This window comes from Fringilla coelebs, assembly GCF_963513975.1.
Source record: "Fringilla coelebs genome assembly, chromosome: 1".
Lineage (NCBI taxonomy): Eukaryota > Metazoa > Chordata > Aves > Passeriformes > Fringillidae > Fringilla > Fringilla coelebs.
In genome coordinates this window covers 52,533,506-52,654,012 of record NC_140028.1, presented here as the reverse complement: position 1 = coordinate 52,654,012, position 120,507 = coordinate 52,533,506, and the positions used below count along the sequence as shown (strand labels likewise).

The following is a 120,507-nucleotide window of genomic DNA, read 5'->3' as shown; positions in this document are numbered from 1 at the left end:
AATAGTCAACCTCAGGTTAGTAGTAGGTTGCAGCCCACACATCACATACCAAATTTAAGTTAAACTCATCAGCTTAAGGCTAGTCCTCTGAAATCAATGAAGAAGTCATAACCACTCTGCTCTTAGTATGCAAGGTTCTAGAATTTATGGAGAAGGAATGCCCACAATAACCCCAGGAAGGCAGAAGAGCATCATCCATCAGATATTTTAAATCAGAGCATCTCTGTTCTGTTTGCAGTTTTATTTTGGCTTCTTTTTTGGTTTTTTCTTTTTTTTTCCCCTGCACTAATTTATCAGGTAAATCTTGATTAGTCATTGTGAGATTACTGCCAGGTCATTAGATGCTTCCTGGCAATAAGCTGTTATGGCATTCATTATAACACTAATTAGTTCCACACAGAGCCCTGCACCCGCACCAATAGGCTGGATGGAGATGTTTGCCCACTCCCAGAGACCCAAATCCTTGGCCAAGGAAATGCCTGGAGCAGAGCAGTTGCTGTCTCCTTGGAAGAAAGCACAAAGTATTGCTAGCAGAGTGTTCACAGCCTGTCAGGAGAGAGATTATCAAAAGAGAGAGATCAAAGGAGGGGCTCATCAGAGAGATGTTTTTGACTTAATTAAGCTTTTTTTTTTTTTAGGAGAATTTAGCAGAGAAACAAAACACAGTAGGTTTTTTAGACAACCAGTAAAGAATATTGCAAGGATTCTGGCTGCTCATTGCCTTTCCACAAGAATGCATTATACACTAAAGTATAAGCACATGGGATACACTCCCTGATGTGGAAAAACTACAGTTCACACTCAGAACATTCAGTTTAAAGCAGCTTCTAATTAGTTTTACAAATTTCACACAGTAATTAGTTCAACAAATTGACAGGAGATACAAATTTTTAAGGTTTTACACCATCCCACTCCATTCTTTTACAAAGTGTGTTGTGGTTCAGGATCACCTTTCCATAGATTCTTTTGGGGGTTTTGTGATGTTTTTAAAAATTCTGTATCTTTCACATATGCTATTAGTCATCTATCCCTTTCCTTCGGTCCAGATTTTGTAACTCTTGAAGTCTGGGATTTTTTTCATTACTGTATATGTGAAACATTATGTCACCTGAATTAATTTTAGCAAGATGCACTGGAATTACATTTTCATAGAATCATAGAATCATAGAATCATAGAATCATAGAATCATAGAACGGCTTGTGTTGGAATGGTCCTGAAAGATCATTTAGTCCCAAGCCCCACTGCCATGGGCAGGGACACCTGTCCATTTTTCAGACAGTAACACATGTCATTGACTTCAAAGCCATACAAAGCCATATTACTACATGGCCACTTGCTGTCGCGACTCGGTACCACCAAAATACAAAAAAGTGCCTGAGATATTTGCCCAGAAAAGCAAGTCAGATTCTCCTCTTTCATACTACCTGGGGAAATTTCTCAAATACACACTGGTGTAGTGTGAGCTCTCAGTAAAAGAAGTTACAGCCCTGACCTCAAAAGTTTATTGTTGAATAGAACAAATATCTACTTAGCTACTTACAAACAAACTGTTTAAAAAAGTAGCACAAAGATGACCAGTGGAAGTTGTTCAGGCTGAAACAGCAGAAGAGAGGTTGTTAAGGGCAACTTTATTGTATGGTCAAAAAATCTAAAGAGCCAAACAAAAATTAACAACCAGAGAAAAAGTAACATATAGTACTTGTTTAAACAAAGAGCCTATGAACAACAAAAACAACAAAAAAGGTATCCCCAAAAATTTTGAGTATCCCCAAAATTAGGGAGATGAGAAGAGAGAAAAACAACAAATGTGTTCCAGTATTAAAAAAAGCTACTGATGCTCATTCTTCCAGGAACTGGCATAATCCTTGTGTTTGTCTGCATGCAAGACGCTGTGGTCAGGAAAACATTTTTGCAGAATTGGTCATGTTGCAGTGTTTTCAAATGGCTGATTAAAAATAAAGGAAAACAAATCTTTGCATCCCAGAAGCTTTCTTTCTTTTTTTTCCCCCTTCCTTTTGTAGCATTTTATTCAATGAAAAATTGTAAGTTTTGAAGCAATGGTGTACCTCACTTCTTTCTAACCAACTGTATTTTGGTTTGGGGAAGTACAAAGTCAAGTGGCTTTGGTTTTCAGCAGCCTTCCTCTAGAGCTTTCAAGTCATGGCATGGTGTCCTCCAGTAGTCTGGAGCAATGGCAGCTGGGGCTGCTGATGCCCTTTTATTTGCCCCTACTCACATGTGTCTGCCCCAGTGTGGCTCATGCTGGTAGAAGACTAGTCCCATGTTTAAAAGTTTTCTATGACCTCAGTCTCCTCCTCTCTAGAAGTGGTGTAATGGTATTTAGAAAGCCTGTACTGGTAGGAAACTGGATGCTTTTGAGGTTCTGGCAGTGTTTGTAAGCTTATGAAGGCATCTACACTTCCTCCTCCTGCTTTCTTTTTCTGTGAGTGACGTAGGTAGAGAAAGATCCATCCAAGGCCCTGATGTGTACCCATATCCTGAAACTGCTGTCTGTCCCAAACACTGATGAGTTACTTCCTTTCTCCCATGTTACTTCCCCTCTCAATTTCTTGGCAAGCATCTTTCTCACACAAAAATGTTATCCCCCCCCTTCACTGGCGAATTCAATCCAGACCCTCCTACTATGGGCTGCCATCCCAGCTCTTATTCCCAAGGCAGGGAACAGGAGGCAAGTTAACTCCCTGCTGCCCAGGAAGAGATGCCTCTGCATCCCTTGGATGACACAAACTAGCAGCACAGTAATGACTGCCACCACAGAAATCTTTCTGGTGCTTGCCCAAGAAACTGCCAAAATCTCTTAAAAGGAAAGCAGCTGCTGCTGAGCAAGCTGTTCCTTGAGTGGGAGGAGCAGCTTCCAGCTCCTAGATCCCATGCAAAATCCAGTGGTTATGAAATGGCTAAAATTCTGGGAGATGTTATTTTTGTTTATTTGTTTATTTGATCGAAGTAAATGCTTACTTAATCAAAGTTTGCTTGTTTAAACAAAGGCTAGAAAAGGACTACCCTGGAAAAGCATCATGAGGGTCCTGAGACACGAAAGCCAGAGAAGTACCTGGGATGACCTGGTGGAAAAAAGAGCATGATTCTGATGTGAGCTACACAGGTCTTAAGCCACTGCAATCTTTTTTTTTTAGTTTGAGAAGGGTTATTCCACTTCATTGCACTTGCAAAAAGTGAATTAGGTTCTTTATAACCTGCTGGTTCCAGCATTAATGCCTGGAGACTACGTAGCTGGCTGCTACTTCATTTTGTTGTGGTGCTGCTTCATGTTTTAACATCTTCCATTTATGGCAGTTGGATTGTCCAGTCACTCCCTTCTGAAGAGAAAAATCTGCTGGAAGAGGTTAGAAGGGAGTAAACCTCTGCAAGATGCTACTTGCAGCTTGACTGCCAAGAACTGTGAAAAGCACCATTATTGCTGTTGAGCAAAACCTGGGAATTGTTTGTGTAAAGCTTACCAGCATGCTTCTTGTTGGACCTTGTAAGAGATGCACTGTTCCTAAAGTGTTTGGGAAACATTTTGACATCTCTGGCATTAGAGATGTATGTTTGTCAGGAGAGTCAAGATTACTCTCCTTATTCACTGCTAATCCCCAAGGCAATCTCCTATCAAAGGAGTGAAAAATGATGCAAGACTTCTCATTCTTTGCAAATGATGTCCCATAGCCTCAAGCTGGTGATAGTGCAACTTTACTGTTAGATGGGGAAAGAATTTAAAAAAAAAGATTTTTGCTTACATCAGAAAAACAGAAGCTATGTTACAACTTGAGAACACTGCAAATACCATAGCAAATTAAGCACCAAGAAGGGACGAGAGCTGGCTAAAGCAAAATATTTGCTCAATTAAGGAAGATACCTAAATTAGCTTCAGATGGATTTGGTCAGGAAGCTAGGATTAGGGCTTTCTAAGTCTGTGAAAAGCTCAGTCAGAACAATAAATGAAAAGTAAACTAATTTAAAGGTACAGCCATATACAGGTAAAAAGAAGTTTCTGAGATGTCTTGGAAAGCAGAAGTCAAGACTTGGTGATCCATCAGATTATTTGTCCATATTGCTCAGTAAATTGGCCAGTGGGCTGGGTTTGACTGGGGTAGAGTTAATTTTCTTCCCAGTGGCTGGGATGGGGCTGTGTTTTGGATTTGTGCTGAACACAAATTAATTGGGTTGGTAATACAGACATAAAACAGATCCAAGGCCTTTTCCACTCTTCATACTGCCGTGCTGGGGAGGAGGCTGGGAGCACGTGGGAAACTGGGAGGAGACACGTCTGGGGCAGCTGACACCAACTGACCGAAGGAATGTTTATTTGACATCATGCTCCGTTTATAAAGTGTGGGAATAAGGAAGCAGGGGGTGACATTTGGACTGATGGAGGTTCTCTTCCCAAGTCACTGCCATGCATAACGGGGCCCTGCTCTCCTGGCTGAACACCTGCCTGCCCATGGGAACCTGTGAATTTATTCCCCTTTTTGCTTTGCTCGCGTGCGCAGCTTTTTGCTTTGCCTATTTAATGGTCTTTATGGGAACTCACAAGTTTTCTGGCTTTAACCCTTCTGATTCTCTCCTCAGTCCCACTGGTGGGGCAGAGAGTGAGTGGCTGCCTGGGGTTTGGTTGCTGGCTGGGGTTAAGGCATGACAGCCCGTCAACACCAACTGTTGAGGTTGGACATCAGGTCACAAAGGAATCAAGTCAGAGCTCTTTCTGCTAAGATTGAAATCATCTATGTGATCTTATGGAATCAGTCCAGCAAAATCAAACCAGTTGCTGCATCCTGTAAATTCCTTATACTGTATGAATTCATACAGTCAGTTCTTGATGAAAGCTCTGTATCTTATTATCAAACTCATTTTCCACATGAACCTTATGAAAACACTAATGTGAGCCCACAAGGCTGCACGAATCCTTTGTCATGTATCATCCCATACAAAACCATGCCTGAGCATGCAGGTGTTTGCAGTGTAAACACCAATCCAGACAAAAGGCTATTGTGATTTCCTGTACCAAGGCACAGTTCAAAACAGGGGGTCACTGTCTGGGGGATATTCAAGGCTGCAATTTTGTTGTGTAGCTCTTGTAACATGCTTTGTTTTGCAGGTCCTCATTTTGGGCTGCCGGTTTTGAGAACAGTTTGTAAAGACAGCATGACAATTGTCCTGAATGAGTCCCTGGAGATGAGAAGAACTGTCTCAGTTTAGTTTTGGTGGTGCTGACATTGGTTGGCTCGGTTCCTTTCACGCTTCTGGCATAGGTGACACCTATCTCTACTTCAAAATTCAAAACCTGATCTCTACTTCAAAATTCAGGCAGTCTTTGCAGCAGGTCAGTGATACTTTCTTGCCTTCCAGCTCACTGCAGGAGCAGCCCAGAGAGGTTCTCATAAATTACAACTGGATTTACTGAATAGACATGCTGTTTCCTTCTAGCAGTGTATTCCACAGTACACTATTCTTGTATAGAGTGGTGCAGTATCTGGTTTACCACCATTAGCTTTGTATGAGGTGAAGGAGCCTGTGTTTACTACCAAATGAAAGGAGACCATACACAATTCTCCTTTTAATTAAGCTTAGTCTTATAAACTATGAAAAGGGTTTTATATTAAGACCAAAGTTTTATTGTCAGGCAAGCAGGCTTCTATTGTGCATACTGCCAAGGATAGATAACAGCGCTCTTATACTTCAGAAATTTGTCCTGCCAAGGGAGCATCAGGTTTGTCTAAAACATACCCAGCGTGTGCTGCCAGCCAGAGAAGATTTGAACTTCACATTGATTTTTCTCATTAAACCCGCAGGCAGTGAATGTACATTGATGGGTGCTTCCTCTGGTTACAGAAGACTCAAACAGGGACCTTCCAAACAAGGCCCAAATGAAAATTTTCAAATGAGAATGCATCTATCCATCCTGACCTTACAGTAGTTTAGGCAGTGAGAAGGGTGTGTGTAGCCAGCTTGTGGTGTCCCTCCTACCTTTTTGTCTGCATCAGTGGAACTGGGTGTTCATTAGGAACAATCACGAGGCAACTGCAAAGGAGAAATTAAAATCCAATTGTAAGCCAGGTGGTGACAGAGGAGACTTATCTCATGTTTTAGTCCTTAGTCTTACATTCTAAAGTTGATTTCTTTGTTTAGATTTAACAGTGAGAGGGATCTTTGCACTCCCGAAAGAAAACGGGAAAACAATATGAGAAAGGAATTTCAGAAGGATAAAAATCTGATCATTTTGATGATTAGAAAGAAATTCTCATCAATCCAAAAAATCTACAGCATAAAAGATAGAGTTCCTTTTGTTTTTTCCCTTTTGTTTTGTTTCTGCTATGAATAACATTTTTGTGTGTTGAAATGAGTTGAAGTCTAAGTTTGGACTCAGTGACCTCTCCTCTTCCCACCACTAGTCTAAACAGCCCTGAAATGCAAAGGATTTTTGATGTAAATTCAAAATTCCCTTTTTGGGTCAATGTCTTTTATGAGGATAAATTAACTCTTAAAGAAACCTGCAGTTTTGCAAAGTTTTGACCACACAATTTATAATTATTGCTGGTAATGATGTCAGCCCCTTTTCATTTCAGGACGACTCTTTGCTTAATGTTTATTTAATTTCCTTGTACAGCAGCCGTAGTACTGCCTATTTATGGACCTCACAATCTGGCTCCAAAATAGATAATCTCAGTTTGTTCAAACCTAAAAACAAATAAGAAAGTGTGCTTTGTTTTGTAGGCTTTTTAATATATATTAATAAAATATTTTACAAGGGGGAAAAGAATGCATTACTTGATTAAGAGCTCTAATTTTCTAATGAGGAGTAATAATATAGTAATCTCTTCAAATAAGCAATAACTTGTCATGACCTTAACTGCACCAAGAGGTGCAGGTGATTACCCTGATATAACTAATAGCTAAGAAACTATCTTGAGGAGCAGAAACTGGAAATATGCACAATGCAGCCTGTTTTATCAGTCCAGCTATTTTACCCTCCTTCTCAATCAATTCTTGTGGTTTCTTTAAAGATGATGGGTGCATTAGGTCCAAAAATCCTGCAGTACACTAGGAGACTTTAAATGTTATTTTTAGGGCAATTAAATGCAAAAGAAAAGTTCTATACTAGGTCTGCACTCTAAGGGTCTGCAGACTTACCTTCATCGCACATAGATCATGGAATCATATCTCTCACTTTCACAATTAGAAAAGTTTTAAGAATAGTTTTGAAAATAAAAAAGTAATAGACTAGTGAGTTGTGAAAGTATAGTTTAAAGAGAACTAGCACTAGTTATCTTCAGCAAAGGAATCAGCAAAGTAAAGGCCTATCTGCAGAACAACCTTAAAGAGAAGCTACCATGGTCATAATCTTTCTTATGAAATCAGGAGGGTGTTAAAATGGATTAGAAAATAAATCTGATGTTCTGGCAGAGACAAAATATCATTTCACCAAAACCCAAAAAGAGTCAGAAGTCTCATTTTGGTGTTAGAACATATAAAAAAAAATCTAATTCAATCTTCAAGCCTTGGTTGAAGTGAGTTTGAGCTAGTAGTGCGAAGTAATTCCTGTCAGTAAAGCAGGTGGCTGGAATGGTGATGTGGTCCCCGACCCGCTGATCCAGGTGTTCATGCAGTCATTAGCAAGGGACGAGCCTAGCTTGTGAGCAATTTGGACTTTACGTGAGCCACTACTGTTGACTTAACTTCTGGGCATGTCACTTGACTGTAATTCCTCTGCTAAAAAAGCTCAGATGAACTGCATCTTGGTGGGAATATCCCTTTGGCTCCTACACGGAGGATGGGAGCACTGGGGCATCCGGGTGACCTAGGTCATGACAATTTCCAATAGCCTGAAAAGTAAGGAAATCAGACCACTGGAAATAAGAAAGGATCTGGGAAGCTGGGTCCCAAATGATTTGCACAGAGGATAAGGAAAAAACTGAACTACTGTCTGGCTTTATCCTGCAGGAAGGGAAGGTTAACAATACTGTGGGAGTTCAAAGAATTCCATCCAGATGCAGAGCTGCCTGGGCGTGTAAACCCACAACACCAGAAAGTTCAAAATGTCTTATTTGTTCCAACACAGGAGCGAGGACATGAAGATGTCTGTCCTGGTTTAGGGCAAATTTGGGAGAGAATCCCCAAAGAGGGGCCTGTCCAGAAAGCAAACCCACACGGTCCCTACCCGCAACTGGTTCGGGAAGAATTCCTCGGAGAGAAGTGGAAAGAACCTGTTTATTTAACAGGAACAGCACCCCCCAGCACACAAAATGAACAATACCGGATGACAGCACTGTTTCACTGCTCTGAAAAAGATGACAAATTCAGAAAGTCTCTCTCTTGGGGGTGGTCGCTCTGTTATCAGTCCCTCCGGCGCTGGGGCAGCTGCTGCAGCCACAGGGTGCAAACTCTCGGTGTTCCCAGGTCCCAGTCCGGAGCAACTTCGAGTAGATCCAAAAGAGGAGAGGAAAAACAGTCCAGGAAGAAATTTGGACTGCTTAGCTAAGCTAACTAATGAGAAAAAGCAAGAAGCGAGAGCAAGCAGAAGCAAGAGCAAAAGCCAAAAGCCCAGCAAAAAAGCAAAAGCAGCACTATGTACTGCCCTGTCTGTATGTCCCGCCGGCCGTGGGGGAGCGGCTGATAAGGAGCCAAAACAAAACATTCCCTCTTCAGAGCCAGTTTTGAAGGCACAGAATATAATATCTAGCATAAACAGCACACACGAATGGGGATACAAGCATCATAACGTCAGCCTAGGACAATGTCTTTGAGGAGGACACCTACGGCACACCTGTTCTTGGACTTGTCACCCAAAAAAATAAGCTCACACCAAGGGTTGCTTGATTGGTTCACCTAGTCCAAGGGAAGAAGTATGATAGGCGAGTAATCAGGCTCAATGTACACATGCTGTGTTAGTGGCATATCAGGAGTGAAATGTGCAAGAAAAAGGAATGCAGAGATTTTTGAAGATAAGATACCTAAATCCTGCCTTAAAGCAAGACATTCAGCTCCCTGCTCTTATCTTCATGAAGGATCTGTCTGCAGATCAAAGAAACAAAATCTGCTTCTTTTTTTCAAGATAAGCCAATTTTTCACTGCTTCTCCTCTAACTTGCACTGGCATGTTGTACATTGCTTGCTTTTGTGTTTGCTTATCAAAAGGTATCATGAGATAATTAATGCATATAAGCTAGAGCTTTCCAGGAGAAATAATTTTCCCTTTATTCTCAAGCTCCTAATATCCCAAAGTTTTGTTCCATTACCATTCTGAGAACTTTATAGATCAACTTTTCATGGGTAACTGAAGGACACCACAATAAGCGCAGTCTTCTATTTCATCTATTTCTCACTGAGGCAAATTACAAGCTAAAATCTTCCCTGTGTATTTAATCTAATATAAATCTTAACATTTAATTGAGGGAAAGGATGTAATACATTATTTGAAGCTTATCCATTAACCTATAGGTTAATAGCATTCATACCCTTAAAAAAATCACAGTTGATAGGAAATTCTGAGAACTAAATAACGTCTTTGGAATATTAATTCTCTGTACACAGGTCTTGTGAAACAGCAGACTGCTTTTCAAAGGAAAAGGTGGAAAGCCCCCTGAAAACACTGTATCTGCGCTGATTCCTGTACCGAATCCTTTCCAGCGCTAGGGGCAGACCTAGAGCCCTTTTAGCTCCTGTTAGCAGGAGAGTTCACCTCGTCCCTTTCTGTCCCTGTTGTATGAACTTGAGTCTTGCAAGCTTCTTCTCCTCCATAAACCTCTCCCTCTTGAAACAGTGCATCCACAACCTTCTTTTCGCTAGTTGCACTTTTATTTCAGTAAGCTGTCCCACCTCACAAATGCAGGAATTTTGCCAAGGGAGCAGTTAGGACTAGGCAGGGCCAGATTAACAAAAGTGTTTATGCCCTCCGAGTGCATCTGAGTGGACAAAGCAGGGATAAAGGCAGAATACTCTGTTCCTACTGTTTAGCAAACAGTATATGATAAAAAAAAGATGTAATTTCTGATCAGGAGTCAAAGAAGAATCAAACATAATGTATTTAAACAGATGTTTCATAAATAACAGCTTGATTTTTAATAATGGAACTCAGGACAGGATTATCCCTCCTGTCAGTATGAAGCCCTCTAAGTAGGGCTCAGTTTCTCAGTGTTAGAGCTCCTTGTTCTCAGTACGAGTGGCTTCTTAATCTCAGAAACAAAATCAGCACTGTGGTTTTCAAAATACTGCCTGGAAGGAGATGCAAACAGGAAGAGTGCAGAGAGGGTGAGGTACATGCATGCAAATGTACAGTCACAGCATACCCAGCTCAGTATGCTTATGGATGCCAAATTAACAGTAAAATTGCATTTAAATAAAAATGTTGCAGCCACTCTGTTAGGGAACAGATAGAATTTTCTTCTGTGTTCCAATTGCAGACAGTGTCCCTTTAAATCAATGTTTATTAATTTTAATACTTTTCCCATCTTTTACTTCCAACAAGTCTGACCGTAGTCTCATTGCCAATGGAATATCTGAGGGTGAGTGCTGCAGCTTTTTTAGTTTTTACTTTAATATTTTCAAAGGGGGGAGGTGTTCACTGGAATAAATGACAGTTGGAAATATACTGAGGTTCTCATGGGCTAAATCCATCTTCATTCAGAAAGATTTCCTGTATGCTGTACTTGACAAACATATTACACTAAATCAGTACTTTGATCCCACCCAAATTCCAATACCACTGTGCATACTTTGTCTGTCTTACTTTATGAATCACTCAATAAAACACACCCAGCTTAAGATATTATTGGCAATGCTACAGTGTATGTACATTAAATCTCATTTTAAACAGAAACCTTGGAACCTGGAATGTTTCCAGTGCTTGAATCCAAGAAGAATTTGAAATGCATAATGTAAAGCTTCTTAATATACCTGACACCTTTCAACTGTTCCCACAGTTAAAAAAATATTACAGCTTACATTTGTACCTCAACCAGGCACCCAGGAGGTCAAGCCTTATATGATGGTAAAAGAAAAGGAAATAATCATTTTTATATCAAGTGAGCAAAGCTGATTTGGAAATTATTGTAAGAATCAGGCTAGTCAGGAGCTGCTTTAGGGCTGTAATTGTTCTTTCACATCTTAGCTAATTTAATTAAACAGAGAAACTATTTTTGGACTAGACAGCTCTTTAAACTTTTGGTACCTTCTATTACAAACCATCTGGCCCTGTACGTAGTCAGATTTCTTAACTCATACTTTATCACTGTCTTTTCAGAAATTATACATGGGGTTTTGTGTGTATTTGTATCCCCTATAGTTCTGTGTACATTTATTTCAGATAAAAAACTTAATTCTTTGGATCCCCTCCCAGTTCAATAGCTGAAAATTTCCGTGTAGGAACCAGCACATGTCGAGAATCATTCAGTTCTTCTCTTTATTTTGGGTAGCTTTTTGAAGGTTGTATCGTCTGTTATATAATTCTTTCCTCACAGTCTGTAATCCTTTTCTAACACTGTAAATAAGATAAGCATTGTGTCTTTTTAGATATTGTCAGCCTTTACTTTGAGAGGAACAACAGTTTCAGTTTTAATTAATTGTTCAGTGAAAGACCTCTGCTATATTTTGCATATATTTGACTGGTCTCCAAGTGTCATGCCACAGTCTGTCCATACCTCTGTCTGGGCTCAGCACTACCTGAAGTGTAATTACACAGCTGCTGATTGAGGTGGACCCGAAGCAGAATGAGCTCACATCTGCCCTCAGAAGACTGAACAAACACATCTGAAGGCTGCCTCCTCCAGAGGTCTAAAATACACGTGTGTAACTGACCCTGAAATTCAGTGTTCTTCCTGCAAGAGCCAGGGTTATCTAAACAAAGGGTTCTTAGGAAGTAACCTCTTGACTTCTCCACCCCTCACATTTTTAAGGATTGACAGGTCCTAGCACTTGCACAGACCAGGATAACAAGCCGTGTCCCATTACAATCATTCTCCTGACATGCTTCCCACTGGCACCTACCACCCTTCAGATCAGCAAAAAAAGAGCTTGCCTGCCTGTATAGGCATGTACCCAGTCTTCCCTGACTAAATGGATTACACACTAGTTGGCTGAATAGGGTGCCAAGAAGACTTCCAGCCAGCTCGTATTCATGTGGGTTATGAAAGAGTGCTACTCCTGAGTCCAACCTAAGTCCAGTTAAAATAAGACAAAGGTCTGCAGACAAGGTGCACTTCTGCCAGGATTTAGGTTTTATTTCTGTTTTGTTTTGAAAAAATGCAATGTGAGTATAAGAAAATAAGCAAGAAAGTTCAAAAACTGTCAACAAGAACAGAATTAAATGTGCTGTACACAGCAGCTTGCTGAGAGGAGTTTGGAATGGAGGACAGTGGGGAGAGCTGGTGCTGAAGTGAGAAGAGAAAGGATCTTAGGAAGAGACCAGTTGGAGGGATTTGAAACTCATGGAAAAGGAGGCTTGGAAGTAGTGATGATTCAATCCCATTTGTCCCTTTGAGATATGTTCTGGGATTTTGGTAACTCATCTCTGGTTCAGAAGAATGCAAGCCATCAGCTCGCATGTGTACATGTGCCAATATCTAAGCAGATCTAAAGAGATGCAAATTTAAAGTCAGTAGACCAGGAAGCAAAGGAGTGAATAAATGCAAATAGATTAATCTGAATATCAGGTTAGGTATTTCCAGGTAGGCACTAGTTGGGTGGGGAGGGGAGACTGTGTGGGCTGAGGAAAGGCTGGAGAGCCTGGCTGGCCCAAGGGCTAATCAAACAGGGAGGGTCTGGCCTGGCATACATCTGAGAGCTGGCACAGTAGGAACCATGCATTAGATTGCTACTGTCATATATGTAATGGCATCAGATAGCAAAACATAGCACAGAAGATTTTTTTTTTTGTGTGTATTTTATTTTATGCACTAATTATCATCTCAGGCCTGAAGCAGTATCAAGCACATCACTTTGCTTCTTTTGTTCTGTTTCTTTACCCGTAAGATGACAATAATTTATTTCCTTTCAAAATTATTTGGAGACTAGGATGAAAGGTTGGGGGATAAGTGTATCTACTACAATGGTATCCCAGCTGCACATAGTTGCTGGAATTTCTTGAAATGGCCAAAATTCACCCTTTTTTCCTCTTATCAAAGCAAACAAAACCTAAATAGCGAAACAAACACGAACAAACAAATGCTTCACCCCACCTCCCTCCCCACCAAAATCAGCAAATCCTCCCCCCAGGCAATTCAGTGAAGAGAAGATTCAGTAGCCTTGTTCCCTTCTGATATGACAGTGACATAGACACCTCTGAGAACCAGGAAATCCAGAGCTAAGGTAGAGCAGTACAACCTGAACTCTGCATTGTTTGATCAGTGATTCAGTCTTCCTGTAACACACATATGCATGACACCTTGGCTCCTGAAGCAGAACAACTCAGAGCTGCAGGACTTTAAGTGCTCTTAAAGGATAGCTTTCTTTTAAGCGCTCTTGAAGGAAAACCTGTGTCCAGGTGAGGGCTACTACATGAGGAATCCTGCACATATGCTGCAGTCAAACTCTGAGACCCATGTCCTCAAAACAGCCCCTGATGCAGTAAATTCTTTGTGCTCTTTCACCATCAACTTCAGCACCTGAATGGTCAGATACAGGCAGAGACTTTCACTTCACTGCTATTGAGATGACAGAGCACTCTTTCTTTGGTCTTTGGCCAAAGGAGATGTGGATATCACCACTGGTCATGGTCTGAATTGAAAAATGCAGCATCAGGACTTGTCTCCTGAATTGCACACCTCTCTTCTTTTTGCCCACACAGCTGCCATCTCCATGTCACCAATGCAAGAGATTTACTTGAAAATTAATGCCAAGAGCCACTGGAAGCTCCAGGTGCAGCCTTAATTCTGCACTGGGATGTACCTCAGCTGGGTATTTCCTAGTTTTAAGAGGTTTGAGCGTCACTTGAACTTGCCACAGAATTTGCTGCTGACCTGGAATGACATGAGGAACCCACAAGGCAAACTTTATATTAACCAGGCTCTTTCTCAGCAAATTTAGGTGTTAATTTATTCATGGTTGGCATATTGGGTGTTTAAAATCCTTCTGCAAGGCCTTCTCTGAGAGCAGTGGTAGTTGAACTTTAATGCTAAGGTTTGCCAGTAGTCACCAGCTCAAACTCTTGCCCAGGAAACAGCAAAAATTAAATAAAACTGAGTGATACACAGTTAAAAACTTTTGCAACCACAAGGAATACAGATATATAAAAAAACCCAACCCAAAATAAACAAAACACCACCCTTCTCCAGTATTTTTATTGGAGAGGGAAAAAAGGAGTAGGGAAGGGAAGAAGAGAAGGGAAAGGGAAAGGGAAAGGGAAAGGGAAAGGGAAAGGGAAAGGGAAAGGGAAAGGGAAAGGGAAAGGGAAAGGGAAAGGGAAAGGGAAAGGGAAAGGGAAAGGAGAAGAAAGGAAACATTTTATGATGAACACCTCTTTTTAGCAGAAATGCTTTACTATATTGTCAAATGCAAATTGACTGTAAATCTCAGACTTCAGCCACTGGGTTTTCACGTGTATCCATACATATTAAAGGTATGTGTGTGCTTCTGTATGAATATGTATCTTAATCTGTATATTTATTTATGGGCCAAATTTGGTTAAACACTCTGCAAAGAAAAACTGATGGTCCAGAAAGCAAAGAGTGAATGGTTGAACCATCAAGGCCAACAGCTGCAGGCAGACGGAATCCTGGGGGTGGGTGGCCCAGAAGACAATGAGTAAGGATTACTCAAGAGGATAAGCAATTGCCTTGGTGCACCAGCAGTCTAACCCTGATCTATTTCTTGATAGGCTTCACAGGAAAAGAGAGTTTCGTGGAGGAATCCAAAGGAGGAGATGGCTGCAGATATTTATGGGAAGCTCTTCCCACACATGAAGGTAGCCTGGGAGAAATGCAAAGCAACTTAATATATGGACATTGAAAGCTGACACTATCTGATCAGACCTGCTTCTTCAAGCAAATGAGCAAAAATAGATAATAATACCTTAGATAATAAACAAAATAACATGGGTGAGTTCCATATGCAGCAGTGTTTTTGAGCCTGAGGTCCTTAGACCTGGAACAGTTTTAAATGAAAAGATGTCACAATCAAACTATGGAATAACTTGTTGCAAGTATGTCTAGGTGGATGTGGGGTATCTTGTGTTTAACATGCAAGTTTGAAAGGATTTATATAGTATTTTACGTAAATACTACACTTTTACTTTATGGAAATGTCTTGCTGATTGCTATGGACTTTTTTGAGATACATCCTGGAGATAACAATGAAGGTGTCTTTTATCATGTGCAAAGGATCTTGTCAAGGAGTCTTCCATTTGTATCCTTCCATCCCTAGCTTGAAGCAGTGGTGTAGTGTTTGTAGTGTGTTTTTTCCTTGAGATAGAGTGTGAGAATGTGAGTTTATCCTTCTTCAGTTCTTTACTTCCCAGTGCCCGTAAGGGTACTTAAGCTGACTATGAGAACTCCAGCGCAAAATCTGCTAGAATGTTTTGGTAGGTGTTATATTACTTGCTCCTTGACATGTCTCTGGCTAATAAAACAAGGCTGTCATGAAAATTTTCTTCCATAATGAGGTGTGCTGGTTTGGAACGGCCACCCATCTGCCAGAGTCAGCATCTGTCCTACACTTAGAAGGTTTCCTGTCTGCCTCATCCGTGACCGGTAGCGGGGAATCTTACCATCAACTTGAACTTTGGATCAGGCCCTGAAGGAGTACCTCTGGATTTACTGAGGCCAACAAGTTTAGAAGTACCTGGTTACTTATTCTTTAAATGGGATTTTTCATTGAGTGTTGGCATTAAGCCTTTTTTTTTTGTTTCTTTTAATTAAATTATTTTCCCCCTACCATGAGCGTTGTCACCGCATGAGCCAAAGGTTTCACATGAGTTCCTACTCACAAAGGAAGAGACCTATCCTGATGGGTCCTAGTGATGATGCTGGACCCAACTGTGCCTGAGGAGCAAAGTCTGATGTTCTAGAGGTAACACCAAGCACAAACCCCCCCTGCCATTCCTGAACAGTTACAATTTGTAGCACACTGATCCTTGATACCTGTGCTATTTAAATACCACATGGTCCTGCCTACAGAGAAAGAACCAACAACCACTGAAGATCACAAGCACATAGCAAGACCCAAAATAAATTTATATGATCTTATGTTCAGTATGACTGCTTGCAACTGTCATTGCTTTATTCAATAAATTATACACCCTCTCTTTAAACAAATACACACATAATTTTTTTTAAATTCCTAAATACGCTAGAGGCAATTATATATGGAGCAATAATTAATTGATAATTAACACTATTAATACATTTTAAGAGCAGTTATTCTAGTCATTGTAAACCCAGTTCTCATAGATGTATCTCATTAAGTTCTCCTTAGGATGATAACCCTAATAATGCTTAAGGCAGCTTTGATGCTCTCAGAACACGGTAATCTATGGCATGTGAGCATTACTGTCTTTCCTAAATGGTTGGAAAAAGGAGTCAGACCCCTTGATTCATTCAGTAAAATGAAGTGCATTAAATTTTAGTTGTGAGATTCTTAGATTCACTTCTGCTGAATTCAGTGGGAGCAAAACTGATTGTGGTGAACGATGCAGAGGAGATGTGAGAAAACTTCCCAGAAATAACTTGCAGTAATAAAGATAATAAAATGAGGTTTTGAAGTACACCTAACTTTTCTGTTTTAAGACTATTGCTATCACATCCAGGACTGCCAGAGATTTGTGATGTCAAATATTTCCCCTGAATCTCTTCTTAAATTACACTGGCAGAGAATAGCATGGTTCATATAACTTAGTCATGGTGAATTTACTTGATTTACTCAGATTTTGAGGTTATATATCTGAACAAATGAAAATGTAAGATAATCAGTATCCAGTAGGCCCTAGTGGCTCATCCAAAGACTGAACAGGTGTCAAATAGGACAGAGCTTGTTCGACTACAAGGACTGTAAGGAAAGGGATGTATGGATTTTAAAAGAAGATTACACATTGTCATTCACGATGGCAAAGAGAATGAATGGCTACGAAGATTTAATCCTTGTACAATTCACCAAATAAAACCAAAAATTGTGAAAAAGCAGCTTACAAGACATACTATCAAACACAGTTAAAAACAGTGCTAATGAAATTGCATCTTTTTTTGCAAGCAAAAAATAATTTATTTTGCTTTTCTGTGTATTAACAACTTCATTGATTATTATGGAGGTTTAAAACAAGACTCTGGAAGACTCAGGTAATATGCCCAGGTAGCACTAGTACCAGTAATGGTCCTTTCCTCTATCAAGTGCCCTGGTTATCAACTGAATAGAGCCTTTGTTCCGTCCAACACTTTCAATATTCCAATTTACAGTGGAAAAAAATCTATTAAAACAGTTGAAATGAGAACCATCAGCAGTGACCGAAAGGTACAGCCAAAAAAAGCAGAAAACCATGTGAACCTTTGTGTCTATGTACACCTAAAGTGCCTGTTTTTAAAGCAGAAGTCAGAAGGCACAGCCGTGCAGTGGGGCAATATCCTGTGTGTTTAAGCCAGGGATCCCAGCTGCAGAAACTTGGCAATTCACATGAGGAGGATGCTCGTGGGCTACACAGTGGTGGTGGCACGGCTGCCTGTCACAGAACCATTAGGGTTGGAAGGGACCTCTGGAGATCATCTGGTCCAAGTCCCCTGCCAAGGCAAGGTCTCCTAGAGCAGGTGAGGCAGGAACACATCCAGGTGGGGTTTGAATGTCTCCAGAGAGGGACACTCCACGACCTCCCGGGACAGCTTGTTCAACTGCTCTGCCACCCTCACAGTGTGAAGTTCTTCCTCATATAGAGGTGAAAATTCTTGTGTTTTAGTTTATAGCCATTGTTCCTCATCCTGTCACTGGGAACCACCAAAAAGAGTCTGGAACCATCTTACCATCTTTCCTTTGAGATATTTATAAGCATTAATGAGAACCCCTCTCAATCTTCTCTTCTTTAGACTAAACATTGCCCAGCTCCCACAGCCTCTCCTATGAGAGGCTCCAGATTGGTAATAACCTTTGTGGCCCTCCACTGAACCCTCTCTAGTAGCTCCTTGTCTTTCTTGTACTGGGGAGCCCAGAACTGGACACAGCACTGCAGAGGTGGCCTCACCAGTGCCCAGCCGAGGAGGAGGATCACCTCTCCGCTGGCCGCTCTCTGCTAGGTCACGGAACCTTCCTCCCCAGGTAACCCCACAACGCCGGCGCCAAGAACTTCTACGGCCCCGCTACCGCGCCTGGAAGCGACCCCACGGTGACCACGGCGAGGAGCACCTTCGGGGCCTTCCTCCAAGTGACCCCACAAACTTCCCGGCAGGGGAAGCTCCCTGGCCTCGCCTCAGCCCGTCGGCGGGCGGCAGGAGGAGCCCGAGCCCAAGCCCCGAACTGGCGGAGGAGCGCGTAGGACAGGTGAGCGAGCCGGGGCGTGTGGCCGAGCCCGGGCGCTCTCCAGCCCCAGGGCCAGCCCGGGCGGCTCCGGCCGTGAGTCAGATCGCGGCGATGGGAGGCGCGGCCGCCTAAGCTAGCGAGCAGCGAGCGAGCGAGAGCGGCTCCGCCGGGCGGAGGCGGGGGCAGCGTGTCCGGCCCAGACCCCTCCTCCCGCCTTCCTCCGCCCGCTCCCTCCTCCCTCCCTCCCTGCGCGGCTCTCCCGGGGACGCGGAGAGGCGCCGCCGGGCCCGGGGCCTGGACCGTACGGGTGCCTGTCCTCTCCCACCGCCGCTCCCACCGCCCGGCCGCGGGCTGGATGTAGCCGGGCGCCCCGCGGGGGCTGCAGCAGCAAGATGGCGGGTAGGCATCGCCCCCCTCCCCCTTCCCGCACACGCCGCCTCCCCGGCGAGGCGCCAGCCCTCCCTCCTCTATCCCCCCTCCTTCTCCTCTCCCCCGCCCCGGCTTCGGGAGCGCTGCCCGCCGCTGTCCGGGCTCGGAACGCAGGGGCTGCGGGGCGGGTCGCGTCGGGGGGGCGCAGCCCGCGGGCGGGGCAGGGTCACGCGTGGCACCGAGGGTCGGCGGGCGCATTGGCACATGGTGCCTGTGTGTGTGTGTCTCCCCCACCGCAGATCTGTCGCTGCTCCAGGAGGACCTGCAGGAGGAGATCGACGGATGTGAGTGGGGACGAGGGGGGGATTGGCGGGGCGGCTTTCGGGCGAGGAAGTGGCTTCCGCGGGGGAGCGCCCAGGGTGCATTGTGGGAGGCGGCGGGGAGGAGGAGGAGGAGGAGGAAGCCATGGCCATGCTCCGCGCTTCCCGGTGTCCATGACCCGGTCCCGGTCGCGCGTGGGGCTGCGCCGGGCGGTCCCGCGGGGTGCGTTGGGCGGCGGGCGGGGCGGGGGCGCCGTTAGCGGCCGCCCCGGAGGGAGCGAGGGAGGGGGGGAAGGAGGGATGGAAGCAGGGGAGGCTCTGCTTGCGGGGCGGCGTCCCCTCATGGCCCGGGCACGGCAGGGCGCCGGCGGGGAGGAGCAGGAGGAGGCTCAGGCTGCTGCATCTGCAGCAGCATGTGGGTTGCTCGTTCCTTTTATATCTCTGTATTTTGTATATCTTTTTTTTGTGTCCCCTGTCCTTCCCCCCGTCCACCCCTCCCCCTCAGGCTCTCTCTTCCTTGTGAAGGGTCTGGAGCACATGTCCTGTGAGGAGCAGCTGTGGGAGCTGGGGATGTTTAGCCTGGAGAAACGAGGCTCAAGGAGGGACCTTACTGCTCTTTACAGCTGCCTGAGCGGAGGTTGTGGCCGGGTGGGGGTCGGTCTCTTCTCCCAGGCAACCAGCCATAGGAGAGAGGCCATGGCCTCAGGCTGCGCCAGGGGAGGTTCAGGCTGGACACCAGGAGGGATTTGTTCTCAGAAAGGGTGCTTGTATATTGGAACTGACTGGCCAGGAGGTGGTGGAGTCACTGTCCCTGGAGGTGCTTAAGGAAAGCGGACGTGGCGCTCAGTGGCATGGTCCAGTTGACAGGGTGGCTTTTGGTCACAGGCTGGAGAGACGATCTCAGAAGTGTTTTCACACCTGATTCTGTAAGTCCTGACCCCGCTGGAAAGATCTGTGGAGAAGAGTTAATGCCAGGGTGCAAAGTCGCAGAATTGTGGCTGGGGTGGTGCAAAAATTCCTAACTCAGGGCTGAGAAGCCTTAGCATGGCAGACTAGGATGTTACTCAGACGAGAAGATGTCTGTTGATCAAGTCGATACTGAGGGAGTTTCTTGGAAGCAGAGGAGGATGAATTTTGGGTGGAAAGTGAAAATGGAGGTAGATGCAGGTGCCTGCTGTGGGTGTGCAGACCCCCTGGTTGCTGCCTGAAGCTGTTGTGTGTGCTGTGCAGTCTGCAGGGCATCCTCTCACCAGGGCTGGAGCACAGGTGAAAAAAACCCTTGTGTTTTGTGGCTTACATTTTTAGAGGAGAGCTATTTAAACTTTTCAGGATTTAACTGATATATCTTCTTTTTCACGTTTGTCAGCTGACATTTAGAAGGCTCCTATTGTGCTTTGCCTTGCACAAAGAGGGAGCCTTTCCCTCGGGCTTTTTTTTTTTATTCAGTGTGATAAGTCGCTGTTTGAAAACTCTCTGTGATTACAGAGGACTTCTTCAGAAGGGACACACTTAACAAAAAAATAAAGTGCATTTGTTAGTTTCCACTTAGATTATGGTTTTAGTTGACTGTGAGACAGGAGTTGAAATTATCTGTAGTCATTGGAGGGATGACAGAAGCTGTGGGTTCCTGGTGCTGTTCTTACTGTTATGGTCTTCAAAAATGAAAAAAACTAAGTGCTTGGAGATATGACTCAGTCCAGATGAGAGCATCCTGAAGGCAGAAACCATAGAAATATAAAGATTTGAAACCTCATTAAAAATTACTGAGGTTTTGATGGAAGTAGATAAAAGCAAATGTCTCAATACTTATGCATGGTATTTTTGGAGGAAAAAAACAGGACTCTCTATGAATCAATATGTGCTGTTTGGATGTAGTTCAGTCACACAGTAGCTTTTATGGTTCTAAATTGTACATGATTTTCTTCTTGGGTGGTGTCTGCGTGCCAAAGAAAAATAATACAGATCAAGGAGACTGTACATATCTAGTCAAAAGTACTGTTTCTTGTGCAGTATTATTTGAAATAGCTGTGTTTTGTACCCATATACATGTCTTACACAATTATGGAAGTGTTTCCTATTGATTGGTTGCACGTATGAAAGAGACAATTAAAAAAATAAGACACAAAGTTGCAACTCCTGCCTGAACCCCACCCTTCCCTATCCCTCTGTTGTAAATATTTCAAATGTTTGCAGCTCTTTCAAGTATCAGAGTGAGACACTGGTTTAGAGGTGTATTACTGAAGTAGCAGAATGCAATAGTGATAAAACTGGAAGTGCTGGCAGCTTTTATGTCTGTGTGATTCTGCCAGCTGCATTCTTGCAAAAAGTGTGCTAAGCTATACTTAAAGACAAATAGGAGAGAAATACTTGCAAGGCATACCTGTAGTCCTGGTGATTTAGGAGGAGGAATCAGATAGATGTAAATTAGTAGGATTGATTGACTGGCTGTTTTGAAAAATGAAGTATGTTTTCAGTAAATTTTTGGGCTTTTAACTGATCTGATATCAAGTAATATTAAGACATCTGTGAGGGTGTGCTGGAGAAATCAGGAGTGATTAAGACTGGCTGCATGTGTCAAGGTCTGGTTTGGACATCTGAAGCTGAGTCTCTGATTGTGCATATGGCTCAGGACATTTCACTAGATTAGGTATTCATCTGTAGCTCATCAGTGAGCCTAGGTTTGAGTCTGAATCTTGAAAATTATTTGCTGATTTACTGTTTTGGTTTTTTCCCGTTTGGTAATGAGACTTTCCAGTGTGATTCAGTGTTTCCTCCTAAAGAAGGAATCATTAAGGCGACTTAAGAGCTGCCTTTTGTTGGTGATGTTCTAAAGCAATAGGAGAAAGTCCTGGAGCTGAGCAAACAGCCATGCACAGTTCCTGCTGAAAGTAACGAACCGAGCATCTGTGCATCTTTTAGATAGGCAGAGTGAAGAACAGCTGTTTTATGATCTTTGTCTTTTAAGGTTTCTGGAGTCAAGTGTTTTACAGGAAAGTTGGAGTTTAATCAACAACTTGTACAACTGTACAATTTGTTCTTCTCCCCATTCATTATGCCAGCTTGGTGGAAGCTAATTAACCTGAAATACAGAAGAGTAAAATATTATCTCCTTGGAGTACTGTTTTAATAGCTGCTTGTGAAACAAAGTTTATCTTTTCTCTGAAGAAAACTTGATAAATATTTAGGTTAATGAAACATTCCTAGATTTCAACAGGGAGCAGTAAATCTGATGTTGGAGTAGTGGAGACCTTCAGAATATATGCTGTGGAAGGCATCTATTAAAAAAAAAACAACCTTCCTTTTGTTGATTTGTTTAAGAGGTCAGAGATTAAACAAGAGCTTTATAAGAAAGGCTTTCAGTGGTTGATAAACCAGCTGGATTGACTTTTAAATAATTAATTTCAGCTTTGGTTTGCATTTCTATTTTGAAAGCTTCATATTATTTTTCTGCTCTTGGTTGCTTGGTAACCACTGGAAAGCTCTGATTTTTTTTTTTTCTTGAGGTGAATGCATACTTTACACCTGGTACATTAAACAGATGATTGCTTTAAGTAGTTACATAGCTTGGAAATGAAATGGCATTTCAGTATTCTGATTTTAGCTGATATTTCATTTCTGTTGATATAGCTTCTGATGTCAAAGGCTGTGATAATAATTGAAGAAATTCTGGTTCTTCAGGAATTCTTTAGGCAGTGACTTTTCCTTGATTGTTTGTTTGAAGTAAAAGGAAAAATCACCCAAAACCAAGACAGTGAGTGTAACCTAGCTGAACATACTGAATGCTAGAAAAGAAAAATTATTTCCTAGATGTGAGTTCTTTCGTGAAAGACAACTTATTTGACTCTAACCCCTCCAAATAAGGAACATACAATTGTATTTCATTTATGTAAAGATAAAGCTAAGAAGAATCCTTGTGTGATCTTAACCATTAAGGAAAAAAAAAATAAAGGCACCTCCCTCTAAAGACAATAGAGTGAAAATTAAAAAATTCAAAGTGTAAGCCTCTAGAAGAATCTCCATCCCAGTACTTGGATTGTTGATTTCCTTACTCTTTTGTCTGAAATCTTGCGCAGTATACAAAAAGTCGGGGAAAATTTGGCTTTTATTCAAATATTTTGTTTGGTGCCTACAAAATCGAAAGTAGTATAACTGTTTAAGATAAGTACAGAAAAGAAAAGAAAATAGGCAGCGAAAATGGTTGAAAAGCAGACGTGGGCTTGTGGAAAATGAAGTGTTCTTTATGACTCTTGCCAGATAGTTTGTGCTCCCCCCTCCCCTGGCTGTTTCTGGAGGCTGAGCTGATCAGTCCAGATAGATTAAATGAAACGTACCATGATGCTGACGTCTTTCAGTCTGACCACTGATGTGTGCAGGATGTGTGCTCTAAAAAATAGAGCCATCTGCAATTAGAATTCAGATTTGGGAAGGGGATAGCTTTATTCAACTCATTATTTTAATTGTGATTTAAATCAGGAGAGAAAAGATATTTTGATCTGATAACTGGTTTTAATATTGTTTTACATTTGTTTTTGGAAAAAGTCTTTGTTAGTGGTAGCTGATAGCTGCATTTGCATGCAATGTCAGGATTTCTGGTAGTTGCAAGTATATGTGCATAATTTGGTGGTTATGTAGCTTACTCAGATTCTGAAACTTTAGCTTTTGCCATGCTGACAATGGTAAATTTCCTTTTTCTGTACACTTAGTTTCCAGATGTTTTAACTAAAAATGCAGAAAATTGAGTTTTAATATCTACACATTGTTTAGACAGTTCTAGTTTAGAACTGTTAAATGGGTTTTACATATATATATATATATATATATATATATATATATATATATATATATATATACACACCTATGTGTAAACTTGTTTTCTATAGCCCTTATTGCTTTATTTCTTTAGCAAAAAGGTAGTTTTTGCAATTGGCAAATCTAATGTTACTGTTTGGATTTCACTAGTGGACGAAACAGTTCTAAAAACTAAAAACAGAGTAGTGATGATCCAACATAGCACTATTTTTATTATTGTGTTCTTTTCCATTGATTAAAAAGGGAGGACAGGTCTTCCTTGCCTCTCCTCCCAGCAGGCTTCTCAGTGAGTGAAACACTTTTTTAGCTGAGCTGAAGAAAATTCTCTTTGTGCATCTGCAGATGTCAAAAGCTGTTTTATCATTGATGCTATGTTCTTTTTCCAGGTGATGAGCAAATCATCTGGCATTAGCAGTGAGCTTGTGTTGGTCGAATTCTTTTAATTAAATTATTCTCTTAGACTTTGGGTAGGGCACAAATCTCTTTCCAAATGGAAGCTAATTTAAATTTTTTTAAACCTTTTTTAATGATAAGTTAAAAAAATGTTTGGGTTTTTTTTGTTGTTTTGTTTTTGTAAAACCAGTCTGTATTTCCCTGCAGTGTCAAATCACAGTCACAGCTTGATGCTGTGTAGTAGTTTTTATTCTCTGGTAGTGAATTATGCTGGCATAACATGCATTCAGTATATTAAAATTCACCTTCCCTTTCCCACAGCTGTACATAGCAATATCAGAAGCTTTTGCACTGTGGTTTCTTTGTTCCTTCACCACAGAATAAGAATTAGCAGATTTTGTTATGCTGATAGTTGTTTTGTATAGGCTGCACATTGTGTTGCTCTTAGACTTATTTCTAGCTTTGAGTACAGCTAAATTTCCAACATGAGGTTCAGCTAGATGCCCTGTTGCAGTACTGACCTTTTGGTCCCATCAGAGTCTGAGCTCTGGTGAGAGTGCTGCGATAGTTTGAATTACTGGGTTGGCATTTAAGCATTGCAGAAAAGTAATAACAGAAATTACTGGCAGACTTTCTGTAGTGATTGGAATCAGTTCTCTGGTGTGACTGAGATTCTGCTCCTTTGGGAATCCAATAACCGTTCCTTAATGCTAATGAAGCACACTTGTTAAGTCTCTTGTTTTCCCTGGAGATTAGGGTTTAATTCTCCCAACACTTCAGTTCATTTCTTTGTCTTTTAATGTGGTGATTGACCCTCATAGAAACTGGGAGACTCAGGTGGATGGCTGTGTCCCCATGGAATTCTGGTATTAGTGGTCTCAGGTGGATAATGGTTAGTCTCTCTTTCTCCAGCAACCTCTTAGGATGCTAGAGAAAAGAAGATGATGTAAGGAAAGGATTGTGCTTGATTTGATGTAGGCTAATGAACCTTTCTCGTGCAGCTGCACATTTTTTCTCCATTACACCTAGTAGAGGATTGAAGAAGTAATTTTCTAGGCTTTCAGTTTTCTGAGGCCACTAGCATCACTTCTGATGTGGGAATGTGCTTTTCACTAGCCAACTTCTATTATCCCATCTCTGGCAGGGATCCTCAGTTAAGGTTGCCAGCATTTTTTTTTCCTTTTTTTTTTTCCCTTCTCTTATGATTTATCTTCCAGGGCTTTGGATATTCTCCTCCTTCTCCCTTTCTCTCCCACTTGCAGCTAAAAAACAGAGGGAGTGAAAGAGTCATGAAGGAGCTGGAAATGTTTAAAATCCTAGGCTTAAGATAGTGAAACCTTGGTGCTTGCAGTTATTTCTGACTACTGACCTATTGTGGAGCTGGCAGACTGCAGTGTGTTGAAGCTGAAATACTTTTCTTTCCTGTGTGTGCCTTTTGCTGCTAAGGCTTTCCCTCTGTGTGGGCAGGAGGTTTTCATTGCAAGAGTTATAACATGAGCAGAACTGGCTGAAAGGATAGCTTCTGCTTTGAGAGCTAGAGAAACAGTTCCCTCTTTAGAGGAGCAAGGCAGGGACAGCTGCCCCTAAAGGTTCCCAGAACATCAGTGCTCCTCTGTGCACTTTAGAAAGGTATGGTGTAAGAGAAACTAATGTGGCTGTTGCTTGGTTTGAGAGGTGCTGCAGTTCTTTCTGGCAGTAGGGTGTTAACCTACTGGATAGGTTAAAAAAAGTGTCGAAGTATGTTTGTGAAGGGTGTTTGTTTGCACCAGTGAAACAACAGCACTGACAGTTGAGACTACTGGTTTGGTGGGTCTTTCTTACTGTTTTTAAGGTAAAGAAAATAGAGAGGCAAATAGTACCATAAATATGTGTTATTCTCTGTACAGTTTCTGGAAAAGCTAAATAGATTAATGTATAAAATGGACGTGGTGTATGAGTGGTATTGCAGACTGTTGAAACATTTTTCTCTGATAAACAAATCCGCTTAGGGAATTTTTTTGTGTTGTTGCCATAGTGCCTGAACAGTTCCCAAATATTTGAATGGAGGAGAGACTACCTTTTCCTTCCTCTAGCCCACAGGAGGAACAGCTTGATTAATCTGTAGGGATGCATGCTTGTGCAAATAATGTAAACATTAAATTACATTGAAATGGACATCCTTGAACACCCCAACCATGTTCATACTTTTTTTAAGAGTGAATCCACTGCATTCTGTCCTGCTCAACCTTCTCTCATAGACCTTCTCTCATAGTTTTAGACTTTATACTGAGCACAGGCAGGAAGAGTGTGGAGAGTTGCAACAGGAATTTCTCTGTATGCCCAGGAAACACAGATGTTTATCTCATCTAGGGTTTTGAAAGCTGTCAAGCAGTGTCTCAAGAACATTGTCTGGGATTTAAGCAGAGACAGGAAAAGTGCAGTTAGAAAGTTGAAAGGGATTTATGGGACAAAGCCATGTTTTAGACCTTATGGATGCCCCATTTGTAGAGCTTGCCTTCTCTGCAGTGTTTAGCCCAAGTAAGTGTATTTCAGTTACTGTGATGATGCTGTAAAAGTCCCTTCACAGTGGAGCAACACTTGGTAACTGATGTATCGTAACTCATGGTGTCACATCAAGCATTGCGAAGCTTGCACAAGTCTCTGGAGTGTTTGAGCTTCAGCTGCTTGCTTCATGTCTCTCTTCCTTCTAGTTAGTCCAATGTTAAGGCACATATAGATTGAACTAGGTGGTTTAGTGTGGTACCCAGTTGTGGTAGAATTTGAGCATGGCCCCAAGCGGAGTGCTCGTATCCTTTTGTGGTAGGACCAGAGAGAGCATGTTGGTTGAAGGTGGAAGTAGGATTTTTCTCCCAGTGCTACAAAATTCTCGGTCAGTCATGAGGTCACTTAAAAATCCCATGTACAGCAGTGCTCTGCAGAGTGAAAAGGGATACCTTTCTTTGACAGTAATGACCTTGTAGAGGAGAAAAAAGTACAGGAGCTTCCTACTTGCAGTAGCTGGCTTTTGCTTCACTCCAACCTCATTCCACAATTCTTATGTGCATGCAGTTGTTTGGAAGGGGTAGAAGACAGGGACTTACATAGCAGGGAACTTGAGTGCCTTGGTGATGGGCGTGACATGCTCCCTACAGGAAATAGGCAGACAGAATATAAACTGTTGATTGTTTTAACTGGTAGCTTAGATGTCCTTCTCTTTGTTTCAGTTTCCTCTGGAGCAGCGTTTGTTGCAGGTCAAATCAGTAGAAGGTGCATTGAGGTGTTGTGCAAATAAATGACTAGTGAGCAATGTGAGATAGAACTATTCCTTTTTTTTTGGAGCAAATCAGGATTTTCAATGCTGCTTGTGTATGCCTGAAAGAAGCAAACTTGTGTGTAGCTCCACCTCATCTCCTTGCTTAAAGAATTTTGTACTGCCCCTTGTTTGCTCTGATGTTTGATGAGAAATGCAGCTCCTGTGGCAGCTTGATAGCTATCTTTTTGTGAAGACCTTTGCTAAATAAAAATTTTCTCATGGCCTGTTACATTTAGACAACTGGATCATTGAAATTTGCTGTGCTGTGCTTGCATCAATTTTGTGTGCAAGCAGCTGCTGATTTTTTGATTCCTGTGTCTTTCATCTGCTAAGTGCTCCCTGTCCCTAGACCCCCAAACCAGTACTGAAGTTTTATTTTAAAGAGTTTGCTGTGTCTGTGCTTCTAGCTGTTAGCAAGCTCTGCTATCAAAGTGCTGCATAGGGGCTAATGTGGTAATTGCGTCAGAGCTGCTTTGCATTTCCACCGTTCTTATCTTCTTCCTTGCTCTTTCCTCTCTACTCCTTCTGCCCAGCCCCCACATCCAGTCCCTCCAAACTTGGAGTTCAGTCAACAAAGTCTGTGCATACAGGCGTGGTAACTTTACATTCATAAGAGGCTCAAGTCCAATAGTGCTCCATGGTTTTACAGGCTAATTCAGGGGAGTAACACAGAAGGAGAAGGGTGGTTCTTGTTTCTGCTAATATGGTAGGTGGGCTGGAATCTAACATTATCCCTTGCAGTGATGACTTTTGCTGAGTAGAATCATACATCTTGTGGCTTCTCAGTTGCATTTTCAGTCTCAGACTGCAGCAGGAGAAAAACAGAGAAAGTAGTTTTTAAGTGTCTCATGGAAAAAACAGCTCCTACTTTCTGATGGTGGGTTCTGTGATGACCAGTGAGTGATGCCTGGATGGGGCAGGCAGTATGGTAGAATTCAGCTTGACAAGCACATTTTGTAAAATTTGTGTGATTGCCATTGCAATAGCTGTTGTTTAATGTTACTGAGGCAGTGCAGTAAATATGTGGTAGCAAATTAATCTGAAATAATGTCACTGAGGCTTTGGTCTGTGTTGTCACCACAGAACCAGAGCTGGAACATCATGCAGTAGGAAAGGGTTAAGAGTAGTGAGTTCAGCTGTGAGCAAATGCAGATGCTTAAGCATTAGTGCTGTGCTGAGGTAAATTTCTCTTTGCAGCACATCAGATGCAAAGTGATGTTTCTTACAGAAAGTTACATAGAAATGAATGTGTTTACAATATTGAAGGCCTGAAAATACTACTTGTGTTCTGCAGAAGTCTGAACCTAAGGTGTATTTTTTCTCTTGTAGCATGGAGGGCAGTAATTTAGAAAAAAACCTGCTGCTGTTATTTTGTGGTCATGATACCAAATGTCTGGGCTCATAAGATTACAATTCTTGCTTTACAGTTTAGCAGAAAAATTACTTGCTTGAACAACAGAACTCAGTTCTTTTTGCATATAAGTGCTGTATTATCCTGAATATTCATATGATAACAATTGATGTAGAGTGTAATAAGTAGCTTATACTAAAATCGAATAAAAATTTGTCCATTTTAGTAGATATATCTGCCACGTAGTTTTTGCAAAAGGTCTTGAAAACTCTTTGGGGATGCAAAAGATTAAATGACTGACCTCTTAATATTAGCACATTAGCTGGAAATTTTGAATCCTTAAAGCTGTTTGTTGTTCAGCTTTCAGAATTGAAAGTTGCTTATTTTTTTAAAATAGACTTCTTGTCACTGAGTTTCTATGCCAAAACAAAGAAGAACATGTTTCTGCCATGGGGCTTATAGGAAATACAGAAGAACAAGAATAATACATATAGGCCTTGTTACTGAACAGTCTATGGCAGAGAATTGTTATTGCATTATTAAATAAGAAAAAATAGTAGTTATGTTTTTCAAATGTGATTTTGTGCACCTCTCTATAAAAGATTCAGCATGGGAGACCTTTGTGAAAGATACTGTGGGGGTGAGATATATAGTAGAAAAACCAACTCCCTTGAAAATTGGCCTAGAGGCTGTGGTTTTATAGGGGACTGAGTTTTAAATGGACCTCTGTTTTGTTGTTGTATGCTCAGCCAGGCTTGGCAGTGGTTGACTAAGCACCCCTAAATGTAGTCTGCCTCAGCAAGATTGCTGTATAGTTCACATTAGTTAATGACTGTGTCATGTTATTGTTGTATCCTTGCCATAAAACAGAGGAGAGCTTAAGGGAAACGGGAGAGCTTAAAGCAGGGAATGTTAATATATATTTTCACACAGTACAGTGTGGACCAGGTGCAAGGTAGATAGACAAGCTTGAGCAACTTCTACAAAAAAACACTCAAATGTTTTGATAGGAAAATGAAGGTACACAGAGGTGAAGTTACTTGGCTTCTGTGATACAACAGAAGTTAATGGCAGTCAGACATGGAAGCAAAAGGCAGTACCTGTCTTGTTATGTGATGCTTCCTTGTGTTTGGCAATCACTGTTTAGAGTTTTGAAGAGAAACTTGCAAACTTTGTCTGGATAAATTATGAGTGTATTCATTTTGCTCTGCTTTGGAAATTGAATGTATGGAAATGGAAGCCCTGTGGTTGCTTTTGACATCATTGTGCAATTGCTGTTTCTCCTCTTGACACCACTAGTGACTTTGAACTCCTGGGATAGCATGTGCTTATGGAAACTCCTGTTTTCTCTAGCTCTACTTTTGCATGCTTACGTGTGAGCACGTAAGACCAGACTAGAAGGTAGTAAAGGCTCTGCACTAGCAATAGTTTTCAGTGGTGTCCTGTAGCTTATATGCCTTCTGTGGATTTGATCCAGACTTGTACCTGTTTGAAAAAGCAGAGAAAAATAAGAAAATTGACCCACAGTTTTTCTGCAGTAGATAAGTAGTACATGGCCCCGTTACCTGCTCCTCATTCTGAAGCCGGAAGAAATTTGTGTGTTCTGCATTTGAATTAGGCAGAATGCGTACTGGTTTTGACTGGCATAGAGTTTAAATTTCTCTATAATACCTTATCTAGGACAGTGTTTTGGACTTGTGCTGAAACTAGTGTTGATAAATCACTGATGTATTAGTTGCTGTTTTAAGCCCTGTTGAAGACAGGGCTTAAACACTGTCAGAGCCTTTTCTATTCCTCATGATGCCCTCCCAGTGAATAGATTGGAAATGTGCAAAGAACTGTGAAGAACTTCAACTCTGTCCCAGCCAAAACCAGTACGCTTGTGTTGTTTAAGGGTATGGCTTGCATTTGTAAAATTAACAAAAGGTCCTGTGGTACTTAGTCAAGTGCTCAAAGTTGGGTGGAAAGCAGAGTAGGGATGAAGAGGCAATATTCAATTAACAGCCTTTCTGGTCACTGTTTTGGTGTAACAGGAATAGCACAGTGACTTGCTTAATTGAATAATGCAAAGTATGTCCTTTATGCATTTTCGATGAGGAGTGGTCAGTTGTTGGTGATTCATGTTTGTGATGAGTTGACCACAGGCATCCACGTGAGGGACTTTGTTGGAATGGGAGTTCTTTGTTAGAATGGACTGTCTCTTTTGACTCGCACAGATTTTGTGAAAGTGAAAATAAGTATGTAATGTAGCTGTAACAGCACTTTACTAGAACTGTAATACTTCATGTGCTGATTGATTTCTTCTTACCACCCTTTTCTTCCCTGTATTATAGTTGTGTTAATCAAGATGCTGTCATTTGAATGATCTCTCCTGTGAATATGAGCTGAGATGCCAGAATTATTTAAATAATAAATGTTGTTTGGTAGTGGAGGTACATCAAGCACAATGTAGTGCTAAGCCTAATTTTACAACTCATAAACTCAGCAGAGCAAAATCCACACAACTCAGTTTGAACTAGGAGGAGACATCAAACAGATAAATTGTAAGCAGGTGCTCATATTTTTTATCATTGGTATTTACATCTGATATAGAGTGGGGTTGACTTAACTGGTTTCGTAAGGCAAAAATTGTAGAAAAATAAATGTAGAGGGTACAAGGAGAAACATAGAACAAGGCTGAGGTTGGGAACAGGGAAATGGGAGTGAGTAAAATTGGTGGTGCGTGTAATGGTCAGCATTTTATTTTTTTGTATTCATGAGTTTGATAGCTAAGTAACTATTGTCAGCAGTATAGTTATTTTTATGTTGGTATTTTGACATAGTTTCTTTAATTCATGTTTTTAAATTTACAGTATGGTCAACAGACACTGAAATGGAAAAATAGGACCCTGTCATAGAAGTAATTTCACTGTCTGGTTTGGAGAGAAAGAGGCTGAGGGGTGGCTTCATCACTTTCTGTAGATTCCTGAGAATGGGAAGTGGAGAAGGAAGTGATTTAAGTTTTGGTCAGCCCTGAGGTGGTTGGGCAGTTGGACTGGATGATAGTTGAAGATCTCTTCCACTGAAATAGTCTAGATGTGAGATGGCAGAACTAAAAACAGAAAAATCCCTGCTTTCAGTTGGATTGGTAGGTTGAATTACAGGCCTGTGAGCCTGTGAAAGGATGTAGCCTGTTCCTTGTTAACTTAACCTGGCATAAAGTCCTAGCTTGCACTAGGAGTTCATTTCTACTCGCCTCCCACTTCCTGTGAAAATAAAACAGATTCTTGCAAAAAGCCCAAACTAAACAACAAAAATTAAACCCAAACAAACCCACAAACCCAAACCAAATACAAGTTCAAACAGTTATGTAAACCTGGAGTTGCTAAACGTTTTTCCTTTGTGTTGCAATAGCTTTTTGCAGCTGATCTTTCTTTTCAGCCTTCCCTTCCTCCGCCTGCAGTTTGTTATTCTATCCTCTACCTTACAAATATCTAACACCACTAATTCCCCTTCTCAGATTGCTCTTTCATTTCCTTTGGCTCCTAGTACACTTTCTTCCTTTCTGCCATCACTTAGATTGTTCTTACACTCTTGCTCTTTCCCCATCACTTTTTCATTTGATTTCTGGCAAGAATTTAATGTCCTATCAGCAACTGCAAAATTTGGTCTTTAGTGCAAGGATGGGATCAGTTGATGTCCATGGATTCCCAGTGTAGAAAATGGGACAATTACTTTGTTTGTAAAAGGGTGCCATTACCTTAGTTTATGTCTAAAAATATAACTCTCCCAGGGCTCAGTGTTTGTCTTTTGACATTTGAAGTACAGTAAGGAAGATGTTCAGGCAGTGATAGCTGTTTATGTATTCGGAATGTTGAAAATAATGACACGCTATTTGGTAAGCAATTTATATAGCACAGCATAGTTGTGTGAAAGGTAGAGGACAATAATAATTTTTTATTTCTTTTGTAGAGTTCATTTAAAAAAAGTTGTTGTTGGACTTGTAGGTCTGCCTTCTGATCTTCTCTATTTGCAAGTTATGAAAAGGCATTTCGGAGAGATTTGGATAGACTGAAGAGTAGGGGTAGTGTACTGTTGTTTTGTGTTTTCAGGACTAATGGAGGTGACCTTTCCAAAAGGTTATCCCATTTGCAGCCAGAAGCAGAACAGTCTTTTTGGTCTGTTAGATCATGTATAAACTGTGGACTACCTGCAGCTATCATTTGAGTTTGTGTCTTCAAAAAGCTGACTTTACAATTGGATAAAAGTAATTTGCTTGAGAAAAATATAAGGTATAAAAATAGGAAATTTAGTGATGAATCTTACTTGGGAACTTAGAGAAAATGACTCAAAATCCATTTATACATCATCAGTCACATCTGTATAGAAAAGACTTCATGGGGGCTGGGGAAGCTGGTGGGAATAATGTGATGCAGTTACTAAATATGTTGTCAATGGGACCTTGCCTAGATTTCTGTATTTCAGACCAACAACAGACATCATTTTAGTGTCAAACTACTGTGATTATAAGGAATATTTCTGATGTCTCTGATAGTTGGTGTGGATGACTACAGCTCAGAGTCTGATGTGATTATTATACCTTCAGCCCTGGACTTTGTCTCACAAGATGAGATGTTGACGCCTTTGGGAAGATTGGACAAGTACGCTGCAAGTGAGAACATATTTAACAGGTATGCTTTTAAAATGTCTGTCTGGCTAATGGTATGCAAACTATTCATCTGATTCAAATCTGACTGAAGTAAATTTGCATGGAATACAAATAGTTTCAAAAAACCCAAGACCTTTATGAAACTTCAGTTTCCACCCCTCCTACTGTTTGCTCATGTGCCTCCTACTTAGAGACCAAAATATTAATGATAACAGAAAAACATTAGTTCACCTTTTAAGCAACTGTAGTAAAGGACTTCTTGAACTTCTTCCTTAATTGTTGGCACAGGACTGTAAGGTGACAGTAAACTCCATCCATAACTCTGTGTGAAAGTAAGTTTAAGAAAATACTTCATGAACGGTCAGGAGAGCATGATGAACAGCCAAGAGATTGCCAGGAGGAAGCCAACAACTTTATTTCAGAATCAATCTCCTCTGTAGTTTACAGCTTGAATATTGCTGCTTCTGGTTATTGAAAGTGAACTTGCCCAGTTAATACTGTGTTCTGCATTTTCCCCTTTTTATTTCTGTAATGCCACTGAGATGGTTGTTTCATTTGAAAGCACAGGTATTGTAGCATACTTCACACAGACATCCCACCCCATCCCCTTGCACTCAGATGCTCTGCACTCGAATGGAGAAATTCAAACCCGGAGTTCATTTTAATTGGAACTGTAAACAGTAACATGATCACAGAAATGTATAAAATATGTTAACATTGAGATTTTCTGGTATTTTATTTGAACATGGTTTAATTTTGGGCTTCAAGTAAGCTTTTAATGAAGTGTATTTGCTTTAATGTTGAATTCTTAATACAGTAATATGCAGAAGCAAAGTCTGTGATCAGCCACCCAATAGGATAGCTCTGTTTTGTTGTTTAGGGCCTGGGTTTGGAAAGGATTTAGCCCTGTTCTTAACTTTAGTCACGTGAACTGTACTTAAAATTCCACACTACGTGTGTGAGCATACCATTGAATCGAAGCTGAAAATTGCAGAATTGTTTCTCTTGTTATAACCTGCATAAACCTGTATGCACATATAACTTCTGAAATATGCGTCATTTTCAAATTTTGTTATTTGCTGTATTTTGCAGTTTAAGATGAAATGGGCACTTATGCTACCAGGAGAGAGTTTTTGCATGTTTTGACTTTTCATGGGGAGGGAGGGAAGAGGAGCTTTCAAGGCTCCAGGTGACAATTATATAATCAAAGCCAGTAGGGAGAAGAACAAACTCAGAAGCTCAAGGTGTATATCTTCAGAAGTTCAAGTTGTGGATCTTCAGAAACTCAAGTTGTGTATCTTGAATTTTAACCAACAATACTGTTCCTAATATCTTATTTGCCTGCCTAAGAAAAAAACGTGTCTGATTTCTCAGTATGGATTGCATTGGATATGGGCATGCATAAGCTGGGAATCCTTTTAATTGCTCTGTCCAGCTTTATGCATCGTGTGCTTTCCTGCAGGGAAAGGTGGTCGGTGTAACTAGTTTTTCCTGACATTTTTTCCCCTGTGTTTGCTTGTTTGGATTATTTTTGCTGGTACAAACATATTTTTTAATCCTAGCTCTCTTTGTAGGCCTATTGTGTTATGTAGCATACAGGAAATAGCAAATGATGATTATTAGTGGTATAACTGAGTAGCACTTAGATCACAATAAATGATAGTGACTACTGCAGTCAGATTATGATGATTCAGCATTAGTCAGTCTCAGAATAATAGGAGGGATTTCTGCTAAGCAGAGGAACTGGAGCATTTAATGCGAAAAAGGTTAATTAAATTACATTTGTTTATTCCTATGTCTTAGTATGGTATCAGCACAGCCAATTACTAATGAGTAGTTTAAACATTTTAAAATACTATGATTGAGTTAATAATGTTTCAGTTGTTTCTGTGACCTGGAACCTGCATTTCTGTGGAAGCTTCATATTACACATTCCAAATTCTTGAAACATAATCATTGAATCTGGGTAAATTAGGGTAAGATGGTTTTCTCCCCTTTAATTGGATGAATTTGCTTTTAGCAGGTTTTAATCTTTACATTTTATTTTAGATATTATTTCTCTTTGCATTTGGTTTTATTATCCTTTTCTATCTGGTTAATCATCTACCTGTGCAGCATATTTGCAGTCTGTGATTGTATTGAATGATTAAAGTGAAGGGTCTTTCAACAACTGCTGCTAAAATCTAGTCTCCTTTAAGTGGATTTCTTGAGTGCTCATGATTTCTCAGCCACTTCTTCTGAGATGGAAATGAATCAGTGTCTGTCCTAAAAAAATTCAGGAGATGAAGCTTGGAAATAGGAATGTCTTCTTTTTTAAAATATGGAAGATTTCTGACAGGATTAACTGAAAAAGAGAGAAGTGGGGAATCCTTTAACAGCTTTCCAAGTGGTGGAAAGTGTTGCTTTGTGACAACTTTTGGTGTGTTATGGTTTACATTTTTACTGGTTTAGGTGTTGCTCATGAGCACCACAGATGTTGCCTATGAGAATGGAGGGGAACCTGACAAATATTACAAATTGTTGGTCTGCAAAATAAGACAAGTGGGAGTCTGGCTGTGGTGTGATTATTGAAGAGGCAGCCTTCAGTTCAGATTTGAGAAGCATCTCTAGGATATGCCTTAATAATCCACCATCACATTGCAGCAAGAGTAGATGCTGAGCAGAAAGCCAAAGCCATCACCCTGAAACACAGAGACTTCTTGTGTCTAGCTGCCCTGGGGTGTGTGTACATACATACAAGGATGATGATTCCTTTTTGCTACTTGCTTTAAAAAACAGTTGCTAGTTGCTGGTGCAGTTTGAAGCACAGCTTTTGTTTCTTTTTGGTTTTTTGTGTTAAAATCACTTGTGGGTTTTGATTAAGAAGGCTCAGAAGTGTAGAGCACTCACCAATAAATCTATTTGAATAGTGAGGCAGTTCCTGAACACAGATCCTTCATTTCATAAGCCTATGAGGAATTATTGCTGCTTTTTCTCTTCAGGCCAAAGCACATCTTAGCAGTAGTGCTGTTTACTGTGGTTCCTTACTTGCTGACACTCAGAGGGTTAGTTGACTTGTCTCTCACTTTCCAAGACTGCATTAAATATGTAGGAGACACGTGTCCACACAGGCTGGTTTATGAAATTGCTTCATCTGTTCCTCTTCTCTTTTCAGAGGTGTCCAGCCCTTTAAAAAGACCAAGTCAACTCTGCTTCTAGGTTAGTGTGTCGTGCAGTCTGTTTCCCTCCGTTAGGGTTTTTATGGCTGAATTTTAACTGCATATCAAGATCTCTGCTAGGAGATGTACTTCTGTCAAGTTGAAAAGAGTGAGGGAGAAGGAATTCATTAAAGGCAAATGGTTTCTTCAGTTTGTTTTTTTAGAAGATTTTATACATCTGTATGTCAAAACAGTTTAATTTAAAATAGTTCTGCAACTGGCCAATGTGCAATATTTAAATTACTGATTTTCAGTAGGAGAAAATGTGTGCTTAGCTTTGGGAATTCATGGAAACCTCCTGCCTTTCTCTGATTGCATGGAATTGTGAAGTTCTTGAGCTTCCCTTGTGCACTAGGAATGTAACCATCTGTTCTCTTGTAAGTTGTTGACCACTGCTCACATTCACTGCTTGTAGTGAACATAATAAAGTTTAGGTATGTCTCTGTTCTTGTCTACAGCACTGGTGTTTGGTAACAGTGCTTCTACCTAGGGTACATCCTAGGAATGTTTCTGTCCTTCAGTTCTGGAAATACCTGGCACTTGACACTTGCTCCTTCATTGTTTTGTCGAGTTGCTCCAGGGCATTACCAGATCTACTAGTGTCTTGGACACCGTTCCTTGGCCCACTCCCATTCCATTATCCAGAGATAATTTTGCTAGCTCTCTGAACTGACATGTAACCCACATTATTCAGTAGGGTAAGAAAAGAGTTATGCCATTGCAGGGTGTTTTTGAGGAGAGGTTGATTGCCACACATTCCCAGCTGCATTCAGGGCTATCTAGGTACCTGATGGATATGACTTTGTAGCATAGGCTATGACAGAACCTTGGAGAACAAAATCCCAAATCTGACTATATCTCATCACTCATAAATTAATCCACAGAAAATTTTCTTGTGCATTCAAAGTAGTAACTGAGTTGATTATGACTTATTTCATATTTTCTTAATGTTTCTGCTTTGCTTAATGTATGTCTCAGGTACACAGGGGTTGGGTAGTCCATGTTATTTTCACAGTATGTACCCACCACTCACAGTATATACCCATATCATTTGAGTGAAGTTTGACTTTTAAATGTCAACCACCACTGGTTTAAATGTCAACTATAACACCATTGGTATGAAAATCTTTGGCTTGAGTGTTCATGCTTTTGTGAAATAAATTCAGAGTTCTATTTTAAAACATTTTAATGATACTAGTGTTACTTTGCTTTTTTTAACTTGTATGGAACAAGTTAAAGACTTCATAGATGAGGATGGATGGAAGGCTGATTCTGGCTTCCTAACATTCAGCTCCTGTTTGCCCACTTAGCAGATGATTACTATTTCTGGTCTTGGTGGCTGGTTTCTCTTATCCTTGTAAATGAAAGGGATACTTTTAATGTTATATTTAAAGCTTACAATTCTTTAAGATTATGCCAGGTATCAGAAGTAAGAATTCCCAAAGCAGGGCTAACTAAACTTATTACAGTTTATAAATTAAATTTTAAGTGAATATATATAAACTTCTATTTGGTGTAAGAAGCTTCTGTGATACACAACTTTTTGATTTAGCTGTATTTCTGGACACAAATAATGCTGATTTTTAATCTTTCTTGTAAACTAGGCAAATGGTGGCTCGAAGTTTGCTGGACACTTTGAAGGAAGTCAGTGATGATGAGAGAGATTGTATTGCTGTGTTGGAGAGAATCAGCAGATTAGCTGATGATTCAGGTAGGTAGCACTAAACATTTTACTGGGTTGATGTGGGAAAATCAGAGGTGCTAAACCTGTGTTTAGCACAGGTGCAGTATGTTCTTTCTCCAATATTCAAACTAGGCTTCTGCAAATTCAATAAAATAGTGTAAAATTTAATCTTTCTTAATCATCCCCCAAAGATTACTTTTTTCCTTACTATTTTCATGAACAGATTTACACTCCTTCAAAATGTAGGACTGCAGCTTTCCAACAGTACATTTTTTTGTAACTTTTATTTTTTATTTTTGCTACTCAGAAGATCTACATGATTATTTTAGATTTGTAGATCAAGATTAGTTTCTTGCCTTGAAAATAAACTTGGAAACCATCTGTGCAACGCTCTTATTAGTTTTGATAGAATTTTAATGCTGAAATTGTTCCTTTGCACCTTTTTGGGCAACCAGGTGTGCAGGTAAGAGAAGCAGGAAGAATTGGTAAAGGTGCAAATATAGAATCAGAGAATGATTTGGTTTGGAAGGGACCTACCATGGACAGGGACATCTTCCACAAAACCAGGTTGTTCAAAGCCCCATCCAGCCTGATCTTGAACACTTCCAGGGATCCACAGCTTCTGGGTAACCTGTTCCTGTGTCTCACTATTCTCATAGTGAAGACTTTCTGCTACCTGCCTTCATTCAGTTTGAAGCCATTACTGCCTGTCAAGTCACTACATGGCTTCGTAAAAAGTCCCTCTCCAGCTCTCTTTCAGGCCTCCTTAGGTACTGGAAGGCTGCAGTAAGGTCTCCCAAGAGCCTTCTCTTCTCCAGGCTGAACAGCCCCAGCCCCATCCGCCTTCTCTCATAGGACAGATTCTCTATCTTTCTGATCAGTTTCATTACCCTCCACTGGATGCAGCACTCCACTCTGCTCCTCTGCTCTGGTCTCACCAGAGCAGAGGAGCAGAATCCCCTCCCTTGCCCTGCTGGCCGAAGCTGCTTTTGATACAGTTCAGGATGTCTTTGGTATTCTGGGATTCAAGTTGCTGGGTCATGTTGAGCTTCTCATCAACCAACACCTCCTGAGAGCTGCTCTCAATCCATTCTCTACTAACCCTGCATTGGTACCAAGGTTTGTCCCAACCCCAGGTGCAGGACCTTGTTCTTGGCCTTGTTGAAATTCATGAGGTTCACATGGGCCCACTTCTCAGGTACATGAAGGTCCCTGCGGCTGCTGGGACCCTTCCCTCCAGCATGTCAATCCCACCACGGAGCTTGGTGTAGTGGGCAGACTTGCTGAGGGTGCTCTCCATCCCACTGTCCATGTCGCCCACGAGGATGTTGAACCGTGCTGGTCCCAGTATTGATCCCTAAGGAGCTCCAGATGTCACTGGTCTTCCCATGAATGTCGAGCTGTTGACCACAACTGTTTGAGTGTAACCATCTAGCTAACTGTTTATCCACTGAGTGGCCATCTCTCAAATCTATGTCTCTCTGATTTAAAAACAAGAACTTATAGCGATAGTGTCAAATGTTTTGCATGAGTCCAGGTACGTGAGGTCAGTTGCTCTTCCTTTATTCACCAACACTTTAACCCCATTGTAAAAAGCCAACAGATTTGCCAGGAATGGTTTGGCCTTAGTGAAGTTGTCTTAGCTCTTACACATTACCTCCTTATTTTCCATGTGCCTTCTCACAGTTTCCAGGAGCAGCTGCACCATGGTCTTGCTAAGGCACTAAGGTGAGATGCCCCTGTGTCTTTTTTTTTTCTCTTTTTGAAAATGAGGGGTTTGTTTTCCCTTTTCAGGTTGGTGGGAACTTGTGGCAGTGGACTGCCACAATTCTCAAATACAATGGATAGTGGCTTAGCTACCTCTTCTGCCAGTTCCCTCAGGACCTGCAGATGCACTGCATCAGGTCCTGTGGACTTGTGCACCTTCACGTTCCTTATATGATCTTGAACCTAATCTTCTTCTGTGGGCAGTTCTTCATTCTCCCAATCCCCACCTTCGCCTTCTGGGACTCAAATGGAGAACTTGTCATTGAAGACTGAGGGAAGAACATCATTGAGTACCTCAGCCTTCTTGTCTTTTGGAGTAACCAGGTCTCCCTCTTTCTTCTAGAGAGGCTCATATTTTCCCTAGTCATCCTTTTATCACTGGTGTACCTATAGAACCTTTTCTTGTTGCCCTTGACATCCCTGACCAGTTTTAATTTTTTGAGGCTTTAGCTTTCTTAGCTCAATCCCTGGCAGCTCAGACAATTTTTCTGTATTCCTCCTAGTCTACCAGTCCTAGCTTGTACCCTCTGTAGGCTTCCCCTTTTTTGCTTGAGTTTGTCCAGGAGCTCCTTGTACATCCATGCAGGCCTCCCAGTGTTTTTGCCTGACTACTTCTTTGTTGGGATGTATTGCTCATGAACTTGGAGGAGGTGATCCTTGAATATTAGCTGACTTTCTTGGGCACCTGTTCCCTCAAGCTTTATCCTATGGTACCTCCACCAAGCAGATCCCTGAAGATGCCAGAAGTCTGCTCTTAAAAGTCCAGAGTAGTGAGCTTGCTTGTGCACCCTCTTTGCGATGAGTTGGAAGGCTCTGTAGATCCAGTGTGTCTCTTGCTAATCAATATATTGGGACTGTTGAGTGTTTGGAATAAAAGGCAGAAGCAAGAGAAAAGTGAAAAATAAATGTGAAAGAAAAGCAGTGCTTAAAAAGTCATGGGGAGGTGGATGAAGGGAAAAATTATGTGGACAGAACTGTGACAGAATTCTGGTTTAAAAATTATCTAGAAAGAATTAAGGGCTTGATTTCAACATAGCTAGCTAGATACAGTTGACATACCAGAAGGAACAGCAGATCATCAGAAAAGATCTGGTCATTCTTTTGTTGTTGTTGGTGTGCTATGAAGAGAAATTTGTATTAAATCTTGAATGAGAATAAAATGTTTCATCTATGTAATGTCAGTTAGTTTTTCTCACTTCTTCTGGAACTGCAGAAGATAATGCTTTCCCAGGGTAAAAATATATTCTGCTGGTTTCTGTTATTCTGTCACTACTGTCTTAATTTAAAATGCATGGTTTTATTTTTCTGAGGGAGTGTCCTTGTTTAGCCAGGAAAAGTAGCCTGTTGTAAGCATTACATAATTGTACTGACTACCTCTCTAAGGATTCTTTAAAAAGGTAAAAAAGTCACTATTCACTTACAATAAATGTGTCTTTAATTGAGAACATTCTACTGTTTATAGAGTGCTTTCCTAGCAAAGCTCTGCTTCTGAAATCTGCATATACAGTTGCCTGTTTGTGTGGCCCCGTGAATAGTTCAGAGCATCAGACACTTTCTGTAACTCCACTTCAGTTTAGAAAATAGGACAGATGTGTCCAAGGGAAAAATGGCCTCTTGCAGCAACTTGTAGCCTTAGGCTTTTCATTGGTGACCAGCTAAGTGTGTCAAATTGAAGTTTATTTAGGCAGAAGTGTAGTGGAAGCCAAGAGTTGAGCTCAAATCAATTTGTTGCCTTTAACGAGGGTGGGGTACATTTTTAGTCAGGGCTGATATTTTCTCAGCGTCAGTAAAAGCAGCAGTTCAGGCTTTTCCTGCATTGTAGAAGTTGTCTCAGATCTGCCAAACTAGTAGCACTGGATTCTGCAGCTGCCCCACAAATTAAATTTCTGCAAACTTAACTGTGAGTCTTGTGCCTCGAGCAGTTGCAGTATTGGACTTGGCTGGTTTCGGTAAGACAGGTTATTAGAATAGCCTTGTGTTTTAAACCATGTGAAAATTCATTAGGGAACTTGATCTGCTTTGTATCTTTTTAGTATACGAGCTTGACTATTATTCATACTGCTGCAGAGTGGGTTTTGTTTTTTTTTTTTTTTGTTTCAGCTTTTTGATTTTGTTGAAGGGTTATTGGTTTTTGTGTGTGTTTAAGGTTCTTACTATTAGACTTGTTAATTTTTGTCTTGCTGCTTTCCATTTACAGTATTAATTTTTCCAATTTGTCCATAAAACATAAAAGCCCCTGAATTTGGAATAAGAAAACATTGTAAAAGTAAAGTGCCTGCGTGTTTTAACTTGCTGGGTTAGAGCAAGATATTTGTATGGGTAGAGCCATCCTGGAGTCAAACCTTCATGTTTATATGTTTAAATAAATAAAAATAAAAACAAACTTGGAAGTCAAACTAAACTATGACTAAGTACAAGTCTTTTGGCTTCTAACTGTTGATACTTGTTAGTCTTATGCCAGTTCTTTTAACATTTGGAGCTCTTTGTCTTCTATAGTCAAATCAAGTAACAGAAAATGAGGTACTTTTTTTTTCAGTAGCTGGTATAATGAGGTTGGAATTGAAGAATATACCCAGGGTACACAATATCTGTTCTCTTTCTGGGCTACTGATGCTGATTTCTAAAGTAGAGGTACAGCAGTGAACTAAAAATACCAGGTATCTTAAAGTTGCCCAGGGAGTCCTTTGTCCTGTTGATACCTTGCAATTTCAGAAGTCTTGTAGTGGGGTTGATGTTTTTCAGACATCTTTGCTTGAAAAAGAATCCGTCTCGGGGTTTTTTAAAAATTCTTTGGGTTTGTGGTTTGTTGCTTTGGGTTTTGGTTTTTTTTTTTGCTTTTTTCAGGTTTGTTTTGGTTGTTTTTAATACCTTCTAATAAGCTGGAGCTATGCTGAGACAGCCATTTCTGTGTTTAAAAGCAGGAGAATTTCCAATCATTTTCATTCTTCATCTACTGTGATAAAACTTTGATAACCTAAATGTCATCCTGGTTGCACTAAATACTGTTTTAATGTGGAATAAAAATAATCTTTACTAGAAAAATATCTGGGTCCAAATATGATAGTAGGATGGAAGAAAATTTTGAGAGTATGGTTTGTGATGATTGATGCATATATTGAGATGCTGACGGGCTAGCCAAGACACATTTTTTGAGGCATCATGGCAAAAGCAAATATCAGCTCTAAAACTGATTTTATAAAAGCTTTTTGTCAAAAAAAAAAAAAAAAAAACCTGAAAGAAATAGCTTTTGATGGAAGCTCATTTGGACCCTTTGAGTAGAGTTGTAGTGAATTGTATTTTGTGAAAGAGAGTTTTGATTACCATTGTGTCTGCACATAAAAATGATATAAAGTGTGCCTTCTTCTGACAGGGCAGTTTGGACTCTTGGTAATGAATTAGTTCCAGTTTACATTTGTAGCCTTAAAATCAATCAAAACATCAAAATATTGTGTTTCTACTGGGGAAAAAAACCACTTCAGGTGTACTGGACATGAGCTGCTCCCAGTGCTGGTAGAACACAGGATTTGCTCTGCCCTGGTATCATGTGCTGCTGTTGTATGTATATGGCAGCACAGAACAGCTGTTCCATAGAGGAAACCCATTGGTGGCATCTGGGGAATAATCCCCTGCCCCCAAGGCCCTTACTTGCTAAAGTTATTCTCTGAATCTGAGTTGTTTGTAGGACTACAGTGTTTGTCTTCATTGCTGTAGTTGGGTGTTGCTGTTAAATCTGGGATTCTGTTGTGGAATTTGGGTATTTTTCAGTCCTAAACTGGACTTCCCTGATGTCTTTCGTACCAAGTTTCCTAGAGTAGTGACAGTTAAGAAAGATTTGAATCTGCTGTTGAATCTGCTGTTCAGTCAGTTTGTAATTTCTCTGTTTCTGTACAGATGTTAGGTATGATTTCTCACGTAGAGTTTTTTATGGTGTCTTTGAATCTATACAAGCCAAGAAGTAGTTTGGCATATAAGCTCAGTACTTGGCAAGTGTTAAGTTACCCTCGTAAACCCTTGTTAGATTAAAAATGCTTATCTTTGTTTTAAGATAGCTGGGTCTTCTTCATTCTCAAATGTACACTGGCCACAGGCTTGTGAGTGCTTGAACAAGGGCCTCATGTCTGAGTTATTGACTAAAGTAAATAAATATAATTCAAACTTTTTTTTTTTTTTTTGGTACCAGCTTGTGAGTGGCTTAGATGGTACAAGATTTCATCATTGTGTGCTGAAGTGCAATTAACTGGCTTTGAAAGTTAGCCCCAGCCGGAATGACTGCATTATTGGCATTTTGCTTAGTGTGCAAGAGGCTCCAGAAGCTTTAAATTTTATTTTCTGAAGTTTCTTTAAAAGTGAAAGTCTGTATCTTTGTTCCTAAAATGCCTGTGTAATGTATCTTACTATGAAGTAGATACACATAGATATCTTTTTAAAGAAATGATAGGGGGAGAATAAAATGGCATCCTGAAGGGCTGGTGCTTTTTTGTCTGAATATAGCCAGCTAGGATGTTTTTCTTCTGAACAAAAAGTAATCTCTTTACTGCAAAGAATCAGTTGTAAATGCAGTTTCCAAAACAACCTGATTTTGAAAACAATTATTAGGCTAATTGGTCATTAAATTTTGAAGCTCTATAATCAGGCTTAATGTGGATGGCCTCACAACCCTAATTACTTAATAGTGTGCTTAAATGGCTTTATTAATGTAGGTTCAATTACTGCTATTGGTATTTTGAGACATGCCAACATTACCTGTCAAACAGCACATACTGCAGCATTTCATTTCACAAAAATCTTCATGTGTAAGCAATATTAATGAGAATGCTAATATTTGCCTTTCCCAGCTGCCAATATCTGCATTTTCTTCCCTTCCGCATCTTCCTATTCCAGGATTTTCCATACCTCATCTCCCACCTCATGCTACACTAAGAATTTTTTCCTGTGCGTGATGTAAACTTCTTTTGCCTCTCCATGTGTCTGATGAGTGACTAACAGTGACTCTACCCTCCCTCATTAGTCCCTATTTCACTCCTTGCTCTGCCAGTCAGTAATGAAATCCATTTCTGGTTCGTAGGAGGAAAGAGCCTGACTACTGAAGCAGCACGTGATGTCACATGTATCAGCCTTTTTGCTGGACTCCTAAGCTAAAAGGGATGGGCTCTGGCTGCAGTGTATTCCCACTTGTCTAGCTTTTATTTTATCTTTGAAAGAGGTAGGAAAGTCAGAGGGAAGGATGAAATGGGAAATGGTAGAAATCAAAAGGGAAAATGTGTATGTTTGTAGAAGGAAAAAAAGAGGGAAATAAAAAGTTAGCTTTGAGGAAAGAAGAGGATAGATAAAGCTGTGTCAGGGGAGGTTTAGGTTGGATATTAAGAAAAGGTTCTTCACCCAGAGGGTGTTTGGGCGCTGGAACAGGCTCTCCAAGGAAGTGGTCACAGCACAAGCCTTACATAGTTCAAGAAGCCTTTGGACAATGTTCTCAGGCACATGGTGTGACTCTTGAGGTAGTCCTCTGCAGGGCCAGGAGTTGGACTTTGATGATCCTTCTGGGTCCCTTCCAACTCAGGATATTCTGTGATTCTGTGAATTATTCTTTTATTGAAGTGTTCATGCAAAGCCATCATGCAGTTACACCTTTCTCTGTTGCTCACAACCCTTAGTAAGAACAAAGGGCAATATTATTCATATTCAGGTGTACTTAAAACATCCATAAAAATTAACAGTTAAAGCAGTTCTAACATCATCATGGTTGTTCTTCATATACAATTTTACAACACAGAAGCCTTACAATTCCTCACAAATCTAGTGGAAATTCACTGCTGCTTGTATTTCAGAATGGTCATAGTGGGATAATGAAAGCACTGCAGACTTTTTTAAAATACTGTATGTTGCTGCAGAATAAAACAATGTGAAATAAATCTAGTTGTGGGGTGGCTCTGGAGTAATGAGTTGATTTATAAATAGCTGATCTGAAGCAATTAGTTGGTATTACACTGTGCAGTTCTAAAATAATCCCTTTTTAATTTTCAGTATGCAGCTGATGGTGGTGCTTTACTTCCTCATAGCTGAAGTAGAATAGAGAGTGAACTGAAGCCTCAGCAGGGTTGAAATAAACATTAGACATTTTTAAATCCAAGCTGAGTGTATGTGCTAGGAGTAGCCAAGTGAGCATGCTGGCACTTTACATGAGAGATGGCATCAAATTTTAGGGGAAATGTTTTTTTTTCATGGATGAAGAAGAAATAGTTAATTACTTCTAATAATGATTTTAGAGTCAGTTTAGGATGTTGATTTGAATGGTCATTTGTGAAATAGCTAAAACAGAGGTTTATGCAGAAAAAAAGTCTGCCCAGGTTCTGTAGGTGCTGATTTGAACATATTGATGGTTTTGTGTGATCAAGAAATGAAGAGAAGTAGAACTGTATCATTTTATTCTGGAAACTTCTTTTCCAAACTGTTTAATGAACAGAAGAAATGGAAGCTATTTTCACTGTCTTCTGTCATTCTCTTAATTTTGCTTGATTCCTAAAACTCAATGCAGCGTAATTCTGTATCTAGATAATACACTAGATATGATAGAATGAAATAAAATGCTAATGAATAAGGAAATGTAGTATTTTATATTAATATTTATTTTCAAAGGTTTTGTTTTAACAAATTGCAGGGTTTCTTTTTAGTAGATTGCTACTTTAAGGAATAGATAGACTTTGTACTTTCAAGAGGTAGTTAGAAAAGACCATTTAAAAATACTTCCTCTTCTGAACAGAAAAATACTTGTTCCAGGCAAATGTTGTGTAGAACCTAGCTGTACCAGAGATTTTTCCAGACTGCCTAAAATAGAAACTTGACGTGAAGCAAAATTCTCTTCTTGGTTTGTTTATACTGTGTGAAAGCCTGGTCCTTGACTGTATTGTACAGTGCAAAAAACACGGAGTGCAGATGTATTCCCCAGCTGGATGAGCTTATGCTTTACAAAGCAACCTGTAACTGCTGTGCACTGTTCACTGTGTTGATAACTGCTGGGTTTGGCAGAGGTAGAATTAATTTTCTTCATAGTAACTAATATTGGGACATGTTTTGAATTTGTGCTGGAAACAAATTCAGTGTTTAAGCAGTGTTTAAGCTGCCTTAAATTTATAAGGACAGAATATAACAACCAGGGTAATGCTCAGGTCTTCGCTGCAAATGTGAGGAATTCATACACCACTTCACAGGGGCAAGCAGCTGTTCAGCCATCCCCAGGAGAGCAGGTCTCCATCACACCTGACAGTGACTTGGGACCATAAACACCAGCATTCCGAACTTCCCCCCCATTCCTCCTTCTTCCCTCAGCTCTATATGAACAGCATGACACCATGGTCTGGGGTGTCCCTGTGGTCAGTTGGGATCAGCTGTCCTGGCTGCATCCCCTCTTTGTGCGTCTCCTGCGGATTGCTGGTGAGGTGGGGTGAAAGGCAGAAGAGGCCCTGGCTCTGTGTAAGTGTTGCTCAGCAGTAACTCAAACATCCCTTATCAACACTGTTTCCTGCAAAAATCAAAAACATAGCCCTGTACCAGCTACCATGAAGAAAATTAACACTGTCCTGGCCAAAACTAACACAATGACCAAGCTGTAAATTAGATTTTAAACAACAGGGAAGTTTAAACTGAAATGGCAGACACTGTTATGTATTGAAGCCTCCTGGAATCCCTGCTTGGAGCTGCCACCTGTTCAAGCTAAAAACAAAGCTGAGGAATAGACGAAGGAAATCAGAAAGCTCTCTGACTTCAGTGGATTTTTTTGGCATTGTTGCTTGGGTCTTAAGGAAACATAATGCAAAAAAAAGCTCTACTGTAACTGCATCAGACTGCAAGATTAGGCTCTATTCAGTACACACTGGAACATATGCCTCAGCCTTTGGAAGAATTGAGCTCTTATCTAAATTGGTAAGCTTAAGGTTCAGGTTCTTGCATAGCAGCAGTAATTCCCCAGAACAGCACAAATGCCTTTTGATGGCGAATTACAGTGTTATGTTACACAGCCAGTTCCCTACACAGCCCTCCTTGTTTGTTGCTTTGAATTGACCTTACAAAGATCCCAGAGCCGTGTACTTGAAAGTTAGGGAATGTAAGAACTAAGGTGACTTTACAGTTCTAATTCACTCCTGGGCATGAATGTTTCAAATCTTTAATTGCATCGTCTCATCTGCCTGTGTTCTTTACAAAGCCAGAGCTGACTTGGTAGCTCAGGAAGAAAGGGGCTCACTTTACATCTGCAGGTCGTTAATATTGTTAGGCAGCTGACATAAGTGCTGCATAATAGATGAATCCTGTTCTGAAGGAAAAGGATCTCATGGTTTTGGTATATCCTGGACTCTTACTGGAGTGCTTTATAAAGAAATGTATAAATCCTGTTTCACAGCAAACCTCATGAATTTAAGGAAAGGGAGTGTTGCCATTGCTTTATCAGTGGGTGGGCAAACTACAGAGATGTCAAAGAGTTATGGAAACAGTCTCCCCATTTTTGAGTGCCAGGTGTCCAAAGTATGTACACAGCTTAATACAGAGTTCTTGTTGGCTTTGATTGCAGAGCTATTTCTTCAGCATCAAGACAGAGTTCAGACTGCAATCAAATGAGTAGTGTGCAGTTACTCTGTGAAGAGCCTAGCTTGAACAGTTTGCACAGCTTCACACTAGGAAGAGGAATAAATTTGCTTTCCCAATATTTTGCTTCTTTCCCTCAGTTCTAGCACCTTCTTTTACCATTGCTAGCTTCCATCATCAGACAGTTCTGCTACTTGAGGGAATTGTGTGATTGCACAGGGAGATCAATATTAAGTGCCAGTTCTTGTTGTTTAATTATGCTGCTGTGGTGAGGCAAAAGCTGCATCAGCTAGATCAGTTCTTTGATAGAGTTTATTGTCTGGCTGCATGAACAGTAGCACTGGCATAAATGGAAGCTGCGAATTTTGTGTCTGGGAGGGTGGGAACTGCCCGAAGCAAATTTAGAAGCCATTTAAGAAGCACTACTGCCATGCATGCAGCCTCAGTCAGATTGATTTTGCTTACTCTCCATCCCCTTTAACCTCTGCCCTCTCTCCCTCCCTTCCTCCAGTCATCTTCTGTCTGCTACAAGAAACAAGGCATGAGTCCTAAGATGGGAGAACAAGACCCTAGGGATAAGTGTTGTTGCATAAGTCTCTTGTGCCGCTTGATCATGTCCTGGGCATGTCTTGAAATAACAGCTTTCTAGGAAAGGTGGGCATGAGTTCCTCCAACCCTGGCTTTGGGCACTGGTTCCCATTTCTTATCCATCAAGTTCCTGTCCTCCTTGCCCAGCCTGATGGTTCCTCATCTTGCTGTGTTTGCCATCTACACCCTTTTCAAACAAGTTGCTCTTGGGGCTGTGTACAGCCTGTTTGCACAGATAATGTCTTTCTTTATCTCAGAATGTACTCGGCAAGGAAGGACTCTTCCATTTGTAGTTGCTCTGCTTTCAGTGGATACTGAGCGGTTGCAAACGGAGGGTGCAAGGCTTCTTTAACTCAGCCACCTTTGAGCAGGTTGTCACACAGGTGAAAAAATACACATTGATGTGTCAAAGTTGGCATGTGAAAGGACTCCTTTCTCAGGCACACTTCAAATCCCTCTTCCAGAACTGAGGAAGCCAGGCCTTGTCAGATAAAAGGACCAGAACTGAATTAAATATAGGAAGAAAATAGATGTTTTTGCTGACTTGACTGTTGAAAGCACCCAATCTGCTTTGGTTGACACCCCCCCCCACCATTTCATCCTAATGAACAATTGCACCTTCTCTTCCTTGTGTTCTAAGGACTGCTCTGGCAAATTTTTATAAGGAAGCAAAAGATGAGTTACTACAATAGGAATATTTTCTTTCTTTGCATTAGTATGATATGGAGACTCCAACTTTCAGAATTAAAAATCTCATTAACTATTAGTTTGTCCTAGTTACAGGTGCATATTTTGGTCAGTTGTTACATTTAGTGCTACAAATGGAGTGTTTGATCACGAGACTAGAGTTCAGCATTTTGTTAAAGTGTGAATTTTTTTTAGATCTGCTAAAACTTGCCCATAGTTTGTATAGTGTTTTTCAGGATCTGACTTCTTCAATACGAACCTCAGGATGCTGGTATTGCTTATGGAGTTCAACCTGCACATGTTTCAGAACATCTGAAGTTTAAACAGAAATGTTTTTCTCCTGTGTGCTCCTGATAATGTTTGGGTACAGAGCAGATTGGAAGACGTTTTTTACTTCATTGTTATGAACAGCAAACCTATACGATACTGATTGGTCTGAAACTTCATTTGGTATTTTGCAACTTGTTCAGCAACTCGTGAACTTTCCAGAATATCCCTGAAAGTGTTCAAGGCCAGGTTGGATAGGGCTTTGAGCAACCTGTCTAGTGAAACCCCAACCCCTGGGGTTTCAACTATATGATCAACCAACTATATGATCTATAAGGTCCCCTCCAACTCTGATTCTGGTACGTTTTTCTATAGGAAAAGTAATTTCAGTCTGTAGTAAAAGAACTGGAGCCCATAGGCATTTAATTACTTTGTGTGCAGTGATCTTTTTTGTTCTCATTCTTCTCAGTGAAGAAAAGACTGCACACAGCAGGGGACTTGCTTTGTCTTTGTTATGTTTTATTCAGACCTGACTTTACATTTGTAGCCAGTGTTCAAGAAAGCCAAGTGCTGCACACATTTGCCATGTTAAATACAAATGCGTGTTGCATGCTTCTGTTTAACAAAAGGTTACATTTTTGATGAATCATATTAATTACAAGTATTCCAAGGAAGATGGTTCAGGTTATACCATTAAGTTTTACCTGAACAACTTTTAGGTAAAAATTCCATAAGGTGTATGTATCTATCCTGTGACATGTACATCTTATTATTTAAAATATTCTAAATCAAATTAGTATAGTTTGAGAGTAACTGATGTTATGTCTTTTTGTAAGTAATCAGAAGACCAGTGGTAACTACATATATCAGCAAATCCTGAAAGGACAGAAGTACTTAGTTCAGATTTTTTTTTTCTATCCCCATGGAAAAGTTGGGCACATAATAAGGTCCTGCTTCTTAAATTGAATCTGTTTTTCTAATAGTTGGAATTGAATCTACATCTGTATTGTTTCTCCTGCTTCTTCTCTCATCCCCCAGATATATGTGCATGTTTTGTGGGGATTAGGATTCATCCAGGCAGTGTGCCATTTCTTGAATTAAAAAATTTAATTAAATATTTTTTAAGTAATCACCAACTTTGGTGACAAACACATCTCAAAGGTTTAACAGAAGCAGCTGGAAAGATGCAGAATCTTTTCCATCTGACAATTAATTACATCAGTAGCCTTAAAAAGCAAAGAATGAAGAGCAACATCCAGTAGCCTTAAAAAGCAAAGAATGAAGAGCAACATCTGTGGTTATGGCTGGTTGTCCTGCTCAGTGGGATCTCAGTGGGCTGTCTGAGAGGCCATGGCCCAGACTCCCCCTCAGTTCCTTTCTTTTCACCGTCGTGCCAATTCTGGGCTGACTCTCAGCATAGGAGGTTTCTGTGAAGTAGGCGATGCTCGTAGGGAGTTTGGACAATTCTGAGACTCATAATGGTTGATGACTGGCAGTCTTATATCTCTTCTTTTTTTATTACTAAGAATGTGAGATGTGACTTTTTAGTAGCTCGGCGGCACAGAGTGTAGTTTTATCTGGTTTTGTAAAAAGATGTCAAAATGGAACTTGACAAACACACTGACATGAACACTTGAGAACATACTTTGTATGTAGAGTACTGTAAGAAGCTTTCTCTTGCAGGATCTGGGAGCATGCTTGTAAACATATATTGTGCCATTTTTTGTTATGTTTTGACCCTTACAGAGCCAACAGTGCGGGCAGAACTGATGGAGCAGGTGCCTCATATTGCTATGTTCTGTCAAGAAAACAGACCTTCAATCCCTTATGCTTTTTCCAAATACCTGCTACCGATTGTGGTGCGATACCTCGCCGACCAGAATAACCAAGTAAGTTTCCTGTAGGAATAGTTTACTAGCTGGTGAAATACTGTTGTGATGCCAAATTATTTAAATTTAGCATGGTACAAGTGTGTTGTATTTTGGGATATAAGGATTTGGAATGGACATGAAATACACAGTACTATAAATTTATTTAATGAAAATATTAAAGAAAATGTAATGACAGTTTGCTGTCCTGATTTGGGGCCTTTTATCTGATATTGTATTCATATGGACAAAATTAGTTTGTCATTTAGACAAACTTACGTAATTTAAATTGTGGCAGAAAGGAACGGTAGTAATGAAAAACTGAGTCCTTTGTATGTTAAAAAACACCATGTTGTACCTTCATTATCAGTTATTTATATATCAATCCAATAAACATTTTGGATGGAACTCATTTGGTTTGTCTCTCTGCATGTATAAGTTAGCTTGTCCAAAGCTTTCTTGAGGCTTCTCCAGTCATTTCAGACTAGACTAATGCTAGTTGAGACATTATTTTCAATATTTTAGGTCTCTTGAGTTTGTCACTTTTTTCCTTGCCCTTTTCAAAATTTACATAGTTAAAAATAACTAACCAAACCTATTTTTTTTAGTAGTTGTTTTGATAATTCATCTACAGTACAACAACTCTACTTTTGTTTGATGTTCTCCTGCTCGAAGATTCAGTGGTTGGTTTCATTGTGTTAACCTCTATTAAATAGTTCATTGGGCTGAAGATCTCTGAAACAAAGAGCTCAAAGGTGTTTCCAAAATTGCTGCATTGCAGTGTATGTAGTCTCTTGCTGTATATAATGTTTTCTCTGGTGAAATTACTCCTTTTGGAGGTAGGGGTTAGCAAGCTATGACATCAATAATGGGTATCTTATTTTAGCACAATTTTTTTTCAAATGGGACTAAGCAGAATTGTGTCTCAGAATTTAAAGGCATTGGAAATAAGCACAGTTTCTCCTTGCCAGCCTATTTCTTCTTAATCTCAGAAAAAGAGGATTTGTTTAGTAAAGTTCATCTTTCTTAGAAGTATGTTACTCTCTATTAATTGTGTTGCTTTTTCTTCGCACATTTGCTTAAGATTTGCCATGACTGCTCTTTTTGACATTAAAACAAATTGTGTGGGAACCCAAGAAACACCTGCACATTGTCAACTGAAGCAGGTATCCTCCTCTGTACTTCCCAAAACACAGGACAGCAAACACAAAGTGCTTGCAAAAGCACTTGTGGAGCACTTGTCCTCCCACTGTGTGCAGTTAGTACTGCTGTGTGTTGGTATATAGGTACAGCTTCCAAATTACAGAATACGTGTATTTCAAAAAATAAAAGTGTCTTGGAATTGCTTGGTTCAATTTTTGTCTTTTTATGGCAGGTCAGAAAAACAAGCCAGGCAGCATTGTTAGTGCTGCTGGAGCAAGAACTCATTGAGAGATACGATGTGGAGACCAAAGTGTGCCCTGTGCTGATAGATCTGACAGCTCCAGACAGCAACGATGATGTGAAGACAGAAGCTGTGGCTGTAAGTAACAGCAGTGCCAAATCACACAGCCAAAAGTTTGCCTAAATGCTTGGTAGTGCACTGGTGGTGGTGGTTCCAAGTTGCACAGCCATTGCTAAAAAGAAAATGTTATATTCCCTCTCTGTTACAAATCTGTAACTTCTACTGTGCTGTGTCAGTGTTGTACACTCTGGTCAAGTTAAGATTTAAATTTAAAAACTTACATATGCTATTAAGAAAAACCCCAGCCGGACAAGACAGTGCAGGGGATTAATTTTATTGACTCCTAAAGCATCTGCTGTGTTGGCTCTTTAGTTTTTTGAATGTTTGTCTGTTTATTTTATGGAAGTTTAAATTGCCTGTGTGGAAAATTTCCATCAGTTCAAAAGTTTTAATGCCTCAGTTTTGTTGCTTCTTGCTGTATGTCTGTTCTCTTTATTGATTTTGTTGTGTTTTATTGGACAAAGGAATAAGCATCTGAGTTGATTAACTCATGGTTGGTTGGTTGGTGGCCTTTTTTTTTTGCATTAGACACAACCTTCGTAATTAAAATGTGTTGAATTGAAATAGTAAGCAGATTAGTTAATTTCTAATGGAGAAATGGCAGATGTAGGGCTTTTTGTTTCCTTTTTTAATTGCAATTTATATTGCTGCTTTCTGCTGGGTGAATTTTTATCTGTTCTTTTTGCTTGAGAGAGACCTCATTTAATATTTTACTTTCCTACAGTGGCTGGACTGATAAACAATAAAAAGTCTCCAGCACTGTTGCATTTGGCACCAAATTTCTAGTGCTTCTTGGTGAAGCTTGCAGCTACATAAGGGAATAAAGTATAAGCAGATTAGTTTTATCTGTCTTCATGGTTTTGAAGGTATTGAAACTTGAGAGAGATTTCTGTACCTCATCAACCCCCTAGAGGTTGGAAAAGCCATCATTTGGAAAAGCCATCATTTGTTATTATAGAGGAATGAATGTAAATAGTTCTACTAACATGATGGGGAATGGTAAATGTAAAACTCTTTTTGCTTTTGAAGCTTTTTTTTTTTAAGTTTCAGTACAAATTAGAATGAAAGCAGTTAGAGGGAAGAGGGTTTTTTTTTTTTGGTGCAATACATTTCTTGTGAATTTTATGTTTGGGAGTTGCATAAATGTAGTGTAGCCTTGTAATTAATTTTAAACCATACAGGACTCAGAAGTCCCTTAAGCATATTAATGGTCAATAATTTTCTGTTAATTGTACATGTATACATTTCATATTGAAATAGTAAAAGAATCATGTACTTTTTTCTTTTTAAACTCTGTTGGGTAACATAGAATAATTTCTAAGAGTCCAGTTGCCTTTGTTAGCTGCAAATCTGATTCAGTTTATTGGAAGATCAGTGTCATCTTCTACACTTGTGTTGTGTCATGACAAGGAAATGGGAAACACAGTTCTTTGCAAAAGTGGCCAAACCTTTTCAATTCAAATGGCATTTTGTTTTCAATATTTTTCACAGTTTTCAATAAAATTATGTTTATCAGAATAGAGAATAGATGTAAAAGGCCTCTACTTAGGTGACACAGAATGATGTGTTGTGCAAGCATCTCTGATTAGTGTCTGTCTTGTCACTAGATTATGTGCAAAATGGCCTCCATGGTTGGAAAGGACATCACAGAAAGACTTGTGCTTCCCAGGTTCTGCGAGATGTGCTGTGACTGCAGGATGTTTCATGTTCGCAAGGTATGAATGATGAGCATCTGGTCTCGATTATCTGTGAAAAAATGTGTCATGTGCTTGGAACTTGAATGTGACTAAGAAACTTTCCTGGTAGATCTCATTTGTGACATCTATAAGTGAAAGCTGTAGGGGTTTTTGTATCTCACATTTCCACAAATTTTAGTATTTGACGCTGAGATTTTTTTTCCAGAATCACTACTCTTATTACCAGAAAAAAAAGAAAGAATCTGCTTGTCCTTATGCTATAGGTAGCTGCAATGTGATTGGGCATTTGTCCTTATGGTTGTGGTGGTAGCCAGGAAAACGTGAATCAGCTGTGGCTGATACATCATTAGCCACCTGAGCTCATATCTCTGTGCACAGATGGAATTAAAGATGCTCATCTTCATTAAAGATGAATTAAACCAGTATTCCATCATGATGTTTGGGTGTGGAGGCTGCGCTTTGGTCTCATCCTGCCATTGAATAGCTTATTTCCCTTGATCGCTGCATATGTTCTTTAATTTGACAGCACCTCAAATACATTTTATCCTCTTTTATTTTCATTTAAGTTCTGAGGTTCTTCTGTGATTAAGAAAAAGACTAATTTTGAAGAAAACAAAATTATTTATTTTTAAAAAGGCATGGAAAATGATGGAATGGGAAAATAGCTCATTATGAGTTTGCACCAAAACATGTTTTTCTGATTTTAAAAGTTGTTTTTTTTTTCCCTTGGATTTTGCTGTATTAAAGCTGTTGTCTTAATTTCTTGCATTCTGTCTGCAAGGTGTGTGCAGCCAATTTTGGAGATATCTGCAGTGTGGTTGGACAGCAAGCCACCGAAGAAATGCTGGTAAGCCACTTCTTAAAGGGTTTTTCTTCTTAATACAATTCAGGAGTGGAGCCAGACAAGCTACAGAAGAAGGGCAGTTCATGAGAGATTGCAGATACAAGGGGGCATGGCAGGGGGAATAAAGTGCTGGGAGTGCTGAGGCTTATGGATTGATTTAATCACTTCAAGTCACTTTTCCTGCCTCAAACAGCTTCCTGGAAAGGAGGGAAAGAGAAAGTAAAGTAAAGGAAATAAGTGAATGTCAGGAATAACAAATGAAATAAAGGGAAGAGGTACAAATTCAAAATGGAAAAGCAGGGAACTGGATGGAGTGGTGAGAATAGGATCCTTAAGTCTGCACACATTCCCATGGTGGGTCCACGAAGCTGGTGGACGTTGGTAGATTTGGAGATGTGACAAGGCTAGGGAGCAAAAATCAGCTTGGCAGGCTCTGGGATCCCTCTTCAAGCTTTCTCCTTTTGGGAATGTGGACTGTGAGCTTGTTGAGGGCCATCAGAGGTTGATGAATCAATGCCCTGAATTAGCAAGGGATTTAAATGGACAGAGTGTAAATGCAGGCATGACTTCAGCCAGAGGCTGTGCAACTTTTTGCAGTTGTGGTATTGGGACAGGTAGGCCTGTTGTGGCTCTCAGGCCATTTCTTATAGTCTTAAAACATTTGCTGCATTTCTCTCTAGCTATTGAGTGATTCAAGTCATTTGGTAGTGAAGTTTAATTGTGTGGATTTGCATCCCGTATGCTTCCTGATTTGGGGTGTAAATTGATTTCTCTCACACAACTGCCTTTTTAGTGATTAGCGTAATGAATTTGGATTAAAACTTTGTAGAGGGTGCACTTAGACTACTATGCAATAAAAGTGATGATTGTTTCATTTGAAAGCAGTAATGTGTGGCAGGACAGCTGGGGTTCTCTTTCTAGAACAGAAAATGTCATTTTCTGCTCCTCTTGGATTATTGTTAGGAAAAAGGAGGGGTGTAAAAAGCTGAATGATAAAACTTCATTTTCTAATCTAAAAGCTTTTTTAAATTAGAGACAAAGTCCAGGATACTTGGCTGCAGAGAGTAGGAACAGCTGAACATTAATAAATGTGAACAAGGCTGTAGTAACAGCCATTGGATTACTTGTATTTTGTCCCGGTGCCTGTTGCAAAGCCAAGGCAGCTGTGCCTCACCTGCACTCTGTACACCTTTACTATTACTGTGTCCAAAAAGCCCAAGGACCTGAGCACCTTCAAAATGCTTCAGTTATGTTAGTAAAACCACTGCTCTGTTCAAACGTGTTTTCTTTGAGCAAATGCAGTCTTTCTATCATTCTCCTGTTCCTCTTTGCAGTTCATGTCCTGCATTGTAGGATAGAGGGTGGCAGAGGTTGATAAATCTAACAATGAGAAGTGTAGGTAGAAAAGAAAATTTTTTCTTTCTGAAGATGCTCTTTAGTATTTCAGTAAGAATCTTACAAAAATCTGAAGTGGTCTCTGATAGGTAAAATGTTAATCATAGAATCAAAAAGTGTTAAGGTTTGGAAGGGACCTTAAAGATCATCTAGTTCCAACCTGCCCTGTCATGGGCAGGGATGCCTTCCACTTGATCAGGTTATTCAAGACCTTACCCACCTGGCCTTGAACACTTCCAGGCTTGGGGCATCCACGATCTGCCTGGGCAGTGTGTTCCAGTGCCTTACCACCCTTGCAGTAAAGAATTGCTTCCTAATAATGCACCAGTATTATTTTTCTTGTCCCTACTTTAAAAGAATGGTGTAGACATGAGGTCTTGTCTTACAGTAGGTTTGTTGGTCTTGGGGGTATTTTTGAAGCTGGGCTTTTTGGGGATTTTCTGAGGGTATAAATCAGGTTTAAAAGTTAGTACTTCCTTGCAATTCTTCAGACATGTGAATTTGCCTTATCTGTATCCATAAGTAATAGGAAAGCAGCAGATTAGAAGCGTGGTACTACTGAATATGTGTTCTTTGTCTTGCAAATGTTAAACTGTGTAGCTGAGTGTGAAGGTGGACAACCAGGTGAAGAAAATGAATGTGAAAAGAGAACTTGTTTTGAAACAAGTGCTGCTTACTAAGACTTGCAAACTCACTGTATTCCTAACAGCTGCCAAGGTTTTTCCAGCTCTGCTCTGATAATGTGTGGGGAGTTAGGAAAGCCTGTGCTGAGTGCTTCATGGCAGTTTCTTGTGCAACATCACAGGAAGTCCGGAGGACAAAATTGTCAACCCTTTTTATTAATTTGATTAGTGATCCTTCACGATGGGTAAGAATTGCTTTTTAATTTTTTGATAGCTGTTGTATTTGAAGGATTTTACTGCAGTACTCTATGTAGAACTTCTCATGGGTGTGGGTTGTCTAACCTATTGCATGCACCTCAAGCAAAATCGTTCTTAAACTGGTTAGTTCATTGATGGGTGTAGAGAGTCCTTCACATTTTTACAGCAGCATGTAAGAAAAACTCTGTCAGTGGAGTAGCTTTTTTCAGCTACAGAATTTCCTGTGATTAACATTGCTGAGAATCATTAACAAGACTGGAAAATTAATTATGATATACTTGTTCTTCTTCAGGTTCCCTACCACCGTGTTGTTTTTTGAGGGAGGGCGTGGTGGAGGTTGTGGTTGGTTTGGAGGTTGATTGGTTTTGGGTTTTGGACGTTGATGGTGGGGAGTTTCTTATTAATTAAATTTTTATTGTTTCTTAGGTGATGGGTTTTTGTTTGCCGGTTTTTTTAGGGGGTTTGGTGGGATTTTTTTGTTGTTGGGGGGGTAGGTTGGTTTTTTGCTTGTTTGGGGTTTTTTATTATTTGCCATCTTGAAGATTTACTCTTACACCTTAAGTTTTTTACTAAGCAGACAACTTCCAAGAGCAAAGGATCATCTGCACAGAAGCATGAGCTCATGGATCTTGGAAAGTCATGGAAGTTGTAGCCCAGCAGATTTAATCAAATAACAAAACTTGAGATAGAGAATTGTTGAGAAGAGGAGAAAAAATAGTAGGAGAAAGGAGGAGCAAATTCACGGCATAGCCAAATAGGAAAGGGAAATAAATATCATGCTTATCAGTCAAATTTCTGCAAGTGAAATGTCTGTTTACTGTACATGATTTTTTTTCCTTTCAAGTTATTAAAATTCTGAACTGAGCTCTCAAATTTACCTGCTTTTATTATCTAAACAGATTCTTTCTCCTTTGGTTGTGTGGAATAAGCCTGTCAGTTTGGTAACCTGTGATTTAACTGGTTTCACCGTGCTTTTTCATTTTTCTTAACATTTTTTTTTAAACTTGGCACTCTGTATACATCTGGCTGATTCTTTCTAGACAAGAGCCTCTGCTCTTGATTTTCTTAGTAGGTTATGACCCTTTCAGTTCCTAGTAGCAGGCATTTTATGTTTTATAGGACAGCAAGATTTATATATATAATTTTGTTTTTTCACCTTGGGCCCTTTCCCCTAGGTTCGCCAAGCAGCTTTTCAGTCTCTGGGGCCTTTCATATCAACTTTTGCTAATCCATCCAGCAGTGGCCAGTACTTTAAAGAAGAAGATGGTAAAAACCCAGAAGATTGTGATTCTGCACAGGAAAACAGGTAAATTTGCTAAATCTACAAATTACTTTTGCCTCCTTGTTCTTCTTTTCCATGAACTGTTAGAAAAACTAACTTTCCTGGACAAATTGAATATTTGGTAAATTAAAAGATCTGGATCTTCTCATCTTCATAATCTGGAATTAGGATATATGTTCTGTGGTGAGATGACTGACTAGATAGACAAGTGAGAGCAGTGTGTACTGTGTGCCATTTTTTTTTGCATGGTCTCTGTAAGATACTTGTGGAGAAGCTGCTGAAGTTTGGCTCGATGAGGGGTAGTGAGGTGGGCTGAGGACTGCCTGGCTGGGCCCACGGGCAGTGGTCAGCAGAGTGTAGTTGGAGGTCCCTGACCGTGTACCGAGAGGGGTCAGCTTTGGGTCCAGTCGTGTTTAACACCTTCTTTAGTGATCTGAATGGTGGAGCAGGGTGTCACCTCAGCAGGTCTGCTGATGGCAGACTGGCAGGGGTGGCTGTTGCACCCACAGGGTCGTGCTGCCATCCAGAGGGAGACCTGGAGAGGCACACTGGAGAGGGTGCAGTGAAGGGCCACAAAATGACAGATTGTGGCATCTCTCCTGTCAGGAGAGTCTGAGACAGCTGGGACTTCACCCTGGAGAAGAGAGGGCTCACTGAGGGGGATCTTACCAATGTTTATAAACACCTGAGGGGAGAGTGAAAAGAGAATGAAGCTGGACCCTTTTCAGTGATGCTCAGTGACACGACCAGGGTCAATGGCCACAACCCCAAACACAGGAGGTCCCCTCTGAACATCAAAACCTACTTTCTTTTACTGTGAGGATGACTAAGCGCTGGCAAAGGTTGTCCATGAAGGCTGTGGAGTATCCATTCTCTGAAGTACTCAAAACCTGTCTGGACACAAGTCCTGGGCAAGTGGTTCTGGATGTCCCTACTTGAACAAGGAGGTTGGCCCAGGTGGCTTCTAGAGGTCCCTTCCAACTTTGACCCCCCTGTAATTCTATGACTTCTGTTTTGTTATGGTGTAAATAAATTCACTTTGACAAATAACAAGCTGATAGCATGTGTGTGAATTTTCAAGAGCATAACAAGTCTGTTTTGGTTTTTTAATGTCCATTTTCTTTGGCATTCAGCAGTGAGCAAGGCAGAACCACAGAAGATGGCACAACAGATGAAGAGCACAACAGGACAGAGGATCTGTCTTCACATTGTGATGATAGTGATGATTTTGCAACAAAACTTGAAAATGTCATAGAAGATCAAAATACAGTGTCAAATAACTCCAAGAGGGAAAGTGATTTCCAGACTGAATCATCCTTCCATTGCACTTTGCCTTCAGAATCTTGTGGGGAAATGGTGGATGAGGACGAGCAAAGCTCTCATTGCTGTACAACAGCTGTGCAGGAGGCTGGGCTGAATTCACAGGAAACCTCTCTTCCAGAGCAGGAATTATACAATTCTTTCCATTTCTGGAGGACTCCACTTCCTGAAATAGATATTGACTTTGAGCTTCAGCAGACTTCTGATATAAAACTCGATAGAGAAATTCAGGAACTCACTATGCCAGTGTCTCCAAGCATTCCTATGGCAACAAGGAAAGAATTAGAAGAAATGATAGAAAATTTGGAACCCCATATAGACGATCCAGATGTTAAAGGTACGGTAAAGATACTGAAGCATTTTTAGTGTTTGGAGATATGTATATGTTGCTTCAGCAGTTTGTGCTTCAACCTCTTAGTTGTTTTAAAAGTCAGAAGTACTGTTTTCTCCTGGTCCTCAAAGAGATTGAGGAAAATTGATAGTCAACTAAAATGGAATTTGCATTTGTGTAAAGATGTTTAAAAGGAGTGTAATTCCTTTTATAAACTCAATGCATGCACAGTTAGCAGTATAAAGTTCTGTCTGTTTTGACATTATAATCAAATAGAGGGTTCAAAGGCATAAGCTGTTGATAAGCAAGTTTACTTCTAATTAGCATACATGCAAAATAAGGCAGATTAAGAGGTTTTTTTTTTTAATTATCAGTGTCAATTATGCTTTTCTTTTTACTCATTATCTGTTTGATTTTGGATGAAATAGTCTCCATTTTTTTTCTGCAAGGGCTTTTTTATTGCAGTCACATGTTTACAGCTTTAATGCGACAAGTTGGTCAGATCAGGCTGATAATTGATCCAAGCTGAGTTCTTGAAGTGAACACACATTCTCCATTTTGAAAGCTCTTGAAGAATGGAGAAGGGTTTCATAAGTGTGACAGGGTGGTGGAGCAGCACTTCAGAGACACCTCCTCAGCTAAAAGGACTTGGCTCTTCTACATATACTTACTGGAAATAGGTTTTTCTTTGGTATTCATATGCTGAATAAATTCTAAGGCTTGAGTGTCACAGTCAGAAAGTCTGGAGGGACCACTAAGAAGGAAGACGTTATTTTGGGGCTGAAGAATTTCTAGGGGGGAAGCATGCCTCTATACTTGAAAAAGTAGGAGGAAAAGAAGGGGCAAGTTTGGGAAAAATATTTTAGACTAAACTGATACTGCTTTCAACTTTGTTTTATTGTTAGTAAGTTGATACGGTAATAACTTTTCTTAAATCCATTTTGTACTTTTATTTAATCACTTGTGAAGTCAGCAGATAAAACTTTGCTTTAGGAGTGCTTTGGGCACTAAGGAAAGAGGTAAGAAAAAAATTTCACCCTTGCTAATGACTTCAGTCTTCATATAACCCATCTCTGAAGCCAGCTGCAGAAGCTTGCACTGCTGTTCAGGTTTACTTTGTAAAGCTGTTCTGTCTGTAGTCAGAGAACATACCTTAATGCATAAATTACAGTGGTTTATGTAAGCATGTAGTTGTACATCCAGAATCGTCCTGTGTTATGTTTATCATGTTGTGTTCATGTCTTGTTTCAGAGCAGGTTTTTGGAATTCTTTTTGTTTGTTTGTTTGTCTGTTTGTTTGTAGGTCTCTTGACTGGGTGTCAGGAGATTTTCTGTGGAGTTGTTGACCAACATTTGCGCATTTAAGTAGAAGAGACCTGTTACTAGGTTGTCAACACCATGGGTTCCCCCACTTTGACTTGGTCAGGGCTGTGTAATGAAGCCCCATAAAACATTCCTCCTAAATCTACTTGTTTTCCTTTTGCCTGTGCTCTTGTTATTCAGTCTAAATGCTCAAGAAGCTGGAATTTAACAACATGCCTGTTTCAATTTAGCAACACTGCAATTTTAATTTTGCACAAAGTGCAAGTAGTATTAAATTTTGCATGCTTGTCTCAAACACTGTGGCACGCATATAAGTGGTAGATATTCAGATTTTAGTGTGAGTAGCTGACTTAATACCTGTGTTTTGGATCTTATGCTTCTTAAATTGTGACAGAAGGTTAGGCTTGTTCTGGGGATAGTCCAGAAGATCACAGCCCTGTCTCTTTGCTCATGGCAATATAATCTAAAACTGTTGTTGCAAGCTGATGGTATATATGTTCACTCAAAAGCTTATCTTAATCTGTTCTCATGGAAATTTTATGAAACTACGTAATTTCACAGATAATTTTGTCTCCAGTGTACATGGCTTACAAATGTATGCCGAACAGCCCTGGTCCCAAATGGTCTTACCCTGCCTGCACTTCCCCTCTCTGCAAAGCTGGCCATTATGTTTTTGAGTCTCATACTGTGAGTAGGCTTTGCTTTGACAGCAATGACTGAGCAAGCTAGGAGGGTTTTTTTCCTCTCTTTATTTCTTTTTAAATCCCTGTGATCTTTTTCTTGCACTTATTTTCTTCATTGGCTTGCTGTCATCTAAGTCCTGGACTCCTGCTTCCATGCTGTGCTCCTGTTTTTATTGCTGCATTCCCAGCCAAGGGATGGGAGTGGAAGATGCTGTGTTCTCTCTGGTGGGTAAGTGGAGGCCTGCCATACTGGAGAGCTTCCATGGGTACACATCTTCTGGCTTCTATAGCAAATTGGCCAAGGATCCTGAAGGCATGACAAGATGAATTGATGAAGTGTGGTTTGGGAATGAGACTGCAGTGTATGATGTTTTGCATGTGTCAGTAAGATAAAGTTGTTCAGATGACCTTGTCTCTAGCTGTACCTTGCCTCTCTATGCTTGACTGTGCAAATTCAGCAGCCTTCTTTTGAAGTGGGTTTTTGGTTGTTTCTTTTTTCTTTTTTTTTTTTACGCTTTAGAAATTTATGAGAAGAAGAAAATTAATTCCTGTTGTGTAGAATTGTAATGGTACAGGGTTTTTGGAGTTTCTTAAGATCACATTGAATTTTTATTATTTGACTCTGCAGGATATCTAGTGATGGTAATAAGGTGCTGTTCTTCACTGGTCAATCAGAGGAGATTTGATGATTTTGCTAGTTGGTTTCAGAGCCCATCCCTGACATCTGAGCCAGATGTGGAGATTTGGTGCTAAAGTTCAGCCAGCAATTATTCTTTCTGAGTTAGAAAAATATGGTTTTGTTGGGGCCTTCTTAGTGTTTTGGGTTTTTTTTTTTGTTATTGTTCCTTCCTCCCATCACCCTCTGCTTTGCACTGGATGCTCATCCCTAGCAGCTACAATACCTTTGTACCCCTATCCCCTTCCCTCCACATGTATTCCCCTTCCTATCTCCTGTTTTATTTTCATTGCTCTTCCTTTCTGGGTTTGGCATTCCTCTGCTTCACATGTCTCACCTCTGCTTCACATGTCTCACTTCACCCTTCTGTGTTGTGTGAGTTGCTTCTCCCCTCACCTGCTTGCATCATTATAGCAGAAGTATTGAGAAAGAATAACTCAGTTTTTATCTGAGGCGTGCCTGAGTGTACCATGCCAATGGGAAGAGTCAAAGGAAAGACATCACCAGGTCGTGCAGCCCAGAGTATGGCATGTTCAGTGCATATCCCCATCTCCAGAGGCCTTGGATGCCAAACACTAAAGGGATTGCTGTTTACATACACACTCGTCATGGTTGTGTGGTTTTGGTTTGGTGTTTTGTGTTGGGGATTTTTTTTTTTGGGTAGGGGGGTGGGTAGTATTGGTTTGTTTTGTTTGGGGTTTTCTCAGTGCACCTCAGTAGAGCAGTTTCTGTTTCAAGCCTTAGATCTTTGCTTCAAGGCACGGAGACTGATGAGATCTACAGCAAAAACAGGTCAGGTTTTTAACAGTAATAAGTAACCATCATAGAATATTTTTTTCCCTAATCTCATTCCCAAAAAGGATGAACTGCTTCACCTGAATCTCACTCTTTACCTTGGGGCTTTCCTTCCAGGGCTAGCTTATTGCCAAAGTGATAAATCTGAGCAATAGGTGGTTGAGCACTCAGCAACTGAGATAAAGAGATCCTGTCTTCTCACAGGCAAAGTGCTGGCTAGCAGAGCTACACAGGCTGTGCAAAGTTAAGCACTGCTATTATAATCCCTCTTGAAAGGACCTTTCCAATCCACTGGCCGGACATCTGGAAGGTCTCAGACTGGGAGATGGGAACCTGCACGTTCCTGTGAAGTATGCCAGCTTTTTAAAAATCATCACAGGGTCTTTTTTCATGTCATGTTTTTCCAGTTCCCTGAGGCTGCTGCTGTCTTCACTTCCTTCAGAGATTGCTTTTCTTTCCTCAGATGTTTTTATTTATTTATTTTTCTTTCCACAGACACTTTTTTTAACTGGCTTTATCTTATGATCTGTATAGAAAGGGCTAAATCATGTAATGTCAGCTGCCCTTAATATTATTTGGGGGAATAGAGGAAGCCTGACTTGCAGGCTACTGAGGCTAACTGTGGCCTAAGCCACTTAGTTACAAGCTGCTTTGCCAAAAGGAGACCTAATATGAACAAACCAGCCCAAATGTGGGGTCGAATGATCCGCTTCCCTTATAAGAACTTTAAGTTAGGTTACTAGCACTGCCTGCAGTAAAAGTCTAAAACATGTTGTTAATGGAACAGGTGAGGAGTAAGTGGAGAAGAAACTGTTCTTATGTTTCAGTTACTTCATCTCTGTACCCATTGCAGCCCATAGTTTTTGCCTCTGAGTAAGAAGTGAGGGTAAGGAAGGCAGATCCTTTAGAAAAAAGAAAGAAAAGAAAAAGAAAAAAGAAAAAATGAAACATCAATGTCTTCTAGTGAAACATCAGGAGAAACAGAAAACAACAATAAGGTTTATTGAAAGAACAGAAACTCCTGAAAACCAGGAAATTCAGTAAGACCAGATAAAACGTGGCTTAGAATTTACAGATTGTAATAGTTATTTTAGGATGCAGTAGCCAAGACTAAATACTTTTTTGTTTAAAAATACATCTCATCTGAAGCAAAAGTTGAAGAAGGAGTTAATTAATGGTCTAAGATCCAGTGAACATTGTCTTTATCTGAGCAATGCAGTTACCTGAGTTCTGTGCTTTATGCAAAACTGACCTTTACACTCCAGTTTTTATTGATGGTAGCTGTGAAAACAGGTTAGTCAGAGATCTTCTTGAAGCATTTCTGTCATGCACAAAAAGGGAGCCTTTACTTGAATTTGAAATGATTTTCTGGAAACCATTGCCTGTCTCATGTCAGTAGGAAATCTCTTAGTGAGAGATGAGGAGCAGCAGTGATGCTTGGCTCTTCTTTTAGCTAGGACCTTAAGATGTTTATGGACTTCAGGACATTGACCTTTCAGTGAATGACAGCCCTGAAGTTACAGATAAGCACTGAAAGAAGAAAGAAGGCACTTGGCAGTCAATGAAATCCTTGGGAGTTTGGCTTCTCCTGTCCTTCATCCCCACATCTTGAGATTGTAGAACTGACAAGAAGCTGAGGAAATGCACATTTTTGTCATATTTCTTCTAGGGCAGGCAGAGGAAATCAGGACAGGTGTTGTCTCCATCCTGTTAAAGCCCCTAAGCAAGGGCAGTCCAGGTGTGCAGGCTGATAGTGAGACATGGGTGGGGAATATGTCTTGGAAATTCCCAATTACTGCTGTAGATACTTTTGTTACTATAAGTAATCTCTGTGTCTCTGTGTGGATTTTTCAGAAAATATACATCCTGTTGAAGTACTATGTGTTTACCTAGTCAGGGTAAGCTTTCTTCACTTTAAAGTGAAGGTGAGAGGAAGGCACATTTTACATTAAGTTGTGCTCCATGAAAAGTGTCTTCAAGAAAAATGTCTCAATGTGCAGCAGAATATAATTGGTTTTCAATTTTTTTGTTTGATTTCTCTAAATTAAAAACAAGCCAGGAATTTCTTGCTCTAGCATAGCCACCTATTTTACCTGGTTTTGGGGGTGATTTATATAACATTTAAATTTTCTGGTAGTTTATTAACCTCGATCTTTTTTATTCTCATGGGTCTTTAAGTATGTAAGTTTATTACCAGTGAAGTAATACTTGAAGAATAAGGTTGTAGCAGTCTCTTATTAATCTTAGAAATTGTAAAATTCCTTATTTTTATTTATTTATGTTTAATTATAATATATATTATATATATTTAAACTATATTTTCCACATGTTTTATAGTGGAAGTATTAGTATTATGCTGGCTATACTTTAAGTTTTTAACAGTTTGTTTTTCATGTTTCTTGTTGAGGAATACAGTAATACAGCAAGAATATCTTTGGGTTATTTTTTCAGAAATTGGACAGAGTTAGAGTGTTAGCATTGTGTATTGTAGAGAATTGTCTTTATTCCTGCTCATCAGACTCTACCAACAAACCAGTGAACCCACAGTGTGTTTTCCAATTTTTGCTAGATTTTGCTAAGGCTTCTAATCTAAGATTTTGCTGAGTTAACAATTCTTGTTTCTTGTAGCAGTTGTATATCATATCTGTTTCTTCTATCTACAAATGAGTCCACCTTTCTTTGTTTAGTACTTGTTAACAACCATTTTCAAAATGCTGGAGGGAGAAATTAAGAATTCTGTAGTTTAGTATGGCAATGTGGGATTAAAAAGAAGCATATGGGTTGTTGTGTAATTTCACAGTGAACATTTAAGAAGCCTTGGAAAGGACAAAATCTATGTGGAACAGATCTTCCGGATGGCTGGATAAATTTAATAAGTGAGGAGATTATTCCTCCCTGCCTTCTTGGAAAGAAGTGGAGGAGGAGAGTGGCAGAGTAGATCAATCTGCACTGAATTCTGTGTCACTTGCAGCTGAGATTGCCTCTGATACCTGATCTCAGGTCAGGTTGTATCCAAGGAGCATTGCTCAACAAAGCTTTTTCTAACTGGCAGTAAACAGAGGGATGGAAAGCAGAGCAGCCTCAGGACTGCTGGATCTTTCCCAAAAGAGTGGATAGCAGAGTATGAAGTGCTAATGCCTTCTTTAGATGAAAAAGAGAACATCACACAGTGCAACTTTCTTATTTGTTTGGAGGATCCAAGAAGGCTGAAGTATCGGGTCTGGCATCTTTCTATATCGATCTTGCTTTAGAGTTGCTATTATAATGTCAGAATTTAATGAACATATATAGAGGGAGAAAAACCTCTCAGCACTGAAATCCTTTGTGTATTACAAAACCTCTTCTCAATCTTTATTTGAATTACATTGCCCCTCTTTCTCTTAGTCCCACCTCCCACAAATGGACCAGTCTGTAAGTTAATATTCATGGGCTATTCTGCCCCCAAAAAACTATTTGCACCATTAATATTTACTAAATTGTTAAAGCGCCAGTCCTGCCATGACAGCAGTCTCTTTATTCATCTTGAGTTATGGGGTTTGTTTGTTTATTTCAGCTTTAGGGACAAATTTCACTGGACTGTGGTTTGGTTGGGTACCCTAGAAAAAGAGTGGAGTCTTAATCTAGCACTTAATTTGTCCCTAGTTTGGGATTTACCAATATGATCTTAAGTTGGTATACCTCTCCTGTAGTTCCTCCACCATCTTTCAGTTAATTAGTCTCTGTCTAAAAGTTGAATTTGTGGACTTGCTAAAAGTTTTATTGCAGTTTAGTCTCTCATGTATTTCTCTTTCATGTACTGCAGCACAAGTGGAGGTGTTGTCTGCTGCACTCAGAGCATCCAATTTGCATCCTCAAGAAGAAACAATGGCCAGTGTTGGCAAGGGAACAGATTCACAGACTGAACTAGCCATCAATGACCAACAAAGTTTTAAACCTATATTGGATGATATTGTGCCTTTAATTGGTGACACTGTTGAGGTAAGAGGAGAGTTTAGTACTTTATTTTTTCCCATTAGGATTTCCAGGGCTCCAGTAACAGAGCTGTAATTTGCATTCATGTGATGATTGCAGCCAAATGCTTTCCACTTTTGGCTGGTGTGACATTCCCTTTTGTTGGATGGTATTGAAGCGCTAGCTACTAAAATAAAATTACTTGTGTTGGGTGCCTTTGTTTTTGCCAGTTCTGTGCTTATCCATGTAAATTCTTTAAACTGTTTCTGTTAAAATCTCTGTTGCAAAATTTCTGTTAAAATATCTGTGGCTGTTGCATTTGGAGAGGTTTCCACATTTTATTAATATGAAAGTGCCTTGCTTAAAATAGATCCCTACTGTTAATGAGTGAATTTTCTTCTCCAGTGCTCTTCCCTGAACCTGGAGAATGAGATACTTCGTTCTCATTCTCTTTGCTCTCTGTGAATTGATTTATGATGGTTTACTGGTCTGTATCAGAGAAGTTGAGGACCTGCAACTGAGATGTTGTGAGGATTGCTGAAAGATTCTAGCAGTCAGTAACATCTTGAAGTCTTTTGCATTTCCTTCTTCAGCCCCTCTCCCCATTCCCTGCCCGACTGTAGTTCTGGCATTTGATACTCTTTTCTGTTCTTTGCTACATTCACTGCATATAATGCCACAAGCTCAGGTGGTATTAAATGCTGTTGTGTTGCAGAAAGCAGTGGTTCCAAAATAGGCTCCATAAACCAGAGCAAGAGATTTGTTGCGTCATACTACTGAAATTGTGTTTTCCAGATGAAATTTTGACAAGCATCTGAAATGTCTAGGAGTTAATATCAGTCTAGTGCAAATGTTTTCATCCTTCTTCAATTAGAGCAGTGTTTTTTGATGACATTTTATTAACTTTTTCTCTAAGATGTTGGACTACCATGTAGACCAAAAACATACGAGGAGTTTAGGAATGTTACATTTACTTGGATACTGCTGATGATACACAATCGTAATTTAACTTTACAAATGTGGTTTCTTTCAAAAACACCAGCCTGCCTCCAATTCCTTTATGTCAGGTTCATTTTTTTTTAAATAGGATCACTTCTTTCTAATGCTTACCTGAAATTACAGTGTACATTTATCCTTGTTCTTAAGAATTTTGGGGGGTGGTGTTTGTGCAGAGGGACCTCTCCTGTGTTTTATGTTTTTGTATACAGAGTATAGTGCTGACAGAAAATTTAAGAACCTGTCACATTGCTGGTATATGTTGACTTTGCATGTTTCAATTATATGCTTTAAAAGGATGCTCTTAATCTGTCAGTCTCTTGTTTGTTACTGGCACTGAATCAAGTCCTCATTTTACAAGTGAGCAAATATTATAGAGGTGACCTAGAATTCTGGGACTCAAGCTGTGATCTGTTGAGCAAATAGACTGTTGCCCCTAGCAGTGAAGAGACCTCTGATTTTCACAGGTGGTTGTTGGGGTTTTTTAGTTTAGTTGGGGTTTTGTTGTGGTGGTGATTTTTTTCTTCTAGTCTTTTCTTGAGTTTTTTTAAGTCTCAGCATAGCAGTGTGTCAGTAGGGTGCTGGACACTTGAGAGAAGTGAAGCTGTCCAGCATTTTATATTTGAATGCAGCCTGCTCAGTTCTGCAATACACCAGAAAGCAAAACCACAGTCTGCTTGTCCTTTGGCAGCTGTACTGGTTCATGAAGGAGTTAATGCTGCATGTTAAAGAGAGATTCTCTATTCAAATGAAAACAAATGATGTAATAGAGTGGACCAGTAAGATTTTTGGGACATGATGAAGTTTGTTTTTTGAGGGCAGCTGTTTATTTTTTCTCTGGAGGCACTGTTTTTATTTTCTTTAGGTTTTATGTACTTTATAAGGTTTGATAAGGGGATGTGTCTTGGAATCTGTTTTTATTTGGAGGTAGAGGGAGAAAGGAAACTGGGCTAAAACCTTCTCACTCCTGTCTGGCACAAGTACCTCTTTCTAATAAGAATAGGATGGATGCCAGGAGGAGATGGACCCCTGACACTGGCCTCTTCTTTGTAGGGGCCAGCTGCTCCACCAGGAAGCACCAGCACCGCCTGTCCTGGTGTGCAACCCTTGACACAGAGCAGAGATTTTGAAGCATGACCCTAGAGCTCTTGTTATGCAGCCAAGGGAAGCTTAGCCTTAGAGATCTGTAAGGCCATGGCAAAGATTTTGTATTTGGTACACAATAAGCTTTCAGGCTAAACCCTGCTGAATTTTCATGTCCTGGCTCTCTGCAGTGCTTAGTTTGATGTGTGCATGGAAAAAGATGGAACTTCATTTTCAGGGGTGGAGATACTGCATAACCTAAATACTGACTGATGGCTGTCATTCTTCTCTACTGAAGCTTTTCCTCCCTGGAATGCATATTTGACTTTGAAAGTGGCTGAGTGAAAACGTTCCCATCTCTGACACCCTCCATTATATTCAGTTGTTTGACTGGTTCAATCCATAAAGTATGATTTTTTTAAGCTTTTGGAACTGAGCAGGGAATGTGAGATGGAGTCCTTTCACTTTTATTGTAACAGAATGGATGACTAACCTCTGGCCCCATGCAAACTGGCACCTCATGGAAAGCACTGTGGCTAGGATGTACTGGCTGCCTCATAATTCCACAATTTGAAAGACATCAAAGCTGGTGACATGTCCCAGTGCTGAAAATAATCTCTTTTTCAGGGGGAAAAACCCCCAAACAAACAAAAGGCTAAAAAAGACTGAAGGAGGAATTGACTGTCAAACTAAAAATCATGCTGAGATAGTTTTCAGAGCCTCCGGAAGTTTTACAGTTGGAGCTGTGTGCTGCTGGACACATTTAGTTTTGGAGTTGCTTGCAAATCTGTTCTTTCCTTGGGTCTTTAACACCTTCTTGCTGCTGGTGCTTCCTAAGCCTGACAGGTGACATGGACTGCTGTGCCAGAGATATGCAATTGCCTCACAGCTCTGCCTGTTCTTTATCACCTGTAATTATACCTCAGCAGCTAAAATTGCAGCCCAGTGCTTAGATGAAAGCAGCTTGTGGAGAAGGAAAAAGCAACTGTCTGAAGTCAAACCGAGGAAGACAGATTGTATCCTGGAGGCTTTTTTTGGAAGAAGTTTGTAGTTTGCTGGAAAATTCTCGTCAAAATGATCTGAGCAGCTGGTGGAAGTAGGCATGTTCTTGTTGTTTGTGTTGACCCTAGGAGCTCACCCTGCAGCATTTGTGAATAGATAGATACCTCTAGCAAAAATGCCTTTGTCCTGTTCCAGCACACAGCAACCTGATCTACTTTTCAGATTTCCATTGCATTCTGCTTGAAATTCGTGGTTTGTTACACTAAGCCATTGTATTTGGGGAACTGCCCTTGTAAGGAAAGTGTTGGTGCTGCAGCCCCCCAGCAGCACAGTTCATTGCAGCCCATCACACCTCTGCCACTCCTCAAGGCCCAGATGTGTAGCCAAGGTGCTAAAATGATTGCTGAAAATTATTTTAATAGGACTGCTGAGAGAAGCTACGGGTCTTGTCAGCAGCTGTGGCCAAGTAGGACTCACTTTTATAAGGTGAAGCTCATCCAGAGAAGGTTATAGAATAATCACCTCCAGGAAGGGTGCAACAGCATGAGTCTCATCAGATTCTACTTTTCAGTGTGAGGGTGGCTTTGTTTTGACCGTTTTCTAGCACAACTCCAAAGCAAGAAATCCATCAAAATCAGCTTCAGGTGTTTTCTTACTTTCTATTCAGGGGAGAAGCAATGGAACCCGTATGTTAGTTATATTTTCCTTAATGCAGTCTCAAAAGTACTCCTCCCCTGTGATTTTAATTCCATAAGGACCAAAATGGAGCCTAGTAAGAGGAGCTTCTGTTTGAAATTGAAAGCAGATTTATCTTGCAGACCTTTTGATTTTGGGCTGCAGGAAAATTGTATTTGATATTAAAACATATATTCCTTTAATCTAAGAAATAGACTCTGAGGTGAGGACAGCACTTCTTGATGTTGGTATTTCTTTTCTGTTTAATCATAGAGCGTGTTTTATGTGACCTTTTATTTTCTTTTTTTCACAGAGTATGGATTCTACACTTCACTATATTAATAATGATTCAGATTTGAGTACCAACAGTAGTTTCAGCCCTGAGGAAGAAAGAAAATCCAAAGTACAGGTAAATGACAGCAACTTCTGGTTTTCTTATATGTAGCAGATAAGTGAATTTTTAAAAAATAAATATGGGTATTTCCTTTATCCCCTTTTTCATTCAGCCATTTCTGACAGGATCTAATTTCTATTAAATACCTCTTAATTAAGTAGTTTTAAAATAGTCCTTGTTTCCAGAGTTAGTGGCTTCATTTAGCATTTGCTTCTGTTACATTTATACGTGAGAGATGACAATATTATTTTGACATGAGATAACTTGTCACAGATCTTCAGGCTCTGTTTCATTTGGTTTAGTTTTCGATGGGAACCATGCTGTAATGGAACTCAGGTTATTGAGGAAACAGGATGGGTTTTTTATTACATGTTTTGAGAGGAACCACCCCCACCCCTTGATAGCTTTTTTCAGAACAGTTTTGAAAGCGTTTCATTAAGCTGGAACTGCCTCTGGTATTTTTTCCAAAAGGAATCAAATATTTGTTCCATAGTCTGGTATTACATTGCCACTGTGCATCAGTGTGACTCCTTGAGTGGGAACCTCAGTCCCTCGCTTGTTCTTGTCAGTGGAGCTATTCAGCAGCTGTGTTAGGCAAATGGTCTTGTGCACCCCTTAATAGAGTCAGTCCCTGACACAGCTGAAGCAAAGGCAGTAGTAAGGAGGTTTTCACAGAATTTTGGTTCAGATGCTTTGATTCCTCAGTGGACAGAAGGATAGTTCTTCACCAGAGATCTCTGTCTCTGGAGGAGCCTCTTTCTCCCTGCTGATTGTTCAGGGAGTTTGAAAGCAGTATTGAACACACTGTAGTCTGCTCCCTCCCTTTCCCTGCCTCCCCAAGGCATTTTAATTTAGTTTTCTTCTCTCCACCTTTTCAAGATTTTGAGAGAATTAGGAAAGGTTTTTTTGAGCAAGTCACATCATTTGCTGTTTTGCCTGTCTTTATGGATGACACAAAATGGCCAGTTTGCACAACGTGAGCCTGAATGTTTGCAAAGGGTAGAATGCAGCATTTCCATTTCCTAGACTCCCTAAGGAGACTTGTCCACTTGCTCCTCTTGAGCTGGTCTGTATATTTTCAAATAGCCCCCAGTCACGCTATTGTTTCTTTGGAACCTTTTGGTGGAATTTAGCAGATACAAAACTGTTGTGCTCTGATTAAGATACTGTAATTAAATAATATTCTATAGTGGTGGGGAAAAAAGTGGGAAAAAAGAGTGCCCTGGAATGATAGTGAGCCTTATGAGGGGTAAGTGAAAATAGTGTGGATGCTGTGCCTTTCTCTTGCTGCAGGATGTTGTACCTCAAGCCTTGCTGGATCAGTATTTATCCATGACTGATCCGTCCCGCGCACAAACAGTGGACACCGAGATTGCCAAGCACTGCGCCTACAGCCTGCCCGGCGTGGCACTGACCCTGGGCAGGCAGAACTGGCACTGCTTGAAAGATACCTACGAGACTCTGGCATCTGACATGCAGGTGAGCTCAAGCAGTGAACAGTCTGAAATTCTGAGAACGTGACAAAGACTAATTGGAACCTCTGTAGTGGTTTCTCCTGTTCGCTGGATGTTGGGCTGCTGTGCTTTTTTTTACACAGAGCTTTCCATCGCTGGTGTGATCCTATCAGGAATGATGGTGCAGGGGGAAGCAGGGGGTGTGCGGTGCTCAGGTAGTAAAGAAATGGGCAGGTTAGAGTGGGAGTTGGATCTCCAGTAGGAAAATGAGGACAGGTTTCTGATTTCCTGTGCATGCTTGAGATCTTATGGCAGTGTCTGGGAGCCTCCTAGGTTTGAGAATTTGGGCTGTGCTGCTGTGTGAGCAGACATGCCCCTGCAGGCATGTCTGGAGCTCAGTGAGTCAGCCTCACACCAGGCCTTGGTGCCACATCCAGTTAGTCATACAGGAATAACATCGCTATCACCATGCAGCAGCACTGCTGCTTTAAAAACAAATCCTGGAAATAGCAGCATTTTCCTTGTTGTCAGGTGGTAAGGAGGTGGCTTTCTGCATTTTGTGGTTTAGAGTTGTTTCCCAGACCTCCTTTGTTTCCTTTTTTGGAGATGCTCTTTTTATTTTTTTAAATATTCTCAGACTGCTTCACCTCTCTTGAACTTGCTGCTTGCTCTGTCAGAGCAGCAGTTCTCAGTTGATACATAGTGAGTAATTTTATACATGGCTATTGCTCATGTTTTCCAGGCTCCTTTGCAGCCATTAAAAACAAGCAGCTAATAAATTTAAAACACAAGTAAAAACAAATTGCTCTGTGTTCAGAAGTGTCCAGAATTTATCACCAGTCTAATCTGAATTAAGATTGGATCACCAAACCAAGGCAAAAGAACAGTGCCCATGCTAATTGGAAAGTGCTGGCTAAAGAATAGATGCGATTTTATTTTTAAAAGACTTTCTTGAAATAACTACTCAAATTAAACAATGTGCCCTCAATTTAGGGTATCTGAAAGCTCCACTGGTCCTTGGGCTGCTGGGCACCAGGTATGGAAGAAATTTTACCCATTATGGAAGCTAAAATATCCCAGCTGAAGTATTGTGGTATATATTTCTTACTCATTTAATTTCAAAAGCAGAATGAGACAATAGAAGCATGAAACTAATTTATGCTGAAGAATTTAAACCAAAAAGTAATTGTGCAAGAGCACTGATGTCAGGAATACTATTTTGCTTCCTGGCACCTGGAAAATTAAAATATTTTGATGACTTATATTTTAATAGTTCTTTGATATTGAGGTGGAAGAAATGATACCTTGTCATTTGTCTTCTCTTCCATTTTCCTTTTTTTTTGTTTTAAATTTCCCGTGTAGTTTTCAGTTGTTACATGAGACACTGTAAAGATATTTGTAAGTAGTGGAATTTGCTGGGAGTCCAGCTTGGATACCGACCCTCAGGTTTGCCTGGAGCACTTTGGATCAATAACATTGATTTGTTTATGTTGCAGTGGAAGGTTCGGCGGACACTGGCATTTTCTATACACGAACTTGCTGTCATCCTTGGAGACCAGCTTACAGCTGGAGATTTAGTTCCTGTCTTCAATGGCTTTTTGAAGGACCTAGATGAAGTGAGGATAGGTGTGCTTAAGCACTTGCATGACTTTCTGAAGGTATGTCTGTGTTCCTACCCATTTAACTCTGGAGGAATCTTTGCAGATACCTGTTGAATACTGGAATATATGTTGCAAGAGATCTCTGTTGCTGCCACTTTATTTTCTCTGAAGAGCTTTGTTCATGTTTATTCAGTGTATGATTTTTGGTTTTCAGCTCTAATCTGCCTACACAACTTACTTGTCAAATTTATGTAGAGGTTTCTTTGTAACTGCCTCATTTCTGGAGCTGAGAGACACAAATCCTAAAACTACTATTTACGCTTCTTTTCTTAGAGTAAAAGCAGAGACTCATCACATTTTCCTTTCAGTAGTGCCCCATGTGATTTTACAGTCTTAAGCATTACAGGGTTTATCGCAGGAAAGCAACACTGTTGCTAAAGATTTAAGGTTTTTTAAATAAAAAGAATGTTTCATTAGATGTATTTAAAACTCTTGTTCTGTCTGCTGATTGTAGCCTGTAACTCTTTATGTAAGTTTGTATTTACTGTTTCAGCTTCTTCATGTTGACAAAAGACGAGAGTATCTTTATCAGCTTCAGGAATTCCTGGTGACTGATAACAGCAGGAACTGGCGTTTCCGTGCTGAGCTGGCTGAGTACGTGGTTTTCAGAATGATTGTTTTTATTGTTGTGGATATTTAAAAATGTGAAAATCATATAATAGATGTCTTGCAGTGTTATTCCTAATTTCATTTTTAATTAGTAGATGGTCCTTCTCCTCCTCCACACATCCCCCTTGCTTAAAAATTCCCAGTAGGTGTGTTGTCATTATTGTGAATAAATGGCAGTTTGATATTTGCAAGTGACCCACAGTCCAGATGATGGCAACTGAGAAACAGATTTTGCTTCCCAGTACCTTCATTATGGCCACATTGCATATTTGATAAGTGTTGTCATATAAATGATGGTACTCAGTTAAACTGCTTTTTTTTCTTACTGTGATACACTCTCTTTGGTTCTCTTCCATCTTGTAGGCAGCTGATTTTGCTCCTAGACCTGTACAGTGCCAGGGACATCTATGACTACCTGCGGCCTATTGCTTTCAGCCTCTGTGCAGACAAAGTGTCCTCTGTCCGCTGGATTTCCTACAAGCTGGTAAAGCAATCTAAATAAATTTAGGCTGTCAGACTTTTGAGTGTTGGTGGTCAGGAGGTAATTTTTTTATTTACTTTTTTTTTCTTCTCATTTCTTCAAGGTTAGTGAAATGGTAAAAAAGCTGTACATGGCTTCAACACCAACCTTCGTGGTAGACCTCATGAATGAACTTGTTGAAAAGTTCTGTAGATGCCACAAATGGTCTGGTCGGCAGACTTTTGTCTTTATTTGCCAGGTGAAATGTCTTTTCATTTGTACTCTGGGGGCATATTGAATATAGAGCACAAGTGTAGCAAAGTAATCTCTGAGTTGGGAAGCTGCTTTATTGCTCAGCATGAAGTGATATTTGGATAATAAATCTTTACAAATCAATCAGTAGGTGCTGCCTGTACCTCTTCGACCAGCTAGAGCAACTTGGTCAAAAACCAAAGCATTCTCAGCAAAACAATCAGGAGTTGAAACTAGCTGGGATCCAGAGGAAATGGTCAAATTTGGAGGTTGTAGCAGAGGTGCAGACTGGGAGCCACTGTGGCTGCTGCCCAGGTGGACAGTTCTATGAAGTGTTTTGAGAAATGTGAGCTTTGAGCTTATTTAGAGAAACGTTTTGGTTTAAGAGGTGTTTATTGGTATTAACCATTTTTGTTTGAATATAGTATCTAGTTTAAACAAAGACTAAATTAACTGTGAGAAGGATTGTAAAGGTTTTCTGCTTTTCTCTCCTGTTTTCAAGTGGTGCAGTGATTTAAAAAAAATAAAAGGGAAAAAAGGGAGTTCCAGGTTTCTGATTATGTGTTGAGATTTCATCCTCCCTGTGCTGAAATGTAATGAAATTGCCTCTGTGTTCCTGCCAGACTATCAGTGAAGATGACTGCCTGCCCATGGACCAGTTTGCTGTGCATCTGTTGCCACACTTACTACACTTGGCATCTGACAAGGTTCCAAATGTTCGAGTGCTGCTCGCAAAAACATTGAAGCAAACCCTTTTAGAGAAAGGTTAGTGGCAGGAGGAGTTGCAATGGCCTGACTGCATAGGGTTTTTTTGTCCCTCAGTTTTCCTAAATTCAGCTGGGAAAGAAGAAGCAACATCAGCTGTGGGCTGCTGTTACTTTTAACTGTCTCTTTTGGTGTGAGATGTTACCTGGGCTGACATGCAGCTATGACCCCGTTGTGGTATCCAACCTGTTGTTGTGTAGTGCTGAGGAAATGAGTTCTTGCTCATATGCCAGCCTGTTCCTTTGGTGTCATTTTCCATGGATGAGCTACTTGGTAGAGGTGTCATCAGAAAGTACAAGTGAGCAACTAGCATCTGTGAAGTTGTTGAGCAGTGCCCTTTATTTCATTAAAAAAAAAGAAAGTTTATGTTCTGTGTAATAAGAATAAGAAAGAAAAATATACACAAATATAAACCACCATTTGTTATCTCACTGGGGGAGAAGAGATGGCTGTTGTTTGGGCTTTATATTTTATGGCTGCAGTGGGAAGAAAGCTTCTCTGGATTCTTTTCAGGGAAATAAGACATGCAACTCTCAAATTGCAGTGTGCTTAGGAAAGCATCCCCGGTGCATTGCAGGTGCCAGAAGAGTCAGCAGTGCTCAGAGTCCAAAGCATGTAAAGGAAGGCAGCATTAGAAGCATTAGGCTATTCTGTAAGACAGCAGAGTGTCCACATTTGGAATGCTTCATCCATTTCTGGTCACTTCCACTCTCAGCACCGTACACTGGCTTGAGGACTGCTGAGCTGTTGGCATCTGCCTTGTGCATGCTGACTAAGGAAGCATTTGGAGACAGCTGAGATGGATCAGCAGATGGGCAGATTTACCTGCTGTTAACTGTGCCAAGGATGTCACTGTTCTCATGTGGCATTGGTGTTTTTTGTGTCCCCCACATGGATAGTGCACCTCCATTCTGCATTGCCAGTACATAAACTTATGGCAGGTAGTCTCTGCCTCAGAAGTGTTCTGTGTGTGATTAGGGAGAGTGGATAGGTTGTGAAAGGCAGGTTTAAAGAATCAGTTCAGGAGTTTTTAAACCTCAGATCTCAAGTAATCTTCCTGTGAGCCGTTTGTAGTTACACTGCTTTTTTGCACCTTGTGTCAAATGTTGGATCTTTTTCCACTCTTATTTCATATTATCTTAGGTCTGTCATTTGATAATTACTTGGCAGGGCTGGCAGGGAAATGGAGTGGCATGGCCATGGTTGATCTTTCCTCTGTCACAAATACAAGCACTCTCATCTGGCGTTGCTTCTAGGCTTTTCCTTCCTCTCTGGCCATGGAGTTTGTCACCCTTTTATGCTGAAGGGCTGTAGAAATCCTATACTTGAGCAACATCATTAGAACAACTGTACTCTTAAGCATTAAATGATTTTTTTAAGGCGAATTCGTAGACTTGTGTGTCTGCTCAGATATTCCAGTTGGACTGTAAGAGTGCACTGTCCTCTGAAATTTTGTATCTCACGGGGTACGCTGAGGCTGGCATTGAAGTATCTGCTGTCCTTTCCTCCCGTAAGTTTTGTGCATTTTCTCTTACAGAGTATTTCCTGAATTCTGCCAACTCTCACCAAGAAGCTGTGGAACAAACGATTATGGCTCTTCAAATGGATGGTGACAGTGATGTCAAGTATTTTGCGAGCATCCACCCTGCCAGCACCAAAATTGCGGATGATGCCATGAGCACTGCTTCGTCGACTTACTAAGTTCCAAATGTTGCTATAATTAAAAAAAAAAAAAAAATTAAACCAACTATCCTCAAATGCTTCTAAAATGGTTGATTTAGAGCAACCTCTTTGGAAGGAGGGATTTCTTGCCAGATTTAACAGGTGGATGTTATCTAAACCTGATAACCAGGGATTTTAAGTCAAGGCAAAGTAAACATACCTGTGTCAGCTTGACTTTAGAAAAACACTGCTCAGAGGATTATTTTTGCCACCGAAGCCTTAAATCTTCTGTCTTCCTGAACAAATGAAACTTGAATTGGCAGATCATTTTCATTGTAGAAAGGATGTGATGATTTCCAGAGACCTGCATTGTTTCTCCTGAGGAGTTAACTTAGCAAGTATTTTCTGTAGCAGCTGATGGGCGGGATGGCCAGAGAGGTGAGTTTGTACAGGGACTGAGACCTCCAGTATTAGAGCTGAAGTTTTTATCAGTCAAGGACTTGATTTGTGTGCAGCTGGGAGCACCCTTAAGTGGGAATAGCTTTGATGTTTGTAAATGGGAAAAGTAGAAATTTGGATTTCTCTTAAGGGCTCAGTGCTAACACTAAACTAGAATCTGATTTTAATCCTTAAATGCAGCATATTGCTGTATCCATTAGCAGAAAACTTTGCTGAGTACCTGTGTCCTAATTATTTTCATGCTGGTCATGACCTAAAGGAAATTTATTAGCACATGTACTTTAAGTCAGGTATTTTTAACTTGATCATGATCAGCTCTGAAGGTGCAACTTTTTTCTTCATATACTGTACATATCTGTGAGCCTCCTTGGAGTGCTGCAGTCTAATCATGTTGTTTAAAAGCTGTTGTGATACAAGTTGTTCTCTACTTGTCCAAATAAAATTTATTAATAAGATGGAAAGAAATCTTGTGACCTTTTTAAGACATTAAAAAAATAAGTTTGAAATTTAAGTGGACTTTTTCTTTCAGTTTTCTACACTTTGGTGGCTATTTCGGGGGGCAAGGGGTTTGCTTAATGATCATGAAGAATTCTGCATTTTGAGATGGAATATGCTACAGCACAGATGTACTTTGACCATATTGTTGAGGTTTTGCTGGATTCTTCCAAGTGTCCCTTTTGCTTGGGAACCTGCTGCCTCCAGCCTGAAATGTCATCTTGGCTGGAAGTAAGTCTGAACATCCACCTCAGTCAGATTTACAGAAAACTGTGAGTTCAAACTGCCCTTAACCTGCCTGCAGTCCACTGACTGCTTTCCTTTCCTCTCATTTAAAATTACTGATCCAGTATCTCCTTCTATGTCTTCCAGGGAGAACTTCCTTAAATTACCTTTTTTCCAGCCTGCAGAACTCAAAGTGTGTGAAGCTTTTTTTCCCTGAGGAAGTAGAAATGGCTGTGGCAGCTTATCTTTGATGTATTTTAGCAGAACATTTTCACTTATCAGTCAGGTACCTGATGCCCTGGTAGTTGAGCCTTAGGGAGATATCTTTTTTTCACCTCCTGTTTTTTTGGAAAATAGATTATTCTGCAGTTTCTTCTCTTGTAAACAGAAAGTTGCTATTTGCCCCCCAGAGGCTGTTTTTGTACTCCTTAGCACAGCCATGAAGGTGGTTAAGATGCAGAGCCATCTCTGTCTGCCTTGAAATGTGGTGGGTTTGGGGTTTTTTGGCATAGGTTTGATTTTCTAAATTGTAGGATTTTTTTCTTTTATGCTTGAGGATTTTTGTGGGATTTCTTTATTTATGACTTTTTGTAGATGTGTGTTTTTCATCTGCTTTTTTGGTGTGGATTTTTAAGATATAATTTTTTTTTTCTATGCATGTCCCTTTTCAAAATTGGCAAAATCCCGGGAGGACTAGGCAGGGTGACAGTGCTGTGGATGGCAGCAGGCTGTGTGGAAGCAGGGAGCAGTGCAGCTCTCCCTGCTGCCCTAAGGGGAGAGCACCTGAAAGTGACTCATCTTCTCCCAGACCAGATGGTTCCCATTTCAGCAATATGCACTGAAGTGCAGTCGATTTCTGCATTTTGTTCAGAGAACATAAATCCCATAATCTGGGGGGGGTTTTGCCTGTGTGTAATGACGATTAAATTGTCGTCGAATTGTGTGTGCAGTTCCTGAGGTGAACAGGACCTGTTGAGACCAGAGGATGGTGCAGGCCATCCTCTTGACTGTGAATAGAGCACAGTATTCGCTGGAGGAGTATTGGGGTTTAAATCCCAGTGTTTGGAGTCTGAAATTAACATGGCCCAACCTAATTCCATCACTGTACTTGTGTACTCTTCCACTAGTCCAGTAAAAGGAAGGCTTATATCTGATCCCTTTAGGTATGTTCTAATTACTTCAAGCTAAAACACTTCTATGTTAAAAATAAGACAACTTCTGGATGCTTTATTTATGCAGTAGTGATGCAGGCCTAGGAATCTGAGAGAGTGTTTGAAGCTTTTCTTAGGGAAGAATTGAGTATTTTCAGTTTCAGAGTGCCTGAATCCCCTGTTAATGTAACAGCTGAAGGTCAGTGAAGAGAAAAAATGGCTTTGTCCTTTCTCCTCCACCCAGCCTGTCATGGATCCGTCCCTTTCTTTTCTGCTCTGTTTGATGATTCCCAAGAAGCAGAGGGGAAGGAAAGACTTGCTTTATTGTCAGCATTTCCCTAGAGCATATGATCTACAGCCTGAGGGATGTGGACTCTATTGCTGAACTCTGATAAAGGATTTTCTCATGCCAGCAGTGTTAGCAGTGCCAATAATTCAATCTTCATTGTGTCCCTGAGGATATGGGGTTTGGGGAAATGTGCATCCTTGTTCTGAGCACTGCTAAAGGGCGCTGGTTCTTCTGTGGAGCAGTGTCTGGGGATGCTGCCAGACATCCTGCTGAATTACCTCCTGGGTGTCTTTCCTGAGGAAAGATTTGAGCTCTGTACCTCAGTTCATTTCTCTTTTGGTCAGGATTTCCTGAGCAGAAAGGGAAGTGGCTTTTGAGTTGTGATCTGTTGGTTCATGGGTTTCAAAAGCTGTATCATCACTCAACCTTCACCTGCTTGGTAGAATACCAGATTGGTTCTTCACAGGCAATTTTCATTGATTGCTATTTAATCTTTCAGCTCACTCATCTTTCATCTTCTTCATGAGAATTCTTCACAGGAAGCTCCTTTTATTCCCGTGTCCTGCTTGCAGCGCTGCCTTGCTCCCACTTGCTGTTTTCCATAGCAGCTTCTCTCCCTTCAGTTGTTTCTCCCTCCAGGGACCCATCAGGGTTTGGCGTGGCCATTTCCTTGCCACGCTTGCCTGCAGATTTCATGCCAATAAAACTGGCAAATGTCTGCAACTCTGTAGAGGCAGGGTTTGTTTATAACCAAGACATGAGCAAGGCTTGGAAACTGTTTTTTTTCTGCTCTGAATGTCCCAGATGGCTGCTGCACGTGTTCCTGGCCCCGTGGGTTCATTAGGACAACAGAACAGCAGGGTACTCGCTGCAGCCTTGTTAGTGCTCGGCCCTTGTCCCTGTACTGCCAGAGGTCAGGCTGCAGAGGTGGCTGATTGGTAGTGGAGGGGCAGGAGGACTCTGTCCCACGGCTCAGGCACTCTCTGATTGAGCTCCCTCCTGCTGGCAAAGGCTCCTGTTAGTCCTTGTCTTTTGCTGGGGAAGCTGGTGTGCAGCTCACGTTTTCTGACCTGCTTTCAGCCCTTTGTTGTGAAGGATGTGGAGTCTGAGGCAGGCAGGTGGGCAAAAGCTGGTTCTGTATTCCACTTACTCTGTCCTCCCTGATACTGATAGGAAGGGTTTGTCTCCCTCTCTGTGCCAGTATGAAAAGGATATTTTAAATGATTAATCATTTCTTTATGTGCAGAGTTAGGACTTACTGAAAGACTGCCTTAAAATATGAAAGGATGACAGAAAACCTCATTTTGCATGATTTTCTCCCCCTGCCCAAGTGCCTTCAGATTCTGCCTGTTAGTTTTAATGGGATTATTTTAGGGTTCAGTTGCTGTTGAGGTTGGGCTACATCTAGCTGATTAGAATACGCTGTTGCTTAGCAGAGATAAATAACCAAATATTTAAACATCTTACAGCTCTCTGATCATTGTCTGCTTGAAATTCTGTGACCCATTTCTGCAGACGTGTAGTAATGTCTCTGTGTGGGAAATGCTTTAAAGGGATTACCTGCAGGTGCTTTGGGATTGTGACTGTGACAAGTGAAGGTACTGAGCACACTTCTCTGCATGTTTTTTAGCAAGGCTGAGAGGAGGAGAGATGCACTGATTGAACATCAAAAGGATGTTCATTTATTTTTCAGTCAGTCTGGGTTTGTGGTGTAAGAAAAACCCAAATAAAATCAATTTGAGTAAGGTACCGACAAAGGCACAAATGGGGCCAGGCCATTTCTCTTGTACTGGTCATTGATCTCATGGTTTCTTCTTCTGGTCTCTTGGCTGATGGTTTTGGGGTTTTCTTTTTAGTTTTTTCCAGTCACCTCCTGGATCTTTGTGCCTGACACTGTTTCCTATATAGGCAGTGCTGGCAGCAGAAATGTCCTGCCCCCATCTTCCTCAAGGCCCTGCACTGGGATAACCCCAGGCAGTGACTCTCAGTAGTGGGAGTGTGCAGCAGCAGGAGCTCATTGGGACTCCCAGGCACATCTCCTGCGTGTTCGTTGCTGCAGAAACGTGGGATGCAGTATTCCCATCTCACAATCAAAATGCTGGGATTGCAGACTTCCATGGTGATCTGTGGAGTTGTAGATGAACAAGGGCTATGGCTGTGCTCAAGGCTCCCTTCCCACTCCAAGGACCAGCTGTGGTTCCTCTCCTGGACTAGGGACTTCAGAGAGAAGAGGGATTTGGGAAGGGGAGGGTCCATGCGGAGTAGCCCAGTTTGCAGGGCTGGTCTGAGAACTCTTGCAGTTCAGATGGGGAATTTTTCCAGGCTGTGGGAGTGGGGTTGTCTGGTTTAAAATCATATGTTTGTGCAGTGTAATCCTTTGGCAGACCTTCTAGCTCATGCTGTTAAGGCAGCAACACCAGAAACTCCAGAGGAAACGTGGCAGCAAGTCCTTTGTGTCAGCAGTGATGGTGCCAACGCAGTGCCCCTGGAGGGGCCTGTCCTGACAGGTTCTGTGTGCCTCCACCTCTGTGAGAGGGTGGGGCAGCAGCCGAGGGCTTTGTCTGAGGGACAGGAAGGACAGACAGCCATGCTCTGGCACAGGGCACGGTGCTGTGGCTTCTGCTGTTGGAGTGTGTTTTTAAGAACACAGTGGAGAACTTGTGCTGTTGGATATAAGCCATGTTTGGTCTGGATGAGGCATTTTTCCTTGTGCAGATGAAGCACTGGGAGTAAGAGCTGCTTGCTGAGAAATGGAAACCTTGACAGACGAAGCTCGGTCAGACCTTTTTAGCAGAGGTTCAAGTTGAGTTTTTAATTGTTACCTTTTTTTTTTTTTTTTTAATTGAAAGAAATTAGCTTTACATGGTCAGGTATCAAATTCTTGGCTTCAGTACACAGATTTTTAAAATTACTACTTATTAATCTGAGGGGACAGAGAAATAAAAGTCCCCTCAGTGCTAGTGTAGGAGCAGTGAATAAAGGTGGAAACCTGTACAGGAGTCCTTTATGCCCATGGTAAAGGACAGTAAATTTCTGGAGGCCCACCCAACATTTTATTTGTTGTCTTTCAGTAAATAAAATAAAATAACCCCAATTCTTTTTAGCTGTTCAGACAATACCAGTTCACTTCAGGCTGCTGTTTTTCAGGTAAAAAGGGAGAGGGAAAAATCCTGCTTGGTGTGCCTGATGTCTGAGGCTGTTCCAAGTACAGCTGCAGTATTTCAAGGGGTATAAAAGCTGTTGTGACTTCAGTAACCTGTGGGCAAAGCCCCCCTTTGTGTCCTGCCTCACTGGCACAGGAATCCCAATGATTTGTCATAGAGGCTTCCTGATCCCTTGGGCTTCTGAGTGGATGTGACCGATCTGCTGGAAGGGGCTGTCAAAACAAGCCAGACGTGTCGTTGTCACCTGTCCCATCACCTGGGCCACCTCTAGTGGAAGTGCTCAGATTTTAAGAAGGAAGCCAATGGGCCAATCACTCTCACAAATGTTAAGTCCAGACTGTGGAATTAACGTTGTGAGCCTGTTCCTCCCTCTTTTCAGTAAATGTAAATCAGTCTGGTATTTTGTCCAAATAGTTTGACAGAGATTCTGCTGCTGCACTTGGCACACACAGGCTCTAAGGTGTTGCAAAGAGGCTTATTTTAAGTCAGCTCAAATGATACTTTCATTTCTATAAACTGATCCTTTAGGACATGTATGTGCTTCATGCAGGTGGCCAGGCTGCTCAGGTATTTTTCTATGGCCCTTGGGATTGAGAAATATATAATGTGATCTGAACAGCACATCCAGATTATTGTGCTGTAGTTACTTTCCACTTTATTTGAAATTAGCTTTGGCTTTCTTTGGCTAATGATTCTCAACTGCCACATGTAGGCTTTCAAAAGGCTGCTGCTCTGTGGCTTTTTCACTGCAGGCATTGGGGTGAGGAAGCTGCTTCCATGCTTGGGGTAGTCAGGCCCCTCCATGGAGGAGGAGCAGGTGCCCAGCCCCAGCCTCACCTGTGCCGAGGCACAGAACAATTCAAAGAAACATCACTCAGGTGCTTTGACACCAAGTTTCTGCTTACAGGAGCTGTGCTGCTGCAGGGGCAGCAGCTCCACCTCTGTTTCAGATCTTACTTTGAGTAATTTTTCATAGAAACGTCTCAGCTGCAGCACCCATTTAAGAGGAGTAACTGTGATCTCCATTTTGAAGTAGGTGAAGGAGAAACTACTTTCAAATGGCTGTTGAATTTATTTGCTTGATAAATACAATCCTAACAAAATAAAAGTTAACCAATATTAAGAGATTTGTCTGAAGAACATTAGAAAAATCCATGACAATTCAATTCAATAGGAATTAGTGTGAATTAAACAAACAAACAAAAAGTTTAAATATTGCCAGCAAATATAAAATGTATGTAACGAAGGCAAGGGAGAATGCTTTAGTTTACATTTGTAATCTGATCACATTTTCTGTGTTTATAAACTTTTTTCCAAATTTTAAAAAAATACTATGCTGTTTTTTCTATAACATATCAAAGCATTATTTGTACAAAAATCAAATCATGGCCAATGATTCACAACAGTGCAATAGATAAAGAATACAACCACATCCAACAGGTGCTGAAAATAAATATCCAGATTAAAAAATAAGATAGCCTATATGCACTCTGTGGAGTTTCTGTCTATATATGGATTGAGGGCTGCATCCAATGAGCGTATCCAAAACATTAAGGGGCCCTTAAATGCCAGTATGGGTGGAGGATGTTGAAGGGTAGAAGCATTAAAAACAGCCAAACCCAAACCAAGTCCCAGGTAGGGGTGGTTGGTTTGTTAAACACCGACAAAAGGAGGCTATTGCTGAACCGCCGGTGCCTCCCCTTGGCATGGCTCTTCGGGCTCATTTGGAATCCCAGGTGCCTGGCATTTGTGCAGGGGCAATGCTGTATTGCTTGGTCAGGCAGATACGTCCTAAAGACCACTCCCATCCCTGCCTACAAGCAGTGGCTTTTTCCAAGAGATGGAAACATTTAAAATGGATGAAGACAAAGCACTTGGCTACACGGCAGCAGTGTGAACAGGGCCTGTCTCAAACAGATGTGATGAGGGTGGTTAATGATGAGTCAGTGAGTTACCTACACCGCTAAAGGACATGGACATTTCCATCATTCAGGGACATAAATAACATCTCTCAAGTTTTTACACTTATTCAGTACATCTCAGAACAGAAATGAAGCTTAAGGGCATGTTAGGTAAACATGATACCCCACAGTCTCCCACCGTTTCAGCCAACCCAGAATAAATTTAAAGCTCCCTTGAATATAATCTGCATCAGAAAGGTATCAAAGGCACAAGCAAGAAGTGACTAGGTTAATAAGCAGAGATAATGGTGAATGAGGATGAACAGATCCACAAGGCAAATCATTAGTAAGTGTGGGTGGGTTTTTTTTTGTTTACTGAAAAGGAGATCTTCCAATTCTGCACCAGTGAATGTAAATCATGATTTTGGTTTGAAATAAAATTGTTACTGAATTATTTTGAATCACCTGAAGGAAACCAGTCTTGAAATAATCTGATACTAACTGGAAAACTCTTCTGGCCTCTCCAAACTCACCTGAGTCTGATGAGTAGAAGCCACAAGTATTAGAGACGAAAGTCTCCAGGGCTTAAAAGAAAAGTTTCTTTACAGAATGTACACAGCCACCAATAATTTGTGCAGTTTGACTCAAATTACAGTAATTTGCACAGTTCGGTTGATTTCGTGCAGAGCCAAGGAGCCGGATCAAATTGGAGTTTCTTTCCTGTCTTTACTTGGGGATGGCTTGACTTGCTGCTCCTTGCTTGCTTTTGGCTGCTCTTTGGCTGCTTTTGTCTCCAGGACAGTGTCTCTCTGCTGCTGAGAAATGCCCCCACGCTTTTCCGGCTCCTCTTCCTCCTGGCCCTGCTGCTCGGATTTTGCGCGCTGCAGCAGGCGGAGCTGCACCCGCAGCTCGATGATGGCCTCGCGCTCCTCGTGAATCGCTTGGTTCAGGTGATTGTTCTTGATCTTTTAAGGAAGGGAAACAAATGTCAGGGAATGACACTGTGTTCCTCTGACACAGCAGTGCTGTAGCTCAGGGGTGTTTAGCACCGCTGGCCCAGGCAGCAACAGGGACTCGCACACAGCAGTGATTTAAAAGCTGTGTGTTGGTCACAAGCCTGGCAAAACTGATGCACACAACCAGTTTGCACCTGTGCAATCACATCACCACCACAGGAGAGAACCAGTGAATGCTAAGCACCAAATCCTACCTCCAGTTCCTCGTTCTGTCTCTGCAGATCCTCCAGGATGACCTGCAGCTCCTCCTCATCTTCACTCTCACTTTCACTCTCGGAAGAGTATTCCTCAGTTTCACTGCGGCCGTGCTGCTGGCGACTGAAATAGCAAGGGCAAATTCCACTTTAAACACTTCCTTGAGTCTGCCAGAACTGTGGCAACACAAGAGACTTAACTTTCATCCCCTCAATCATCTGCCAAGGGTTTAAAGAGCAAAATCAGACTTCCCTTTCAAAGCTGAATTTAATAAAGCAGTGATTTCACAGGGGGATTTTTTTAGTGCACAGGATCGAGTTTCCTTTAGATCATAATTCCATTGTTAAAACAACAGAAAATATCCTGCAAGATTCAAATTTGTCAAGACTTCAATAAAAACAAGGGACTTTCAACTGTGATGTTCACTGGGTGAGCTTTAGTGTGGTTTGGAGTATTCCTTCAGCAGAGCATTTATGTACTTTTAATCACAGCATGCTGTCCTGGCTGGGCTCCGCTGTGAGCTGTCCCCCTTACCTTTGTATTTCAGCTATTTCTGCTCGGAGCCGATCTATTTCTTCCTTCTCAGAAGCGATCTGTCTCCGCAGAAACTGCTCCATGGCCAGCAGCTCTTCTTGTTCTGTTAAAATCTCGTTCTCCTGCAATGATCAGTTAGTTCACTTAAAGCCTTGACTTTATTTCCTACAGGAACATACAATAAGTATGAGATGATGCTGTTCTCTGAAATACTTTCATTGGCAGTGGTTAGCATGTCTGTTTTGAACTTTGATCTATCAAGACCTCAAAGCCAATAAAAAGTTCAAACCCAGCAATGTCTGTTCTAAATCCTCAAGATAATCACCATACCGAATAGTTGTGGAGATGACACACCAAATCCTGGCATGTTTGGCTGCCTTTCCTTAAATCACAGGGAAAGCTCTGGCCAACCAGTAAAATAACTAGAAAAACTGAATTACGTCTTTCATCTTCTTCCCTCTGGACCTTCCTCCTTATATTCATTTTCAAAGCTACTGGGGGAAGCAACAGAAGACAAAAAAGCCAAAATGGTTGCCTTTTTTCCTTTGATCAGCAGGAAAGCAGTTAACAATACTGAACCTGGCTACATTGGGAAGTGGTGCTTTCTGTGTACATGAACAAAGGCCACTTTTCTTTCACAGTGTCTCCTTTCTGCTGTCAACAAGAGTCTCCTCAGCTCTGGGCTCACTCCTGCAGTCAGCATTCCTTCCCTGGCCATTAAAACAAAGCCTTGTGGTTTTAATGGACACAGAGACCCCTCTGAGCCTGCAATATTGCCTCTGCGTCAGAAGGGACAAAGGAGTGTTTAATAGATCTGAAATATAAAATACCACTACCAGGTAAACAGGTAAGTGCCTGCCAGCTACCTGTGCAAGCAGAATATTTATAACTTCTTCATTCTCATTCATTTCTTCTTTGGAGACATCCTCCTTTGAAAGGCTAGCAATTTCTTGTGCAATCTTTGTTTCACACTCCTGACAGAGAAAGAAAACAACATTTAAAAGGCTTCCCTGGTCACTTTATTTACTCTAAAAAAGATTTTTTTGAATGCATTATTTTCCAAATTTAGAACCATCATCACAGTTGTCTTCCAAATTTTGAGCATGGTCTGTCCCATCTGCGGGACATAAAATAGTTTAAAAAAAACACTTCTCAGATTTCTTAACTTCAAGTCTTCCAGTAATTCCTCTTGGTACTCTAGGACTTGATTTTTAAGCATGTAATGAGCATGTGCCCTAGCAAACACTAAGGTTTTCATCACACATATATTTTTTGTGAACAGCTGTGAAGATCTCCCTGTCCCTAGGGAGAGCCAGCTAAGCAGAAAACACAATTGCTCCTCAGGCATGTAGAGTTAAAATGAGAAAATCTGCAGCAAAGAAGATTGAGAGGTATTTTGATCTAACTGGGTGCCTCTGCACTGTTACAGATAAGGATCCAGGATTTAGCTGTCTGGCCAATAAAAAGAAAAGTTACCCACCTGTCTCTTAGCTTCTCTTAATTTCCTTTTAAGAGCTGTTAAGATTCTCTGCACCTCCCAGAGTCTCTCTTCTTTGGATAAGTCTTTTATCCCTGCCTGCAAGTCTCTGTGTAAACAGTTCAGAAGGAACTCCTAGAAAGATTGCCAAAGAAATCGTCTTTCAATATATTGTAGCAGGGCAGATTGAGAAGGAAGATCTTTCTTGCTTTGTGGCAATGGGCTGGGAGTTCTGGTTTCAAACCTTGACATGTCCATGAACAAGTGTTAACAAACACCCAACACGGATCCAGAGCCAACTGAAGAGCAGTACTAAGGAAACCACCCTCCCTAATGGGCTCTCCTGACCCTCCTCCCACAACCAAAGTATTGACCTACATAGCAAAGCACTCCATGGATGACACAGCTATGAGCATCACAAGACCACAACAACTTTCCACACATGAAAAAGGAAAGGAAATCACCAAGCTTTTCCCAAGCTTATCCCAATAGGATAATTGTGATGGACTTAAAGCACATGTTACAAACTTAGGAGAATTTTCTATCAAATGTATTAAAGCCAGGGCAAAGATAAACAGAAAAACACTCAAGTAATTGCCAACCTGTCGCCTGATTTCTTCTTTGATGCTCTCTTGTGTTTCTGGAAGTGCTGGCATTGTTGCCATATTTGACCAGCGAAGAGGTTTTGTCACCTGCTTGAGGGTCACATTTCCAAAGAACTCTTGAACATGTGTAAAAAACACATACAGGACACGGTTGCTGATCTGAAAAAGAGAGGAGAATATTGGTTAAGATGATTTATTCACATCACCTTTATCTGCAAAGCACTGTCCTCCAGAAAGAGCAGCCTTTAGTAAACCTTTCTGTGAGCCACAGTCATGTCAGCCTGTTTTGAGATTAAAATCTGGATTGAAAAGTATCTTTACTTTCAACAGTGTGGTGCTGGCCTCAATGGATCACTTCACTGTTTCTCTAACTTATGCATCTGAGGCATTTTCATACTAAACTCAGCATCTTCACATCTCTTAACCTACCAGAATTATTTCTATCACTGATAGACACAGAAATGCATTAAATCTCTTTGTACTCACATAAAGATAGTTCGTAAGAGGGAACATCAACCCTACTGTGTTATACCTGATGGCTGGCCACACCTTCTCTCCCTTCCCCCAACCTTTAAGTATTCTCTACAGCTTCTCTCCCAGATGACTTAATATAGTAGAAAAAGGTAGTATGAAAATATCACTATATTCCTTGTTTTAACCTGAGACAGAAGCAAGTATATTTACTTTGATACTTTATATTTCATTGACATTTAAAAAATTATCCTGAAACAAATATTAGAGTTGTGTCATTACCTGCACTTCAATTGCTAAGATCTAGTTGCCAAAAAAACATGATTGGGCCTGCGTTGTTTTACCCTAATTGTTACTTCTTTTCCTAGCTAGAGATGTGTCTGGCATAGCAAAAAAGCCAGGAATAACAGCTGGCCTTCTGCTACTGGGCCTCCACCTGGACTCTTAATTATAAAGACAGGCTTTTCCAACTTGTGGGGTTTGCTCTAGAAGATCCACACCCAGTAATGCCATGTTTTCATCATGCACAGGACTAATTCTGAGCTGTATTTAATTAAACATTTCCAAGATGTCTACTAAGGAATCAAGCAATCCAGAAACCACAAAATCTTACTGGAAAACCAAGTCAGTTGTTATTCCCCAGCCATTTGGCTGCAGACAACAAAGCCATTTTACCTAAATAACTACTGCACCAGGAAGATCTACATGCAGGACAGGGTTCATTAGCTCGATATTAAAATTAAGCAACAATATCTTAACGAAACTATCACTGAATCAAAACCCTATAGAAATTGTGTATCTGTATGAATTATTGAACAAAATCAACATTAAATGACTTCTCCTCATGACAGAATTGAAAGACAGCAGTCTTTGTAATACTCTGATAATAACCCAAATATCAGACCCACAGTATGCAAGCCCACATGCAGAAAGTCTTTTGTTCCCCCTTTCCCAGCATTTTGGGTTCCTCAGGCATAAAGAGGAGCTGTAAATTAGCTAAACTGTATCAGACAATACCCAATTCCCACCTCCAAACAAAATTCCTACAAAGAAATCTTTCTTGGGCTGCAGTTCTGCTCTAACCCTTGCTGCGTGGAGCACGTACCTGGACAGTAGGGCTGAGCACTATAGAAATATTCTGGATGTTCATTTTTGTTTCCAGTTCCTTTGCAATAACATGGTCCATATGCACAATCAGCCAAGAAATCAGGAGGTGGTTACACTCTGGCAGCTCTTTGAGCAGCTTCTGGCACTCCTGAACTTTCTCAGCTTCTGTGCTCTTTCCACAAGCATCTTCAAAGCGGGGCATGAGCTCTTTGGTAAGCAGATTTTCGGGCAGTTCCCGTAGGTACTGTTTGAGCAAGCTGGCGACTGTATTGGGCTCATATTCCTCCAGGTTTGGAGATTCCTCACGATCATAGGCTGCCTTCAGCTCGTCAACTTTTGATTTTATTCCTTAAAATAATTAGGTCAAGAATGAAGAGAAAATTCGACTGTAAATGTGTAACAGTTATATGTAAACTTTTATTTTTGGAGATGCCTTAATTTCACCTCTCCTTACAATTTCAGATATTTGAGAAACACCTTTTAAAAGTTATTCACATGTAACAAAGTGAAAATCGTGACTCAAAATTACATGGCAACTGGTTCTAAGAGCACTGACTACTCCTATGAAGCAAAACCAAAGCACTGACAGAGCTCTGAATCAGAACTGGTGCCAGCATTCCCTTTCATCAAGGAACATAAAATAGGGTGAGGAAAGGCTGGGGAACTTGAGATCAATTGTGTATTTGCATCAAGCTTCTTTCTGGCTGCTCAATTACCCATCCCTAACCCAGGCAGCAAATACGTTTTTACTTCAGATGCTGTGCAACAAGCTCTACCTATAACAGCTTTCCTTTGTCAAAACAAACCCCACACTTTTTAGTTTCCAGATTTCCAGCTGGCCCTCCTCAGCAGAGGAATCTCACACAGGATCCTTGATTTGAGGCACCACATGATTAAAAGTGTGTTCACAATTATTCAACCCAGCCAAGATTTTCTACAAGGTGCTTGTATAAACCCAGTGACATTCCAATCTTCCTAAGTTTGGGGAAATTTCATTCTTGCAGCTCAAACACCCGCTTGGGTTACACCAACTTGGTGCACAGCCCTGGCTTGGCTCATACTCAATGAGCACAACTGGGCACACTCAGCCGCTGGAAAATGCCAGGAAAACATGCTCAGTTTCATAGCCAAAATGAGCCATCACAACAGCTGCAGGCCACTAAAGCACGGCAATGCTCTCTCTGAGCTCTCAATTTAAACAATCCTACACGCACAAGAGGGAGCTGTTGCACTGGAGAACATGTACAAAGGACACAGCAGAAATTAAGGAAAACACACCTGTGAAAACTTCCAACACATCGTGTGTAAAAAAAACAAGCAACCAAAATGTATCACTAGGCAGGACTAAGCAACTGCTTAAGGTGCTGCAGTATTTCTGCCTGCCTACCAAACGCCATGTAGATGGACAGCATGAAGACAGCTAATGAAGCCTTCATTTGTGAAATGAATCATTTCATTACTGGTTTACAGTGATGGGTAACTTGATTCAAAATGCTTTTCCTGATATTCCTTTCCTTGCTTGTTCTTGTCCCCTCCAATGCACCCACAGAAGTACTTACAGGAGCTGCATTTCTGGTGCAGCTCACAAATAAAGGGACTGTTTTGTCTAACGTGACTAAAACTGAGGTTTCACTTATGTAAGCTGGTGTTACACAACTACCACAGTTAATTAGCTGCTGTTGCTAACTTTACTGAAACTTACATTTTCTGCTTATTAGCAAATTTGCTGAAAGATAAGAAGTTTTCAAGAAAAAAATATTCAATGGGAGTAACTGGAAAAAGCAACTTAGTGGGAGGCATAAGCAATGAAATGGTTATAGCTCATCTTTGCTTTTGCTATCAGCTACCATTTTATTTCTAAAGCAGAAGAAAGAATACAAGTTGGCCATCCTAACACATTTTATTCATTGCTACCATCCCATGACAAAAGGCCAAAATAGGTGTGTTTTTATTGCCATTAAGTAGTACCACCACATTACTAATTTTTTCTGGTACTTCAGACCTACAAGTTTGCTTAACTTTAGCTACCTGATTACCTTCTGGATAATTAACAGAGCTATAAACAGTGTACTTAGATGTTGGAAGTGATAAAATAATAAGAAATTTTCAAGTAAAGACCTTAGGAACCTGCATGTCAGTGTGCCCAGAGTACCTGAAACTCTGTAGATGCCTTCACATTTCATGCCATACTTCTCTACGTAATCTATACATTCACGGAAAACTGCTGGCAGGCGGATGCCATCATACATCATGGTCCTGTCTACTGCGTCAGACAAAGGAATGCCAAACACGGGTCTGTGACTTGGAACATCCACTTGAGGTATCTCTGTCTCTTGAACTGGCTTTTTCTTTTTCTTCTTCTCTTTCCACTGTTTTACAACATCTGCTGCAGTTAAGTCTTTTGACTTTTTCTCTTTGTGTTTGTCTTCCTTATGTTTTTCTTCCTTGTGTTTTTCATCTTTGGGTTTCTCTTTTATTTTAAAATCCTTCTCCTTCTTTTTGGAAAAGCTGGGTTTCTTGAAGACATGTATTCCCTTGGACCGCTTCAACTTGGAAGGACTTTCAGCTTCATCACCGGAACTGTCCTCTTGAAACGCAGCGTAGCCTTCCGCTGTTGGGCAAAGCAGGAGAAGGGAAGGGGACAGCTGTGAGTCTGTTTACTTTCCAGACAGCAACAACAAGAAGTTGCATGTAAGGAGGAGAGGGAAGAAGCAACATGAATTAAAAAACAGTGCCCGTCTGACTCCTCAGAAGGTTTTCTTTAGTTACACACTTGAGTGGATAAGGATTAAATCAAGTTGTATAATTACATCAAAGATAAACCACAGAGCTCCTGAATGATGAATACTTTATATACTTACTCATAATGGCTATGTCCATCTTATGGGCTAGATTCCCATCTAATAGTCAAGGAAATGCAAAATAAAAACAACTGTCTGGCAACTTCTCTATGTTCCTGCAATCAACAGTATAAGAGTTGCTGTTAAGGATCATCTACTGCGTACACAGAAGTCTAACAAATTTCAATTAACAACAAACTAAACTCCAGCCACTTAAAGTCCCAATCCTTTTCCAGAATATTATGAATTTAAAGACAAGTATGAAGTTAATAAAGTTTCAGCCTCAAATAAAATACAAAAAAACCCACCCCAAACATAAACCACAAAAGCACTAGCACTTACTTTTCACTAGATGAATAACACAATTCCAGTAACACTAGAACAATACCTGCCCATGAAAGTGCAGATTTGCCTTAAAAAGCACATGGGAGAGATTCAAACAAGTCCCTGGGCTGAGCACACCACTCCAGCAGCAAACATCCAAGTGCTGTCTAAAACATGCACCAGGTGCTTTTAAGTCACTACGCCTCTGCAGCTGGCCCTGCCTCACCTTCAGGCAAGAACACAAAAGTCTTTAAAGGTGGATTACAAAAAAACCCCAACAAACACACCAACCAAAAAAAACAACCCACAAACCCAGCAACATGCAATCCAACACAACTTTCAAGTCTACTAATTCAAATTTTACATACACAGTACCCAATATAAGAAAAGTAAGCCTGAAACCTGGTCAACAAAGGTGACCATCTGCACCAGCCAGGTCCCCCAAGGCAGTGGGCAGCAAGCCCCCATTAAGAGCCCTTTGAGGCTCTTCCACTGCCTACAGGCAGAGCCTTTGCTCGAGTGAGGCAGCACTGACAGCCAAGTGCTCTTGCTGCCTGAATAGTTTTGGACAGAGGAAAATTAACCTCTTGATAATATGTGAGCATATCACGCACAAGACTATAGGCTATCATTTTTTCCAAGTGGAATATCAGCAGAAGAACCAGGGGGCATTTAGTCTTTCCTCCTCCCAGTTCTGAACTATGCCAGACTGCAGAGTTTCTCAGCATTTTTTCAGCATATAAAAGAACTGTCTCTATTTTGAAGCCTCCTGGACTGCTCTGTAGAAGATAGCTTGTAATAGTCAAACAAATGTAAGAAATGTATTAAAGCACGGAACTACCATAAGGTAATTGCAATTGTTGAATCAGCTCAGTCTTTGCAGCTGATACTCTTCCCTAGGACTGCCACACACACGCTTTCCTAGAAAACTGAAAAAGACTGTAGAACTGTTCCTGTCTAGGTGGATTTCAACATAAAAATGCAAACGTTAACTGAAGGCCAACTAGCAGCCAGGTCTTCTCCTCCCTGCTTACTAGCTATGTCACTTACTGGTTTTTGTAAACTAAAGCCAGAAATGGGCAAGGATTCAAACCTCTCTCTGGTACAGAAGCAACTGCAGATCCACCAGCTGCAGGACAAAACAGAAGCACACATCTTCACTGTGTTTTATGAGAATGAGATGGGGCTGGCACCAAGGTTCAAGATGAACTTCAGAGATGTAATTTCCAAACAAAGAGCCAGATGTTCCCCAGACAGAGCCCAGAACATCTGCCCTCAGTCTTTCCTCATGGGTAGCTCTGACAGCTCCCAGTGACACAGCGTGGCGTTCCCACATACACACCAGGAAGTGTCAGCACTGGAACACAGGCTGGGAGGTTGGTGCCACCAACAGAGCACTGCTCACACGTCCCAGCATTCCACTCTCCAACACAAGCCCCAGTGCCTTCCTAGATCTGTGGTAATGTAACACCAGCAAGAGAACATTACTGAAACTGGTATTTCTTGAATTCACAAGAAGGCATGAGGGAGCAAGTTAAATACAAACCCAGCCTTTTAAAATTTGTCTCAGTAACGTTAAGTCAAAGTTTAGAAACATAAACTAATACAGATTCACACAGAATATCCCAAGAGAGGATTTGCATGTCTCTCAAGAATAGCCTGATTTTCTTTACTATGCATTTGGTTATAAAATTGCTGTACCCCTTTCAACAGTGATACAATATATTGAATATAAACAACTTAAGTTTTACGGCAGAAAAATTACCAAAAGTGCTTGAAAAATCAGGTAATTTTTAAATATGGAAAGAGTATTACCTAGGGTATAGTAAACTGGTAGTTCTGTCCACTGTTTCCTCAAGACTTTCAGTACTAATAGTCCCCATTTTCCCATCACTCTACTCTATGCCACTGACATTTTCCTCCATCTATATGAGAACAGTACTAATGTAATAAATACTCCAATTTCACCAGCATGACACAGCATAATCTGCCAGTTCCTTTTGTTAGACTTTCCTTCCATAAGCATGCCTTCATTGCAGTTATTTTAAATTTAAGGCTTCAAGATACATTTCATGTAATGTAATGCTTGAAGTTCCCTTATCTTACTGAGAATTATAAAAAACCCTACTACTACTACTACTACTACTACTACTACTACTACTACTACTACTACTACTAATAATAATAATAATAATAATAATAATAATAATAATAATAATAAATAAAAAATTCCAGTGTTACTCTGGAAAAATCTAGTTTACAGGCTTATAATCTTTGTCATGCAGCAAGTCCAGTGTCTCTATCAGTCTGCATACTTGGGAATACTTCTGTGTTCTCACAACAAAGCACTAAAGTCATGCTGTAGTATTTATTGTTAACTCCAAGGGTGGCATTATTCAGAACTACCACTTATCAAACCTACTGCAAGAGACATTTTGTCCATCAGGTCTCTGATGGGTTTTTTAAAGTAATTTACAACTCTACAGCTGATTTGGCTCCCCAGGGAAATCTGCAGCATCTGTAATTAATTAATTGAAAGGAAACATGGATGGCTTTTACATATGAAAGAATTAGTAGGTCAAATATGACTGAAGTGCAGTGCAAGAATTAGTGACCTACTGTCAGTTTGTCAGAGGGATTGTCATCAGATTGTACAGCATTTCTAAGTAAAACTAAGACACACAAATGCATAACGAGCTTGAATAGACGGCTTCTACTTCCTCTCCTTGCCCACAAGATGCATTTTCATTATCAACAGAAACTTCCACCTTACAAACACTACCAACACTCACTATCCAACTTTCAATTAGATCAGTTTGTCTTTAATATTCACTTGACTCACTGATGTCAGCACAGCACTCCCAAACAAATTCTGCATGCAGATTACTCCGCAGCACCGTGCCAGCAGAGCAAATGAAGCTGAAGTAAGAAATTTGTCTTACTTTATTTTGATTTGAAATAATCACTGGGATTGAAAGGCAGACTTTTAAACTATCTGCAAATGGTGCTTTGCTAGATAAACACACAGTGGTATACAGAAATACACAGTGATTTGTCAGCGTAACAGGATGTAGCAACACACCCTATTTATCCCAAAGATAAACCCTGTTATGAAGAGCCTCTAATTTTTATCAGGTGTAGAAAATTCTAATAACCTTTTAGTCTGTAGATCTGAAAACTGTATTCAGAGCTTCTCCACACATTGGACAGTAAAATTAATGCTTTGTTTGCAATAGCAGTGGTTTGGTTTCAGTCCTCATCAACATTGCAAAGGAACACAGAGGACCCCCTGTCCCACACATCAAGGATCTGTCTTTCAAAAATGTTTCCTGCAATTTTCAGAAGAGTTCATATGAATGATCTTACTAACCTTTCACATGATACTTTAGTACAATTCAAACAATTCTCCATTTTCTTGAGAATTGTACAAAGAAAATCAAGATTCTTGTAAACAAAAAAAATCCTAGCTGTATATTGAACCCATTCAGCCCATCAGCATCAATCTCAGAAGTAAAATGAATAAGCAGAGTAAGATCTACTACATACAGACACTTTATCTACAGAAATTCTAATGGGAAGAAGAGCTTCAGAAGTATTTTGCCATAACATTTTTCTTCTGCAAGGAACTGCATATTTTATGGCTTTATCAACATGTGATTAGTGACAGGTGGTTAAACATGTTCAAAAATCAATTACAGTGGTTGCTGTTTCAGATAATCCATTACTGCTTAACACAGATCCATTTTTGCTCTCCTGCTGTCACAGGACAAGTTCTGTTTGAGTCAGGGAACAGATCTGATTTAAAACTATGCCAGTAAAAAGAAAATTCCTTTTAATCCCTAGTAAATCTTCTAATCTAACTCACTCTACAGCCAACCAACACCCAGTCTATCATAAAAGAGGGGACAATAAAAATTAGTGGCTGAAACATTTTTCCAGTAGCCAATATTCCACATAAAAAACAATATTCCATTGAATTTTCTATTACCTCCAAAACATTTTTAGCACTTTTCCCCCAGAATAATTGCTGTGTATTGTTAGGTTACTGACACTAACATGAAAAAATCAAATCATTAAATAACTATATCTATATACAAAGATATGGAAAAGGATATTTTGTTAGCACACAAAAATGCTTTTTGATACATGTGATAATAATGAAGCTAAGAGTACATTACTCTTGCAGAAATTATTGACCTAAAAAAACCAAACTGAGTAACTTTGGGGTATTTAACCTTCCCTTCCCTGCTGTTCTTCAAGCACTTCTGAAGTTTTCATTTAGAGTATTATCAAAATAGCTCAAGATTTTGTGGGATTAAACTTAGATAGAGTTTCAGGTGTTACAAGGACTTTGTCATTAATTCACTAATATTGCAAGTTCAATAAACACTCACTCTGTCATAATGTAAACTTGTCTTTTTTTCACTGACATGTTCAGTTATATTTGTTTATACCCCAAACTGCATCATCATGGCAGGCTGTGCACTACTCAAAACCAAAGCAGGTAGCCAGAAAAAATGAAAAGAAACAATCTGAAGACATAAAACAAAATTGAAAAGGTGAAATAAAATGAAGAATCAAAAGGATGGGATGAATAATAAAGACCAAATCTGGAAGGAAAACTCTTAAAATCTACCATGACAAGCAACTGTACAGAACACTTGTAATTTAGACAAAGTGTCTGTTGAGGATATATTTACAATATTGATTATTTTTGGAGTGTATGACATGTACTGAAAGCTTGGTATGTAACTTACTCTTCTATGTGACTGGCAATTATATGACAGACATGTATTAGGGCCAAGAAATGCTGAAAGCCCTTTATGTGCTGCAAGAGATTATTTTGTCCTCCCATATTTTGCATTTTTGTGTTTTTTGAGGACTTTTTTATACCTTTAAAGGTTCCTTTAAGTAACAGAAATTGCTTTACATCAGCTATAAAATGTGTTGCAATCTCTTATGGAAAAAAACAGTTGTAGTGCCAATGTGCACAGACCTGTGTGCACAGATTGCTGAAGTAGCACTTTTCCTTCTAAACAGCCTTCAGCTACACTATCACCATGAGACGTCCTGAATTCCATACAAAGAAATCCACACAATGAAAAATGTTGGCATCTACCAGCTCCAGATTTAGAGGTGTGCAACACAGAGCTCTAACAGAAAGCTGGACAGTAAAAAAGCAACTACTGGTAGCCTGAATTTAGACCTATCCAAACAATACCAAATTTTCACTGCCAATCCAGTAATCTGTATTAGGTCAATATGGTTTACACTACAGAAAATCACTAAGGAATCACTCTTCTAAAAACCTGTAGGAATTTCAACTGTTGGTTTTAACTTGAGAATGCATCTTTGAGTTACAGTATTCTTTAGGCACAGTTTTTAGTTAAAAAAGCCATAGTCTTTCTTAACTGTGGTAGAAACAATTCCTGCATTCCAGGAAACTGGTTTGATTAAAAGCAGTGCAGGGACAGCAGATTCTTAAGGAGTGATTATTTAAATATGTGCATGCATATTACAAATAGTCACCATATTAATTCTAACAGAATACTGTTTCACTGTTATAGATCTTCCAAATTCCACATGTAAGAAGTAGCAGGATACTCTGGCATCAGAGATTCAGACATTTTGAAAATTTGCTAAAACAATATCACTTACAAAGTACTAGCACTTGGGCTATGATATTTAGATTTCAGAGACTTGGACAGGAAGGGTCATTCTGGTATTGAGAGTGCTCAGTACCAGCTTAGTATTTCCAAGTGCTTTGTTCTTTCAGAATATGTAGAAAAACTTTCTTGAATAAAAACTATTTCATGTTTCAAAAATTTTCTGCACAAATCTAAAGGTGGGAAGTAATAGTTCTGTTGTTTTGGAGAACTGGTAAGCATCTAATAAATTTTCACTCTGGATACTGATACACTGACAAAGGATTCTATAGTCAAAGCTTTACCTTCTTCTAACCTTTGCTCAGTGAGTTCTGGAAAATTCAGATCTCAGTGTTGGTTTCCACATTTTTGACCTCTGCAATAATACTTTGGCACTGCTGGAGGAAACTGCATGATCAGACTAAACTGAGAAGCTAGAGAAAAAAACAACAGAGATTTTATGACTGCTCGAATAATGGTGCAGTGTGCACATGAAAACTTGGGATGGTACACTGAATAAGGCAAACACTGAAGAAGGGAGACACATGGGAAAAGGGCTACACTTGTTGAAACTGCTTCTTCCAAATGCACAAGGGTACAATTCAGCTTAGACATACAGTTTTATTCTAGCTGGCACCTCAGCTATGATTTAAAATGGATGTATTTGGAAACACATTTGAAAACCTCCAATTAGAACGTGAAGAACCACCCCATGCCAGAATTTGCCAACAAATCATATAAGGTTTTGGATAAATACGTTTACTAGTAACTCTGGGCACATGCTTGGCATCTGTGTCACACAACAAAAGAAAATTAAGGTGTGGAGTTTTTTGCAAGAGAAACAGGTCCTGCTGCACAAAGTCTGCTTGGAGCAGATTAAATTAACTTCCTCCACATTGAAACAAATTTAAAAGAACCCACTGGGAATACTTAGCAATTTTGAGAGAGAAAAAAGGAAAGAGACCTTGAAAGCATTGAATTAAAAAGAGAAGTTGTCTACTCACTTCTTTTTTCTTTTTTCTTAAATTTTCCTTTCTTCTTCCCATGCTCCTTTTCATCATCAGATACTATATCTGGAGGCTCATGCAAGCTGTCGTGAGGTGGTGAAGGCTCACCGGTGCGGTACAATCCGGGGAATTTTGTAGGACTGATTTCTTCAGAGCTGGGAGTACGAGCAAGTCCCCCACTGTGTTCTACCCGACGGTGTTCACTGGGGCTGCTTGTGGGAGGCAGGAAGCACTCGGTCATTCTGATACCCAGATATCAAAGTGAAATCTTCTGCTACCTGTCCATCACACCTGCATCAGAAGAAAACAAACAGAAAACCCACACAATTTTAAGCAATGGGCTTCAGAACACTTGGTTTAGAGCTTTACCCTGAAATCATAAACAGCAATACCTTCTACAATGAGAGTTCCAACTTCAGTCAAAACACAGTAACACATCAGACCTTCAGCTCAGTGTTTGGAGAATTTGTTCATTAACTCCTGAGTCATATTAACATGAGACCTGCCATTTTAGCCATTTCTACTCTATGATATATAAAATATTCAGATACTTAATATATATGTTTTAACTGTTGAAATCATTCTTACAAAATTCATAGGCAGCTTGCATACTGATTGGTAGTATTTACTACTAATTAGTTTGCTAACTTCAATTTTTTTTTTTACATCAAATAGATTTGCCTGGAAGCTCAGACTGTTTGCAAGCACTGCCCTTAAGGCAAAGATCATTTTCTTCTTTCCCAAGCAAATTTTACAGATGCAAATAAGAACTCGCCTAGCCTGTTGCAATAAGGGGGGAAATAAAATAAATACAGCTAAAGCAAATCCATCTTTTAATTATGTGCTACAAATTAAAGAAGGTAAAAAAATAATGATTATGCTTTTCTGGTATACAACAATTTCCCCTCTAAAGAGGCTGTATCAGGTCATCTGCACCCAGATGCTGGTACATTGTTTGCTTGGGAGTTATGGCCAAATAAAAGCTTATACAAAAATTGCTAAAGGAAGCCAATGCATAAATTCACAGCAGTGGAATTTATAAGCAAAATCTCTTCCTAGTACAGATAAATTTCAGAAATTCCACAGAATGGATATGCTGCACGGGACACCACACCTCTGGAGTCCACTTGGCTGGATTTGGCCTCTTGTGTCTAAATGGTCACAAAGGACACATTCCAAAACACTCTCCAGCAGTATCACTCAACTCCAGGGCTTTTTTTTACAGATTGGTAACATACAGAAATAATATGACATGGTGTGGTATTCTGCCCATGTTAATTCTTCCCAGTTAATAATTATAGATGAGTCTAGCTAAGTGGGTTCTGGGGAGGGTGATTTGTTCAATTTTTTGGGGTTGGAATTGTATTTTTTGTTAATTCTCATTTTCCAGCTCTCTGTATGCAGATCAGAGTGAAATTTTAGAGTATGTATGCAACAGTATCTCCCTACAGGAGATCAGTCACAGTGCTTATGGAAATTACCGGTTACTCAGATCAGAATTTGAATAGGGCACAGTAAGACACAGAATTATGATGAGAAAATATTAATGAAATCTTTATTTAACAGTGTTCATTCCTTATTCTAGCGAAAGCAGAGGCACTGGCAAAAAATTAAGACAATGGGGTGTATTTGCAAATGCAACAAATTAAGACTGTACATATGTTTCTTATTTTTTTATCTTACAGCTTCAGGAAAGCATTACTTTCCTATATGTAACATTGCCTAGGCCTTTAAATAAGGAAGAAATTTTATGATGCTCAAATTATATCAAGACCAATCAGCAGAAGAGAGCTTTTAAGCTTACTGAAAAAAACCTCTTCCACTTTACTAACGGATGTTAATGTTCTACTGCCATATAAATCATTACATCTCCTTTGGCTTTTACCATTTTCTTCTGACAGCAATAAAAGACTGAAAAAATTATGGACCTTCTAGGCATTTTGAGAAGGAACATTTCTAACAGGCTTGCTCTTCGGCCAATTTCTCCCTCTTAGACTTTTTCTTCCCAGTCTGTTACTGCTTCAGTCCTGCCTCCCCTCGGCAACAGGTCCCTTCCCTCAAACTGCTTCTCTTCACCTGTGCAGTTCTCATGTGTCAGGAGATTCAATAACTCACTGCTGCCACATGAGGAAGGTCACACTACTCCCCCCATTAACTCTCCTCTGCCTCCAATTGCAGCAGTTTGCTCTTTTTGAGATGATTCAAGTTGCTAGCTGCTTCAACAGGCTTCTGCTGCTGAGCTGGCTTGTGGAAAAGCTCAACAAGCACTAAAAATGAAAAACAGAGAAGTGGCAGAATCACCATGACAGGAGTGCAACCTCTGTCTTTGCACACCTCTCTTTTATCATACCACACACAGAGCTTCATCTCCTCAGATTTCAGTTATTTCTTAGTATTTATAACTTAAAACTTTGATTTCTTTACCACCAAGTGTCAGTACTCCCATAGCTCTTGTCTTGATTTACCACTGTTTCACCTTCCATATATCATAGACAATCTGATCTTCATCTGCTTTGGTCTCTGTGACTCAAGCTCAGTTTCCAACTTTCCCCTCATCTTGTTTTTCTTTTGGGCAGTTCCTACTTTCCTGCTGCACACCACTTCCTTGCAGATAAAGTTCTCTCCCTTCTTCCTCTGTTTCTTCTATCTGATTAGTTACCAGTCCCCACTTTTTCCTGAATGTTCTCTGCTGCTGTATTCTGTTAGCTCATGATTATCTACCTCATCGTTTTATCTGGTCCCCATTTCTCCCACTGGCTCTCAGTCTCTCCCCAGTACCACAAGAAGTCCCTTCTTACCTCCCTGCCAACAGCAGGCTCCTTGTCTCCCACCACTTCTCGTTCACTTGACATTTGACTCTTCTTCCCCAGGAACCAGAAATGCTGTTACACGACAGGATCAGAGAGCTTCTCGCAGTTCTGGCACCTTCTCAGACCTAGCTACTTTTTTCAGCACTCCCAAAATGCAGTTTCTTGAACCACTTTCCTGCTCAATACTGAGTCAAGCCTTCAGAATAACTGAATGTCAAATAGAAGCCTTCACTGAACATGGGCAGAATCGTGACCTTTTCTGCATCCCCCAAGGAAAGATTAAATTATAGGAGATTTTAAACACGGAAAGAAGGTACATCATTAACACAAAATCTCCTAGCTATCATGCCATCATCCCCTTGCTAGACCACAGACTAAGCACAGGAAAGTGGGTCAGGGAAAGGAAGGAAGATGCCTGCGCCGGCAAAATAATGTGGCTTTTCAAGGCTCATTTTTGAAAATAACCAAACTCTTTCCTAAAAAAATTCAGTCTGAGCTGCATATTTAGTAAGTAAAGATGAGGTTTGGAAAAAACATAAAAAAGGGAAGACAGAGACATGACAGCCAGCTTTAATAGAACTCATTTTCAACAGTGTATCATCTAAGTCAGTATGAACACATTAAAAAGAAGCACAGTCTGAAAGACCAAATTCACAGCTCTTTCATTCAGTACAGAAGGCTCCATTATTTCTGTTTTGCACTGAGTCTGTACTGAGACTTTGTGCTTTGTAACCAATTGCAACAGCAGAAGCAAATTAGAGCAGGTGATTGCATGCACAGATGTTATTTTGTAAAGCTTCTGGGTGGAATGAAGGATGTGGATTCTTTCTGCAACAAGTATTATGCAAGACCACATCTGAAGCACAGTGGGTGTCCCCTGGTCATTCCATTTTGCCACAAACAGACACCCTCTAAATACCTGGGTGTTACATTGAAAATAGTCCCAAGAAGACACTAATCAAAGGATGGGGGCCGAGTGAGGGCATTCACTCAGCTACCAGTACCTGCTCTACCATAATTATCCAAAAGCAACACAGAGAGCACAGCAGTACCTCACTCATCACCACAGATCTTCAGTCCAAAATATCTGCATATGCGTGAAGGACCTGATTCTTGCAGAAATGAGGCACACCATTTTTGGACAAAAATATCCTAGTAACAAACACAGCTCCATTTTGGAAAGCAATGAACCACAAGAATAATAAAAACTATCACTTGTGGGCTAAGTATGTCAAAACACTTCAGAAACCATGAGTGGTACTCATATAACTGTTGAGACTTTGGAATAAGATTAGAAGATCCAATTAGAATTTATTTACCAAGACTATACAAAGTCTGTATCACATCTAAGTTCTGTACCTATTGCATTTTTTACAACATACTGAAAAGCTTAATACAAGTAATTGTTTTCATTTGAACACGTCTTAGATGGCCTCTGATGTAATCTTGACATTTGACTGCATGGCAGCATTTCAGTCTTTCATTTAATAAGCAGTGGCCAGGTATAAAATCAGTGCCTTTTCCTTTCTTTAATAAGGCAACACAACCATGAAAGGAGAAGGAATAGGGAAGTACTTCATGTAGACAGGCAAAGCAAGTTTAAAATTTCACAAGTCACAAGTAATCACACAAACACAGCATTAAGTAACTCCCCTGTGAGTCATACACTCTTCATAATTGGCAAAAATTAAAGCCTCAAGAAGGGACTTCACAGAATTTTTTTGATAAAAAGAATAAAATACAAATTGTTTAACAGAATTCAGCTCCTCAACCTCAGATTAGTTTACAGGATATGCGACGCTGTGAGAATGTTGGAAAATTTACTTTCAAAGGAGGGTGTATAATCATACACTTGAAGTCACACAGGAGCAAGCCATACATTTTTCAAATAATGCCAGCATCAGATCACCTCTAAAAGTAACAAAACTAGCTTTTGCATGGTCTCTCATTTACCTGTAGATGGATAAAGTCTGCCAGTTACACACCATCCGAGGCATTTCAAGTTCGGCTCTGAGAGTCCATTCCAGCTCAGGAGTGATATACAAACAGACAAAACTACTTAGCTCTCAACAATCAGTGAGCTACAGACCACATCCACATCTGAGTGGGCTCTTGGAGGAGCCAGCTCATTTAGAATACACAGCTGTATCCAGAATACTCCCTATTACTGAGGGTATTCCAGTTCTACACTAATCTAATCAGTAGGGAGCCAGCCTTAAAATAAATAATTAAATAATACCCTAGATATTTTAGAAATATCAAAAATAAGGTTTCAAATCCCATTATGATAAAGTCTTGCAATCACATGAAGATAAAATCTCCAGATATGTGGAAGTACGTGCTTTCCAGTTTGGTTCACTTCAGGGAAAACAGTATTACAGCCCTTAGCCTACAAAATTCTGTAGAGCTCCATCAGGATGCAATTCACGGCTGTTTCCAAGACATACATTTTTGGAAAAAACAAAAACAGGATCCCTGGAAGGGGTTGGATGGTTGAATGCTTTGCTCCAGGAGAGAGCACATTGGAAAGAGATGGACCAGAACTGCCTAGAAAAAGCCCTGTCCCAGGGTGCTGTCTCCTGCACTGGCTATACTGTCACACTCCTATTTTACTGTAACATCCCACTTCCTTGGAGAGGCAGGCTGCGACAATTTATATCCCACTACCTCTCCAAAGCAAGTGGTCTACAAGGAAAGTCTGGGTACAGATCTTTGTTACAGAGTAACAACCAAAGCCCTATACAGAGGATACACAAACTATGCCCCACAAGTGGCTCCCCCCCGCCCCTCCCCTCCCCTCCCCTCCCCACCATGGGCTCATTCCATCCCTCAGGGATATCAGAGCAAGTCCTCCTGTGTCTTTCCTCAGCTGAACCAATGGCCATGGAAGCAGTTTCAAAGCAGTGCTCTGCATTATGATCACAACCAAATATTTAATAGGCATTCTTGCAAATAACTGTCCAGGTAACAAGCTGTTTAATTGCTTTGCATGGCAGCTTTCTCAAGTAACAAGCAGAAGGCCTGAACTCCACACCACGAGACAGACAGGCACTGCACCCAGACCAGACTTCTGCGGAGTATCTTGACAATCAGCCACCTGCACTGCAATGGCTATTGCCCACTCTGAGAATAATTTCTCATTCTCCAAACTCCTTGGCAATGTGCTACTCCACTCTTCAGGATTCTCCGTTATTAACTCCAACAAATCCTGCTCTTGGTTCCCATGGTCTTGTCAGCACAAAGTAATCCAATACCTCCAATAACAGTACTCAAGCCTGGTACATTAGTTTCCCACTCCATGGTTTAGTCACACTCTTCCCCAGACTCTCTGCATTTGTTTCCTTGTCCTCTTTCCTGCAGTGCAGCTCCTCCACAATCAGGACTGCACCTCATCTATCTCACAATCTTTTCCTCACCAAACAGGTGTTCACAACCTAGACCTCTGCAACCCCAGTTTCACCATTCCTGTTCTCCACACCCAGTGTCTCATCTAACCTCACCTCTTGGCTGCTCACTGTTTCCCAGGTTTCCCTCACCACCTTCTATTTCTCCCACACTCAGTTCTCATTAAAACTTCTGCAAATTATGGGCCACACATAAGCAAGGCAATTTGGGAGGTCTTCTCCAGCCAAATATAGGTTCCCCCTCCAAATTACAAAGAGCACTAAAAAGGTTTGCCTGATTACCAAAATATTCATTATTACAGAAAAGAGATATTTTCTTGCTAGCTGAATTCTCAGAAACAGTTTGAAGAATTAGGTTAGTGGTTTGTTTTTTGTTTTTATTTTTAATTTGAAGTACCAGCCTCTGATACAAAACTTTTCAGCCCAAATTAAAATATGGTAGCTTTTGACAGGAGCTGAATTACTGAGAGTTTAATTGAATATGACAACTGTCCTGCTAACATACTGAACCCTCCTATACTTCTGAAAATCTCCATACTGTGCAACATATGTAATACCCACTATTGTTTAGACTGGTTTTAGAATTATTCCTGGTGTGACAACCCTGCCTCTTCTCTCTTTTCCACCTCTCCAAATTCCCACTTGTACCACCAAGAGAACAGAAAGTTTTACTACTGAACAAAGGAAGGCAGGAATATACAACAAAAGGTGTGCAGTTTACTTTCTTAACAACCACTATAAACATAGTATCACTATAGGTTTTGTCTGCCCTCAGAACTGTATCCAAGTCTTTTTACAATTCACATTTTCTGACAAGCCCTTCAAAGAATAGTCTAGTCCCCAAAGGTCTGCAGCAAGTTGTACAGAGATTATGATTTTGCAAATTAATACTAATTGTTATACTTTAATCAGTGCCTGGGCTGGATCTATTTAATAACAAATTCCCCTGATCAGAGATTTAAACTACAGCATTGCTCAGTCACACTCCAGTACCTGAATGCAGCCAGCTTGAGAACAGCTGTCAATTTAGTAGAGTCAGGGGAAAAAACCAAACATCCTAAACCCATGACTGCTTGAGCTGAATGTACTATAAATGACATTAAAAAAGCAAGTGCTATTCAGAGTTAAAAATGCAAAATGAAGCAGAAGAAAAACCAATGGAGTTGGCATAAAATATTTTACAGGAGTTTTAAGCACTTCTGCCGTTCTTTCAACAGCCTCTGCAGACTACCCATGACAGATCAAACAACAGAGAACAGAATCTAGTTTTCCAGAGAGGCCAGAGCTCTACATACTCAGTTCCAACACCCACCAAAAAACAACTAAGCCTATAAAAACTCTATTTTTGTGTTTTGTGGGGATTTTTTTTAAAGTGTCTTAGCTAACACATGCTAAAATACTAGAAATGGCAAGGGTAAACAGCGATTACCAAAGACTCTTTGCTTTGGATTTAACAGTTGCAACAAATCTGGGAATGCCCACACACCGGAAATGCACACTATAATGCACTGGCCCTTCTGTAACAGCAATAATTCATCTGGCAAATTCAACAGCAGCAGTGGAGAGGCAGTAAGGCACTGTGAGGCTCCTGCCAGCAGTGGAGTTCAGGCTCTGTGGGACTCTTGGGAACACACTCAGCTGACATGTGCAGGCAGGTGCCACTGCTGCTGCAGCACCATCATCTTTCGTACTGTGCCAAATACAGTGAAACCAGGACTGGTGTGTGCCCCTCTACCAACATAACTTCACTGGTGTTGTCTGCTGGTTTGCCCTTCGAGAGCCACCTGCTGCCACCCTCAAACACAGAGTGACATAGAGAGCCTTGCCACACTCCAGCAACTCCATAAACCTGCCTAACATGCAGAGGGAACAGCAGAGCACGGGTGCTGCATGGAGAACTGCGTGCTGAGTCCAGACAGCATGGCTTTTTAATCCAGTATTCAATATCATCTTTCAGACTGGGTATAGAAAAAAAATCAATTAGAAGCACCATGCTTCTTCACTGAATTGGGTGAATTGTGATCGCTATTTTATTCATAGAATTTTCAAACAGCATTAACTTTGCAGAAGTCACTTCATAATCCTTTAACTGGAAGGGCAGTACAAACAATCCTTACCAAAGGCAAAGCATATTCAATTCTATGGCCTTATCATACCCAGAAAGAAGCAATTTCTGAAAGAATATTAATGACACACAAACCTTTAGGGCATGAACTGTGAAAATTAACTTTCTTATACTTTACATTGCATTTTTGCCACCATCTCTTGAGCACAGATGAAAAGATCTATCAATTACAGAATGTCACTTGATCTGACAATTCTGTAGCAGAAGAGGAAGCAAAGAACAGCTTTGCTTGGATCTCTTCATAGTGTGATACACAACACAGATGATAAATTTCCACGTATGATTCTTCTCATGTTTAAAACCCTGCATGTTCCAGTGCAACAATGGCGAAACATGTTCAGCTTCTAGTCAATATTAAATGGAACTATGGTGGTTGAGATAAAACCCATTCTACCATAACAGCAGAAAGGAAAAGTAAAAGAAGACTTTGATCCAGAAACGCTGTTTATTTTTAGTGATTATTTAATAACTGTGTCTATCAGCTGATTATTCTTAGTGATTATTTGATATCTATGTCTATCACCTTTGCTTTTTGCTTAAGAGTCCTGTTTATTATCAAGCTAACATCAATGGCTGAAAATCAGCCTTCACTGCTTTATTAAGTCCAATTTGAGTAGAATCAAGCACAGACTGGGCTGCACGCAAACGTTTTCCCAACTTAACAATAAATGGATTGACACATAACATTTCTGTGCTCCCAGAACAGCAGTTTTTAGCACAGCCTTATTGTAGATACCAGTTCTACCCACCAAAAGGTTTTTTCTGATGTAGCTTGTTTTATTTTGAGATCTGTTTTGAGACATGCCACCAAAATAATTGTTTTGCTGATCCATGTTATGTCTGCAGCAGGAACCTGCGGGGAATAGATGTCAATGTCTTTCAAACTCATGTGATATGTTAAAAAAAAAAATTAGCATGGTATGTTACGTTTCCGTACAAAGTAGGACTATACCATCTCTTCTTCCCAGACATATTCCCATTAATGCCAGTGACAACTCTTCATCAACACCACATGAAGGATTTAGCCTTTCAGCAAATTTCTGAATTTTTAGTTATTTTTTTCAGTACCATACATAGAGATAGGATTAACAACTTCTGTTTTCCATGTCTGCCCCAGATTCACTCAATACCCAAGGGGAAAGTCAATTTAAATATTTACAAGCTCAGCAGATTATTAATTATGATTAACATCACCACCTCCAGGGCTGAGATGTTGCAAAATGTCATGCATGTGAACACAGAAAGCATTCAGAAATACATGCAAGGCAAGGTGTGGCACCACCCACCATGGGGCAGCTGTTGGTCTCTCCAGAGAAAGCAGGAATCTGTAATCCATTAAAATGCCAATTACTGGGACAGCAGCAGGACCCACAAGTTCACACTATCTGCCTTGTCTTCAATGTCAATTTACCTAGTCAGCCTTAGAAGAAAGCTTACATGAAACCCCTGCCTTCTAGAAAATGTATAAACATCCTTAGAATTGAATATTAAATTCACATATACTTTCTAAAACAGGCTTCATTTAGCTCAGTCTGTAGCATCTACTGCAGCAATTTTCAGCGATTCTACGTCTTGAGAATATCAAAATACAAAAAAAAACCCCCTACCTTAAGAAATGCACTGATTGACATTTTCAACCTACTTGCCAAATATAATAAAATTAACTGAATAATAACATACAACATTAAAAATACTTTATGCTTCAGAGATGGAGGAAATGTTTGGTATTTGATAGCACAGGACCAAAAATGTTCTGATTGCCATTCCCAAATCTGTTGTGTTGCCTTGTCTAAACATAAGTGATGCTGCTCTAATTAAAATTAGAGCAGTTTAATGGAAGCCTGAATACACATAAGACCAAAGATGGCCTTTGTCCTATCCCTCCCTCAAAAGAAGATAAACTGCCTCCATCAGTGTAAGGCAATTTTAAGAGTGGTGAAATCCTTGCACATAAGTACTAAACCCCACCAAATGTAATAAACCCACATGTCAAAATATCCACCAACAACTGACTGTTCTAATGATACACACTAACTGCAAACTTCTTTAACATGTTTGTGTATCTTTTAGATGTGTTTGAAGTTTGACTGAAATAACATTAAAACCTTACTTCCTAAAGGATTTATCAAAAATGAGCAACCAAGAGAAGCCCATAGAAAACTGCAAAGAAATTTGATCATAGACCAAATAAAATATCATAAAATTGCAGCACACAAAATGAATGACGTAGGTAAAACTGACGTGCCTTCTCCACTGCTTTTTGGGGTTGTATACAGGTTCTGGCATATTCAAAGGTACATTTTGAAAGCCATTGCCAGAAAATTAGTTCTTACTTATCTTTGTGAAGGAACATACATTCAAATATACATCCTAGTATATCAGTCAAACTAATATACTGTAGCAGCAAAGAAATCCACAGGTTCATCACTTCCTCTTTGAGTTGGAAAGCTTAAATTTGTTTTCTCCAACAATGCTTCAAAACCTGACTGCTTAAAATGCATCTGCTCCCCAGTGGTGCAAACTGCATGAATTTTGGAGGACTGCAACCCCAAACTTCAGAATGAAAACTTCAGAAGCATAACCTGTGAAATATCTCGGCATCTAGAATTAACAAGTGGCCAGCATGTAGAAAACTTAGAAAATTCGTCAAGATTAAAACACCTAGAGAACAAGAAAAGCTAAAACCATTGGACTGAAATAATCCAAGGAGTTTTGGGATAAATCTGTTCAATCACTTGGTATTTTTCCCCCTGAGGTTTTAGTCCATCCAATCAATTAAAAATATCCCATAAAATATAAAAAGCTCTTTAGGCTATCTTAAAAGAACATTATCCCCTTTGAAGCTACCACAATTGAAACTCAGAAATGAAATTACACTCTTCTTTGAATCTAGTTTAAAAAAAAAGGTATTTTGGGTTTGGGTTTGTACAGATTAGCATTATACTTTTATATACAGCATTTGGTTCACAACGTTAAAATCTACTGGAGTAGTACAAATACAGTAAAACATCTGTCAGCTTAATTACCTTTTATCAGTAATTATACACTACATTAATACACTCAGTATTAAGTATGCAAAAGCAGTATATTGGATACAGGAAAACAATACCAGAGAATTATGAACTTCCATAGTATTCATGGTAGAAAACCAGTACTACTACCATGAAATGAGAGAGTTTAATTGCTGGCATGTTTAGCACTAGAATTTACATTCAGCACTCAATTTAATTCATGCTAATAAAACTCACTGAAAAGTTACTTTCATGGCAACATCCAGAAAAATTCTGCACCTGACTGCTGATCCTTGTATTTACAAAACACAACAGGGCAGGCTAGAAATGTCAAAGTAGCAACAAGCTTCACCACCAGGGTAAGATAAATGTTAAACTTCACAAAAGCCATTAGAGGACAAACATCAAATTATAGCTTCAAGCTCATAGGTGTAAGTCCTATTTTACAAGTTAGATATGATTTTAAAGAGAAGTTATACCCTTGAAATTTTCTTACTTATTTTTTAATGAGAAAGAAAAGCTGCAATTTTTGCCACTGTGATATCCTTTTTTTCCACTAGTGTTAAGTTAAGAATTATCATAATATATTGAGTTTTCAATAGTCATTCTTCGAGCTCTGGTAGTAAGAGTCCTATGATCAGTTCCCAGAGCTCCATTCCGCCAGATGTCTTGTCCTTTAGTGACAAGAAAAGCCCAGAGATCCTAATGAACTGTGAAACAGGAAGAAAACTTCATGAGCTGCCTTCACCTAGATAACAGAAACCTGTGAAATTTTCATACTAGAGAGGACAAAAATGTACAAAAATACATTTTATCTATACATAACTATTGGAATTGACTCAAGAATTAGTCACTGCAAGGAATGTACAAAACAACGAACATGAAACTAAATTTATTTTCCTTAAAATAAATTTCAGTTTGGTCCAAACCCGCATTCTGATTTGGAATGTCAAACCTTACCACCCAGCCCTCGCTCCTCTTTCTTCCTCTCCAGCAACCATCTGGCCGTTCCCACCTCATGCAAACAGCCATCACTCATCCCTTGCTTTCCTTGCGTGCCTCCAGAGACCAGAATAGCCAGTCTAAAAAAGCTCTGTTCCTTGTGGGTGAGAAAGAGAATAAAGATGGCAGAGTGGATATGAGGAATCTGCTCCTACTGTTTGGGAAGCTTACCCTTCCACGGCACTGAAGGGTGGACCTATCCCTATGAAAAAGTATAGCCCCCAGCAGCCAAAATGGGGCATCTGTGCACCTGCACACAGGGTCTGCCCCAGCGCTGCGCTCCTGTTGGGCTGCAGCTGGCACGAATCATTAACCATCCCCTGCTTCCTCCAGGGAACACAGAGCCTGGGCGGAAGCAAGGCAGGGATCACCTACAAGGTCACATCATAAATTAATGTGTACCACCAAGGATCATAATCCTTTTAAAGAAATTTTCTCTTTGCATTGATTGCATAAGGTCTGTATTTCTGTCTACCTTCCTAGCATTTACAACAAATGGATAGACAGCAAGCTATTAACAATTAGGGGCACACCAGCATAGATGAAGTGACGTACATCACATTCTTCAATTATTAGTATTATATCAGAATAGTATTCTGCACTATTTCCTATTTCTGTAGAAAACAATACTAAATTTGCTTATTTAAAATACAACACTTTCCCCATAAATATTTTTTAAAACTTGGCTAAATATCACATTACTATTAACACACATTAACAATCTGCTGTACGTACTGATTTATATTATTACAGTTTTAGCATGTTTGGCAAGCACTTTTTTTTTATTATTATAAAATTATGTGTTTAGCAAATAATTAGTTGCTATTTCTTAGTCAGGATCCTACACCAAGCTGCTTCTAGAAGAAACTAGGACATCTTCATTATCTGTACTTTTGTTTACTGAGCATCACAGAAACTAGACAAGGAAAAAATACCAAATCATGTTCTCTATTTAAACACACCTTAATTAGTTATCAAAGGAAATACTGCTTGTAGGTAGTGAACTGATTGCTCTAAATGCTGTGATCTCATGGCTTTGAATTTGCAGATCTTAGTCTCTGATGTATATATGGAATTCATCATTAGATAAGAAAAAGAGATGCTTTCTGTGCTTTTTTAATGCACAGATAACTATAAGAGACACTAAGGACCCAGTTACACATTCCAAATATTTTTGGTCAGACATACTTTGTTCAGGTATTAAATGTTGTTTTTACGTTCTTATTATCCACTGAAGTCACTGTACCTCCTATTTATCTTTTTCACACATTCTTCCCTACGAGTTCAAAATTGTCACAGCACTTTTCTGATGAAACCTAAATAAATTTTTTCCTAGTACAGAATAAACTAGAAACTCCTTGAACGTATTTGAGGCAACATGCTGCATGAGCCAACTTACTGGATCACCACTCCTTACTTGGATAATACCATATAAATCCTCCGCTTCCCAGCAGATGCCCCAAGTAAGCTGTCATTCCCCAGTTTTTACTGCAGCCTAAAGAAAAACTAGAAGCAGGGAGCACTGGATCCCTGCTGCTATTCAGCTTTCAGACTTGCTGTTGCTGCCACTATCAAAGTCTGTTTCACTCCACTATAACTCCACACCTTCAACAGAGTTTGTATTCCCTGATGTCAAGCCCAAAAGGTGAGGGATGGTTGGGATGAGAAAGGTAAGGATGACAGTATACCTTAGACCTTCCTTATTCTAAATTCAGCCTGCATCCTTACTCTTTTGGTTTTGGCCATGGCAAACAGAAGATGTAAACCCTATCTGGACAGCAGTCACTCCTCAACACCACCACCTCTGGGGATGCAGATTAAGTAAAACTTCCTACTCCATAATGTACTTCCAGCCCAGTTGTAGGCCCATTTGATAAACTTTTTTTTTAAACTGAGCAACAATTTGAAAACTACTATCCATGAGGCTCTGGGGAGCAGCTGAAGAAGTTGATGAAGTGAGGCTCTGGGGAGCAGCCGAAGAAGTTGATGAAGGATAGCAAACCATGCACATAGCAAACCATGACTAGTTGTAAGGGTATCGAATCATTCACTGATTCAACATAATCAGATACATTAGTTCAGAGACAAGCTTGGTAGATTATGCTACACTACACTACTATAAACCGAAGGTAAATATACTATATTTTGGCATTTTGAGGCTAGCTACACAACACCAAGCTTTACAGAAGGAAAGTAAATTAGCATTTGGTGATATTTATTGCTGAACAGCAGCATGTTCCATATTAGTCTAAGAACTACCCATGAGAAAGAGCAGTGCTTACTCAGGAAATATGCAAACCTTTTCTCTAAGAAAATACAGCTAAAACTTACTGGGAAGAGTGCCTGAAGGGTGCAGTGGAGATGAGAACCTTAAAGAGTTAGATGCAGGGTTTGTGCATGTCAGCTTTGCTTTAAGGACATCTGCAGAACTGAGCTGTGCAGCTCAAGAGCAGGAATGCAGTTATTGCAATTCCAGGACAATATATTCCAGTGTAGACATGCACATATAGAAATGGAAATAATCTGCCCTACAGAAAAAGAACTTTCTTCCCCACATAACCACAATCACACCAGTGATTTCACTGTGAAATCCTTACTTTGGGGAAGGGCCCCACCAATACAAACTATAAAATATGCCCTCCTACCCCTGAATACATCTGAACTAAGACAGAACAATGCAGAAGTTGCACGTGGAGTATTAAGATTTGAAGGCAGCTATTCCTATGTTCCATTTCAGATGTGGGAAGACAAAAGAAAATTTATTTTCTCCAACCTAGAAATGAGATTTGTAGGACAGGGAACGTAAAGTTCCCTACTTCAACATAATAGCCATTCTATTCTTGTAGTTAGCTAGAACATTACATCAAAAGGGTTAAAAAAATCCACACACTTAGAAGTACTAAATGCTCAAAACTACAACAGTTTGGAAGGGCTTTTTAAAAATTCCTATTTATTTCTTGTTTATTTCTCTGTAGAAAAGAGCCCCCCAAGAGCTTGTCACACTGACTGTATGGATTATACCCAGACTGAGCTGAAATGAACTGAAGCACAGCATCACCACAAGCTATATGCAACGCCTCAAGTAACATCAAAACCCAAATCTAAGGGATCCCTCTGCCATTCCCCTGTAAGCTCATTAATAAATTTACATCCATTACAATCCTGCGTCAAATCCAACAAAGCCTTAACACCACCTCTGAAAAGGTGGGTTACGGCAGTGCTGAGCACTCATGGCAAGCACTTCAAGCTGTTTCCAGATCAGAAACCTGTTTAAGGGCTCAGTTAGGGCTGTTTTCCTGTGCTGAAACAAGGGACTTGCACAAATCACCCTGGTTTATGCAACTGGCAAAAAGGCCTTAGCCTGGGGTTTTTTTAATGATTATTTTCTATCAACAATTATCATTAACCTCAGGGACACTGGGGTGGAGTAAATTCAAACCACACCATTCTCATGAACAAATAGTTTAAGTGTGGATTGCTGGCATTATCTTTGTCACTTGTTTGAACATCTGTTAGCACTTAAAAATAAGATGTATTTGCTCATACATCACCCACTAACATATCCTTGGAAGTGTTCAAGGCCATCTGGGATGGGGCTCTGAGCAACCTGGTCTAGTGAAAGGTGTCCCTGCTCACGGCAGAAAGGCTGGAAGTGGATGGTCTCTGAGGCCCCTTCCAAACCATTCTGCGATTCTATGATGAACAGTAACACACACTTTCTAAACAACATTACCAGGTAGGAAACACGACATTCTTAGAACCTGCTAATCACACTAGATGCAGAAAAATTACAATAACAGTAAATTTTCTGGTGAAGGTTAAAGAATTAAAATCCCTGACCTCTCCCTCCCCACAAAACAAACAAACAAACAAAAAAAACCCCACCAAAAACAACCTTGCAAAGAGCCAACCCACAGCCCAGACTGAGCTGCCGCGAAACCCGCACGATCCAAAGGGAGCAAACGCCTACGGAAACAGGGCGCACAAGGTACCCGTAAGGGCAGGAGGGACAACACGGCCCGTAAGCCGGACACCCGCCCGGGCGGGGAACGGAGGGGAGGGAGGAAAGGAAGGGAAGGAAAAAAGCAAGGAAAGAAAGGAGAGAGGGAAGGAGAGAGGGAAGGAAGGAGGCAGGGAAGGTAGCAGGGAGGGAGGGAGGCCGAGTAGAGACCTGAGGGAAAATGGGCGGAGCCTCCCGAGGCCCCGCCCCTCCCTCCCGCTCGAGCAGCCCGCGCCGGCCCCTCCCCCACCCGGCAGCCGCGCGCGCCGCGGGGCGGTGGCGGCTCGCGCCGCCAGTTGTGCGCCCCCCCCCACCTTCCTCCGCCCCCGCCCGCCTGCCCGCCCAGACCCGGAACGGCCCCGCGGCCCTCACCGCGTGTCGGGCCGGACCGGCCGCCCGCCCCCCGCGCCCCCGCACTGACCGTTGGGGGGTCCCGCTCGCCCGCGCAGCGGCTCCGCCTCGGCCTCACGCGCGGCGGGCACGCCCCGCCTCGCGCCCCATCCCGCCGCCGCCGCCGCCCGGCGCTCGCAGGGACGGGCGGGGAGCGGCGCGAGCTCACGCCACCGCGCACGCGCCGCTGCCTCGCTCCGCGCGGGGCCGTGAGGGCGGGGAGGTGGGGCGGGCGGGCGGGCCCTGTCCCCCCTCCCGCCGCGCAGAGCACGACGGGAGTTGTAGTTCCCCGCGGGGGGCGCTGCCAGCGAGGGCACTACGGGTCGCTGCCGGCCGCCGCATTGCAGCGCCCAGTGGCCAGCACGCCGCGGGGAGCGTCCAACTTCTTTGGCTCCCATCGCTGTTGAAGCCCCCAGGCCCGTGAGAGCGGAGTCCGGCTGCCTGAGGGGACCCCGGCCTCCATCCCGGCGGGGGACCCCGGCGAGATCTATGTGAAGCTCCCTCAGCAGGCAGGCAGCAGGTCCATCTCTCCTCTGGGAACACGAGGAAAAGAAGCGTCCCTGAGCCACGAGCTGGCAGTGGCCCTTGAGGCCAAGAACACCATGATATCCTGGGCTGCAGTAGGAAGAGCGTTGCCAGCAGGTCGGGGGAGATGATCCTGCCCCGCTATTCAGCACTGGTGAGGCCGCATCTGGAGCTGTGTCCAGTTTTGGGCTCCTCAGTACAAGAGAGACATGGAGCTCCTGGAGCAGATCCAGTGGAGGGCAACAAAGATAATTAAGGGGCCGGAGCATCTCTGTTATGAGGGAAGACTGGGGGAGCTGGATCTGTTCAGCCTAGGGAAGAGACAACTGGGAGGGGACCTCATCAATGTCTATAAGTATCTGAAGGAGGGAGGATGCCAAGAG

General features: G+C 40.6%; 2 protein-coding genes across 5 annotated transcripts; one reads left to right on the top strand and one right to left on the bottom strand.

Annotated features, from left to right (window-relative positions):
* The first annotated feature begins 18,708 nt into the window (after window positions 1-18,708).
* PPP4R1 (protein phosphatase 4 regulatory subunit 1) lies at window positions 18,709-80,922 on the top strand. 4 transcript variants are annotated; one of them, XM_084204363.1, is made up of 20 exons: window positions 18,709-18,843; window positions 19,113-19,157; window positions 33,564-33,648; window positions 38,428-38,534; window positions 52,137-52,279; window positions 53,634-53,780; window positions 55,370-55,477; window positions 56,241-56,306; window positions 58,408-58,566; window positions 59,755-59,885; window positions 60,995-61,518; window positions 68,791-68,966; window positions 73,009-73,104; window positions 74,383-74,568; window positions 76,040-76,201; window positions 76,698-76,798; window positions 77,177-77,297; window positions 77,398-77,532; window positions 78,149-78,290; window positions 79,828-80,922. In XM_084204363.1, exons 1-20 carry the CDS (start codon window positions 18,837-18,839, stop codon window positions 79,989-79,991), a joined length of 2,805 nt encoding a protein of 934 aa, XP_084060489.1. In that variant the 5' UTR covers window positions 18,709-18,836; the 3' UTR covers window positions 79,992-80,922. The 4 variants fall into 4 exon arrangements, with proteins under 4 accessions (XP_084060489.1, XP_084060488.1, XP_084060491.1 ...); XM_084204362.1 differs by having other exon boundaries at window positions 33,513-33,648; XM_084204364.1 differs by lacking the exons at window positions 18,709-18,843; window positions 19,113-19,157 and adding an exon at window positions 36,781-36,824 and having other exon boundaries at window positions 33,597-33,648.
* Window positions 80,923-86,801: 5,879 nt separating this feature from the next.
* RALBP1 (ralA binding protein 1) lies at window positions 86,802-119,784 on the bottom strand. Its single transcript, XM_084206608.1, has 10 exons — window positions 119,631-119,784; window positions 102,855-103,148; window positions 95,194-95,652; window positions 93,040-93,389; window positions 91,461-91,622; window positions 90,862-90,993; window positions 90,248-90,355; window positions 89,382-89,503; window positions 88,847-88,970; window positions 86,802-88,601 (listed from the first exon to the last, which is right to left on the bottom strand). Exons 2-10 carry the CDS (start codon window positions 103,096-103,098, stop codon window positions 88,338-88,340), a joined length of 1,965 nt encoding a protein of 654 aa, XP_084062734.1. The 5' UTR covers window positions 103,099-103,148; window positions 119,631-119,784; the 3' UTR covers window positions 86,802-88,337.
* Between the last annotated feature and the right edge of the window lie 723 nt (window positions 119,785-120,507).

Coding starts and splice junctions, on each gene's coding strand:
- PPP4R1 (XM_084204362.1), top strand. Junction 56,307..58,407: donor AAGCCACCGAAGAAATGCTG/GTAAGCCACTTC, acceptor TATTCCTAACAG/CTGCCAAGGTTTTTCCAGCT. Junction 77,533..78,148: donor CTTTTGTCTTTATTTGCCAG/GTGAAATGTCTT, acceptor TGTTCCTGCCAG/ACTATCAGTGAAGATGACTG.
- RALBP1 (XM_084206608.1), bottom strand. CDS start 103,098: ATGACCGAGTGCTTCCTGCCTCCCACAAGCAGCCCCAGTGAACACCGT. Junction 93,390..95,193: donor AGGCATCTACAGAGTTTCAG/GTACTCTGGGCA, acceptor AATTATTTTAAG/GAATAAAATCAAAAGTTGAC. Junction 89,504..90,247: donor TAAATATTCTGCTTGCACAG/GTAGCTGGCAGG, acceptor TGATCATTGCAG/GAGAACGAGATTTTAACAGA.